The sequence below is a fragment of the Eucyclogobius newberryi genome, unplaced genomic scaffold (assembly GCF_026437365.1).
Source record: "Eucyclogobius newberryi isolate DKJ021-1_F unplaced genomic scaffold, fEucNew1.0.hap1 SCAF_3, whole genome shotgun sequence".
In the NCBI taxonomy this organism is placed as follows: Eukaryota; Metazoa; Chordata; class Actinopteri; order Gobiiformes; family Gobiidae; genus Eucyclogobius; species Eucyclogobius newberryi.
The window spans coordinates 11,474,809-11,614,696 of NW_027315945.1; the positions used below are offsets into that span (position 1 = coordinate 11,474,809).

Genomic DNA, 139,888 nt, shown 5'->3' on the forward strand with positions numbered 1-139,888 from the left:
GTCAAATTACAGAAATTGACCAATCTGACTCAAAATTTAGGACAGTAATGCTGTAGAAATGTTGTGGGCCGAGAGAAAAGAAGTGTGTTCAATGTTGAGAAATGTGCATAACTTTTTGTGTGTAAAAGTGTCATTTTAACACAAATATGAAAGACATGTTGAAAACTGAAAAGATAATATGTTTGGCATATGATACAGTGACTAATGCTTTGATAAACAGGAGGGAAATGTGATAAAATGTGAATATATGATTATATTTCTGTGATGTATTTTATCTGCATAATAGTGATATTTTATCTGCATCATTAGTCTAAGAGAAGAACAGGTGTGTGACAAACTGCATTTGTGAAGGGGTCATAAAGATGGGCCAAAGAATGTTGCCCCGGGGGGGGGGGGAGTTGCACCCCCCTTGCAGGCTTTATCTCTACGGAAAAATACCAAGTGCCTTGATGTGAGGCTGACCAATGAGAAATGTGACCCGCCTATTCCAGAATATCTAATAAAACCAACCAGCATGGGAAAAAATGGTGTGAGACGCGGGGGTGAGACGCAGGAGGGTCACATTTCCCGCGTTTTCTCCCATGCATGCCATACAAATGTCTGATCTTTCTGTGTCGTTTCATATTCTAAGTTGAATTGTGTTCTCGATGTGTTACGGAATAGCATCGGTGTATGTCTAATTCCATGACAATTTGTTTGTATTTTTGTTTGTCCCACTGAAATATCATTAAAATCTTCTCCCTTAAACATGAATTCACCGAGATAACCAAACTTTTAAACAGTCGAGTGAGGAAAGGGTTGGAGCAACATTAAAGGCTTGCAAATGCCTTTATCCACAAACGGAGCGGACATGGAAGTCAACACATTCAATACTTAAAGGGGAAAAGATCATAAATGTCAATGTTGCATAATATTTCTTAAGATCCAAACCTCCAGAATCAGACGAGTCAGAAGAGCTGAGATCTCCACATCCAGAGTGTTTCTTTCCCATACGCCATTCTATTCAATCAATTAAAGAGTTGAACAAATAAGATAAGATAAGACATTCCTTTATTGTCCACACATGGGGAAATTTTGTTGTTGCAACGCAGGTAGATGGAGGAAAAGGACAGATAACTTATAGGAAGTTTAAAAAGCACTCTTAATAGAAGAACTCTTATAAACAAAAACTCCCATAGACCGAACACAGAAAAATAAAGATAAAATAAAAACAGCTAGCGTAAGACAAAATAATACTAATAATAATAATGGTAAAATAAACACTCTATTTACATCAGTTATATGCACATGAATGTGACATTATTGCGTGTGAGTACGACACGCAATAATCCTATTTGCGATTCAATCTTATGCATTTTATTACAATTCATAATTAATAATTGGGAAAATTGTCAGGTAGACAAAACTAAAGTCTGGTGAGAAAAAAATATATATACATTTTAAATGAATCATCAGCCCTTGCATACCTCTCCAGTGTTTCAGGTCCACTTTGTGATCGATTTTCTTCTCTTGCCATTTAAAGAGACCATGGGCTTGTGGTTTACCTTGGAAAAATAAAATACAAGGGAAAAATGTATAAATTAGTAAGAAGAAAAATGTACATAAATGTGTACTAGGTATTTTAACACTGGGACGACTCACATGAGACAAACCATTAAAGATAAAGCATTTTCCTTTGACTGTGGCACTAAAATCATTTAATTAAAAACCTTGTTTATTTATATGAGTTCTCATGGCTAACTCATTATGCACTGTCCATGTAATATATACATAAATAAAAGTAGAATTGTATGTAAAAGTGTACTAATATAACCTACCCATTATGGAGGACCCAGAGAGTTAAAAAGAATAAAGATTTAAATAAGGGTTAATATTATGATTTGATTTAACAAATGGTTTTAAATCAAATTCAAAGGAAAATTTAAGAAATAATGTATCAAATATTTTAGAATAAGAGTTTAAAAAAAATAAAAAATAAAAGAAAACATAAATTTAAAGAGAAATAAAGAACAACGCCTCACATTTGGTTCTGCGATTAGCTTTTCTGTGGCGCTTCTGACTAATGAAAAGTAAACATTAAAAGTGATGAAATATTAAGGAGCTCTGTGTTTACATAATGCTCTGACTATTAAGCTCTTTACTTGTCCTTTTTTAATGCCATAAACACGACATTCGTCCTCAGTTACAAGGTAAACATTTTTAAATCCAATGTGACTTTTACTGATAATGTAATGTTAATTTACTCTTAATTTCAAAAAGTCAGAGTACATTTTTTGTCATTGATTGCACCTAAAACTGCTTGGAAATAAACCTAGGACTTTGTGTGGTCAGTGTGGTCACATTAACACTAGGCCACTAGGCTACACACCCTTTAATGTCCACATACGATTCAAATCAAGGGTTTGCTCACTTTTGTAATAAAATAAGATTGTGAAGTAAAACAAATAATGAAATGATAACTACCCCTTTTGGAAGCAGCTTCACACAAGCTCAGCAGCAGCAGCAGACAGCAGAGGATCTTCAGGTCCATGTTGAGAGCTGCTCGATGGTCTTCCTCCTTCCACGAGCTGCTTGGTGAAGGCTCCGACGTCGCTTTTATTTCAGGGCAAATGTGGGTTCCTCCTTTGGCTGGCGTGAGAGGGACATGTCATCGCATTTTTACTGCTTGATGCACAACACAATTTATTACAATGTAACTCTCTGACAGGATGCTTGAGAAACGCAATGCTGACTGTGTATTTCTAGTATTCTGAAAAGTGTGTATCTTCACTTACTTAAACCTTAATCAAAACTCACGCGTTGGACAGCGAGTTGCACATACCGTATTTTCTGAACTGTAAGTCACACCGGAGTATAAGTCGCACCAGAGAAGAACTAATCCAGCTTGAGGACTTTACGTCTGGTGCATGTGATGGGTTTATATGATATAATGCCCTTTAGCTTTGAGATGAAAACACTTACTTTTATTAACAAAAACTTTTGTCAGTGTTTATTTGGTCTTTTTTTGTAATGAAAAACAATCACAAGGAAATACAGTAACCCAAAGAATAAACCATAAAATTAAAGCCGCGGTAGCAGCGATGATGGTGACCGCCTCCCGCGCGACCGCCTTCCCGCCCGTCCATGTTTTCTGTGGCGTTTTGCGGCATACCAAACGACGCTCAGTAATTCACCGTTGATGATTGCGTAGTCTGCGTTTCAAATATTAGTTTGTCCTGACAAATTGCAAGATTGTGCTGAACGCAGACCTGAGCAGGGAGAAAGAGAGAGAGCCTCGGTGACCCGTGACTTTTCATTGATGTTCAGGGAGTCAAAAATACCCGAGTTGTGGCAGAAAGAATAACGTCTAAAGAATAATGTCTAAAGAATAACGTCTAAAGAATAAAGTCTAAAGAATAAAGTCTAAAGAATAAAGCCTAAAGAATAAAGTCTAAAGAATAATACTTATACTAATGCTGATGTTAATGTTAATGCTAAGACCGCGGCGCGAGAAGAAATGTCCCATCAAAATAAAAAAGGAAGAGGAAGTGAAGGCATTCATTGCGCCCAGGCTGGCCAATAGGGAAAAACACACAATACCTGTTTGCCCTTTTTTCATGGAGTCTCGAGGAGAATATAACCCATGAGTTTCAATCAAATCAGGCAATGTTGAGTTTTTCACACAATGGGTAGGGGGCGCTATAGAGTAAATTTGTTACCTGGGTATTAATTATTTCCAATCAGACCATAAAACGCATCAGTGAGTGAGATTTGAGCTCCGTAGATCAATTCCATTAGGCGTGACTTGTCCTTGAAATTAACCCTTTTTTGAGGCCGTGTTACTCAAAGGAATATAATTTTTTTGGGGGAATATTTATTACATTTCAATGTCTCTAGATGCAAAAAGTGTTGTTTTGAGCTCGATCGGACCAAAAACCTAGGACAAGTACGATTTTGGGGAAAAAAAAGTCAAACGTGGCGGTGCCACTTTGATTCGACATGGCTGACTTCCTGTTAATCATAGAGCGATGCTGCCAGGTGTGTTTTATTCGTCAAAGGCTCTATCACTGTTCCAAGTCTCATGTGCCTAGGCCAAAGATTAAGAGTTTCATGTTTTTTCTTTTTTGAACTAGTTGCGATGGGCGTTCTCGCAAGCTCCATTTTATTCGAGTTCGGGCCAAGCCGATCGCGTTTATGTCCCCATGTGTGACTTTCATCGATGTTCAGGGGGTCAAAAATGCCAGAGTTGAGGCAAAATAACCATGAATAATAATAATAATAATAATAATAAGAAACCAGGCAATAACAAAGACTCGTCGCATTCCATTCCATGGAATGGCTCGAGCCAATAACATGTGGCCCTGTGAATTGGCCTCGTCCGACGTCCAAAGTTATTTCAACCAGCTCCCTCGCTGTCATCCATTTAGTTTTTTAGTTGCAGCTAAAAGTACTTTCCACAGGTATCCATCACTCATTTTCATTTTAATGTATCTGAAATATGGAATATTGGTGCTGTCTGTAATGTCTCGTTAATCTCATTTCACTATTTATGAATGATAATAATGACAGTGGCAATGACAGAACTAGAACTAGCACTTTGACATGATACATTTTTCCAACAGAATACTTTCCAGACTTGACATTTTGCACATACATTCCCATTCTTCATCTGTTATAACACAATTTCCTTATTTCTTTGTTTAGTTTGTATGTTTTGATCAGCCTTTCCAGATTCTCTTTCGCCATTTGGTCCATTGATTTGACCCGTCCGTTTGTCATCTGCCGGTAAGGCCTGTGCAGGAACCTCAGGCACAACATTAAACTCATATTTTTTTTATTGGGATTCATATTTTGGATCATACCTGAACGGCAAACGCTCTGATTGGAGTTTCGAATCAGAAATGAGTGCCTTTTTTTTTTCCAAATCAGACTTGCCCTAGTTTTTTTGTCGGATCAATAGCGGATAGCTATTTTTTTTCAATATTCCTTATGGTCTCCGCGTAGCACGCCCAAAAGAGCCTTAATTTCCTGTTTTTCCAGGACAAGTCACGCCTAATAGAATTGACCTACGGAGCTCAACTTGCGTCCCTTGTCTGCCACTTCCGCATTCCGGTGGGTCGCGAGTGTTGTCTCAGAAGGGCCAGGTAAACCGCTTTCTCAATGTCCCGCAAAATCTGTGTATTTAAGTACTTTTAAGACTAGCGATTGTGTACTTTAGTGCCGTTGGATGCTGGACGCTTTATTGGAACGGACTGCTCTCGCCCGACAGACTTTCTGGCCTCAACAGAGCTGGACCCTCCCCTCGATCCGTGAGACGCCAGATGGCTGGCCCTAGTTTTCGGCCACCTTCACAGAGTTGGCCTGGTGGGGTACGCTACCCCCCAGAGGGTCCTGACAGGGGATTTTGCGGCACCCCACGACAACGGGGACACCAGCCAAGACCTTCGAGTGCTGGCTGCCGCCCCCCAGGGCCCCTAGGGGGCGAGGGGCACGAAACTGAAACATTCAGGTTGGTCGTCGGATATTTTTCCAATCAGCAGCTCAGCTACTGGGCTGCTCATGCGTCGGACCCATGGGTTGTTGCCACGTTGACTCATGGGTATCGACTGCAATTCCGCCACAAATGTCAGGCCTGGTCAAGATGACTTATGATCAGCGACCCGGCAAAAGCTCAAGCATTGACACAGGAGCTATCCGTCCTCCTGGCCAAGGGTGCCATCGAGGCAGTAGATCCTCTGTTGCAACCCGGAGGCTACTACTCCACGTATTTTCTCGTGCCCAAAAAGACAGGTGGATTTCGTCCCATTTTGGATCTCAACCATTTCCTGAAGGTGTTGCCATTCCACATGCTCACCACAGGAGAGGTTCTTCAGTCACTCACAGACGGGGACTGGTTCACGTCTGTAGATCTCGAAGATGCCTACTTCCATGTGCCCATTGCACCTCGACATCTGCAGTTTCTCAGGTTTGCCTATCTAGGCAGCCATTGGCAATTCCGGGTGCTCCCATTCGGACTCTCCCTTTCCCCGAGAGTGTTCACATGATGTGTGAAAGCAGCCCTTGCGCCTTTGCAGGCTAACGGACTGAAAGTCCTACCATATCTGGACGACTGGCTGAATTGCGCTCCATCCCGAGCGCAAGTCATCTGGGATACAGCTCGCCTACTGGCTCTTGTGACCCAGTTGGGCTTCAGAGTAAATATGGGGAAGAGCAACCTGGTCCCATCCCAGAGGGCCACATTTCTGGGAATAGAGATAGATACTGTGTCGATGAAGTCTCGTCCATCACTTCAAAATATTCAAAATAAGGTCTCTTGTTTTGGACCTGGCAGTCGGCACCCTTTCATCGAGTTTCTTCAACTTGTGGGGAAGCTGACCTCAGTTACACGCATTGTGCCCCTCAGCCTCCTTTCATTGCGTCCTCTGCAGCGGTGGCTGAACAGTTTCCACATGGACGCCACACGGCACCAAAGGCGAACGCTTGGCAGTGCTTGCGTGCACTGGCCCCATGGAGGGACAGGCAGTACTTGGCGAGAGGGGTCCCCATGGACTTGGTGGTGTGTCGCAGGGAGGTGGTTACGACCGACTCCTGCACCGACTCCTGCGGTATGGACAGAATGGTTCAAGGGATCTGGTCCTAGAGGGATCGCTTGGATCACATCAATGTTTTAGAACTGCGTGCTGTTCATCTGGCTCTCCTGCCACACCTGAGAGGGAAACATATTCTGGTTCGGTCGGACAACACCTCCACGGTTTATTACATCAACCATCAGGGAGGTGTCAGATCAGCTCGGCTCCTCGAGGTGTCTCGCAATCTGTTGAGATGTGCTGCGCCTCGTCTATCCACACTGAGAGCTGTGTAGTTGCCGGGAGAAAGCAATTCCGTGGCAGACTTTCTTTCACGGCAGAAACCCCTTCCAGGAGAGTGGTCCCTCCACCCCGAGGTGGTGCACACGATTTGGGGCCTTTTTGGTCAGGCGCAAGTAGATTTGTTTGCCTCAGAAGAGTCGACCCACTGCCCGCTATGGTTGTCCCAAGGGCAAGGGCGCCGGGCTCTTTAGGCCAGGATGCGCTGGCACACGCATGGCTTCAGGGCCTTCTGTACGCGTTTCCTCCTCTTCCACTGATTTGGCCGACCCTACAGAGGGTTCTCCAAGAGGGTCACAGGCTATTGCTGCTAGCCCCGTGCTGGCCGGCACAGCCGTGTTTTCTGTTACTGTACAACCTGTGTTGCAGCCCTCCGTGGCCCCTTCCGGCCAGGAGAGATCTACTGTCTCAGTTGAGGGGTCGGATTTGGCATCCGAACCCTCAACGCCTCCGGCTGTGGGTTTGGCCGTTGGTGGGTCTGAGCCACAGCTAACTGGCCTCGCTGATGCGGTTAAACAAACGCTTCTGAATTCCAGGGCTGCCTCTACTCGTCAGCAGTATGAGAACAGGTGGAAGCTGTTTTTCCAGTGGTGTTCTGCCCACGGTCAGGACCCGGTGTCCTGTTCGGTGCCTCTTATCTTGGAGTTTCTCCAATCTCTCCTTGATGATGGCCAGTCCCCGTCGACTCTGAAAGTATATGTTGCTGCCATATCTTGTCATCATGGTTTGGTCAACAATCGTACTGTGGGGAGTCATAACTTGGTTTCACTTTTTTTGCTAGGAGCTCCTAGGTTTCAGATTCCCTCTGCCAACCTCCGTTTGAACCCTTGGCACAGGCGGACATTAAATGGCTGTCTGGGAAGACTGCATTCTTGTTGGCCATGGTCTCTGCGAAAAGAGTTAGTGAGTTACATGCCCTTTCGGTCAGTCCCACAAGTCTCAGATGGAGCCCGGATGACTCTGGTGTCACCTTATGGCCGAATCCGACGTTTCTGCCCAAGGTGTTGTCCCACGCTCATTGCAACCGACCTTTGAGTTTGGCTCGGTATGAGCCTCCAGTTGGAGAAGGCAGGGACAGGCTCCTGTCATTGTGCCCAGTGAGGTCATTGCAGGCCTACATTGCGGCAACTGCAGATATAAGGCGCTCAGACCAGCTGTTCATATGCTACGGTGGTGCCAAGAAAGGCTGTCCACTATCCAGACAGCATCTTTCGCATTGGGTTGTCGATGTGATTCGCCATGTTTAAGGTGTGGCAGGACTCTCCCCACCGCCTGGCATGAGGGCTCATTTCACCACAGGCGTCTCCACTTCCTGGGCCGCCATGAAGGGTGTTCCATTGGGAACTATATGCAAGGCTGCATCTTGGACTGGGCCGGGCACTTTCGCCAGATTCTACAGCGTCGATGTGGCCGCTCCACATCCTCTTGGTGTGGTTCTCCAGGAATCCCCGGGTCCTTCTCAGTGAGGTATGTGCTTGAGATTCTTCGTGACATAGCTGGTATTATGTCATTCAGTGCTTCAGCACCGCCCTCTGGCGGTCATCCGGGATTCATAGAACGAAAGTTACATATGTAACTACGGTTCTCTCTCTTTCTCTCTCTCTCTCTCTCTCTCTCTCTCTCTCTCTCTCTCTCTCTCTCTCTCTCTCTCTCTCTCTCTCTCTCTCTCTCTCTCTCTCTCTCTCTCTCTCTCTCTCTCTCTCTCTCTCTCTCTCTCTCTCTCTCTCTCTCTCTCTCTCTCTCTCTCTCTCTCTCTCTCTCTCTCTCTCTCTCTCTCTCTCTCTCTCTCTCTCTCTCTCTCTCTCTCTCTCTCTCTCTCTCTCTCTCTCTCTCTCTCTCTCTCTCTCTCTATATATATATATATATATATATATATATATATATATATATATATATATATATATATATATATATATATATATATATATATATATATTATGATAGATCCATGCACTTAGACACGCGGAAACATGCTGCTCTCATGGGGACGAGCCGCACGCGGCTGCAGGTGAGCGGTAGGTGAGTTCTACGATTGATACGTGGCAGGACTAATCGGCAGTCCACGCCATGAGGAAATAAGACTCAGATTTGGGCCAAAAAAATCGTCCATTACGCCTTTAACAGTCACAGAAATACAGAATCTCAAATTTGGTCAATTTGACAAAATATACTCTTCAACATACAGCAGCAAACAAAGAGGTGTCTCAATTCTAATTAATAAAAACATTCAGTTCTCACTAAACCAATCCATCACAGACCCAGAAGGAAGATTCATCATCATAAACGCAGATTTCAATCATGCCAACATTTACACTGGCATACAGTTATGGCCCAAACAATGACGACCCAACTTTTTTCCACAACCTTTTCTCCATGCTATCAAATTCCAATAACCTCATCATAGCAGGAGACTTCAACACTGTCATCAATCCCACAATTGATCGCTCAAGCACCTCTAGCAACTCAAGAACTTGGCGCTCCACTAACACAATAAAATAATATATGGAGGACTATGGCCTTAGCGACAGTTGGAGGATGAGCAACCCCTCTCTAGGAACATACTCAGACATATCACTGAGCAACCCCTCTCACATCCCTGCTAGAAGACCCCTACTTCACAACCCTTAGAAGGCGAGAGTGGGCATTCTTTCTGGAGATGAACTCCTCTCCTTCACTTCTATGGGAAACTGGGAATGCCGTATTCAGAGGAAAAATCATTTCATACTCATCATACCAGAAAAATCAGCAACAGCAACTGGAACAAAACATCAAACATTTAACAAATGAAATATCCCAGCACCCCAGTGAACCAAGAGAAAAAAAACTTTTTTTTTTTTAAACTATGATATCAAACATAAAAAACACTATTCCAAATTCAACAACTGAAATATTATGCATAATCCAAACAATTATTCAATTACTACATTAGCCGACGATTATTTAGTTCACTTATTATTAGTTTTGATTCTTGTTTCAGCCTTAGTCATGATTTTTGATTCATTTGTTGCAACCCCTTTAAGGATTTTGATCCTTCCCAGTTCATAACTCATAGATTCCCTGTTTTTTTAATTCATCATGACTTTTCATCGCTGCTTTGAACCTACAGTGAGCTTCACATTGCAGCACATATCTGTATCACGACACACACAACCTGAGCTTATGAAGAATGAATCATCTCACCGTTTGACCCCCACGACTGCTGTGCTATTGCACTTACAGCTCATGAACTCTGTCACTGATTCCTTCACAGGGCCGATCAGCCACTAGTGATCAAAAGGCACGTGCAGACTCGCTCTTCTATGCCTCTTTGCACTTCCACAAGACCAAAGCGTAAGTTCCGTACAGTATCATGAGTAAAATGTCCGTCACAAACACATTGTTCACATTACAATCTGTGTGTAGGGCTGTGCTGCCTAAAGAAAGAGCTTTCTTGATTATTTATGTTTTTTAATCTGTTTGGGTTCATTGTATGGATCTAGACAATTGTATTAAAGTAATTAATAATTTGTGGCACTTTCTGGTTTAACATTGACTTTTGTAAATAGTAAAACAGTGTAAGACGCAGCAAATGCAGCAATTTGCTTTGTTGCTTGTGTTCAGGAACAGAGCAATCACACAAACACAAGTGTGACAAAGTGCACACTCTGTAACACCTTCAGAGGAAGTTTCCTGAGCCTATGAACGACATTTCCTGTATATTCTGCTTAACATTCTTGGGGAAATTTTAACGCTCAAAGATATAAAAGTCATTTCACAACATTTAAAATATATATTTTTGTACATCTGTTTACAAAGACTGCAGAACAAAAGCTTTAAGGTAAGTCATTTTATTATTGAAGTAACACATTCTTTTTTTTAAACATGGGTACATTTACTATGAGTGGAGAAAGTATTTCTTAACTTTTCAAAACATAAATAAATAAAACTGCTTGTACTTAAACAGTGTTAACAAAATGAAAATGTGATTGTCTGAGCGTGTATAAAGACAGCTCAGTGCATTTATTATCCCAACAATTCATGTCAAACACAACATTTTTGTGCCAGAAAGTTAATGCTGGAAAATTATAAACATCAAATGATTTATGAAAAGTATATGTGGTAAAAGAATGCTGATATCACTATATAATAAATACACCGTATTTAGGCCAGATAATGTTCAAGATCCTGACAACTTGACCAAGGAAACTCTCAAAGAATCAACTGAGCTTATTTTAAATGAGTAAATGAGGATTTGAATCTGTTTTAATCCCGGTCAGCCGTGACTGCAGCTCTTTAAACGTCTTCACATTTTCACTCTCAGAATCTGCCATTATCAATTGTAAACTGCCATTCTTTTTTGTAACCAATAGATATGTACAGTGTAATTCAGTTTATTCTAAATTTGTATTTGTTTCCTGGTTAAATAAAGGTCAGTAAATTCTATTTCTACAGTGTCATTTTAGATATAATTCAGTTTTAGAGGCTTTCTCTCTTAATACATTCTGTGCGGAAGAATTTATGACTGTGAAAATAAGGAAGTAAGAAGAACAGTATTGTTTTGCTATAATTAACCAAAATGTCACAATTCATTTTTTTTTTAAAACACAAATGAATCAAATATATTTTAGTTTAGTTTGATCATAAACAAATGAGAAGGTGTTTAATAAACGTGTCTATTTCTGTTCAAACACAAGTGCATTGTTTTCATGCCAGTTTCATGTAAAGATGAAACACACTGTTTTTCATATTGTCATATTATTATTATTGCCATAGTGATAGAGGCTGGCTGGAAAATGAGGACCCATCCAATCAGCTGTCTCATTCTCCTCGTTACAGGTAGAAGATAATGAAAGAGAAAATGTCTCTGTGTGAGTTGAATTAAATAAATTCATGTCTTTCTTCCATCAGTTGTTCCGTGCTACTCAACCAGTTCTGCCGTAATAGAAGAAAGCTCACTGACGGCCTTTGTGGGGACATGTGTCGAGATCAAATGTAAAGTCACTAGTGAATTACCTGCTGAAGATGCTCTGTGGTTCTGGATGAAGGATGGAACATGGGACACAAGGATAAATGATTTCAGTGGCACTGTTGTCTACAGTAACAAGCCCAGAGAACGTCCCATCAGTCCAGAGTTTACAGGACGAGTCACTTACACTGGAGACACAACATTAGCAAACATATACTCCACATGCAGTGTTTCCATCTGTGGTCTGACAGTAACAGACAGTGGAGAGTATTTTTTCAGATATATTGCTAAAGATCGGGAATATAAATGGAGTACGGAAAAGGCTGTCATTACAGTAACAGGCAAGTACATCCTCTCTCTATTTTAGTTCAGAATCATGACTTATGTCTGCGTTTGTAGAGCTTACACAGTTTTATTTATTGAAGCTTCATTTAGAATAACCTTGTTTTAAATTCAAGTAAATTAGACAGTATAATCAGAATGTCTTCCTCTTCACAGAAAACCCATGTCCAATCACGTTCTACACACCAGCACCTGTAAAAGAGTATCGGAGCATCACTCTGACATGTTCTACTCCGAGATCATGTGATTCATACTTGGAAATTGAAAGTGTTCCTCCGTCTGGTTTGAAAACACATCAGTCTTCTGTTAGTTACACTGCAACAGCGTTCTTCACAGCCTCATGGAAGGACGACGGCAAAGAGTTCACCTGTCAAACACGAGGGAACAAGGACCACCAGCTGATAAAGAAGACCACAGTCTCAGTGCAGTGTAAGTTTAACCTTTGACTCTCGGTCAGGCTCTGGACATGTCACTTTGTGTGGCCCGAGTCATATCCATTTCATGACAGAAGTTAATTGTGTTCCATTTTTATTTCATGGGTTTATGTAGATGCTCCTCATGAAACACTCGCTGTAATAAGCTCCACCAATGTTACAGAGGGTCATTCTGTGACTTTGACTTGTTCAGCCAAAGGACGACCAGCTCCAGTCTTTACCTGGTACAAGTACAACCAGAGAAAGCCCTCACACAGAGGAGCCATTTGGAAAACTGACTCAGCTCAGATTGAACATAGTGGAGCGTATGTTTGCACTGCCCAAAACAAACACGGGACAGACAGATCCAAATATGTCCACATAGATGTTCAATGTAAGACACTTGTTTAACAGATGTTTCCAGGTTAAGCTGATTCGGCTCATATACTTCTTGTTTCAGATGCACCTATTGTAGAGGTGAGAGTGTCTCCACCTCAGCCTCCATATAAACAAGACCAAAGTCTTACACTCAGCTGTGCTGTGATCCGGAGCAACCCCCCTCCACGGAGCTTTAGCTGGTACAAAAATGAGCAGAGATTGTCCTGGAAACAGACACATGTTAAGAGTCTTCAGCCTGAAGACAGTGGCTCTTACAAATGCTCTGCTGAAAACACTGTGACCTCTGCACAGTCAGGACCTCTGCACATAGATGTTCAGTGTGAGTTTTCAGAACTCCCCTCTCCACTTGTGAAAAAGAATGTTAACAACCAGTTAATCCAATACAATCAAACTCTAGGCAGATGTTTGTCTGTTTGATGTATTTTTCTGGGCGGTTTCTGTAGATACTTTTTGCAGAATAGAAGTTATTTCAATGTTTTTAGGAAAAGTAATGATGTAATTGTAACTATTGCAGACAAACCGAGGAACACCAACATTGAAACTCTCGCTCAAACCAAAGTAGCAGCAGTTGGAAGCTCTGTGACCTTCATATGTAACAGTGATGCCAACCCTCCTCCTCACACATACTCCTGGTATAAATAGAGTAAATATCTTCAGACAACAACTGAAAAGCACCTGGAGCTGAAGAGTGTGCAGAGAGCAGACGAGGGCTGCTACAGCTGCAGTGTTTACAACCGACTTGGACCAGGACAAAGCACAGACCTGTGTATACAAGTACTCTGTAAGTCACTCTGCTATGCTATGCTATGCTATGCTATGCTATGCTATGCTATGCTATGCTATGCTATATGGTTAGTTTGATATAACAGAATAGTTCAAGATTGAATGACATGTTTTATAATTGTTCTGTATAAAATTAGACTCTGTAACTCTTAATGTTCACATGAAGCACAATCTTTTATTAATTAGTTTCAAACAGCAGTAACTTGCATATATAAGACTAGATGATTGTTTTCATACAGCCTATGGCCGTGATTACTGTCTGTAAATGTTTCAGCTCTAAAAATGAGTTCAAACTAAGGCCCCAGACTAACGTCTTCAGAAGAGGCTGTTTAAATGACTTAAAGGTGGTATGGACGATTTTTTTCAGCAATTTTTTTATTTCCTCGTGGCGTGGATAAATCATTTGTCCTGCCACGTATCAATCATAAAACGCACCTACCGCTCACCTGCAGCCGCGTCAGGCTCGTCCCCACGTTTCCGCGTGCCTAAGCGCATGGATCTATCATAATATAGTTCCCTCAGTGTACGGGGCAAAATGAAGACGGAGAAAAACAGTTCGAGCTGACGCAGAAGTGGACAGAAATCAACGGGAGACGAGAGATGCGATGCGCTCCGTTGTGCTAATAAACAAACGCACGTGTGTGTTGTATCAGTCCGCACGGGGGAGTGGCATGCGCACTTCCGCCTGCGTTCTCAAATCGCCAAAAAATCGTCCATACCGCCTTTAAATACTGTGATTAGTCCTATATTATCTGCTAATGAGGACAACATTGTCCATCTCATGTCAGTAAATAAATGAAAAGCCTGAGCAATAATCATAATTGTGTGTTAATGGTTTGACTCTGTTGTTTCCTCCACAGTTGCTCCCACCAGTCTGACTCTGTCCATGGACACAGAGGTGACAGAGGGACAGAGTCTCTCCATCACATGTCGTGTGGACAGTTCTCCAGTGTCCACCTTGACCCTCAGCAGGACCTCACAGGGTTCTCCAGTGGAGCTGCTCCAAAACACTGAGCACAACTCTCTGAGCTTCTCTGTGACTGTGAACTCGGCCCATTCAGGAGAATACACCTGCTCCGCCCACAACAGTGTGGGCTCAAAAAGCACCAAGAAGTCACTCACGGTCAAATGTGGGTCAAGTTGTGTTTCTCCCCTTTATATAGGAAACTTTCTGAAGGATTTCCACAAAGTCTTGACCTGATTTTTGACTTTTTAATCTTTTATTTATGACGTTGAGGTTTAATTTACTCAATGACTATGGCTAAACTGAAAAAGTAAATGGCCGGTGCCTGTAAAACAGTTTAGGCCTTCAGAGTACATGTGATTTTGTATGATGAAAGCTACATAAGGTGAGGTAACTCCTACTCCCACAATGTGATGTCCATGTGTCCAGGTCCTGTTCTGATGGCAGATAAACTTCTCCTGCCTTAGACACACTGCCTCTCTCTTTACAACTCTCAGATCACATGATTTATTTCTACAAGATTAGTGAAGTGTTGTATGTGCTGGAAGACTAACTTTCTGTATTGAACTGAAAAGGAGCAGTTCTAAAATGGTAATTGGTGATGGAGTTGGAGGAACTTGACATGATTTCGTCCATAGTCTTACAGTAGGTGAGTGTATGTGAGGATTTGGTTTGGAGACAAAATATTGAAGTGATAAACTGGATGGAACTGGCCTGTTCTGTGGAGTCATGGGATATGGCAGGTGTGATGCTACACATTCATTTAGCCAATCACTACATAGTTTTAATATTGAAGCGGCTCAGTTGGCTGTTGTGATTGGTTCAAACTCCCTGAGAGTCCCTCCTCTTCACCAAAGATAGACACTTCCATGAGCTCAGTGTTTGGTGTGTGTCTGCAGATCGTCCTCAGAAGGTGACGGTCCAGGCTGACCCAGGTCTGATGGTCCAAGAGAACACAACGCTGATGTTACACTGCAGCGCTCAGAGCCATCCTCCTGTGAGCTCAGTGACCTGGAGCAGGGGCCCCACATGGCAGGGGCCCCCTGTGCACACAGGACCCACCTTCAGTGTGAGCTCAGTCAGTGTGAACCACAGTGGCCTCTACAGGTGCACCGCCCACAACCAGGTCGGACAAGCAACATCTCCAACAGCTGAAGTCCAAGTCACATGTGAGTTAAGAAAGAAGAACGATTAGGATTTATTGGTACTTACCAATTACTAGTACTTACTATTGACCACTACATTTGTGGCAGTTGAAACAGATATTTTCTCAAGCCTTTCTCAAGTAAGCTTTAAATGCAAAATAACACTAAAGATTATAACGAGGTCAATTTGGCAAATATTCACTTTTAACAAAAATAACAATGACATTTTTAAATTGTTTAAGTTATAATATTTTACATAAATTGTGTTTTGTTTCATTTGCACATCCTGTACATATAGTGTCTCCAACATACAATAAAAGAAATGGAGATACATAAGAGTGAAAGCAGACTTAACAGCACCTGGAGGCGGTGCAGGTGGAGCACACAGAAGGCTACAAAGCTGTTCTGTACAATAAGTGGCTCTGGCTTTGGTTGAGTCCATGGCTTTATGAAACCTGACATGTTTGGCCCTATTCCAGTTCTGTGGGCGCTGCAGAGCTGGTTCATACACTTGGACTTACATATCATTGTCCTCAGGTCACTGACATGCAACAAAGACTTTTAGTAGTTTTGCTTTTACTTTACTAAACAAGTTAGTGTCATCTTGTGTTCAGTTGGTCCAAAGCAGGCTGTGGTGCTGAGAGCAGAGGAGGTGCAGGGCCCTGATGGGAGCAGGTCAGTGACTCTGAGCTGCAGCAGCCACAGCTTCCCCCCGGTCAGACTCTACACCTGGTACAGGAGGACGGAGGGCAGAGAGCTCAAAGTGTCTGAGAACATCAACTACACTGTGCTGTCCACGCAGCCCGGAGTCTACTACTGCACTGCCAAGAACAACATCAGTGAGAGCGCGTCTGAGCCAGTCAGCCTCTTTCAGCCAGGTAAGAGCAGACCATAAGGGTGTCCAAGTATCCTGGACATTTTTCCCTCTTGCTTAGGGGCCTATTTTCCCTAAAATGCTTGAAAAAAATGACCTCCATTTAAAACTGAAGCTTCTCCTGAAACAACTGGCTGGAGCCTTTGTGAAGCTGAGACTCTGTAGTTTTGGACTTTTTTACTCTAAAGTAGAAACAAGCTCTGCACAGAGGAAATCAGGTTTAAAATCCCGCTTAGATTTTCTTTGCTAATTATATAAATGAGTAAAGCTGTTTTCTGGAGGGATCGGCTGATAGACACTAGTTTTAGCATTTATTGGAATATGTTGACAATTCTCTTTTAGAAGCTGAAGGTAAATTCACAAAAAAATAGTTTTAGGGACTTGTAATAAAGCAAAAATGTCCAGGCAAAATCCATAGGTTCTATTCATTTTTCATTTTATTTTAGGGTAATTTGTTTTACTTGTGAGTACAAACTGACCTTGATGCTTGTCAGAATGATTGATTTGACTGGAAATAAGAGGGTTACTCATTTATGTTATGTACAGCATCAAGCAGCTGGAGATGAAGATGGTGGACAAAATAGAATAATTGATGAAAAAGTCCAACGTCCAACAGGACGCCCTCTTCCAATTGAGAACAGGCATAACTGTGTAGGTCAGGGCTGATGCGCCCCCCTTAGGAGATTAAAAAAGTATCCGCACCCGCCAGGGCAGGTCAGTCCACTGTCTGCACTGGAACAAAGCAGAGCTGATGCTTCACTGCAGTGAATGAGGCGTTTCAAGGAGAACTTGCGTTACTTCTCGAATGCATCATCATCATCCTCATCATCATCATCCTCATCATCCTCATCATCCTCATCATCCTCATCCTCATCCTCATTATTATATCGCGTCTATCTTTAGTTTCAGCTTTCTGTTTATAGGCCCAATGTTCCAGTATTTTCACCGTTCAGGTGTAATAATTACACTCTGAAAACCCATTAGCTAACATTTACTTTACTAGTTTTTTGGTTCAGTAATGGAAAAGTAAAGGAAAGCGATAGGAAAGTTAAATGATGAATGGCACAGAATTGAACTAAACTTATGTACCATGCAGTGGATGAACAAAGTAAAAAAAGCACAGATAAATAAAAAAGTAAGTAATCTAACATTCATTTGTCCCGACAGGACTAGGAGTCATTGTATTGGTTCCCATTTTTACTTACAGGTATGTATTTAGAGACACAATGTGTTAAAAATATAATGCTATATTTTGAACTATACCTATGTTTCATTTTTTCAGACTGGTGAGAGTCTTAAAAAACAAGCCAAGAACTCAACAAATTACTTCAAACAGAAGTCAGGTAAAATCATGAATTCACCAGTTGTGAAGGTGTATCGATTTCATTTATGGCACAAAATAATCAGAATAATTCTTCAAAGATCATTGTAACTATTTTTTTAAAATATACCCCAAATATACTCTAAACAACAATAAACAATTTGAATCAAAAAATTAGCTCATCCAAAAAATGAAAAGTCCTAGAATGTTGCCCTAACTTTTAACCTTGTTTTTTCCTCATCATTAGTTCACTCAATATTTATGTTTAGAACGATTTTTGCATATTTGATTAACCCTGAGGCTTTAGTGCTCAGAAAATTCTGTTTTAGTCACATATGTAAGGCTCAAAATATCAGAGTCACAATGGACCTAAACAGATTGATCTGAGTCTCACTCTGTGGAGTTCTTCACATGACTCAGTCTGGAAAGTCTGAAAACACGTCAAAAAACACTTCCTGCTGATTGGTCAAAGCGTCACAACAGTCCAGTCTTCAGAAAAGCACACTCTTCTTTCTCAGCCACAAATGTACAAAGTGCCATTGTGTGTACATTTTTAAAAAACAAAATAGTCTGTATTTCTCCTAAAATAGCCCAAAGTACGGTCATCAGCCACGTTTGTTTCTGTTCAGTTGTTTTATATTCTGCCCAAACCACAATGCTTTCAGTCCCACCCGCGGGCCCAATAATGCCGCGTGATTGGCCCATTAAACCACTGGCGCAAACTGCAAACAGCAAGCAAACATAGCAAAGCTACAACATCTCCATGGAGACATACAGGTGGCGCCAGAAATGTCACATAGTGCACTTCAAAGAAGACAAACGCTTTTATTCAGGTATTAGTACTGAACTGACATGAATAAATATTTGACATAGTTTTTTGTAACTACAACACTGATCTAATCTAAGTCCTTAAAATCATTATATTCCACAAAAAGTATTACTTTTAATTATGTTTTATTGTATTCTTTTGTATTTATAAGTCCGAAGGATTTATAGGACAGTCAGGGGCTCCTTCAAGGGGCGTGGTCAGGGCTTGCTCTGAAATGTGATTGGCCACTGTAGTGGTCAGTAAAAGAGGAGACACACATCCATCCTAAAGATGAGTGTGCCGGATCTCAAAGACATAGTCACTATTAAGAAGAAAGATGAGTTAATCGAGTTGTGCCGTTCATCTTTCACCCTAGAGGTCAGGCCATGTCTGATTGGTTGTTAACTGAACATTTGCAATTTTGCTCGGTTCTTTCTCATACTCAGGCCACCTGGTGGGCAAAAGAATAAAAACATGTTAACATTATATTCTAACTGTCCGGCTTTCGAGGAGCCTCCTGTAATAAGGGTCTGCTTTGTTTGCTTACACTAGACAAACAACCAAAAGGTGGGACTGGAGCAGTTTTGGCATAATAATGAGCTGAAAGACCTGGGGTCTCATTTATAAAACGTTATGTGGAATTTTTACTTAAAGTCTGCACACAGAATAAACAGAAACTTCATCTCTGAGCACTATTTTTTTTAAAAGGAAAATGATGTATGTGGCATTCTGGTACGTACGCATGCTTTTTAAATGAGACCCTGATCATTCTTCCAACACATATCCATGAATCCTTTGTACATATTGTGAATGCCACAGTGAAAATAACATACTCTCTAAAAGGTGCACGCTATAATAATCACAACCTACAATACAGTATTTCAGTCAGTATTTTAAATAGAACTTTACTTGAATTATAAAATTTACTCTGGCCATAGACCCCCCTTTTCTGGCCACCATTGTTCCATCCATTTTCTGCCGCTTTATCCGGGGCCGAGTTGCAGGGGCAGCAGTCTAACCAGGGACTCCCAGACTTCCCTCTCCCCAGACACTTCCTCTAACTCCTCCGGGGGGGGATCCCGAGGCGTTCCAAGGCCAGCCGAGAGACATAGTCCCTCCAGCGTGTCCTGGGTCTTCCCCGGGGCCTCTTCCTGGTGGAACATGCCCGGAACACCTCCCCAGGGAGGCGCCCAGGAGACATCCGGAACAGGAGGAGAAGCGGCTCTACTCTGAGCTCCTCCCATGTGGCCGAGCTCCTCACCTTATCTCTAAGGGAGTGCCCAGCCACACGGCGGAGGAAACTCATTTCGACCGCTTGTATCCGCAATCTTGTTCTTTCGGTCACTACCCAAAGCTCATGACCATAGGTGAGGGTAGGAACGTAGACCGACCGGTAAATAATAGAGAGCTTTGCCTTTCGGCTCAGCTCCTTCTTCACCACAACAGTTCCGATGCAGCGACTGCATCACTGCAGCCGCTGCACCGATCCGCCTGTCAATCTCACGCTCCATCCTTCCCTCACTCGTGAACAAGACCCCGAGATACTTGAACTCCTCCACTTGGGGCAAGGACACCCCACCCACCTGAAGAGGGCAAGCCACCTTTTTCCGGTCGAGAACCATGGCCTCGGATTTGGAGGTGCTGATTCTCATCCCAGCCGCTTCACACTCGGCTGCAAACCGTCCCAGTGCATGTTGCAGGTCCGGGTTTGATGGAGCCATCAGGACAACATCGTCTGCAAACAGCAGAGATGAGATCCTGTGGTCCCCAAACCGGACACCCTCCGACCCCTGACTGCGCCTAGAAATTCTGTCCATAAAAATTATGAACAGAACCGGTGACAAAGGGCAGCCCTGGCGGAGTCCAACATGCACTGGGAACAGGTCTGACTTACTGCCGGCAATGCGAACACAGCTCCTGCTCCGGTCATACAGGGACCGGACAGCCCTGAGCAAAGGGCCTCAGACCCTGTACTCCCGGAGCACCCCCAAAGGACACCCCGAGGGACACTGTCGAAAGCCTTCTCCAGATCCACAAAGCACATGTGGACTGGTTGGGCAAACTCCCATGAACCCTCGAGCACCCAATGGAGAGTATAGAGCCGGGACGACCGGGACGAAAACCACTCTGCTCTTCCTGAATCCGAGGTTCGACTATCGGTCGGATTCTCCTCTCCTTTACCTTGGAATAGACCTTCCCGGGGAGGCTGAGGAGTGTGATCCCTCTGTAGTTGGAACACACCCTCCGGTCCCCCTTCTTGAACAGAGGGACCACCACCTCGGTCTGCCAGTCCAGAGGCACGCGATGTTGCAGAGACGTGTCAGCCAAGACAGTCCTACAACATCCAGAGACTTTAGGTACAAAGGGCGGATCTCATCCACCCCCGGAGCCCTGCCACGAGAAGTTTGCTAACAACCTCAGTGACTTCAGCTTGGGTGATGGGCGAGTCAGCCCCTGAGTCCACTGGGCTGTGCTTCTTCTTCGGAAGACGTGACTGGAGGATTAAGGAGGTCCTCAAAGTATTCCTTCCACCGTCCGACGACATCCCCAGTCGAGGTCAGCAGGTCTCCACCAGCACCGTAAACGGTGTTGGTGAGGCACTGCTTCCCCCTCCTGAGGCGCTGGACGGTTTGCCAGAATTTCTTTGGGGCCGACCGATAGTCCTCCTCCATGGCCTCCCCGAACTCCTCCCAGGCCCGGGTTTTTGCCTCTGCGACAGCACGAACTGCGGCCCGCTTGTCCTGCCGATATCTGTCAATGATCTCAGGAGACCTACAAGCCAGAGTGGCCTGATAGGCCTCCTTCTTCAGTCTGACGGCATCCCTTACTTCCGGTGTCCACCACCGGGTTCGGGGGTTGCCGCCACGACAGGCACCGGAGACCTTGCGACCACAGCTCCGAGCAGCCGCATTAACAATGGAGGCGGAGAACATGGTCCACTCGGACTCAATGTCCCCAGTCTCCCCCGGGATGTGGGAGAAGCTCTCCCGGAGGTGCGAGTTAAATACCCTACTGACAGAGGGCTCCGCAAAACGTTCCCAACAGACCCTCACAATGCGCTTGGGTCTGCCAAGTCTGTCCGGCTTCCTCCTCCGCCAGCGGATCCAACTCACCACCAGGTGGTTATCGGTTGACAACTCTGCCCCTCTCTTCACCCGAGTGTCCAAGACACGCGGCCGGAGGTCTGATGACACGACAACAAAGTCGATCATTGACCTCCGGCCTAGGGTGTCCTGGTGCCACGTGCACTGATGGACACCCTTGTGCTTGAACATGGTGTTCGTTATGGACAATCCGTGGCTAGCACAGAAGTCCAATAACTGAACACCGCTCGGGTTCAGATCGGGGAAGCCGTTCTTCCCGATCACCCCTCCCTAGGTGTCACTGTCATTGCCCACGTGGGCGTTGAAGTCTCCCAGCAGAACAACGGAGTCCCCGGTCGGTGCACTGTCCAGTACCCCCACCAAGAACTCCAAGAAGGCCGGGTACTCTGCACTGCTGTTCGGCCCGTAGGCCGCCACAACAGTGAGAGACCTGTCCCCCACTCGAAGGCGAAGGGATGCGACCCTCTCGTTCACTGGGGTAAACTCCAACACGTGGCGGCTGAGCTGAGGGGCTATAAGCAAGCCCACACCAGCCCGCCGCCTCTCCCCGCGGGCAACACCAGAGAAGTGGAGTGTCCAGCCCGTCTCGAGGAGATGGGTTCCAGATCCCAAACTGTGCGTGGAGGTGAGGCCGACTATATCTAGTCGATATCGCTCAACCTCCCGCACAAGCTCAGGCTCTTTCCCCCCCAGCGAGGTGACATTCCATGTCCCCAGAGTTAGTCTCTGTGTCTTGAGATCTGGTCGCCGAGGCCCCTGCCATCGACTGCCGCCCAGATCTCTCTGCACCGGCCCCTTATGGATCCTCCTGTGGGTGGTGGGCCCACGGGAGGGCGGCCCCACGTCGCTCTTTCGGGTTGTGCCCCGCCACCATAGTTTCAAAATCAATTCTGGAGATGCCACTGAGGACAGTTTTAGCATGAAAACGGGGAGAGACATTCAGCAAATGGTCATGATCAAGAATCAAATTATATCTAATATTTAAATTGATCCACAGAACTGCTCTTGACAGTACAGTACATTTTACAATAGATAAACTTAATTGTCTGTGACAGAAATGATTCTTTGACAAGGCTCAACACATTCACCATCAAGTCTCACTGGAGAAACACTTTAAAACACATCACAATAAATAAAACAAATACAGGCAGAGGGGTTTGGGCTGTACCAGGATGTTGGAGTTTGTATTTGTATTTTACTGTCAAAAACTGGAACTATGATGTGAGACTAAAATTGATGGACTCCATCAGTGATGTGTGAGCCATGGCACAATCATCACCTGAACCCAAACTTCAGCGAGATTTGGCAGATTATTATAATTATAAGAAATTCAATGACAAAGTCTACAAATCTTGCGTTGGAGCTGCAAAATATGAGTCAATATGGACATGTTTCTATTATCAAGCTATTATAGATTCTAAAATGACTTAATAATAGAAACAAATCCATTAACTTCCTGTTCAAAAACTCTTCAAAGTTAAATTTCTTTGTAACAAGCAGAATATTTTAATTTCTGTGCTTTTATTTTTGAAAATTGTTTACATGACATTGCAGAACATTGTTAATATATATAACCTGGAGTCTTAATCACAATAGAGTTCAAGAATGTGGGCGGGGTTAGGTGAAAACAGGGATTTTCTGATTACTCAAGTCTCAAAGGACAAGAACAACCTCGAGGACAAAGCTTGTGAGGGAACATCAAAAAACAACCGTTACCTTGAAACACTATAGAGATCAGATAGATAATGGCAATAGAAAAAAATAATAGAACATTTGAACTAAATTCTGCTTTAATAACGGCTGCATTCTGAAGGCTAGAAATGAAAGAAATTAGACCCAATAAAATGTTCATCCAACAAAATTAGCAAATGTGTTTTTCCTTCCAAAAAGCCTGACTCACCGTGCATGCAATGAGATACTGGTTCCTGCAGCCTGCATTTAAACACATCTCTTTATCATGACTTTTGTATCTTAGGAAACATCAGACATCTATGAGGACATTGATGTGGGACAAGCGGAGACGAGTCCTCCTCGCTCGGACAGAAGGGAGTCAGACATCTATGAGGACACTGCTGTGGGACAAACGGAGACGAGTCCTCCTCGCTCGGACAGAAGGGAGTCAGTGGTGGAGGTTGATGTGTGCAGGTCCCAGGTGAAGTTCAGGGCCACAGCACACGGACCGTCAGAGGAAGATCTGTAGGCAAATAATACATCCTCTGGACAGCAGCGCTCATTTAAGAGGAACAGTAAAAATAATCAAACCTTTGGACAAATGTTAGGTGTTCACTTGTATGTTTTGTTGCTGACCTCATGCTACTTTTGTAATTTTGCTTTACAAATGCTTTAAACTATGAAAACAAGACCACAAGACAAGCATGATTCTATAACAGATTGTACATAGCTATTTTGCTATTGAGGTTTAATTTTTGTCCATCTTTCTGTTCTCCTCTGAATTGTGAGGGAAGCATCTGGCTGCCTATGGAGAAGGATGGTTTTGGCCTGTACTCACCACTGAAGCTGCAGTGTACGCAGTAGTGTTGTACATGGGTCTAGTTTATGACAGGATGTTCTTAGAGCGGGAGAATAGAGTAGACTAGAGTAGGTAAGACATGAATTTAGAGGAACTTTCTATCTTCTTTATATTTCAAGACCAAAAACATAAAAAGTAGCTGAAAAACTGTTGAAAAATGATTATAATACTTAATACTGCTAGATATAAGAGTGCTTTTTTATAAGTAGTGTGACAGGGGAATGCCAGCTATGCTTAGTCTAAGAGAGGAGAGGATGTGGTAAGGTATGAGAGGCTGAAGATGAAGAGAGGCTGCACCTGAGAAGAAGCAGAAGGATCTGAGACCTGAGCTCACTCCAAGAGGATGAAACAGGGTGTGGTGAAAGAACGTCATGGATAAAGGAGGGGGAGCAGTCTTTTTGTGTATAAATATGTGCTTGTAATGCCAATGTGTGGGTTTGATCTGGCTGTAGTCAGTAAACTATTGCCTTTGATTTTACACTGGACTCTGTCTCTACTGAGCACTCAGGGTCAAACTCATTGAGGTTGGTACCAGGGAAGAGAAGAGGTTTCTCTAGCCCAACGGCAGAAGCTGAGGACCAGCCACAAGAGAAGGCTCTTATTTTGTCAAATTATTATTCACGCCCTACGAAGCGATTGAATAATTACACAAACCGTACTCACCAGTGTTTGATACTCGGCCCTACAAAGCTGATGAATCTTTTAATGATACGACTCAACTCCAACACCAAGTCACTCGGGCAAAACCTCCACGGTCACTCGGATAGAGGTACATTCACCTGAAACACATCGATTCCCTCTAGAACTCAGGACGAGGTGTAAAGTAACTCTTAAAAGTCAACCCAACCTCTTGAAGCTGTGAAATAAATAAATAAATACAAAGTGAAACTCATATGTCCATCTATATGCACACATTCATTTTAGGTCAACATCAGGAAAGTACCTAGGTTGGTAGGGGTTAATGAGGTCACATAGCCTAAAACTGCTAAATGAATTAACTCTCTGATTTAATCCCAAAAATTATGGTCCCCCCTGTCCAGACGGAGGGGGACTTACAGTGGGTGAATGAGCGAAACTCTCACTACCTGAGATTTGATCAATCGCCCACCCCTCCCCCTGCACAGCTGCATGCTCTCCCTTCCACAGCTGGACAATGGCCCACACCCGTCCCTCTTCACACCTCTGCTTCGGCCCATCACCTCACCACTCCATCTGGACTCACCCATCCCCCCAGCACACAGTCCCCCTGCCAACCACTGACTCTCACAGCAGCACAGGTGAGGAGAGAGCTGAAGAGGATTAAAGTGAGGAAGGCAGCAGGACCTGATGGCATCAGCCCCAGGCTCCTTAAGTCCTGCGCAGATGAACTGTCTGGAGTTATGGAGCATGTCTTGAACATGAGCCTGAAGCTGAGGGTGGTACCACAGGTCTGGAAGACCTCCTGTCTGGTACCTGTGCCCAAGACACCACGCGCCAAAGACCTCAACAGCTTCAGGCCAGTGGCTCTCACGTCCCACCTGATGAAGACACTGGAGCGGCTGGTCCTGGACCACCTCCGCTCCACCATGAGCTCAGTCATGGACCCTCTGCAGTTTGAATACCAGCCTGGCATTGGAGTGGAGGACGCCGTCATCTCCCTGCTGCACCGCTCTCTCTCTCACCTGGAGACTCAGGTCTTTTGGAGTGACAGGGCCTCTCCTGAAGACCTTCTACGACTCTGTGGTGGCATCAGCTCCTCTACGGTGTGGCCTGCTGGAGCAGCAGCATCACAGAGAGGGAGAGGAAGAAGCTGGACAAAGTCATCAAGAAGTCCAGCTCCGTCCTGGGCTGTGCTCTGGACTCGGTGCAGGAGGTGGGGGACAGAAGGGTCCTGGCTGAATTCACATCTATGCTGGACCATGAGTCTCACCCCCTGCAGGACACTCTCTCCACTCTGGACAGAGTGAGAGACTGATCCACCCTCGCTGTGTGAAGGAGAGGTTTTGCAAGTCTTTACTTCTGCTGCTGTCAGACTTTATAACAAACACTGTTAGCCCTGAGCATGTGTCATTCATCTATCTATCTATCTATATATACACACACACACACATACCAAAAAAACACGAAATAATATGGCAACAATCCAGAAGTCTATGATTGTATCAAGAATTGAAATAACATTTTGTACAAGAAAACATCCCACACACCATCAATGTGGTACATATATTTTATCAGAACAATCACATTCTTTACTTTTACAAACCCAAATGATTGCAGGTTTTTTTCTCTAAAGGGGACATCGGTACAATGTTTTACTTAAATGACCTTTAATAAAAAAAAACACACAGGGCTACTCTTTTAGGGATTGAAACATCTACTATTGAGAATAAACCACAATGAAGAACAAAAATATCACAATTCAAGCAGCTGGGAAACAGATCAATGCTGTTTAATAGAAAACTTTTCGGGTGCAGAAATGCTGTTGTTTTTTTTTTTGTTTTTTTTGAGAATTCTTGTTATGTTACTCACACATTATTTTCCAAAATCTTGTCACTGACCTGCCCATTAACACCATTGACCTCCTTAATCTCAATAGAACCCCTGGCGCCTGCTCTTCCATGACTTGGAGGAACATCTTCTCTTGTTCTGTGGAGCTCTTCACCTTCTGCACTCCTGGGACAGCCTGGGTCCTTCTCTCCAGCCAGAACTTTGCAAGAGTCGATCTGGGAACACCACAATGATTTATGTTCAGGACATTCTGAAAGTATTTCAAACAATAGCAAAACTAAATAACATAAATAACTAACCTTTATTTTTCTATTATGTTTAGCATTTATACATTTTACAGTTTAGTTCTGTTTTAGTTTTAGTCCTTACATGAACCCCTATTAAACACACATTACTATTTAATGAGGGGTTACACAGACTTATTACTATTTCATTTTTTTTGGTGATGTAAATATTGATTCTAAGTCAAAGCAACATTGTGTACATTTAAAAAGTTAAAACCATATATTCTGAACGTTTAATGCTGTACTGTGGAATATTGTCCAAATATCCGTCCAAAGCAACATAATTTCCATGGAAACAAGCAGGAGGCTCCCCAAGGCCAAGTACGAGTCAGCTTTGTGGAGATGTATTTATTTAACCTTTATTTAACAGGGAAAGAAGAACCCATTGAGATTGAGACCTCTTTTTCAAGGGTGACCAAGGGCAAAGTAAAGACACAACAGCACACACTCTTTAAAACATGAAACATTTAGAAGACATTTAAGAAAAGAAAAACACATTCTACCTTTAAAAGCTCAGACAATTTTCTAAAAATTCACTTTCTTTGGCTTTTAAAATCAAACGAAAAACCCTAATTGAGACGATTTCATGCAATCTCAACTCCGTCTGAAAGGACTTCCAAGCTGCAGGAGCAGCATAGGAGAAGGCTCGCTTTCCCCAGTCAGTCCTCACACAAGGGACAGACAAACCAATCAGATCACATGAGCAGAGGGCATAATGAGCCTCCACTCTGCACCAGGGCACACAAGTAGGAAGCTGCACAGCCACATCTAAGTTTATACAATAAAACTATCTAATGTGTGAACCTCCTGGCACCCAAAGAAGGCCATCCAACCCTGGCATAGAGGCATAGAGTGGTGTGTGTGAATCTCAAAGCACAGTCATACACAGTATCCAACGATTTCAGACATTTGGCAGATGCATTTATGTATAGGGCATTGCCATAATCCAACAGGGGGATAAACGTGATGTGTGATAAAATGTGAATATATGATTATATTTCTGTGATGTATTTTATCTGCATAATAGTGATATTTTATCTGCATCATTAGTCTAAGAGAAGAACGGGTGTGTGACAAACTGCATTTGTGAAGGGGTCGTAAAGGGCCAAAGGATGTTTACCCTAGGGGGGGTGACAGCCCAGAGGAGTTTGGGTAATGTTTACCCAAGGCTTGATATCTAGGAAAAATACCAGCTGTAAAACAAGTGCCTTGATGTGAGGCTGACCAATGAGAAATGTGACCCGCCTATTCCAGAATATCTAATAAAACCAACCAGCATGGGAAAAAACGGGGTGAGACGCAGGAGGGTCACGCAGGCTGCGTACCACAGCCTGCGTGATCAGTCCCGCGTTTTCTCCCAAGCTTGCCATACAAATGTCTGATATTTCTGTGTCGTTTCATATTCTAAGTTGAATTGTGTTCTCAATGTGTTACGGAATAGCATCGGTGTTTGTCTAATTCCATGACATGATGACATCTGGCTCACAGTTAGGTTGAGCAGGCTTTCATTTCCACAAAAGCACATGTTTATTATAATAATAATAATAATAATAATAATAATAATAATAATAAATAAATAACTATAACATTTTGTTTTTCAATTTTTTTTTTGTCTTCGCAAAAACAGTTATACAGTGGCTTTTTAAAGCAATATATGGCTTATAAATATCCTGTCATGATGTTTGAGGCCCCTCTGCAGTACCTCCAAGGCCCACCAGGAGACTCTGGACCCCAGTATATTATTCTGTTGCTGAAACTCACCTCATTTCCAATAACTGTGTCTGAAAGTTCTTGTACGTTCTTGTATTGTACATGGCCATTTTTACTTTTCCTAAACAAAAAGCAAAGGTTACTCAAATATTGTTGGCCCTTCTAATATCACTTTTGATAAATGATAGAATTATATACTGTACTACAGCTCTTAACCTGCTAAAGAAGAGCAGAAGTGGAAGGCAGAGCACAGACATTCCCAGAGCTCCAGCTGCAGAACCAACAAGAAGAGACAACGTATGGAGCCCTGGAGAGACCAAAAAGCACAACACAAACTGTAAAGTCAATCAAATACAGAATCAAAACTCTAATGGTTTTGGCTTAAACAGGGCGACATCTTACATACTATAATGACTGCATCTAAAACTTGTGATGTGATGACTAATGACACGTGACCTAAACATGATTTACTTTTACAAACCACCAACTTACATCATTTGAACAGATTTTAAGTTTCAAATGTTTTTCATAAGATGTGCCTTTAAACTCTTATTATTTACATGTTTCAAAAGTCTGTGGGGAAAACGAATGAGAGACTTAGTTCCATCCACTGCGAGCTACAGAATAGCTTGAGCTCTGTTGGGCTTTAAACTCTTCATGTTTTAGGCATTTCATGTTTTATATTAAAATAGTGCTTTAACACATCCACTCTGAAGACATGAATTTGATATCTGTCTGTCAGATAGGCGGATGAAACATTTTAGCTGTAACTATTAACAACATGAACAGATAGATCAAATAGAGCCCATTTCAAGCGCCAAAAGGATCGGTTTGGTGAAGGATGTGGATGTTTCTGGTTTCAAGTGAGTTCTCTTTACTGCCCCGAGGCTGTTGCCATGTCGTTCCTTATTCTCTTTTCCCCCCTACTTCTATTCGCTTTTCAAATTTAAACCGTAAGTGATAATGTGGCTCTAATGTGTTTTTATTGAGTGCTATTTACTGACCTCAAAGCTCCACTTGGTTCAGAATGTTTGTATGTTTTGTAGCACGTAGGGTCGATGTGCTTTTTTACTGCTCAAACTAATTTCCCCTGTTGGGATTAGTAAAGTTGACTGAATCTGAATCTAATAAAGTGTGTATTAATACCTAGTTGAGCATGACTTGAGGAGGACACATTGTAGACCAGACTGTACGACCCCAGCGCGTTCACACCGTGGCAGACCAGGGAAGGCATGTCCTGGTCCAGAGCATGCAGGGTGATGGTGCTCCTCATGCGGACACTGCTCAGGGGCTCCTCGGTGATGGGGGTCAGGGCCGAGTGGTTCACCCTCTCCCCAGACAACTCCCAGAGCAGCGCGGGCCCCGGGTTCCCCTGACTGTCACACGTACAGCGGATCTGGGAGAGGACCTTCAGGCAGCGCGAGGACGGCAGGATCTCTGGAGCAACTTGAGAAGAGGGACAGAGAATTAGCATTGCATTTTATTTGCCCTTATTCAGAACTATTGCTTGATTAGTTGTAGGATTTAGTCAAGACCTGGTTTAGTTCTATCGTAGATCTGGTATTTAGAAAGCAAAATATCCAAAAATATCCAAAATATGAACTGCTAAATTGATACAAGAATTCCATGCATCAAAATGTGTTTTTAGAGATCGAAACTATTTTTTGCAATACATAAACAAGATATTGTTATATCTTAAGGATTTAAATAATTGCAGTCTTTGCGATTTGCTAATTGTGACTATACAATTGTGATTTATCGTGCAGCCAAATGCAAATATGAATACAATTGCTGCTGAAATTATTATTAAACTATTCAGGCTGCAACTATGGGTGAGATGAGACACATTTCCCATGAGACGAGATAAGAAACACATGTCGAGTCCATGAGAACAAGAAAAGATGAGATTTTGATCAATTATCATTTTAAAAAACGGTGTGGTTCCATTCACACAATTTTGGCTGAACTGTTTTTTAGTTAATCTCAGTAATCTCTTTGTTGTGATTAATTGTTTAAAGACTATATGTTGCATTTTGCTCGTGCTTGTCCACAGCCTGCTTCCTCTTAACCCACTCACAGTTATAAATGCACTGCACCCAGAAGCATCAGCCACCTCAGCCTCTCCAAGGGAAAAGTCCTCTACTCACATGTGACGTTGGTGTGCACAGGCTGGGAGAAGTCCACCCCATGGACGTTGAGCGCTCCACAGTAGTACTGGTCCTGGGACAGCTTGGTCACATTGAGGCTGTGCTCTGCTCCATGTCCCACTAAGACCCTGAGGCGCCCAGACTCTCTGTACCAGCTCCACTTCACAGAGGAGGGGTTAGCGTCCGTGGAACAGGACAGCGTCACCAGGCTGCCATCCTCCACTGGACCAGAGGGGGAGCTAGACACCATAGTCTTCCTGGGAGGGTCTGGATTACAGCACAAAATCATTATTTTCTATATTGTATTAGACCAGTGTTGTGGCAGTTAGGTTAGTCAAGACTTTTTGCTTAATCGTGAAAAATGAAAAAGATTTTGTTGACAGTTTTAGAAGCAAAATCAGTGCTTTCAAGGACAAATATTATGCATCATTTGTATTGCTATTTGCCTTTAAACATGCTGTTGAGTACTTTTAATTTGGCATCTCATGTTTTAGAACCAAACAAATAAAAAGTTTACCAAAAAACCCCAAAATGACTTAATGTTTCACACTCCAGGAATTGACTTCATCCATCTGGCAGCAGATGGGATTACAAAGGGGAGATAAACAAACCTAGGTTTCCTTTGACGTGCTAATGCAGCCACGCCGTTGTAATGATTGTGATTTGACGGCAGAAATGCTCAGAACAAGTCTATTGATGATTCATGGACTTAAAATCAGCGCAGAAGATCTCAGAACTCGACCTATGACATCACAGATCTGGAAGGGAGTGATTTTGATGTTCGGAGGGGAGAACATTTTCTAACCTGGATTAATTAAAATAGTGTGAATGAAGCTAAATACAACTCCAGTTATGGTTTTGATAATGGAAGAAAGTTATAACATGTTGAAAAGCTAAAAAAAAGTCAAGTGTGCATGCGCACTCCCCCGTGCGGACTGATAGAACACACACGTGCGTTTGTTTATTAGCGCAACGGATCGCATCGCATCTCTCGTCTCCCGTAGATTTCCGTCTCTTCTGAGTCAGCTCGAACCGTCTTTCTCCGTCTTCATTTTGTCCCGTACACTGAGGGAACTATATTATGATAGATCCATGCGCTTAGACACGCAGAAACGTGCTGCTCTCGGGGGACGAGCCGCTCGCGGCTGCAGGTGAGCGGTAGGTGCGTTTTATGATGATACGTGGCAGTCCACACCACGAGGAAATCAGACTCAGATTTGGGCCAAAAAAATCGTCCATTCAACCTTTAAGTCAAGTTTAAATCAGTTATTTCATTTCAATCTATACTCTTAAAAAGTAAAGACAAATGTATCCTTTATCATTCAGAAAGTCTGATTAGCCATTGTGAATGAAAGAAAATGTATGATTCAGTGTCGCTTGGTCATGGTGAATAATTGTAAAATAGTTTCTATTGTATATAATCTACTTAATCTACTTACTACCTTATTTTTAGTAATTCCAGTAGTATAACTTTAAAAAAAATATATATATATATATATTGTATGTGTACCTTCTTATACAATAAGAATTAAATAATATTTATATTATTTCATTATTTAAATTTTGGCATTTAGTTTTGTGTATAAGAGAATATTTCAGTTATAAAATAGTTATATTTTATACTTTGCCAGCTTCATTATGGGCAGTGATGTCAAACTTCTTTAAATAAAATAGACAAAACATGCTCTTCTGTGGCATTTATTGGGCGACAACTGAAGTGAATGGATGGAAAGAGCAAGATGAAGATGACTTTCTCTTGGTCCAAGTGGCGTCCTAATGTTTACTCTTACACAGAGACAAACATGTGCATTACCCAGAACAGAGGTCCACACACATCCCACAATGCACCACTGTCCATGTGCAGACAGTCCACATCACGTCTGCGAGCCGGCCGGGCTTACAGTACAGGGACTTTGTTTTGTGTTTGTACAGAAAACTACAAGTACTTTGATTCTGTGGAAGCAAACAAGGCCAAACGAACCAACAAAACCCATGGCACAAAACTGCTGGAATAAGCTCCAAACATTTACTACGACTAGGATGAAAGTAAATATGTCCGAGCCTCCTACTGGATAACTAAGGTGATGATCTTTCAGCTGCAACACAGTATTTAAACCCGACTGATGCTGTGAGCAGCTTCTCATTTCTGAAACGACCATGTGGAAAGACAAATCCCGTGGTCATGGAGAAGATGTCAGTGTGTTTGAGAAGGGTCAAAGCATTGGCATCGAGCAGAGAAAACATGTAAAGAGAAGCAGAATCTAATGTACTCCAGATCTGAACCCCAGTGAGAGTGTTTGGAGCTGCAGAAGGCTTTGTGCAGTGGTCACTCTCCATCATCAACACAAGAGCCGTGTGAGAAATAATGACACACTGGATGGAAATCAATCTTTTAATATTGCAGAAGTTTATTGAAACTCTGCTACAGCGAATGTGTGCTGTAATCAAAGCTAAAGGCGGACCAAACAAATAATTAGGGTGTGCAACTTTGTTTTTCTGTGCTGAGTTTTTTTGGGGACAAGCAGTGTATATTGAAAAATGGATTGCAAACGAGTACATTGCCTATAATTAAAACTAGTCTGTGTAATCCCTCATTTGTCCTGGAGTGTTTCATTGTAGAAAAAAGTTCAGTTGTAATAATCTGGACACGGATTTTTGACTTTCATGCAAAAGTAGAATTAAAACTATTAAAAAGGATGGCCAAAGAAGCTGATTAAAAATGTATAGAACAGAAACATTCCGTCTAATCTTCCAAAGAACGGTATGAAGTGATATATCTGCCCTTTTCTGGTTCATTTTTGGTCCATTCACGTTTTTGTGCAATACTTAAACCTAAAGACATTTACGGGCACGTTTTAGCACATTTCCGATGCATTGTGAAAATATTTTCTAAATATCGTAATCAAGATAATGCAAAAAATATATCTAGCTATAGATTGTGATCCATCGTAGAAACAGCTTCAAAGCTACTCATCTATACAATGTTTTTACAATATAGTTCAGATGACACCTTTAAAGCTTATTCTACGAAATTGTTTCATATTTGTATTGCTCACCCCTACCTACAACCATCATTAATTTTCAATTCAATTTATTTTTGTAAGGCCCAAAATCACAACAACAGTTGCCTCTGAGGGCCGCAGTGAGAAATTAATCAACAATGTCTGTGGAGTAGATAATAAATAAATATATATCTCTAACTGAAAGATACATCCAGAACCTAGTTTGAAATTTGCAATCCATTACGCAAACTAGGTAAACCTTTTTCAACTTAATTTAAAGTTGCATGTTATTTGCAGCCTAATTAGCATGCATGTGTAGCAGTATAGCCTGCAGGCGGGCTCTACTACTGATCAGACTTTCTTTTGGCTGACGGTGATGTCAACCACTCTTAAAAGCTCTTCCCTAACCTCAACCTCAACCCCAACCCTTAACCTTAACCTTAACCTTAACCTTAACCTTAACCTTAACCTTAACCTTAACCTTAACCTTAACCTTAACCTCAACCTCAACCCTAACCCTAACCTTAACCCGGCGCGGTCTAAAACAGCGCTAAAACGTGGTCAAATAGCGGCGCAGCTTCAGGAGCCGCGGCGCGCAGCCGGCACAAAATAACATGGCAGTTTCGGCCGCGTGTCGCGGCTCTTGTGATAAAATGTGAATATATGATTATATTTCTGTGATGTATTTTATCTGCATAATAGTGATATTTTATCTGCATCATTAGTCTAAGAGAAGAACGGGTGTGTGACAGCATTTGTTTGTGAAGGGGTCGTAAAGATGGGCCAAAGGATGTTTACCCTAGGGGGGGTGATAACCCAGAGGAGTCTGGGTAATGTTTACCCAAGGCTTGATCTCTACGGAAAAATACCAAGTGCCTTGATGTGAGGCTGACCAATGAGAAATGTGACCCTCCTTTTCCAGAATATCTAATAAAACCAACCAGCATGGGAAAAAACGAGGTGAGACGCGGGGGTGAGACGCAGGAGGGTCAGCCAGGCTCCTTACAACGGCCTGGCTGACACAGTCCCCGCGTTTTCTCCCATGCATGCCACACAAATGTCTGATCTTTCTGTGTCGTTTCATATTCTAAGTTGAATTGTGTTCTCAATGTGTTAAGGAATAGCATTGGTGTATGTCTAATTCCATGACAGCTCTGTAAACACTCCCTATAAATAAACATGTATTTTTTGCCAACCTCAAGTCTCTGCCTATCAGCGACGAACCTACGTGTCTTATATTTGGCTGGTCCTGGGCCAACTCCCAGGTGGCGTTGTTAGCTTTTATAAAACATGGGATGGTTTGGTCTGGTTTAGCCACTATGGACAGAAGGGCTAAGCTAACGACCCTCAGAACACCACACATGGCCTCTAGTCTCTACAATTTACTTACTGCCTTTTTAAATCACCTTTTATTTTATTTATGTTTGATTAATCTTACATATTTAGTTTATGCTCCCCACTGGTTTCCACTGATGAGGTGAACCACACACCTTCACCAGACCATTTCAGTGCTCCGTTTTCTTAGTTTTTAGCCTTATTTAAAATGCCTTGAGGTCTCTGAGTGCTGGACTGATAAGCCCCGCCTCTTTGTAGTGGCATTTCACCGTAACAAATAGCAGATTGTCATTTACATATTTTCATTTTTTGAAAGTGGCCAAGTGACATTTTTAAATCGTACATGTATCACTCGGCCTCTTTATTTTAAGGACAGGGATGTGGGTGGGGATAGGGGGTAGGTGAAAACAGGACTTTCCCCACCCCCGCACTGAACAGGACAATACAGTATTATTTAAACATGCAGGAATAGATTTAAATACAATTTTGAGGAAATTAATGATGTGGAAACACCGTTGTAACAAGGTTAAAAGCTCATTTTTGCAGAAGTTGATTTTGCAGAAAATGTACTAGAGATGCACCGATTCCAAAATTCTTGGCCGATACCGATTTCCGTTTTTTAAGGAGGTTGGACCTGCCAAAACCGATTTTTCCGATACCGATTTTCTATCTAGCCACTGATTTTCCCACAAACTCCCCAGTATTATGTATGTGAAAAAGGTGCATGTATACAGGACACACGTTTTATAATATAAAATGTAATTTATTTTGTGGAAAAATAGAAAAATAAATAACTATATATAAAAATAATATATATATACAGAACTATATACTAACTAATATATGGCCTGGAGAAGAGTGGAGGACACATAGGAAAAAGGAGTCCATTTCTCCTGCAGAAGATGCAGCTCCAATGGTTCCAAATTGAAATCAAATAAACTATTTTCATATAGTAATTTATACATTTGCAATTTTACACATTCTTTTGAATGAGCTGGAACCCTCTGCAGGAGAGGAAGCAGATGGAACATGAGGAGGGTCAGTCCCAGAGCGCTGCCAGCACCTCCCTCTCAAAGCTGGAGGACTCTGCCTCCAGGGACCTCTTCCTCGTGGGCCTACAAAAAAAAGCATATTGCAATTTAGATGGCACAGGTTAAAAAACAAATTGTAATCTAACCAAATGCTTTTACACACCTGTGGGTGCAGCAGAAGGGCCAGCATCCCCTGAAGCAGCAGGAGCAACAGGAGCAGGAGCAACAGGAGCAGCAGGAGCAGGAACAACAGGGAGGGCTGAAGGCAAATCCAGATCTTCAAAAAGAACATTGTACAGCAGTTATATTTTAACCCAGTACATTTACTGCAATATTATTCAAACTTTTACTGTTATAATACAGTATATTAAATGAGGCACATATATGTTGCCAATATCATTTTCCAGTTTCATCAGCTCTTTGACTAACTTCACATTCTCACTAGCACAATCAGCTGAGCACTATAGCTTCTAGAGCACAGCTGATTGTGTAAACATTTCTTTGAGGCTGTGGGACAATTAAATAGGCCTGACATTAGATTGTAGTCACTAATTTCGCTGTTGGAGTCAGTAATTTAAGTTTTGTATCTACGTAATGTGATCTCAAATGCATCAAAGTATTTTTAAAGTCTCATTTCAAAGTGGATGAGATCTCTTGTTAGCATTAGCTCGTAGCCTAGCTCTCTGCTAGTTGAGCAGAACAACAACAACAACAACAACTAACTCTTCTGACAGCCCTGCTGCTGCTTCTTCTGGCCCCTTCATGTGTCCCTACTCTTCTGCAGATAACTCTGAATAAACACATGAACTCGTCAAACACAAACCAGCGCAAATTATTTTGACCGCATCAACTTTCAACACGTAGGTTTTAATCGTCTCAAAGTTGTAATAACTTACCCCACAGTCCAGTCTCCTCTGATCCTCCTCCAGGCTCGCTCCTTCTTGTGTTCCACCAAAGTTGAACAAATCTGAACTTTTCTGCCACGAACAATTTTAACGCCTTGAAGCTTATGCCTGTCAAAGCGTCTAGAGCGGAAAACGGCAAAACGCCCCCTCTGCACCGCGCTCCACGGCGAAAAAGCAGGAATCGCGCCGCGGGAAACGCAGGAGGTGTTCGACGCGCGTTTACATAGACTTTAATATAAACTGGACGCTTTGGCCGCCGCGCTCTGAAAGAGTCTTGTAGTTTTTAGCTGTTTTGCTCTGGGCGCGTTGAGCTGCTACGCACCGCGCATGCGGGTCAGTTTGGATCGGCTGAAAACCGGCAATTACGACATGGACCGGCCGGTCACCGGTTCTGGCCGATTCGACCTAAAACCGGCTTTTTTAATCGGCGGCCGATTGATCGGTGCATCTCTAATATGTACCCTTTAATGTGCTCTACTATGATTGAATAATGTGGCTGAATTAGACAATCTGGTTATTCACTTCACCCATTAGTAATCATAATGTAATTGGTCGGTTGTTGTTCTTACACTGAATGTCCAGCTGAAGTGCATCAGACTGGTCCTGTCCCAGCTGGTTTCTGGCCTCGCAGTGGTAGTTGCCGCTGTGGCTGTGGTCAGCAGTCTCCCAGACCAGGACGGCCCCCCTCACCTCAGCCTGCTCCTGACCGTCTCTGAACCAGGAGTAATCGGACACGATGGGGTTGGAGCGGGTCACACAGAGCAGCGAGACAGAGCTGCCCTCCACCACTGCTCCTGGAGGGTCCACCAGTACGGCGGTGTCCTTAGGAGGAACTGGGAATGAGGACGAGGAATAAGGACTGAGTCAAGATGACGGTCTGGGAGAGGCTGTTTTAACGCTTATTTTTATTATTACGTTTATGCCCAACTGTACAGAATCCGGAGACAAGAACCCCAAGACATTGCGATTGTATGTGCATTCTAGTCTAGTCCAGTCTGCCAATGCCTCCGCTGTGGAGAGTAGTGTACCTCTGGTGATGGGAAGAACAAGTGCCATGCTTACCTGTGTGTTCAGTCAGTCAATGACCGTTTTGTTTGATCATTTTTGTCAACAGAAGATTTTTTACAAATGAAAACTAACTTTCTAAATCATTAAAAGCAAAACATGGACTTGAATACTTAAATACAATCACAATGTCTTAGGGTTCACGTCTCTAAGTACTGAGGGTAAATAAACTTCCTCTGCATTAGAACTCTTCATTGGGCTACTTCAATATATTCTACAATAAAAAACAAAACACTAACTCAAATGAGCACATATTGCATTTTTGTATCGATGATAATAGATGCACATCCATATACAAATGAACTAACAAATGCAAAAGAAATATTTCATTGATATGTTTGGCAGTTATGTGTATAAAACATTTAGGATCATGTTGAAGACCATTATGTACTGCCTGGTACTTACACTGTACATCCAGGTGAGTGATGGAGGAGTTCTGGCGTCCGTATGTGTTGCTGACTTGGCAAAAGAACCGTCTTTGAGCTTCTGAGGCCGTGGTGGAGTAGTTCTGTGTAGATCCCACCACAGTGACCTGATCTCCATCCATTGCGTACCAGGTGAACCAGTCCACGGCCGGGTTAGCATCAGTCAGACAGCTCAGAGTGACAGGGCTGCCCTCCCTCACGGGACCAGGACTGAGCACCCTCGAGTTCTTTGGACGGTCTAAAATCACAAGAAACAGTATTTATTATGTGAACATGTTTGTTGTTTAAAAAATGTTTGCATAATGCCCCAGAAGAAAAACAATATATATATAAATGTCAAAACACTCAATCATCATGTCATCCCCATTTAGGACTTGACCTGCTATTTGGACATCACCACTAGAAAGAAGGATATTACTAGAAAAAAGCAGAGATTTAACATTTGCCTTAATAGTAGGTATTTTAAAGTGCAGATGATAGGTTCTCCTGCTCTTGGGTGCGTATCCATGTTCTCGACCAACAGGCAGCACAAGAATGTTTTTCAAGGTATTTTATAGGTATTCAAGATAGTTAAAGACAGGTGACATATTATATATATACTTTTCTAGGTACCTCAATATTGATCTAAACGGGCATAATCATAGAAAGTGGTCCATTGTCTTCCATTAAACACTGCAGAACTGATAATAACATTTCATTGTAAAAAGCTGTTTTTGGTTTTTGTTTTTATTTTCAAAGAATCACAGCTAATGTACAGGGGATAGCAGTCGAGCCTCAAATGCAGAACAACACTGGATTATCAAAACATCCATTAATTAATTAATCAAAAACACAACTTTGAGGAAGATGACGATGAGGAAACACTGCTGTAACAAGATTGAAAGCTTATACTGTTATAGCATAATATTTCTTTAAATTAAGTGTTTTGAATTATACAGAAAAACATTTTAAGGTCAAGCTACATTTGATCCATGCTTCAATGACCCAGCGCTTGAGATGTACGACAGGTCCATGTTTAGGATCACTTTGCTGGACATTTTGCAAGTTGTTGAACAGAACTCCAGAAAACACAGAGGAAAAAAGCACATCTATTTCTCTTTGTAGGTCCAATAAGAACTACATTACAAATACTAAATTAGTTTTGGTCAAAATAAATGGTAATAATATCCATTCTTACAGAGGACATGCAAAGTGAGACTGTTCTCATACAGCAGCTCAGCGTTGACAGCAGGTCGACTGTAGAGGGCGCTGCAGGAGACAGTCACGCCGTCGTGGAGGTGAGAGGCTGAGAAGTTCAACACGGACGACACGGATCCGCCCTCCATGTTCATGACCTCCACCGCCTCTCCTACGACTGGGCTCCATTCCACTACGGGAGCCTCAGAGGGACATGGGGCCAGAGCAGTGCAGTTCAGTGTCACCAGGGACCCCTCCTCCACCTCCAGCTGGGGCGGACTCATGGTAGGTTCTGGCAGGGCATCTGGAGTAATAAAAACAGACTCGGTTAAGGAATTATGTTATATCATTAATAGTTTAAATATGTAAAAGAATAAAAAAATATGGCACGAGTCAGGTTTGTGGAGATACAAGCACTTGCAGTAAGGACGATATATATTGTGTAAAGTTACGAACATGGGCTTTAAATGAAAGGTGTCTTGATTACAAAACCAGGTCAAAATGATGTCAAAATGATATTGATGTGACAGAGTTTTCTGTCTTATTCCAATGATTCAGATTAGCGTGGATCCGACAGGTGGGTGACCGTCACTCAGCCCGCCCTGGGAGGGTTGAGTTTACTTAAAACTATCCTCAAAGGGAGGAGCAACCTGCCGTCATCATGCTTTTTCCACATTTGATTGCCATTTTAGTGAAAGGGGCAGAATGGAGAGGGTCTGTCCACTTTATAAGTCAATGATACAGTCAATGATCAGACTTCACTCACAGATTGATTTAAAAATTAAAAGTCACAAATCCGACAAGTACATAATTGCAGCAGCTAAATTGAGCTTCTCCACTGCACCATCACTGTCTCTAAGAGTTATTTTAGTAGTTTATAAGGCAGGGATTTTTTTTTTAATTTCTTGATTGGTCAATTAATCAAATTATTATTTATATTGTACACTGCAACTTTTTTAATGCATTATTAACTGAGTAAAGGTTGAAATATGGTGACTTAAGACTATATCTACATCAACTTCTGTTTTGAGAACATTGTTCCCTCCCGGACGGTGCAGTGTTTTCCAAACAACAAGCCATGGATTAACCGTGAACTGAAGGCTCTGCTGAAGGAGAAGAAGAGAGCCTTCAGGTCAGGGAACAAGGAGGAGCTGAGGACTGTGCAGAAGGAGCTGAGGAGGAAGATCAGGCAGGCTGAGGCCGGCTACAAGAGGAGGATGGAGGAGCAGCTGCAGCAGAAGAACATTCAGGGAGTGTGGAGGAGCCTGAAAACCATCTCGGGCTTCAAAATCCCCCCTGCCCAGACAGAGGGGGATCTACAGTGGGTGAATGATTTAAATGCTCACTTCTTGAGGTTTGATCGGTCACCCGCCCCTCCCCCTGCACAGCTGCATGCTCCCTTTTCCACAGCTGGACAATGCCCTGCATCTGTTCCTCTTCGCTTATCTGCCCCGGACCATCAGCTCCCCACTTCGCCTGGACTCACCCATCCCCCCAGCACACGGTCCCCCTGCCAACCACTGACTGTCACAGCAGCACAGGTGAGGAGTGAGCTGAAGAGGATTAAAGTGAGGAAGGCAGCAGGACCTGATGTCATTAGCCCCAGGCTCCTTAAGTCCTGCCCAGATGAACTGTGTGGAGTTATGGAGCATGTCTTCAACATGAGCCTGAAGCTGAGGGTGGTACCACAGGTCTGGAAGACCTCCTGTCTGGTACCTGTGCCTAAGAAACCGCGCCCCAAAGACCTCAACAGCTTCAGGCCAGTGGCTCTCACGTCCCACCTGATGAAGACACTGGAGCGGCTAGTCCTGGACCACCTCCGCTCCACCGTGAGCTCAGCCATGGACCCGCTGCAGTTTGCATATCGGTCTGGCATCGGAGTGGAGGACGCCGTCATCTCCCTGCTGCACCGCTCTCTCTCTCACCTGGAAAAGCCTGGCAGCTCTGTGAGGATTCTGTTCTTCGATCTTTCCAGCGCCTTCAACACCATCCAGCCGCTGCTCCTGAGGGACAAGCTGGAGACGGCTGGTGTGGAGTATGACCTGGCAGAGTGGATCCTGGACTACCTCACAGACCGACCCCAGTTTGTGAGAGCCCGGGACTGTGTGTCTGACACTCGGACCTGCAGTGTGGGGGCGCCCCAGGGCACTGTCCTCGCGCCCTTTCTCAGCTGTGTCCTGCAGAAGTTCTCTGACGACTCTGCCATCATCGGACTCATCACGGACGACGATGACGCGGAGTACAGAGGACTGGCGCAGGACTTTGTGGACTGGTGTCAGCGGAACCATCTCCTCATCAACGCGGGGAAGACCAAGGAGATGAAGGGGATTTCCACAGACGCCACCCCACTGCCCCCTCACCAGTGAACATCCAGGGACGGGACATTGAGAGAGTGGACTCATACAAGTACCTGGGTGTTCATCTGAACCACAAACTGGACTGGACTCATAACACAGACGCACTGTACAGGAAGAGCCAGAGTCGGCTCTACCTCCTGAGGAGACTCAGGTCTTTTGGAGTGACAGGGCCACTCCTGAAGACCTTCTACGACTCTGTGGTGGCATCAGCCCTCCTGTAGGTGTGGCCTGCTGGAGCAGCAGCATCACAGAGAGGGAGAGGAAGAGGCTGGACAGTCATAAAGAAGTCCAGCTCCGTCCTGGGCTGTGCTCTGGACTCGGTGCAGGAGGTGGGGGACAGGAGGGTCCTGGCTAGATTCACATCTATGCTGGACCATGAGTGTCGCCCCCTGCAGGACACTCTGTCCGCTCTGGAGAGCAGCTTCAGTGAGAGACTGATCCACCCTCGCTGTGTGAAGGAAAGGTTCCGTAGGTCTTTCCTTCCTGCTGCTGTCAGACTTTATAACAAACACTGTTAGTCCTGAACACTCGCAATACTGACCTAACCTAATACTGATGTGCAATTCTGTCATATGTGCAATTGCTGTTGGAATTCATGTGCAATTCATGTGGAATTACTGTGAAATTCATGTGCAATCTATGTGCTGTCGTGACACATATTCACGTGCAATTACTGTCGGGATCACATGCAATGGTATTTATTTATTTATTTATTTGTCTATGGGAGTTTTTATTTATTTATAGGAGATCTTCTACTGAAAGTGTTTTTCAGACTTCCTATAAGTGATCTGTTCTTCTGTATCTACCTCTGTATCTACCTGCGTTGCACCAATGAAATTTCCCCATGTGGGACAATAAAGGAATATCTTATCTTATCTTATCTTATGGCTTCTAGATAAATACAAAATTTGTAAATATGCTCTATATATTGAAAACTAGATTTTTAAAATATTTTTTTTATGTTTTAATTTCAGCTGTCTCTGTTATAAAAATGTGAGTCTCACTGTAGCAATCATTTCAGCCCTTTTTATAACCAAAATTCAAGATCATTTTCCAGAATAGAGTTGAAATCGTACTCTCTTCCTCCTCTTCACTTTGAGTTAGTGAGCATAGTACAAAACTACCTTGAATCCTGATGAGCACACTTGCAGGGAAGTTGTACTTGAGCTGCTCACACTCCAGTCTGAAGTAGTAGTGGTCGTAGTGGTGCGAGGGCAGGCTGTAGAAGACGCTGGAGCAGTCTTTGCTCTGCAGGTTGCCCGTTAGATTCCCCTGGACCAGGTTGGCGTCGGCACTGGCCCCGGAGTCGTACACCACAGCGCGGCTCCAGCTCCCTCTCTTCCACACGGCCCGACAGGAGTGGTCCAAATGTGGCTCAGACTCCGGCGGCAGAGAGAAGGTGCAGGGCAGGAGCACACAGGAGCTGCTCAGGCCCAACACCTCAGCAGGCAAGTGCACGGCCCAATGCTGGCCTCTGCACACTGGGGGAGAACAAAAGTCAGAAGATGCAGCAGTTAAAAATGCTAATTATTTCCAAAAGAATGGTGGAAAAAGTTTCAAAATCAGTGCATTTTGACTTCCATCCTAAAGTAATTTGTTGGAAATGGTTTGAGCAGCCAGCATTTATACTCTCCTGAGCAGAAATTGGTCCGGAGAGTTTAAGTACTAGCTGTATTTAGAGTATAAATGCTGTTGATCAACCAAAGTGTCCAAATGACTACCGTTGAAACCTTTTCTACCATGGATAACTCGGACAAATAAGGACTTACATCAATTTGCCTCAAGTCAAGCATTCATTACCAGCAATATCATATTTCTGCTTTTCATTTCACATTATCACACATTAAAAAGCCCATCTTGGATGAGCAGGACCGGTCTAGTCACAGACCCATAAAGCTTCCTTTTCTGTCAAAAGATTTTGTCTTCATTCAACGGTGTCTTTTTTACATCACCACAATGTGATGCATATGTTATAAGTCGTTTCATAGCACAGAAACTGCACTTTTCAAGGTTTTTAAGGATTTGTTTTCAATGGTTGATTCTGGGAGTGCAGCTGTTCTTTTGCTTTGAGACCAAACAGCTTCTTTTGACAAACTGATCACACAATTCTCTAATCTCGCTTGGATCAATATTTGGTGAAAAATTCAAATACAGTTCTGTATATTTTAGCTATATATAGAAAGGTTTCTTGTAGTGATGTAATAGTAAAAACAAACAAAAACATGACTGAAAAATGGAAAATTACATAACTGTATCTTATATTCTATAATCTTTGACTGAAATAAATTAGACAGACGTAACAGCCACTACTACAACTACAACTACAACTACAACTACCCCGACATAAAATGAAGCCCTGAAACTCCTTTTATATTAATCTACTCTTGAGTAGTACAAATATACAAAATACCCAGTAGCAGACCGCACAGCAGGAGAACATGAGGAACCTTGGCCATCACAGTGTTCACACAGAGAGAAGCTAAAACAGACACAACTTCAGTCATAAATCATCCTATAAAAGCAAATCTACACACAAGATACACAATTAGCCTTACCTTGAAATGACGTGAAGAAATCCAAAAGTCTGCAACATGTGGTCACCTTCTTGTACTAAAAGTCTAAAATACGCAGAAGTGCTGGTGGGTCCCGTCAGTCTGAAAGAGGATGGCACTAAAACATTATTGTAAGAGGCAGAACAAGTGCTCCTCTCTCCAAACTGTACCACATTCACGCAGTAACAGTACTCTGAATATGGCGGATACAGTGCAGTATAAACAGGGGTAGTCTGTTTATCAAGTGAATTTATAAAGCATTAAACAAAGTGTATGGATGAGCGTATAATTCAAAGGGTAATTTGTGTAGAAAGAATTTCTAACTTTAAAGAGTCTTATTTTTTAGCTGTGTTTGAAGAAAAATAACATACAATCTACATTTGTACACAAAACTGGAATGTTAAGTTATACAATTTTACAAAATCTTCAGCAAAAAGGGGTGAAAATCTATTAATATTATCAATTCAGACACATATAAAACACGCTGAACTTTTACACAATTCATACTTTTAATCTTATGTATAAGATTAAAAGTATAACTTAAAAGTTTAACATAAGGGATCATCTCAAAATAGCTAGGTTGAAGCTGAAAAAGACTAAATTTCTCATTAAACATAACAACTTAACGGTCATCACTTGAAACTCTCTATCCTTCCCAGTCTCAAGCTGTTTGACCATCTCCATAAATGCTCCATGGTCAGAATTGGAGGATTTCCATTTATTCTGTCCATCTGTGAATATGTCTTGTCGTTTATGATCGGGAAATGTCACTTGCTGCAGTACGACGTACGCCTTGATAAAACGATGGTAGTTTGACAGACCTTGCTCACCTCTAGTCCCTGAACATCCTTTGGTATGTTTATCAGTAGCAGTTATGAACTCTCCAAATAATGTCACCTGTCCCGCATGTTTGTTTACTCAATCCACATGGTCCACGGGCCCTACGACACATCCCATTCAACCGCTACGCCAGCACCATGCAGACTCAACTCGCTCAACCAGGAAGTGATTTAAGTTTCTGATTGGCTGCTGTAAAGCGCTATGCGCTTTACATTTCACAACAAGCAAAGTCATCTGATGTCATGGATGTTGGCCTAATGCTCGTTGCTGAGAGTTTTTTAGCATTTCAAAACAATTACTGCCTCAACGATGTATTGAAGCTTCAAAGCAACAAAAAAACGAAATGTAGGTCCCCCCCCCCCCCCCCCCAGACGAAAAATATTTAGTCTTTTTCAGCTTCAACTTATTTTGAGACGATCCCTAACCTACTTCATATTCTTTCAGAGATTGAAATGAAGTGTGGATCCTATATTTGTATTTGGAGGAACAAAAATGTAAAAACATAAGCCAAAGAGACGAGCTCAGTATTATGAATAAACATTTAATAATGCACACATTTGTCTTCATCCGTTTCCATTACAAATACATGTAAGTATTCAAAAAAATAAGTTATTCAAGAAAAGAAAAGTGTACAATGCATCCGAGGAGAACAAAAGATCATATTTAGCAATCACAAAATATAGTAGAAAATCTTTGATACTCTGTTTGCTTGAAGTGTAGCGTAGTCCTGTAGTGTTGGGTTTGACCACAAGAGGGAGCTCAAAGTCAACATATGCACTTCATGGCAGTTCTGCTGTTAAGTCTTTGCAACTTTGTGTAACAGTTTTCACCACGACTTGCCGTAAATCTGAGGTAGACACCGTCCTCTCAGTAGTATAGACTGTAGTAGTATCATGGGGGTCAGTACCGGTTGTGCTCGTCTGTTGCCGTGACAATGACGTCCATCCAGATTCTCATGGACACAGGGTTTGAGGCCACCAGGAAGAAGAGGCGGTCGTACGTCTTCACACAGAACGTCAGCGGGGGCCGCGGGGACTGCAGCAGAGGCAGAGAGAAGTTATACACCAGGTGATCACTTAGGGTCTATAGTTACATGAGTTAATTTAATCTCAAATAAAAACTTAACAAGAGAGATTGCTACAAGTGAAGAATGCAGGATAAGTATGAGCATCAGCCTCTTCAGAAGTGCGAAGCAGGATTGGGAAAGTAATTGTTGTTATCAAAAGCAATGTTTCCTCTAAAAAGAAACGCATGTAACCTGAGCTTGAAGGTTTTCAAAAAGGAACTACAATCACAACAGAATCTGTGTTGCCAGAGCCTAAACCTGCAGAGACACATCAAGTGTTTCTCCTCCTCAGTTTGTGTTCAGGCCATGGCTCATGTTCAGCTCCTCCAGAATCTCACTGAGCTGCAGAGGCAGATTCCTGATTCCTGATTGGTGCATGAGCTGCCTGGGCTTTAGGTAGTGACCATTCAGATCAGAGAGGGCGCAGAGCTTTGGACCAGATGGATTTAAGCTTTGAAACTGACAATACAAACAACAGACTCATGTGGGGTTCAACTAGAACAGAAATAACTTGACCATGTTATCCATGTTTACGTAAATAAGAACACAAGTAATAATAGCTGTATTTGATTTGAACATGTTTACCTCATATCTGGGGACCATATAAAGCCTCACAAATTAACTGTTAAAAAATACAGTTTATTGAGACACCATCAACTGATTAATCCTAAAGGAATACAGCCACAGTAAGTTCTAAGACATTTGAAGTCTTTCTAGTTTTCAATAAGTATAATTGCTGTATTTGTTTTATGCTGTAACAATATGATGAGCAGTATTTAAGTGGGACGGCATGTATTAATGAGCAGCTAATGCTGTAACTACACTGGATGTAGCTCAGAGCTAATTTCCATCTGTAATGACAACATTCTGTAGCTCTGCTGCGCAGGACAGCAGTGCAAACTACAGAAAGTATTTTGTTCATGACAAACATTTAATAATCAAGTACATTTGAAATGACGACCTGTGTAAAACCTGTGTAACTGTGAAATATATACTTTACTCACAGAGGCTGCAGTTCGAAGATGGTCATAGTACACTTCTTCTATGGCCTGAAAGTAAATGACTCCTTTCAGCTTTCTCTCATCACAATCTGCAAAATAATAAAACAGGGACTGTTTAGAAACCCAATTGTGAACAGAATTGAAGAAATTATACTTTTTCTTTTTTAAATTCCTTGACAAAACTTTAGTGTGAATCATTACTCTCTGTTTATAAAATCAAGATATGAAAGTGCTTAAAGCAGTCATTTCTTTATGTTGTCTGCACTGTCCCAACGACCCTCTGCAAACAGCGCCCTCTGCAGGCTGACCTGTGTAGTAGGCCAGTCGTCTATGGTCCACGTCGAACAGAAACCACCTCTTCTTCCAGGTCTTGACTTTGCCTCCTCGTTTGGTGAGGAAGCCCGCACAGCGCCGGGACGTGAGCCGCAGGTCGATGCAGCCCCCGACCCCGTGACCCAGGGACTCGATGTGGGCGCGCAGGTCAAAGTTCGGGGAGAGGAAGAGCGGCAGGCTGCGCAGCTGTGGAGACAGATGCACTTTTTATAAACATGCGATGGAAAAGGAGGCCGTGCATTTTTGTCCATGGTAAGACTGGTGCTATTCAGAAGGCTTAATGTGGTTAAGGCCGTTTATGTGGCGCTTAAAATGCAGATTCTTAAAATATGCATCTGCAAGAGAGAATGTTTTTTATATATTTTGTGCCCACTAAATGGACATTTTCTGCTCCTTTAGTCGTGAAATTGGGAACAGTACACATTTATCATCATTCAAAAACATGGATATGATCAGTTTGAAAAAAAAACAAACACATTTAGTTAGAATCTACATTGCTACATAGAGAACTGAAATTAGTATTTGCAATTCATTTATCTGTGGCAGGGATGGTTCCACATGGAGCCGCTATTTATGTCGAGTTATATTCAAGTTGTAAGGATGGGACGATTCTCAAAATAGAAGCAAATCGTTCAACCTAACCTAGGATCTCTCTATTCTAACAGAGGTGAGTTATATCTTTCCGTCACTTCTTATTTTACATAAATCGACTCAAAATAGGAACATTTAAAGACTCCAAGACTGCTTTATGTTTGACGTGAATAACGAGCTCAGACCTATAGCCCAATAAATGAGCAAAAGAAACAAAATGCAAACAAAGTAAAATGCACAAAATAGAAAGGTCTGAAGGTGACTGTATCTTAATATAAGTAGCGGTATCGTCTCATCCTATTAAATTCACTTCTTGCTTTCATAAAAATCTTGCGAAAATGTATTTATCTGGTATATAAAATCATTTGTTGCATGCGTAAACATAAAACCCTATTTTTAGCCTCTTCTATTTCCATTTGGTTGTTGGTTGAGGATGAACTGAGCACACGCAGACTCAGTTTCAAAATCGGACCGATATGTGGGGGCCCATTTGTGCCTCTGATTTTAGTATTGTAATTCTGTTCAAACTATATAGATCACAATATCAGCAGCGATAATGCAGTAAAAGTACATGCATTTCGATTGAATTACAGTTCGCCAACACTCCTTGTCTCCTTGTCGTGTAAAACAAATGTCATGTGAGTGTTTTCTGACTACTCCCACTTCATGTACAGTGGGAAAAATGAGCTCTGATATTAAATGTCCATCTACATACAACATTTGACTGGAATCGTGTTGAGAAAACTGCTGTTTCCAATTCAAAAACAATGAAGCTGCAAAAGAATGTCATTTTTAATATTAAATCAGATGTAATTTAGTAGTTGGCACAAAACAGTTGCGTTCTTTGTGGGGTGCGAGTATGTTCTGAGCCCCGTCTGTGTCACGCGGTGCACGTCTGTGGGTCTGACCTCAGGAGAACCGGGCGCTGGGCTGGTCGTCGTCTCTCCGGGAGGCTCGGGTTTGAGGGGAGACTCGGGTTCAGGGGGCTCCGTTCTCTGGGAGTTCAGCTCGATCACCTTCTGCCTCTTCTCCTCCAGCGAGAGCAGCCGTCGCTCCTCCTGGATAAACAACCAACGTGTGACCGATACGAAGCGTTACGGATTCTCATTCACCGTGTTAATGTAGCAGAAGCTTATCGAGAATTTAAAAGAAATAAAAGCATTATGATTAGGTGTTTTTGTGTATCTCATGGTTTTTTTGAGAATAAATGTTTGAGTATCTGGTCTAGGCCATGTTATGAAGCAATAGTGACGGTTTATGGGAATGTGTCATCACCCTACAGCGCAATTCTGGGAGTGGGGATATGTATATTATATTTTAAAATGATATTAAACAAACATTGGAATTGTAATTAAATTAGTCTTTTCTATGGTTCTAGTTTCCAGAGCATCATGAGGATTTTAGAACTTATTTTATAGGTCTAAATTACCAGGGTCATATTTATTTATTTATTTATTTATAATACATATTTAGCAGTGGCAATTGTACGCTTTTTGTGACAAATTTCCAGAATTATACAGCAAAAATATGTTGAAAAGAGGGCTGGGGCCCAATGGCGTCTAATGCAGTGTGTCCGTGCTTGTCCCAGGTGTTCTCACACATCACGACCCATTCTCACCCAAAAACAAGCACGCACTCTCACCCGCACACACACTCTCACCCGCACACACACACTCACCCGCACACACACACACACTCACCCGCACACACACACTCACTCACCCGCACACACACACACACACACACTCACCCACCCGCACACACACGCACACATACACACACTCACGCACACACACCCACACACACACACACACACACACACACACACACACACACTCACCCGCACACACACACACTCACCCGCACACACACACACTCACCCGCACACACACACACTCACCCGCACACACACACTCACCCGCACACACACACTCACCCGCACACACACACTCACCCGCACACACACACTCACCCGCACACACACACACTCACCCACACACACACACACTCACCCGCACACACACACTCACCCGCACACACACACACTCACCCGCACACACACACACTCACCCGCACACACACACACTCACCCGCACACACACACTCACCCGCACACACACACACTCACCCACACACACACACACTCACCCGCACACACACACTCACCCGCACACACACACACTCACCCACACACACACACACTCACCCGCACACACACACTCACCCGCACACACACACACTCACCCGCACACACACACACTCACCCGCTCTCTAATAAGACGCTCTCTCTCAGCTTTGGCCTCTCTCAGCTTCTTCTCCATCTCAACTAGATCCAACAGACGAGGGCTGAAAGAAAAACACAAAATGATGATGATGATTTTAAAGGCGACATGCTTTTTCCAGGTGCTTAGTCTTGAACTATAACATAGGAAGATCGTCATATTACATTGTGTTCATGAGGATTTTCACTCCATACAACAATTCATTCATTCATTCATTCATTCATTTTCTACCGCTTTTTCCTGTTAGGGATGCGGGTGACTGGAGCCTATCCCAGTGACTTTGGGCCTTAGGCGGGTACACCCTGGACACAAAACTGTGATGATTTTAGATTATCATTATTAATTCAAATAAAACAAAATGTATGCTGTTCTCCAAAAGACACTCTAGTAACCCAAAAAAATCTATTCTTATGATTGAGTGTAGTGTGATTGAACAAGTACCCCATTACTTGTACTTGGGCATCTGGATCGATGATAAACTCTCCTTTAACAAGAGCTGACAAATAATCTTAAAGCAGATTATCATTCTTCTTTAAAAATAAAACTTATTTTTCTCTTAATAGTAGAAAACGGTTAATCCAGGTTACATTTCTCTCAGTTCTAGATTATGGTGATATTATATATATTAATTCTACAGCAGCAGTGTTAAAACCTCTGAACTCAGTTTATCATTTAGCTTTGAGGTTCATTAGAGGAGGACACAGAACTCACCACTGTGATTTATATTCTAAAGTAGAATGACAATCATTGGATGCAAGACGAGAACAGCTCTGCCTTTTGTTTGTGTACAAGACTCTAGTTTGCATTTTGCCTGATTATTTATCCAGTTTATTGCACATCAGTTCAAGTATTCACCGTTTGAGGTCTCAGGACATTTATCTTACAATCCCATTATGTTAACACAGAGACAGGGAAAAAGGCTTTCTACAACTTTGCTCCTGTGGAACAATTTTTTTTAATTCAATCAATTTATGCCTTTTAATGATTTTAAAGAAGAACTGGTCAAGGACTACCCATTGTTTTATATAGTTTTATCTCATATTGTATGTATAAATGTGTTTTTATATATTGGTTCATTTTATTGCATGTTTTAGTATCCTGTGTTTGTTTGTAGTTCATTTTGTGTTGTGTTTTAACAGGGAGCCATGAAAACGAAAACTTAAATGAATGAATGAACCACAACATTGAAAAAAAACAGCTCAGTAATAGAAACGGGTCCATTGACTTCTTGTTCAAAACTGCAGAACTGATAAGTTCCTAGTGACCTATCGTAACAAGAAGAAAATGTTCCTTTACATATTTTTATTTTTGTATAAGTGGCTATGTGACATTTTAGAACCGAACTTGCAATAAACTGTAACACCATTTTTTAAAATAATTGCAACAAAGTACAAGGATGTGAGCGGGGCCTTCCACATAACATGAGCCTACCTTAAATACAAGCATGACATCTTAGCATATGGGATAAACATGACCAAAACATGTCTTTACAATGATTTGTTTATTACCCGTTGTGTCTGAAAATGTGAGTAAAAAGTTAAAATGACCAGTATTATCCCTGTCCAGTAAGTTAGTTATTTGCCCGTTTAATGCATTTATTAACATTTTTAATATGTTAGTTGATATGTATATTTTGCATTAGAATATGCTATAATAAGTTGAGCACACTTCTACTATGGATGGAAGTGACAGGAAAGATCAAATCATGGATATGAGTGGTCAATACGGGCAATGTCTTTTAAGTGTGCTTCGTGTTGGTTATGATAAAGTTTGTCCTAAAATAACAAATGCAATAGTTTAAGACACATGTGGGATCGGGGGTGAGTGGGAGGGGACAATGAATAATGCAATTTAAATTTCCTTCATTCTCCACATGTTTTTCCTCACATACGGTAAAAGCACATGTCAATGTTAATATTATCAACCAAATCTCCTGAATAAAATGCAATGGAATCAGTGCAATGTGTTATCATTATCATTTTATCATTGTTCATTGTTTTATGTTGCACCAAAGCAAGTTCCTATGTTTGTGAATTATGTTCACTGACAATGGCAATAAACCTTTTCTGATTCTGATGTGCAATACAGATGAATCGTGTTCCAATTGTCACTCTCATGTTATTTATTGTTTAACGTTTGTACGAACATGATCAATCCTTTTTGCCTGTTTCTGTCCAGCTGTAAATAGTCTGTGTAAGACTACAATCTGTCATATTTACTTTTGTTTAAATGGTCATCAATATCCTTTCCTCGAACAAACAAACAAACAAACAAACATGTTGACAAAGGTATTACAGAAGTGCTCTGACCTGGCGGCCCTGGAGCTGGTGGTGCTGTTACAGGGCGTGTGCAGGGGCCCTCCATTACTGATCCCAGACTTGTGGCTGTTGATGCTGCCGTTACAGACGCTGCTGCTGGGGCGATGCGAGGTGATGGGGGAGATGTAAGCCTCTGGGATCATGAGACTCTCTGCGTCTCTCACAAAACCTGAAAGACAAAAGATCCAAGTCTTTTCTAGCTTTTCCAAACTATTGCAAAGAAGGAACAAATCACAGCCAACCAATGTAAAAAAGTGTTCCTACATTTCTTCCATCACATGTTGCTATAAACATATGGCTTAATACTTTAAAGGAGAACTAAGTAGCACTTTTACCTTCTTACACGTCTTTGTGAGTCCCTGTGATGCTTAAATATGTATTTTTGGGGCGTTTGAACGGTTTGCCACCGCCCCCTGCTGTCGCTGGGCGGAAAACCAGTCTTGCAACATTTGCCAACATCGGCGCAAAGACAACTCTCCTGAGAAACCCTGACTCTTTTATACATTTTTGGCAACGATAAAGGTTTCTGTATGTGATAATACTGCCTTATTTCAATAAAACAAAAGAAGAAAAAAAGAAAAGATAAAAAAGTTCTTGTGTCTGTGGTCCGTTCTCTGACAGTGTATTCTCATGAGGGAGCAGCAGGGGGAGCTCTATCATTAAAGATAATTGCTTCTACTTTAAATCTGACCACTAAAACATGTTTTTCATGGAGCTCTATAATATAGAATTAGTTATATCTACTCGGTTATGGCTAGTGAAAACTGTGAAAGTAAATGCTTTATTACTTTTCCCACGTTTCTGTTTGTGTATTTGAGTTTTGAGTGTACTAATGCTGAATACTGATGCATAAGGAGCAGCAGGAGTACAGCAAATCCAAAACAAATATCATAATCACTGCTAATACGAGGCCAAACTGCTGCACACTAGGGATGCAACTATACAGTTATGTCACAATTCAATACGTTTATTGATGCATGGGTCACACTTTTAATTCAATTTCCATTTAAGAATAAAATAAAAATGTGTATGTTATTTGTGGCATTTAGAAAAATATACTCAACACCTATAATATTAACTTGAAAAATGATTTTAAAAAACTACAGCATGACGGCAGTAAATGTGTCTCTATGTGATAAATCATGAGTATTTCTGCGATTTACAGCTCTGAACTTTAAACCTGTGGAACATATTTATAATAAACCTAATATGTACTGCTGGGAGAAACACACTATCAGACCTTTCCATTTTGTGCATTTCATGATTTATTTCTTAATATAATGTCTTCTCCTCCTGACTGGCTCGTGTCTGTATGTGATGTCTCCCTCTTCTCCAGCCGATGGAAGCTCCTCCCAAAGCTCTTTTCTTTCCGATCATTCAAATGATGTTATATTACAAATAAATCTCTTGAAAGACCGTTTTCGGAGTAAAAAATTAAGATAATTTCTGAAAAGAATTCCTTCATTTCTGACATATAAAGCCAAAAGTAATCTAGAGTCTTTAATAATTAATATTTTTCTCATTCCTGGGTAAAATAAAAAGTAATTGAACCATAATTCACACTTCTGTTGAAGGTGTAAGCCTCTGAGGAGCATGGACGTTTATCGATCCACGCTGGGAGACGTTTATATTCCAAAATATCGAAAACTATTATAAAATACTGAAATTTCCAAACCAAAATATATAACAACACAGCGCATTGAATCATGACGCCCGTATCAAACGACTCAATATCATATTGAATATCATTGCTACTGTATACAGGCGGTTTTAAACTTTCTGAAAACCAACTGCTCCAACTGACGACACACATTATTTGTATTAGGTCATCTTTCACCCACATATCTGGTCTACGCAGGTAAATCCAGCTTCCACTCACTAAAACACGCACCTGTTCACTGTGGCACACCTTCCATTTGCCTAAAAGGGATGGGACTGAACAAAGCCACGTTTGTACAAGCCTACATCACCGAGGCAACACAAACGGGTACGAGCGATGTCATGAGAGCAGCTCAGAATTTAAACATGGCTCAAAGTTCTACGTCTTTTCTGTCGAGACAAATCAACTGAAATTATTCTTTTGCTGTCGAGGCAAGACGCTGTGGAACTCGATTGCAGTCATTAGAAAGAGCATTAGCACATGTGTGTAAATATATATGTATATGTATGTGGGCGTTTAAGTATGGACACGTATACCAATGAAATGTCTTTTTATTTATTTATTCTTTCCCCCCTTTTTCTAAACTCTTGCTCCTAAAACTTAAGCCTAACCAAGTCTAGCACGCTCTTGAGTTTTTTTTTATTTATTATTATTACTATTATTATTTTTTAATTTTATTTAATTTTATTCTATTTAAAAAAATAAAAATAAAATAAAAAAAACACAAGTAGACATCAAACAGACCTCAACAGAAAAAAAATAAATATTACAGCATATTCAAAGTAAAACAAAATTCCCAAAAAGAAAAAGAAAAAAGAGAGAGCATTAGCGACTATGTGGACGAGGGCTAAACAACTATTGAGTGATTTTGGAGAAATATCTAATTATCCTGATAAGCGTTGGATTGGATTTAGGATTTAAAATTCTGATTATGTTCAAAGTTCACATTTTAAACACATCCAGGGACATTGGCATTTGAGAGAAGATGGAAATATGAACTGCTAAACATATTCATTTCTATCAACATGAAGGCCTGCAGTTTAGACCAGTACAAACATGTTCTGAAATACATATTGCAGTTTGTCAGCTCATAATTTGTGTAATTTCTCCTGGAGACTTTTAAAACAGAATCTGAATATTAATTATGTAGAGGTCCAAGTTATAGTGTTTAGCAGGTCTGTACACAATAAGTAAAGAAATTATGTACTTAAAGTGCCTATGACAGCTTGGACGACTCATTGAACTAAAATAAAGTTAAGATTTATATATTTTAAATTTAGCTAAAAATCATAAAAATGTTATTCCAGAATAGCTCTTTTTTAAATTTTATATTTTCTATATATTTTTTTAATTTATCATTTCATTTCCTGGATGTAATTGATGACATCACACTAGGCCATTACCCAAAAAACACTGGGCAGAAACAAACCATAATTTTTTGTTGTTGTTGACAAATACAAATATATGAGAGCACCTTTATTTTGTTGAATGAATGTTTAGTTTGTCAAAAAGGTTGTTTCTTTGTGTAAATTATGCATAAACCTTGACTGGAATGAGTGTCCCTACTGTGATGTCACTTCCTGTCATTTTCTACAGATTTTTCAACATTTTCTCCACAAGTTCCTGCTCGATTGGTGTAAAACTATAATTTATAGGTTCGACAGGTACAAGTACACCGCAAAAAGTCAAAATTAGGAGATGGTAAAAACCTGTCATGGGCACTTTAAATAATTGCAGCTGTTTTGATTTGCTCATTTCCACCATTCAAGTCAATTAAATTATGATATATCTTGCAGCTTTTTAAAAGTGTGTAAATAAATACATTTTAAATTCCTTACAGGAGGCAAAAGTGAAGTGGAACATGATGTGACTTCAATGGAGACAATCTTTTAGGTTTTACTGGACAAATACAGAAATGTTGACCGGACAATAGTTTTGCAATTTATCTACAACTATATTACAGACTTGTAAGTATTTTCTCCATATTTTGTAATACATAAGCTAACTAAGTGACATTTCTGCACTGGAAATTCAACATTTTTTGCCTATTCTTTGTCAGTAAGACTTCAAATCCTTAGTATTTAGATCTGATTCTGTCATTTTGAACATTTTACTGACAGATCATTTTACAGGGTCAGTTATAATGTGGACCTAAATCTAGTCTTCTAGTAATCTTACAAATATAAAGTTCAACACTTGTGCACTTTCTGTTTGTAAATCTTTTAAAAATAGATCCTCTCTTTCCCCTAGTTAGCGTAATATTATCCCCGTGCCCGCCAGCTGAGATTTTGACATAATTAAATACTTGAACAAAACTAGCGACTGGACAAGCTAACACTCACCCTGCGTGGAAAGCGGCCTGTCGGTCAGTTTGTTATTCCGATGCGCGCTCCTTCTCCTGGGCAGACTGGCCGATTCCCGGAGAGGATCCTGGGAACAAGAACAAGCGAGTTGGACAAACGTTCCCAGATAATTACAGCCGTTACTCGTAAAGCAGACGTAAACACGCGGCGTTTCCTTGGTAACGACGAGGGACATACCTGAGGAGACTTGTGGGCGCTGATGGGGGAGAGTGACATCATGCAGGGGGCGGAGCCGGTGATGTTGGACCAATCGGCGAGCGGCTTCTTTTCCTTGAGAACCTGCAGAACGAGAATGGGATTAGTATGAAATGTGTGTGTGTTTGTGCGTGTGTGTCTGTTTGTGCGTGTGTGCGCGCGTGTGTGTGTGTGTGTGTGTGTGTGTGTGTGCGTGCGTGTAGGCGTGTCTGTGTGTGTTTCTGCGTGTGTGTGCGCGTGTAAGGTGTGTGTGTAGGCATGTCTGTGTGTGTGTTTGTGTGATTTAAACTGGTTTGAGAAAAACGTGGCACGAAAGAGCAGGATGGCAAAGCAAAGGTTGTCAAAAGTATCAAATATCAGACACTAATTGATACTTAAAAACAAGTATCTAAACTAGATACTCATTTGAACAAGTATTGATACTAAAATATGATCTTGAGCTTCATCAGAAGTAGTATAAAAACCACATGGAAAAACAAATAAAGTGCTTGTATTTTGTGTTGAAAACGTCAGTTCATAGTCTAAAATCTTAACATTAAAATAACCCATTTTATTCTTGTCATTGTCATTGGTTTCAAGAATTGAGTGTATTGCTTGGTATCAAAATCAAATTTGATAAAAATTTTAGTATCGTGTCAACATTAATGTGGGTGTTTTATTAAAAAAGATAGGAATTGAATTGTATATGCAAAGTGTTTTATTATCGTGGTATTTTGGTGCAGAAATGGAGATACTAAAACAAATATTGATACTAGAAAAAACAGGACATTTCCTGAACAGTTTCAGAATGATCTAGAGCTTTATCAGAACTAGAATAAGTACTATTATCTTCTTCTTTAGCATTAGAATTCAGCTTGATATGAAACATTAGCATCATGAAAACACTAATTATGACACAGCACAGAAAACACGGAGTTCACCCTGATCTTCTATATACATACTATCATTTATTTAATCCATTTCTGACTTTAAAAAAGGCTTGGTAAATTCTCGTTTATACCTCAATATACATCATTTATAGATGGATGTTTACCAAATATGACCAACACCCTCATTCTCAGTTAATATAATCCATGAAGACTTTCCTAATCTGGATATACCTTTTCATGCAATAAACAAATAAAAATAAACCGTGATGCCAAAGAAAGATCCAATAAAACATTTAAGCTCTTGAAATGCAAATACTGTACAAACACTGGACATGCATTCGACATTTGTGAGATATCTGTGTGCTTGTCATGCTTTTTGCAAACTGTAAACATACGATTTCAAGTCTCAAGCCCAGTTCCTGTCACGGAGCAAGAATGCAGCTTCTTTTAGTCACATCTAGACAACAGTTGTTTCCCCGGAGGCTTCTAAATGAGCCTAGAATGATCCCGGCTGCACTATCTGACCCTGCAGTCTCTCCCATCCCTCAGACACATGTACTCCCCCGGTTAACTCACGCTTCAATCATATCCACAGTCTACATCCTATAAACTCACAGATATCAACACACCGTTCACCAATACAAAGAATGTGATTGTTCGATGATAGATCACATGTTGCTGGTCGCAGAATGCTGAATGAATGGGCCAGTATACAATGCCGTTGCCATGACAATCCGAGGCTTTAAATTGTCCTCTGTTTCCGCGGAATTTTGAGCTTTACCTTAATCGAAATGGAAGAGAAAGTCGCATTCAGACGCGTTTATCGTCCTTACCGTGTGTTCGAAAAGCTTCGCCAGCTCCGATCTCCCGTCTCACATGTGCAAAAGTCACTCCGTCAGTTCTGACTCCACCCCTCTCCCTCTCCCCCCCCCCTCTCTCGCTCGTCCCTGGCTCCGGTATGCCAGATGAACCGCCCTGATTGAGTCTCCACCCTGTTTTTCTTTCTTTTTTTTAAACCGTCTGCCAAAAGCTTGATAAAAAAATAAATTAAAAAAAAGACAGATAACCGTGGTTTCATTACTGGCAAAGGGAATCAAACCTCGCCGTGATAACGCAGAGGAATGAAAAGTAGGGAGAGATAACTGTGTTGTGTAATGCAGTGTCTAACCGTGTGCTTGTGAATGGAGTACTGCGCCTTCTTAAAAGTAGAAAAATACACTTGTTTTAGTTCATTTTACTTATCAAGACTTCTTCAAATAAGCTTAATAATCTTACCAATTTATTGTTTGAGAAGATTTTTTGTGTCTAGATTTAAGTGGAATAAATCTTGATTGGATTATAACATTTGCAGAGACTGTACATGTTGGATCTGTGATAACTTGGTTTGCAAACTTGAAGAAACAGCTGATTATGAAAAGTGAATTTACTTGGCATGCAGACAAATCATTTATTTAAAACGCAGCAGTAGTGGAAAGTACAGAAGTCAAAGTACTTAAGTAGCTTTTACATCACATACTTTTACTTTACTACATTTATGAGCAGGAATCTGTGAACTGGACTGAAAACAAATGACTCGATAAATTATGTAATCCATTCAGCTGCTTACTTTGAACAAAAATGAGCACAATTCTTTATCAAGATTTCTACTTTTGATATTTCAATAGTTCCCAAAGCTCTGAAAATATTTTTTTTAACTGGTAGTTCAATACTTTTACTTTACTTACTTTTATGTGATACTTTCCCTTACATGAGTAATTGTTTGACCCTGTATCTGTACTTTTACTTAAAGAACAAGCTTGAGTACTTCTTGAGTACTAGGATGAAGATGTGAATAGAAAAAAACAAAAGTCAACGTATCAAGCATCAAGACAACAGAAATGTCAATGATTACTTGGCTCTAAAGACCAAATGAGGTTGAGTAAGTCTACTGACCTGCTGACCTCGTGCTGACCTCGTGCTGACCTTGTGCTGACCTTGTGCTGACCTCCTGATCAAATACTAAGAGACCAATCAGACTCATGCCTCATGCCGACAGCGACACATAGCAACCAGCAGCTTCTTCAGCAGTGTTGTAATAATAATAACATTTTAAACTAAAGGAAAAGCTTCAATACTAAGATTTGATTACACATGAACATTTTTGTTTTTGTGTTTTTAATAGAATGTGTGCTATGTGCTATGTATTGTTCTTTGTAAGATTTTTTTTCAGTATCAAATCCAAAATATTTCAATTGAGTATCTAGTTTCGATACTAGTTTCAGTATTGATTAACATCCGAGTATCGATACTGTTGTTTCATCCCTACTGACCGCCAGAGGTGATGCATACGCAGTTTGAGTAGTAATACGACAATTCATAGAAAATACACTGGATATGTTAAATGTTATATGTGATTATACTGTATTATTTTGACAAACAAATGAATAAAAAGAGCCAGGGTTTCTCAGGAGAGTTGTCTTTGAGCAGAACCAGCCATGAAACATTTAGCAGGGGGCGACGACGGTCACTTCAAACCCCCCGAAAAGACAATATTTAACCATCACAGGGACGTTGAAAATGTTACGTAGTTCTCCATTCAACGCATTATTCAAAACTAAATATCTCTGACTTTTGACTACAAGTACATACAAATACTTTCACTTTCACTCAATGTAAAGTTAAAAAAAAAAAAAAATAGATTTTGACAGATTTAAAAATGTTTACCCAAACTTAAAACTTCATAAAATAGCCATCAACATCCAAAATCTTAAACGTTTAGCAGAACAGTATAATATATTTTAAGTCACCAGCTGAAACACGTGCCTACACTTTCTTCCCTCATTACAAAGAAGTCCTCTTACCGTGTGACCGCTGTGCACAAGCTCCTTCCTCTCCTTCCTCAGAGCGCTGAGCTGTTTCTCCTTCTCTCTCTCCATCTCCACCAGCTGCTTGTCCAACTGCTGCACCCGCTCCTGAAGGACACACACAAAAGATATCGAATAATCTAATATCTATGTCAAATGATATCGATCCGAGGGAAGAAAATGCAGAGTCAATTCATCACCAGCAGGGGGAGTATGAACGTGTTCGGCAGTGACACAAAGACAAGAAACCACAAATAATTAGACGTTAATTGGAAGTTTATTTGGACATATTTTTTCCACAAAGTAATTTAAGTTAAAAAGCAGTATAATTCGTTTCTTCCGTCAAAGTTTTGCATTCGGATTAGGACTACAACTAATTAGTATAGTCAGCTTTCAATCACCTTTTTGATTAGTCAACTATTCAAATGATTATTTCTATTGTACATTGAGACTTTACAAATGCATTAACAAATAAAAGGTAGACATATGTTGATTTTGGATTGAGAATATTTACGAATAAAATGTATTATTGCTAAAAATCTCAACGTGTTTTAATTTTTGACATTTTGATTTAATATTACCACCATCTTTGTTATTTAAAAAAAAGGTAATTTGTGTGTATTTTAGCTTGTATAAAGTCTAGATAATCAAAATACAACTGCCATTATTTTCATAGTCGAACTGTCAGGATTAGTCAATTAATTATTGCAGCCCTAATGCAAATATGAAAAAGCGATATATACTGTATTATTTTAAACAATTTGCAGTTTAATCCATCAATCTACGCCATTCCTGTACATTTACATATTGCATCCAGAACTGACCCTTGCAACATTAGTCTGTAACACTTTCACACTGTCTACACAAGCCATGTTCATGTTCTCTTGCCCTTGGTCTGGGAAAGAGGCTCTGAACCCGTCTGGAGAGCGGTACATCACATTTAAAGTAAGGTATTGTGCAATTTTGGCAAACCCCAACTGTATTCTGTGCCCAAAAAGCGACTACACACAATTCAACCCAAAGCAAGTCTATAAATCGCTAACTTGACGCGCAGTAGGTGGTGCACGTTTCAGCTCTTGGCTCAGAGAAGTGGCAGCTTGTCCCGAGACACTTATAATGCCCTGTGAATCCAGCACCCCAGTGTCCTCTCTCTCCCTCTCTCCCTTGTCGCGCTGACGGGAGGGCCTCTGGTGTAATTGAGTGTAAAAGTCATGTGACGTTGACAGGCTGATGCTGAGAAGTGCGAGGTTAAGAGTTCAGGCTCCTGTTAGCGCTGTTTAGTCAAGGAGGAGACGCTGGTTATATAAAGGCTTGGTCAAGTCCTCTGTTATTTGTTATTACAGAAAGATTATTTCAAGTGTAGAAAGTTCTTGTAACAGGATTAAGGAAATTCAACTGCAAATTTTTGTCATTAATATCAAGCAAGACCATAGCTGTATCAATCAAGAAGTTCACAGTGCCCATTTTAAACACATAAAAACACTAGTCTACCAAGATATTAGGTGTAAAACGTATTTAGTAATGGAATAATTGTTTTCTGATTCCAAAACACACAATATGTTGAGAGAAAAGGTTTACAAAACAGGTGTAACTAGTGTTTTGGATCAAAAAGTAAAGTTCATCATCAGGATGTTGCCAAGATGCGTCACTTTAGCTTAATCTGAGTAAAATTTAGTAAAACTCTCAAATCCACGTGGCTAATCAAGTGGCGATAAATTGATTAGTAAAATAATTGTTAGTTGCAGCACTTATTTTCTGTATTTATCTCCAAACCAAAGGAGGTCAAGTTCCACACATTACATCTGCACCATCCATACCTGGTTCATACATTACGGTAATTAACTAAACCAAAAAATATTTGAATTTTAAGAAATATATACAACTCAAGAAACGAGCAAGAAAAAGGAACAAAAGAAGATAAACAGGACAAAACATAGGACTCTAAAAAAAAAGGATCCATTGTTATTCTTTGTTTGCAATTGTTTTTTTCAGTAGCACAGTAAAAAAAAATAAACAAAAATGTTCTTTAAAAATCCATATTTCTGGGATTAATGTCAAAAGAAATGGCCATTTAAAAAAATAAAAAAAGGCAGTTTCTAGTTCTGGAAATTGTATGAATGTCTCTCAACTCTTTACCCCCATTTCACACCCACTGATTTCCTTTTTTGCCATCCCACTGATGCAATTTTTGCAAATATTGCAAATAATCCCAAAGCTATTCATATTTTGTCATGTGATTGGTGCAGAGTCCATTCCAGCTGGTCAGCCACACCCACCTTATTTCTAATTGGAATAGATTATTTTAATTACATTTCCTTGAGAATATATTTGACATATTGGTTTCATGGGAATAGCACATGCAAAGTAAACTAATAAGTAGATAACAATTAATTACTGTTTGATTGCTGCCCCTGGATCACTAACACAGCTGATATCAACTATACAATGCTCAGGCTAAAGTACTTTTAATTAACTGAGGCCTTATGTTTGGTGTATACAAAACACCAGAAGCTCCTTTCACAACGAGGAGTGGAGCAGTGTTAACCAGCTAAACATTAAACATTAGCACAACAAAATCCCTCTGCGTTGTCATAAACATATTGCTCACTGTCCCTCGAGTACAGACTGATTGGGGAAAGTGAGCTTTCTGTTATGCTGCTCCCACAGCTTGGAACTCTGTCCAATCTGAACTGAGGTTGTGTGAGCGGGTTTCATTGAGAGGTTTTTGCTCTATTTAAAAAAGCAAAAATCCTACAAATAATGTCTGTGCTCTTAAATATAATGTCTTAACTGTCTCTTATTTAAATGTAAACATATGAACATAAAAAGCACATATCCTGTTGCACAAGAAACACTTCAATGTGAACTATAGGAATTGAGATGCATTTATTAATTAAAATGATCAAATTAAAAATATGTGCTACTATAGTCTGAACAAAATGTATGTGAAACAGTGAAAAGCACTGTACCTGAGCAGTGTTGACCTGGTGCTGCTGACAAGAGACCTCCTTCTCCAGATCAGCTTCTCTCTGTGCCCTCTGCTCTGCCTCCTCCTCCTCTTCCTCATCCTCCTCTCCTAGACCACTCTCTCTCTCCAGCACCTGGAACTCCCAGTCCTCAAAGGCTCTCACTGCTGCTTCCATCGCCTCTCGCTCCTAAAAAACAACAATGTAAAAAATTATGCATTTTTACCATAGACATAATGGACACCATGAGTGCCAAAAAAACACCACCATGAGTGTAGGAACAATTTTTTTAAAAGTGCATAACCTATAAAAACATTTAAATTTCCCCATGTGTACACAATAAAGGAATATCTTATCTTAATATTTTAAAAATGAATATTAATATCCAAATTGAATATAGACTATAACCTTTATTGTTAGAAAACAAAATAATAAACAAAAATACTAATTAAAAAAATAATAAAAATAAAAAACTTTTAAGAATAAGGGTATAAGGTGTCATTTCTGCATTTTACAGACATGTCATATTTGTTTGATAATTAAATCTCAACTAATGCGTTTAAAGACATGTTTTATCACATTTTTATTGGATTTACTCAATAGCGCCCAGCCCTAGAGGCAGTAGTCATGGCAGCAGAAATATTAGGTCGTAATTGTCGTTGTAGTTACAGCAAATAGTATGTAATTAAGATGAGAAAACCTTTATTAAAATTACAACAACTAGAGCAGTAGCAGTGTTGAAAAGGGGAGCAGGTTGTTGGTAGAAACATTCTCAACATATGAAACATAACATATTGATTTGAATAAGATAAGATAAGATAATCCTTTATTGTCCACACATGGGGAAATTTCATTGATACAACGCAGTAGATACAGAGGAAAAGGACAGATCACAGAATATAGGAAGTTTAAAAAACACTCTCAATAGAAGAACTCTTATAAACAAAAACTCCTATAGACAAAACCTCCCATTTCCCAACAAGGGATGGAGGGGAAAAATTAGGATGTCCGCCGGGATAACGTGACAATCTCCGGGTAAGACGATGGTTTTCCGCAGTTTCATGAGTTCCTCCTTTGTATAAACGCACCGGCGCCGATCCATACGGCGGCTGTGGCCGAGGAGCGCGGTGGGGCCGGGGGGGCTAGCTCAAAGCTAGCGCACATCACGACGACACAACGAAAAACACTCAATAATCCAGCCGAACAAGTCGAAACAAGTTGAATTAAGCGATTCCAGCGCGTGTCCCGATCGTACAACTAAAGTAGAAAAAATATTTACAAAATACAAAAGATAAAGCACATAAGTGTGAAAAAAGAGCGGAGTGTTGCACCGGGCTGCCAGCTGGACCGGCGCCTTTGTGACGACGCTGAAAATAATCGTCCATACCACCTTTAACCTTAACCTTAACCCTAACCCTAACCCTAACCCTAACCTACAAAACAAAAATAACATGGCAGTTTCGGCCACGCGCCGCGGCACTGCAGACACTCCCTTCTTTTATATCAGATTTTTAATTACATTTTTTTTAGTCTTATAGGCCATATTTTTTGAATATTTGATTTATTTGCATTTTGCACTATAATTAGTATTAAAACATGTTTTTATCATTAATTTGATATAATATGATGCGACGTGTCTGATTGGTCAAAAGTCAAAACAAGCCCATCTGTGCAACAAATGAATGATTAATACATTAAATAATTACAAAAGAAGACGCAACTGTGTGATATTCTTATTGCACGCTCCACGCTTCAATATATTGTGCAGCTCTAGCTCCCCCTGATTGTTAAATTCTGCATGTTACACATAACATGCACGTGGTGGTGTGAATTGAGCTATTTCCAGTATATTATGGTTTAAGGAGGCTCTTGTCAAACTGCTGCTGTTCTCTGGATGAATGTGGTGAGCCAAATAAAAAATACATTTGAAAAAAATATAACATTACTGAAGCCTGGGATGTGAATAAAAGAAAATAAATAAATGTCAAAGTTCAGCTAAAACAACACATTTTAAGTCTGTTCCTCTGACGGATGAGCTCTGTTGATTGAAGCGTTACGCCACATTTTACAAACCAGTTTGAGTCAACGTGTGCCATGTAATGTGAGCTCATCTGTCACTCACACAGACACACACACACACAGCAAGCACAACTATCTCCTTGCAGCGATTACGAGCCGCCTCCAGGAGCAGGCGTGCGCAGATCAAGTCCGTGTTTATGAGCGCGTGTGCAGGCAAACCTCACTGACACATCCAGTCTGACAGATACTAAAACTATCAGGAGACTCCTTCAGCAGTGTGGGTTTAAGATGTAAACGTGCTGTCAACACACGGCCTCGGAGACTGTAGAGAACCTGGTTTGAATTGCTTTGGAAAATTGCCATTCAAAATATATGGATTTTGAAATATTGTGGTTGGTGCACTGTGTGTGTTTTGACTGTAGGTGGAGCATCATGATAACAACAAGAAACAAGACAATCAGACTATTATGCTTATGGCTTAGCTATACTTATTTGCAGAATACAAAGTGTGAGATTTAGTTTTGTTTTGTGTGAAGGAATAATAGAAAATAAACCAGAATTCAACAGGAATCAAAGGGTCAAATGGACATTTTTAAAATACAATTTCCATGCATTGATTTAGCTATAACTTTCTTTCTGAACTACATCTGTAAATTCATCTTTCCAGTTTATATTTTATTTTTATCCCATAGCAGATTTAAATTGTTTCTCTTTTTGACTTATATAGGTTGATTTATCATTGTTCATTGTTCATTGTTTTATGTTGCACTGAATCACCAAATGCAGGTTTTCCAAAAGATTGTTTCACTTTAATGCATTTAAACAGTGGTGCAAAGAGTACTGCAAACCTAGTATCTAGTAATATTTAAAACAAAGATAAATAAAGTAGCAGCTCTGGCCAATCATCGGTTGTTTGTTTGAAGGTGAAGAAACGGATACTGCAGTGAGACAACTGTGGGACGAGACATGTGTTTTACTCAGTACTCAGAGTTTTTAAATGTCACTAATTACAAATACATTGCTAGAACTTACTCAATGTCAAGTACAAGTACAGTTGTTTTCTTTTTTAAATCTCCTTAATTACAGTAACGTATATTTGTATTGAGTTACTTTCCAGGTGGTGCTGTAATGATGACAATGATAATTATGAGTGCGTATTTTACTTTAGTGAAAAGTATTCTTTATTTGTGAATGCTGTCCTCTCTGTATGTAAGAAATCCATTCACTTTCTGCAGTGAACCGTCTGAAACATGCACATTCACAAACATGATGACGACAGGATACTAATGATACTAATGATTTGTATTATTGGTAAATTTGGTATTTTAGTAATTCTCAAAATGCTAAGAAATGGTACTCTAACCAGTGCATCCATGTAATGATTACGTTATGATTCGACACATGTCTGTACCTGACTGTGCTCTACTGACCCGACCCACACACTGGCACTCTGCATCTGATCTTCTTTATTTGTTTTGGCCCGGAGCCTGGTCCAAAGCTCACACACAACATGTTCTTAGCCAACATAATAAACTTCATAATAAAAACATTCTCTTGTCGTCCTCTGCGGCCTTATCCCTCCTTAATAAGAAGTTGTGTGAGATTTCCGGCCCGGGGCCTGACCTGTTGTAGCTGCACTTTGAGCTGCTCTCTCTGGCTCTCTGCTTGGGTGGGCAGGAGTGATTCTTTCTCCTCACACGTCCTCCTCAGCTCCTCCACTCTGCTCCTCTCCAGCTCCAGCCGCTCTCGCTCCTGGAGTTCACAGGAAAAGAACATTTGCATCCAGTACACAACAATGGGGCATGATCACTTAAAAGGAAATTCACAGATTTCCTCTTAATAAACAACTCATTTGATGTTTTTCAGTCAGGTTTTAGACCTCATCACAGCACTGAGACCGCTCTTGTAAAGGTGACAAATGACATCCGCCTGAACACAGACACGGGCAAAGCCTCAGTCGTAATTCTGTTAGATCTGAGTGCTGCTTTTGACACTGTCCATCATGGGATCCTCTTACAGAGACTAGAGGACTGGGTGGGCATCACTGGCACTGCCCTAAACTGGTTAAAGTCTTATCTGGAAGACAGGAAGTACTTTGTCGAAATTGGTAGCCGTGTCTCAGACCACATGCCCCTGACCTGTGGAGTGCCCCAAGGGTCAGTCCTGGGTCCCCTTCTTTTCAACCTCTACATGCTGCCGTTAGGACACATTTTCACTGCGTATCAGCTGACCTATCACAATTATGACAATTATCACAATTAGAATATGGACCAGTGGATTCGCTCTGTCACTCTGTGTGGATGCAAAACAACGGTCTCCAGCTGCGTCTTTGGCCCTCTAAGCGACGCAGAAGAAGAATCTGCGCACTAAATGATTTCCTTTCCTTCCTGAATCATTTTGATGTAATCAGCCCAGTCTGAATTACATAAGCTCTTCCGTCAGCACATGGCATGTTTTGGAGTCTGGAGATAGAACAAGTAACGATGAACCAATAACTAAACTAGTTGATTGTTATCTCAATAAATCAATGTGTTGCAATGAATAGATTTACTCGATTAAACACGTACAAGAATGCACGTATTCCGAGTATAGAAGGGTCAGAAGCATGATTGAACCGTTTTAAGATCAGTCAGCTTATCGGAAACTGAATGAACATATTTCTCAACAGAAAACGGCTTATACCAAGTTGCCATTGAACTTATGAGACGTATACATGTACATTTAGTCTCTTACCGTGAGCTTGTGCCTTTGTGCCTTGTGGTGAACCTTGTGCCGAGTCTTGTGCCGAGCCTCCTGCTGAAGCGTCTGCAGTCTGTGTGTGTGCTTCTGGAGCTGGCTCTTCTCCGTCTGCAGCTCGCCCTGAAGCAACGCGATCTCCAACTGCAACTAAGAACGCAACATCGAGCGCTCATGTGATTCACACCGACCACAACTGCATACATTCCACTGCACTGAGACCAACGCGCAGGACCACACCGTGTAGACGTGACAGCAGCAGGGACATGCTTTTAGACAGTGGGCATTATGAATTGTGTTGGGTTATTAGTGTTGAGTTGTTGAGGTGGCATGATGTGTACCTCGATCCTGAGCTCCTCCCTCTGCTGGTCGATCTCGGTGATGCGCAGTTGGACTCTGGAGGGCGACGGAAAAGTCCTGGGAAAACCCGACTCCAGCCGCCTCACGCAGGACTGAGAGAGCGCACGCAGACGAGGGCACAAACGACATCAACTACATAACCACGACAACTAATATTTTACATACATCCGAGAATGACGATCACAAAATAAGTATATACAGCTCAGGATTTGAGCATGTAAAAATATGTATTCATCATCTTTGAAGATTATCTCTCAAAGTCATCGTTGGTTCAAAATGTCTCAATATTATATCTGAATATTAAAATTTTGATATCGATTAAGAACTGAAATAGCTTATCATTTTAATGCTACCTTCTCTAAAGAGCACATATTGTATCAAGTCAACAGTGTTTGTCATTTGTAACTAAATTGAAAGATATATGATAAAATGACGGGGGGAAAAATATAGTACGTAACAGGGCTGAGCAATCAAATTCATTTTAGGATTTTATACTATTATTGTGAAAGTTATTGTGTAAGATAGTGATCCTATATAATTGATTGAGATACAAAACCGAAATGTGGTGCATGATAATACATTTGGGAGCACATTTTGGGGGTGTGTGTCCCTCTTCTGAAAAACTATAAATAACAGCTAGGCCTATTAGAGGATAGGCTATTAAACTGATTTGAACTAACTAGACACTGTTCCTGAATGTAATCATTTGAAAAGAAAGAAACTCATACTAATGTAAAATAATGTATAGTATAATAGATTCTGTGCAAATTGCCAATTTCCCAGGATTTGGGAATGAATACATAAGCTTCCCCTGTTTGAAAGACCATGCCAAATGGCCCAGCCCTGTATATTTTCATTTATGTTTATGCCCGTCCATCTCTCACCTTCTCACTCTCTGTGCTGCTGCTCTCTGTGTCTGACTCCGCCCCCGAGGAGGCGGGGCTGTGGCTGACCCAGTGCTCCCGTGGCCCCGTCTGCCACTGGCTCCGGCTGTTCTCCATGTTGTGCTGGGGCATTTCTACCACAGACAGAGCACAAGTGGCATTAGTCCACGCTGGTTTGGGGAGGATTTTGTTGTCATTGAATCTGCCGTGATCAGGTGACAGTTCAAAGGAAGAAGAAAACAATGATAAAGCATGGAGGGCTCTTTGTCTCATTGTAGTCTGGGAATCTTGGGTTAAGTCTTGCTTTTATTATCGAGTGAAGGCTCTGATCTAACCGCACTTGTAAGTCCGGAGCACATCAAAGACTTTTCAGATGTGGTTAAACCACAAAATGTTAAATTCTTAAATCAGCGTTCATTCAAAAGTATTCGGACTCTATAATGTGATAAATGTTTTTACCGGTAGTGAGTGAGTCAGTTATAGTTATTGGTTTTCTTCACGACTTTCATGGTTTTGGCTGATGCATCTCTATGAACGTTTCACACTGCTGCTTCAAACATGGCGGATTGCACAAGAAACAGTCTGAGGCTAAGGCCTTAGTTATTTTATTACTTTGTTTACGGATCCGCCGCACTTAGATTATTGATTTATATAATATAAGTAAAATAAACTATTATAAAAAAAAATGTTATAAAGTACCGCCAACAAAGCAAAATAGCAGTAAATTAAATATAAAAAGCGGTATTAAGTCAAAAGATAAGAGGGCGTAAAGCAATTTATCGCCAAACTCCTGCGGAAGTCTGCGACGGAGCTGCTCTGTCCCCGTCTGCTGTGCGCCTTTATATCGCAAATACACATTTTAAACCCGTTTACCACATTTTCTTCAGCGCGTTTTGCCGTGACTGGGTGGGTGGGGGAGGGTGCACACTTGAGCGTCAGTTCTGTCTAAAACACGCTAAATCTACTGTTACACGCTCCTGCGCGTCGCGTCTCCCCCCCCTCCTCCCGTGGTGCGTTTTGGGCAAACCCGGAAGAAAACATCTTTTGAAATTGAAATTATATTTATATTCCGTCCGCCTATGCAATATATTTCATTTAAAAATCCGTAAACAAAGTAATAAAATAACTGCGGCCTAAGCAGGAATAATAAGTCTCTCACACTTTGCTGCATACACATTGTATTAGTATATAAGTATAGTGTAAATATATCTGATGTCTTTACAGATGGTAAAGACATCAATCCCACTGTGTCGATGTAACCCACGTACTTTTATTGCAAATAGGAAAAAAAACTACAACTCCCAATACTTCTTGTCACGTGGTTTACGTATGTTACGCGTCACGCACGCACTGCGTCACTTTAGCCAATCACACGCTTGCCGGTTCAATATCAGCTTCCTGTGTGCCTCTCCGGGCACGGGGTCGGGAGAGGCGACAGGACGGCTGAACCAGGTACGCTTTGCAACAAACATCCGCTTTTTAATCATCTTAAATGTCGCCGGTTTTAAACTCGTGTATGTGAATAGACGCTTTATCAACCGCCGCTGATGCTGGACTCGTAGCGCGCAGGAAAACGTGGAATTTGGTGAGTCTGTCTGAGTTGTCTGTCTGTGTCTTCTTGGTGTGATGCATATTGCTTTGATTATTGAGATATATATATATATATATTAATTGCCGTGCCAACAGATTATTTATCTAAACAGGTATTTATTCAAGTGTTTATTTAAATGTATTTGTACAACTGAATGTAATAAGTATTTACTGCATTACTTGTAATTTAAAGAGATGAACCTAGAAGCTAGCTAAATGTTGGGTATTACACTGATGGACCTGTTTATTGATCGCAGGCCAGGTGTGCCCAGTGGGGTACCAGGTGTGCCCAGTGGGGTACCAGAACGAAGGATTAACTTGATGGCGAGCTGAGACCAGCCTGGACCCAGAACCAGAACTGAACACTGAACATTACAAAACTACAAACTTTCCAACATGAGCCACCTGCGGTATGGTAGGGGCTGATTCAGCCGTCCACTCCCACCCGAAAGACACCACACACCTTGCGAACTCTCCCCTCAGTCACAGCGCTATATTTTTGGACAATACAAGAACCCGGTTGCTTCTTTTATGGACATTTGTACTATTTTCATTGAGATTTGCAAGTGTTACTATGAGTGTGTGTGCTTTCTACCATGGATGTCTTGCACTGAACATTATTGAACCTTGGATTGTTATTGATACCACCAGAAATTGAAATATGTTTCAGTATACCATTAGAAATCTGCAGATTGTATATATTGTAAATATTGGTATGTTGGTCACTGTAAATATATAAGGCACAGCCGCACTTTGATTCGCTGGTTTTTGTATTATTACTTACATGCACCTCCCTGAGTCGAACCTTCTGATCTAGCCAAGTGGCATATTCTCACATATGCTACATCAACACAGACAGGAAAAATACTTTCAACAACTTTGCTCCCTCCCTGTGGAACAAAACACAAAGAATTTTAAAATGAAATAATTTTATGCCTTTTAATGATTTTACAGCACTGGTCAAGGACGACTCGCATTGTAGATGCACTTGTTTTATATCATTTTATCTCATAGTGTATGCATGTGTTTTTATGTATCAGTTCATCTTATTGGATGTTTTATTGCATGTTTTAGTATCCTGTGTTTGTTAGTAGTTTATTTTGTGTTGTGTTTTAACAGGGACCCATGAAAAAGACAACTTTTCTCATTGGGTTTTCCCTGTATAAATAAATAAAATGAAGTGTAGTGAAAAGAAAATGATTTGTACCACTATATTCTCCCCAGAATCTACGGGAAACTTTGAGGTTTAGTGTCAGACTCTTGTTTCTCACTGTGACTGTGACAAAAGCTCTCTGTCTTTCCGTTTAGATCTTTTGAAGTGGGTTGAGCAGAAGACAATGCTGAGCGACTGTACAGAAGAAGAAACCAGCCACAATAAAGTACAAAACACGTCCGGCAGCACAATATATGTGTGGATATTGTGAAGTGAATCACAAAAGCTGTGTATTGTTACGATGTTCTGGTGTTATTGTGTCTTTGAGATATTGTTCGTCGTGTGGTTAGAAAAATAGTGGGAATACATTTCATCCAGCCTCTTGTCCCATCCTTGCACCAGGCCTTATTAGGACTGGGGAATGCTCAGATAACCAGGCTCTGATATGACATTCTCCAGCAAGTTTACAACATGTTATCAGATTCATAGTTTGCCTTGGATCCTATGCTTTCACTGAATACACAGTAATGCATACAAAGAGCCATAAACATAAAGATATATAAAACGAAATGTAAGTGTATGTATTAGAGTGGCACAGTATTGGAAATTATTGCGATACACGGTGCTGCATTAGCACTGTTAATACAATATTTGTGTTTCAGTTATGTAAAAAAACTAAATGTACAACATACAATCAATGGGAAAAATAAATAAATAGAAAATTACCTTCTGATTAGATTTGAAAATGGGCTTATTTTTATTATCCAAAATCAGTGGCTTTTGACTTCAGTTTTTGGATTATGTTTTTTCTTTGTTCGTGTTTGGTTCAGTGGGTTTTCTTACAAAACTGAAAAAAGAAAAAAAGAAAGAAAAATAAATGTACATACGTTAACTTAATTTGAATTTGAAACTGCATCAAAATAAAAACCTATAAAGAGACAAAAACCAAGACAAAATCAAGGCTAATCAATACTTCATAAGGAAACTCAATCAAGAACGTTTAACATTTTCACTTTAAAAACTGTACATTTCTGTTAGAGAAACTTGATTTAGTTTGGCACGATATTAAGGATTCCGATATTGATACATTTGCGTTACGTTGCGACATAATATCTAAATTTGGCCTCGTCTCGTTCATGTGGACTCAGTGTTGTGTTTTTATCATCTCGTGCGGTTTATGTCTCGTCCTCCTCTGGTCAACGACAGCAGGACCTTTTATAAATAGCCTAAAGCGGCGTTCACACCACCGCGTCAAATTTGCGCCCGACGCAGGAGCTGGACGCCTGTAAGTATCAGTATATTTGTGCTTGTTTGGATATCTTTTTAAGGTGAGACTAACAGACAAACCAATCAGAAACTATTACATTTCCCCCCCCAAAAATGAACAATGATATTCCAAGCATATTGATAACACCAGTGGTAACAAAAAATTGATTTTGATAGAGTTGGTATGACACTATGGAATCACGTCACTATGGAAACCACATGAAAAGGACGGATGCTACATGTACTTTACCACTACTAATTCTGATACTACCACTCACCCAGAAGTATACACAAATACTATGTGTACACAAATCATATCATATTTCCTATTAATATTATAACTTACTCTTAGCCAAAGCAAACACATTATTGATTAACAAAATCAAATTAATCATGGACTTGTTTGCTCAGTAACAGAATTATAAATAATTCATCTAATGTAATTAAGTCTGACAGAATGTTGAGGTTTTTATGATGCATGCCTGTAATTATTGTGTGCTAAATGAGTTTTGACACTCGCAGCGCGGTAACAACACATACTTCCAAAATAATCTCATAATAACTGCGTAAGCCCAGCTGTTGTAAGCAGATCAGAACTCGTGATCATAAGCACTGTGGCATAAGTGAAACAAAGTGATGTTTGATGCTTCAAATGTAAACGCTTGTTTCTCAAGTCTTTTTTAGAAGTTTGGAGATCAATGTTATGAATTATTTGTGATTGGAGATTGACCAATACCTATTTTTTTCATTGCTAATGCAGAGTTTTCTGCAAATTACGTGATATGAAACTACAATTAAGTCAGTTCACATGTGTACAGCTGGGATGTCACGCTGTCAAATGTATGTTTTTTACGATTATGAGAAAAAACTTAATGATTTAATGATTATTCACGATTATTGAGACTGAGACTAAACAACAGTGAAGTCTTTAATTTTCTTTCATTCCTGTGATCTGACATGTGACTGTTCCTAAAGTTTGTGACCGTCTTTACAAAACAGAACTTTCTGAAAGACAAAATAAACTTAAATTGACACGAACAACCGATTGGTTCTTACGATTATGTTCTGACCTTAATAAGGCGAGAGTTTTTTAATGTGTTGTTTCGTTGGCATTTTTAAAAGGGGAGGACGGAATAAAAATTAAAAAAACAATTCTATTTTCCCATTATCAAATCAATCATCCAAAAGTCTGAGTTGAATTTAAAACTATTTTTTTATTCTAAATAATTTTCTTGGATTATTAGAATATAGGCCCTACAACCACCTCTCTACATTATCTACATCATTATAGTTATCAATGCAAGACATTGAAAATAACTCTTATTATACTGCGGTGTACAAAAATACCTTCAATGTCATAAACTAACTGTTTAATGGAAGGTGGAACTCAGTGATCAGACAGAAAGTAGTCCCAGACTGACAGCTTCTCACAAAATGAATCATCCCGTGACCAAACAAGTCAATTTGATAAACTTTATTGAGTCTTGAAACGAACACAAAGTGTGCAATGAATGAAAATGTCTTATTGAGCGAGTTTAAATTTGGCCACAGTGATTTGATCCAACGGCGCAGTAATATTTGAGATTTGAGACACGCAGCTCAGATCAACTCATCGGGAAGTAGCGGCCTTACAATGCGATCAGATGAGAACGTGTGACTCCACAGACGAGCTGGACATGTCCACATGACATGACATTAAGTGCTATTCAAATGGCAACGACAAAATGATTCTAATATAGTCGGTCAAGACACGTATTCTTCATTTCCTTGTTCAATGAATGGGAGCGCGAGCCAAAGCCACGCCCACCCCGCATCCTTCATGGTAATCTACCAAGTCAAGCCGAGGTTGTGAGAGTTTTAAAGCTGTGACGTTCGGACGGACTCACTATATTTTTTAGAATCTCCATTTTTGACGTCGGCGAGCTCGCAAAACAACTTCTTAAAAAAACTCTCGCCTAATCACGATTATCGTTTAACCTAATAACCAAGACATCCCTCCTGTAGAGTGCACTGATCTATGCATACTATAGTTTATATCTATTATACTTATATGATCGTATGACGGTTTGGACTCACTTCTTTGCATTGTTCTCTACGACTTCACGTAAGACTTCACATATTACCTTTACGCTGGAGCTTTAAAGACAAGAGTAGATGCTAATAAACCCAGTGTTCTCACTGAGGGGTTTTAGCATGGCGGGCCGCCCGGTTCACAGGACACAGAGGAGGAACTCTTTTGTCCTGAGGGCTATTGACGAGTCCTTTGTTTGAGTGATTCATCTTTAACAGCTCAGTGTGTTTAAATTGACCCTCAGGGATGAACAGTGATATGAATTGATTGATTTTCCCCCCCTTTTCCCATGTCCCTGCTGTCATTTTAGCACTGCTTTTAGAAACTACAGCGTCTCCCAAATGCACACATTTTCCTTAAACGTACATCTTGTGTCAAGTTTATCTTGTGAGATTTTGAGCCACGAGTGGGGCCTAGATTATTCGGTTAATCGATAATCGTGATTATTCAGGTCACAATATAATTGTAAGAACCGAAAAATAATAATCCTGACAATTTTAGAAGGAAATGTAAGTATCTTTAATTCAATCTATAGCCCAAAATATGGACCTAAATGTAAATACATTTATTTTTATACCGGCTGTTTTTGCCATATTTAACTTTTTTTTGTCATATTTAACTTTTTTTTGTCTTTCAAAAAGTCGGTCACAAACTTGAGGAACAGTAACATGTTTGACTATGGAAATGAAAGAAAGATAAAGATTTCACTGTTGTTTGGTCATGAATCAATAATTGTGAATAATTGTGAAATCGTGATGTTTTTTCTCACAATAACTGTAACACAAACATTTGACATCGTCACATCCCTATCCACGAGATCACATTTCAAACGTTTAAATTAATACAATATTCAATACACTTTTTTTTTTAACATGAAATACTTAGTTGAATGGAAAAAAAACGTTAAATTAAAAACAAAAAGGTGTTCATTTACTAGCCAACATGTCCAAATATAAACTTAACTGAGACTAAAGCTGGTGCAGGATTTAGAACATGTTTGTAAAGGATCAAAGTGAGACGGCTGGAGCATTATCCAAACATGGCTTCCTGACCCCAACTTAAAGTCCACCTGATACTTTATCAACAGCTGAGCTGATGGAGTAAAGTCCACGCTCACGGCCAAGAATGCAGCAGTTACTCAAGAGAGACAGGCAAAATCACAACAAACGGCATAATTAGAGGGAAGGGAGGGCACAGTCTGCACGAGATGAAAGAACAGAACATCTACAGTATGTGTGTGTTTGCAGTGTGTACATGATGGCCAGGAGGAAGCGCCTCGGGAGATGCAGATACAGCGTGAGAATTAGCCAGCACAAATGAGTCTTATGTAATGACAGCTCTGAGCAGAAGTGCCTACGAGCTCCAGCACAGATACTGATCTCAGACCACAGAACAGCCGACCACAGAACAGCTGACCACACCACAGAACAGCCGACCACAGAACAGCCGACCACAGAACAGCCGACCACAGAACAGCTGACCACAGAACAGCTGACCACACCACAGAACAGCCGGCCACAGAACAGCCGACCACAGAACAGCCGACCACAGAACAGCTGACCACAGAACAGCTGACCACACCACAGAACAGCCGGCCACAGAACAGCTGACCACAGAACAGCCGGCCACAGAACAGCTGACCACAGAACAGCTGACCACAGAACAGAACAGCCGGCCACAGAACAGCTGACCACAGAACAGCCGACCACAGAACAGCCGACCACAGAACAGCCGACCACAGAACAGCCGACCACAGAACAGCCGACCACAGAACAGCCGACCACAGAACAGCCGACCACAGAACAGCCGACCACAGAACAGCCGACCACAGAACAGCCGACCACAGAACAGCCGACCAAAGAACAGCCGACCACAGAACAGCCGACCACAGAATAGCCGACCACCGAACAGCCGACCACCGAACAGCCGACCACAGAACAGCCGACCACAGAACAGCCGACCACAGAACAGCCGACCACAGAACAGCCGACCACAGAACAGCCGACCACAGAACAGCCGACCACAGAACAGCCGACCACAGAACAGCCGACCACAGAACAGCCGACCACAGAACAGCCGACCACAGAACAGCTGACCACAGAACAGCTGACCACAGAACAGCTGACCACAGAACAGTTGACCACAGAACAGTTGACCACAGAACAGTTGACCACAGAACAGCCGACCACAGAACAGCCGACCACAGAACAGCCGACCACAGAACAGCCGACCACAGAACAGCCGACTACAGAACAGCTGACCACAGAACAGCTGACCACACCACAGAACAGCCGGCCACAGAACAGCCGACCACAGAACAGCTGACTACAGAACAGCTGACTACAGAACAGCTGACCACAGAACAGTTGACCACAGAACAGCTGACCACAGAACAGTTGACCACAGAACAGCTGACCACAGAACAGCTGACCACAGAACAGTTGACCACAGAACAGTTGACCACAGAACAGCCGGCCACAGAACAGCCGACCACAGAACAGCTGACTACAGAACAGCTGACTACAGAACAGCTGACCACAGAACAGTTGACCACAGAACAGCTGACCACAGAACAGCTGACCACAGAACAGTTGACCACAGAACAGTTGACCACAGAACAGTTGACCACAGAACAGTTGACCACAGAACAGCTGACCACAGAACAGTTGACCACAGACCTCGCAGCAGTGCTTGCCTGGACCTCTTGTGAGGCAGTTTAGAGGATGTCAAGAGATCACACCGTGCACATGATCTATACAATACACGTACAACATAAGTGATTGAATAGGTCCGCCTCCTGCTTGGCTTTGTGGTGATGTCATTGCTCTGCCTGGAATGTTCCACAGTATTGCATTAATGAACTGTCTTGCATTTATTCAATTACTACAGGCGTATTGCTAAAAATGTACCTTGGAAAGCATGCATCTTACTGTGGACAGGCTCGCCTTTCCACAGATCTGTTCTGTAAATTTGCCTGGTGGCATCGCCTGCTTGTCTCCATGGAGATACAAGATTTAAAGGACAACTATTATGCACTATTTGTATCGTTATTAGCTTTTAAAAATGCTCTTAATATCATCTAATATCATCTCATGTTTCAAAAAAATAAAAGTTTATATCAAACATTTTATTTGGATCTCTGCCGTTTTCCCGGGACTACTACTACATTGTGGCACCATCTCCTCGCTGCAGAGGGAATTACACACAGTTTAAGCTAAACATAGGTCCTTGATTTCAGTGTATTTCCAGCCGGCCTCTCACTTCCTGGTCTCAGCAGTTGTACTGATCGTGTTTAGGAGAAATTCACAGAGTTTGGTGATGATTTATGGACAAAAACAGCAGGGAAGATTCTCAGAGCCCGGAGGGTGAGCGGTTAAGGCCCATATGCCAGGTTCCATATCGGTGTTGAGAGTTTGCTGCATGTCCTCACTTCTCTCATTCCCATTTCACGCTGAACTGTCCAGTCTAATCTAATCTAAACCCTTGGGCCAAAAAACCCTTTGCAATAAATGTGATTACACCTCATCTTTAGTAGTTAGTGGCTGAACAGTGTTGTAGATGTCTGAAAAAGGGCTGTAATGAACAATTATTTTGCTAATTATTTAAACTAGAATAATCCATTATTTCGATTTGTTGTTTAGATCACAAAAAGCCAGTGAATAGGACTTTTTTTTTTTTTTACTAAATTGGACTGAGATGAAACTAAAGTGATACTGCTTGAGGTCGTCCTGATGGCAGAAGTAAAAGTCACCGCCTGCATGTGACATTTTTGCTTTATCTGAATTTTGGAGCACGTGTATAGTCCAGATAATTTGATTACTTATTTGACAATTATCTCCATAATCGATCATTATTATTTAAAAAAAAAAACATCAGTCACAAGGCCGTTACATAATAATGATGAATGACAATGATAATGAGAGTGTTGCACAAGTTGAGCTCATGCTGTGGAGGCCGTTGGGAAAGTCTCACAGGTCAGTCACTCACCAACGGCAGCAGAACATTACATTAGGGGCCGGCGTGTTTGTCACTTTGAAGAGCCAGATCCAATCAGACATGCTTCTAATCAGATATACAACCCGGCATACACTTTTCATTAGGCTGGTGTGTGACTGGTGAGGGGCACATGGCAGCGAAAGTCACGCGCGATTTTAAACCCCACCAGAAAACTGTCAACGTCCGAACTTGATCGAGGAAAATACATTTATCAGATGGTTTCGGGACATATTTGGAGTAATTGTGGGACAAACATAGGATCGAAACACTATTAAAGCGCTTGGACATGATATTGAAACATTAGCGAAGGGAATTCAGTAAATACTTAAGTCTTTTGGCTCAATCTAATGCAGAACGACGACGGCAAACGTAAAAATAGGGCAGCAAAATGAGGATTTTTTTTGTTTTTAAATTGCACATGAATACGTTTAGATTTGCTATGTATTTTTATAAAGTAGGATTCTGTTCAGAGTGTACAAAGAAGACTGAAATCTGAACTGATAAACTATTACACATATTCAAAACATGCTGATAGTGTTCTAAACTTTAGGTAGAACATTAAAAAAAGATAAGAATATTTTGTTCTTTGCAGTGGACGTTCCATTATCTAAATAATTGCAGACTTTGCGGTTTGATAGTTGCGTCATATCAAATTGCGTTTTTGAGTCGATTGCGGTGTAAAAGTGCAGTCACAGGCGTTTAAAAGAAGTCAATTGATTGGATTTATTATTTAAATTCAGAACTGGAGATAAGAGAATGAAATAAAGTCGGTAAAAGCGTTCGCCTTAGAAAGAATCAGGATCATATCTCGGGTGTAAAAATGCCTCAGTTCTAACATCCAAAATACACAAGTTTCCAGGCAAATTTTCCACAAACACGCAGCAAGACACCTCTGCAGACAGCTCACAAGTTACAGCACACGTTAGAATGTAAAAATGTGTGTTCTTTTTCAGCTTAATGGCCCGACCGACGAAAAACGCCCATCGATTTTGTATAACGCCCCCGGTGACACAGCAGCTCTTTACAAACAGCTCAGTCAGGACCCCAGTGTGACACAACGGTGAACAATAGCAGCTGTGCAGGACAATAGGGCACAAGGACTACAGAGATCTGCTGTCACTGACATTTACACTCACACAAACAGGTCACCACAGACACAGAGTAGAAAAACAAAACATGGAAGTAAAAGTATGCACATATCATATCTCTGGACTGAAATAACCAGCCACTACTCTGCTGCGTTTATGTTTTCAAATATTTTTTTCAATACCGACACTCGTCTGAATGAGTTTTATGTACTTGTTGCATACGACTGGTCACACTGAACCTAAAATGACTTCAGCGTATCCAGTTCAGACCTGTATATATTCAGTATTCAAATGTATTGCGAGGAGTCGGGCGGCTTGTTTAGTGAAAAAAATATACCCTGCAACTTAAGAGTGAGGAAGTGAGATTGACGTACAATGATCTCATGCACGCCGTATATAAAAGGAAGTAACGATACGCAAACTCACAGTAATACCATCACTATATTCAGTCACGGTACAATATTTACTGCGATACTGTGGAGAGGCAAACAGTTTATAGTGCCTGTCCGACATATTTAAAGAAGAAAAACATAAAAGTAACTGTTATTTCTTCATGTTGTCTGCACTGAAAAGCAGCAAAGCATCATGGTCTATGTAGTTGCCTCTGTTTTTTAGACTGATGCTGCAGCAAAAGAACACATTTAAGCAAAGAGGCTTCAAATTTGTACATATTGTGACAGCTCACGATAATTAGTACAGCATTGTTCTTCAGCTTTTGGCCACGTGGTGATTTACACAATATCCTAAGGCAACTAATAATATAATAAAAAATAATAATACATTGTGGTGGTGACTCAGGCTTTTAGATAGAGGGCCGTATTCCCGTCTTTTGGACGGGGTATTTTGACATGTGGAAGGGCATTTTCGAGTGCAAGGACGGGGTCATTTTTATTAATACATTTTAGAAAAGGGAATATCATCATTAAATCGGGCCGGGAAGCGTTTGACGATAGTCCGCCGTGGTCCGCGCCATGACAGTTTACTGTTTACAAGTGAAAATTTCCATGCTGTGCGCTGATTGGTCGACAAAGTTTGTGTGCTTGGCTCTGATTGGCTGCCGAGCCGTGGTCCGGAAAATGCCGAAGCTCCACGGCCAAATACCATGTAAAATACAGTGCGATACGCCGCTCCTAAGTGGCGGAGAGTGATCTGCGCGGCAGAGAGGCGCAGGCGGCGCGAGAGTATGGAAAGTCAATATGATACGAGAGGCGTCGCTCTAGATCGCCGTGCGGGCGCCTCCGCGTTAAAAGCGGCGCTTTATTTTGTAAAAGCGTCGGAAAAAAGGTCGTGATACACATATTGGCTTTCCACAGCCTTCCTAAAAAATGTTAAGCCCCCGGACAAAATTATTTGGACGGGGTGTTTTATCTAAAAGCCTGGTTGGTGTTGTTATTTCCATATTACAGTTCTATAAATAAGCGTGAAAAGTATTTTTAAGCTTTAAAGCGCAGAATAATACACAAAGTGTAGTCTAGATGCAACATTAATCTGTGGTATTTGACAGCTATAGATAAAGACATCTGCAGGCCACATTTTTTAAGCTGGAAAGCAAAAAAAAACAACATAAAAGACATTTTGTTCTCTGCAAAAGACTTCATTTTCAGAACAACTACGACTTTTATCATTTGCAATTGTAAACCTCTAAATCAAATCAATTCACAATTAAATTATGCTTAACTTAAAAGCACAATTTCTATGTGGAATTTGGAATGACTTTTCATACAGTATATCCACACTGCTCCAGCACCCTGGAAACTTAAATCATCTTTAATGGTATTTTCACTATTTCCAGTGGACTGTCCTGGAGAGGCCCCTGCTGACTCGGGCCCCTGGTGGTTGAGGGCCCGCACGTGCTGGAAGCTGTCATCACAGGACAAAGATCTGAGTGGGAGGAGCAGGTGAGAGCAGCTGCTACAGTGGAGAGGGAGGAAAAGTGACTCACGCCAACGACACCCGGGCACAATTACAATTACTGCTCTTCTTCAACTCAATCTGCAGCTCACGCTTCTTTAACAAAGCACTGAGCTCAAGGAATTCTGTTTTGACACATTCCAGGTGTCATTTTCAGATGGCAGAAGTCCCAAAAGCAACCAAACAATAAGTCTATTATGTGAGGACACTCCCAGTCTGTGCTACATGTCTGCGAGGGTCATGTGGAGGTTGGCAATAAAACAGGGCTGGGCAATATCACCAAGAAATAGATGTTTTTCCTTCTCGTATTGATCAAACACACTATTTGCGCATTTTTTTATTTGATTTTTCTGAAAAAATCTAATAAAAATGGCTTTCAATCAGTGACATGTTAGGACAAAATAAGCCAAATCCTCCAAACAACTCAAGCGTATCATTGACAACAGCTCAATTTTCATTAAAATTTTAAGATTTAAAGCGCACAGGCTACTAAGACATACAAAAGAGAAGCTACAGAAGGCGTGCGATATGGCAAAACAATTAATATCATCATTTTCATACACTTTTGTAATGAATAAAGCCATCTGCTTCTTCCGAAAGTTCATTCTTAACTGTGATTGGTTGAATCTACTTGCCACTCAGACGCTGACCAATAGGAGGCGTGGTTGGAGAAAAGTGTCCGTGTTTGAGAATAAAACGGAGTAAAACAGAGAAATAAAGAATCACGATGTGACCAAAACAGGAAATTGTCACAGAGATGAGATCACAGTTAGATTTTTATGGCTCACACTTCACTGCAAAATGTTTAAACAAAGAACAAAAGGTTACTTGGACAGAAAATAAGGGTGATTATAATTGTCGGTAATGTACAGAATAAGCTTCTTTTTGATACGTGTAAATGACATTCACCTGCAGTGCCACAAGAGGAAACGCTAGAAACTTTATCTTTATATTAAATGCAAATTTCTTAAAATAGACACCGTCACTTTACATGAAAGGTACGTCCACATTGTTCTTTCTCTGATGATAACAAAGATACAGTACATGTGTGAAATTGTATTCTATGACAGAGTTAACATTTACCATCAAATGCATCATTTTTCAACCATTTTTCAGGGTTATAAAAAGCATTAAAAAATTTATTTTAAATTGACACAAAAACAAGAGACTCATTCGACCAAGTACAGATACTGAAAAACACCCAAGAGAAAATGTGACCTTTCCTTCTTAAACACTTTAAAAAAGATCTTGACTGAACTAAGATAAGACATGGTAATATTGATGAAAATAATTTTGTACACACTATTGTCTTATTTTTAATTTTATCATCATTGTGGTATCCAGGTTGCGAAATAGACGGGGGCCCGGGGCCCGTAAGCACTCAAATAGCCGGCAGGCCCGGGGTTTGAATTAGAAGGGGGCCCGCCGTGCCCCTGTATCGAAATTCCCTTAACAAAATCAAGATTTAATTAAAGCCGCAAGCGGCATCCAACGGCCCTCGCGGGCCGCCGGCCTTCCGACTCTGCGCTTTCGACTTGATAAAGATGGCGCCCTTATTGTGTTGAATTAAAAAAGAACTTGACAGACGGCGACACATTGGACATGGCCAATCCAGTGCAAATGAACACAAGTGTCAGTCAAATTTGCTGCGCCGCCGCACAGAGACCGTAGCACTTGGAATATAAATATGGATAACTTTTGATGCCCCGCTTGTGTAGATGATATTTCCCAAAGTAAAGCTTGATAGAGCTATTGCCCACGGAGGAGTTTGTTAAAGTTTGAAGCGTAAAAATGTGGTGATTTGAGCAATTCAACGATTTTCCCATAAGGATATCATGGGATGTTTCTGTCATCGCTACGGTTACGCCGTACAAAATATGACTTTGGCTGTCATACTTTTATGATCAGGATGGCAAATTAGAATTTAGTGCAAAATGTCATGTTATTTGGAAAAACTTTATTGTTTATAGGCCACTCTGAAGGCCAAATAGTCCAAATTCTGGGTAAAGTTTGTGGCTCCGTCGCACAGAGACCGTAAAAGTTATCCTTAAAATTTGGATAACTTTAGATGCCCCACTTGTCTAAAGGACGTACACCGATTTTGAGGTCGGTGGGCAAAACGTACTAGGAGGACTTCATTAAAGTGTAAAACATAAAAATATGGTAATTTGAGAGATTTTGCTGTTTTCCCATTTGTGACATATATTTGCGGGTCAGCCACACAGAGACCGTAGCACTTAGAATCAAAATATGGATAACTTTTGATGCCTCGCTTGTGTAGATGATTTTCCCCAAATATGAACTTGATCGGACAATCGCCCTAGGAGGAGTTCGTTAAAGTGTGAAGCGTAAAAATGTGGTAATTTTAGAGATTCCGCTGTTTTCCCATTTGTGACATATATTTGCGGGTCAGCCACACAGAGACCGTAGCACTTAGAATCAAAATATGGATAACTTTTGATGCCCCGCTTGTGTAGATGATTTTCCCCAAATATGAGTTTGATCAGACAATCGCCCTAGGAGGAGTTCGTTAAAGTGTGAAGCGTAAAAATGTGGTGATTTGAGCAATTTCGCGAATTTCCCATAAGGATATCATGGGATGTTTCTGTCATCGTTACGGTTACGCCGTACAAAATATGACTTTGGCTCTCATACTTTTATGATCAGGATTGCAAATTAGAATTTTGTGCAAAATATAATGTCATTTGGAAAAACTCTATTGTTTATAGGCCACTCTGAAGGCCAAATAGTCAGAATTCAGGGAAAAGTTTGCGGCTCTGTCGCACAGAGACCGTAAAAGCTATCCTTAAAATTTGGATAACTTTAGATGCCCCACTTGTCTAGAGGACGTACACCGATTTTGAGTTTGATGGGCAAAACGCACTAGGAGGACTTCATTAAAGTGTAAAACATAAAAATGTGGATATTCGAGAGATTTAGCGGTTTTCCCATAGGGATAACATGGGAGGTTTATGTCATCGCTACGACTACGCCGTAAAAATTAAGGCATTTGTCTGATTGGCTTTTTTGATCGCGACGCCAAAATAGAATTTTGGGTAAAGTTTAGAAAATTTTGGTAAAACTAATTTTTGACCTTCAATGTTAATTTAAAGGTCACTCTGTAGGGGGCGCTATCGCGCCCATTTCAATTTTGTCATCATAAACTGGTCCAAACTAGAAAGTTGAACAACTGATTCAAATTTGGTCCTAATCGGACTTGTTTTGATCAAATGGGAACAATTTTTAGATCTGCAATATCCCAAAATAAGTTGTCCAACTTTGCGGCTGCGCCGCACACAGACCGTAAAAGGTATCTCCAAAAATTGAATAACTTTAGATGCCCCACTTGTCCAGAGGACGTCCGCCGATTTTGAAGTCGGTGGGCAAAACGCCCTAGGAGGAGTTCGTCAAAGTTTGACGTGAACAAAATGGCTAACACAGCGTGTTTTCATTTTCAAAGGAAGATGGCGGGCATAGGGTAATTCTGGGGGCGTGGCCACAATAATATTTGTTTTTTGTCCTCACGAGAGGAATGCGTGTTCCGAATTTCGTAGCTCTACGACAAAGTTGACCTCGGGGCGTCTCCCATAGGCGCAATGTATTTTGACTTTTGTCGGTAGCGCTGTCGCGCCATTTTTTAACGAAAAAAAAAATGGCCCAGAAAAAACAAAATTTTTCGCCGATTTTGAATTTTGGGTAAAGTTTGGTGAGTTTTTGAGCATGTTCAGGGGGTCAAATTAGAGTTCAAAGCGATGAAGAACAAGAAAAATTAAAGCCGCAAGCGGCATCCAACGGCCCTCGCGGGCCGCCGGCCTTACGACTCTGCGCTTTTGACTTGATAAAGATGGCGCCCTTATTGTGTGTTGAATAAAAAAAGAACTTGACAGACGGCGACACATTGGACATGGCCAATCCAGTGCAAATGAACACAAGTGTCAGTCAAATTTGCTGCGCCGCCGCACAGAGACCGTAGCACTTGGAATAAAAATATGGATAACTTTTGATGCCCCGCTTGTGTAGATGATTTTTCCCAAAGTAAAGCTTGATCGAGCTATTGCCCACGGAGGAGTTTGTTAAAGTGTGAAGCGTAAATGTGAACATTTCAAGGATTTGGCGTTTTTCCCATTTGTGACAGTATATTTGCAGCTCCACGGCACAGAGACCGTACCACTTAAAATCAAAATATGGATAACTTTTGATGCCCCGTTTGTGTAGATGATTTTCCCCAAATATGAGCTTGATCGGGCAATCGGCCTAGGAGGAGTTTGTTAAAGTGTGAAGCGTAAAAATGTGGTGATTTGAGCGATTCTGCGATTTTCCCATAAGGATAACATGGGATGTTTCTGTCAACGCTACGGTTACGCCGTACAAAATATGACTTTGGCTCTCATACTTTTATGATCAGGATGGCAAATTAGAATTTTGTTCAAAATATCATGTCATTTGGAAAAACTCTATTGTTTATAGGCCACTCTGAAGGCCAAATAGTCAGAATTCTGGGAAACGTTTGCGGCTCCGTCGCACAAAGACCGTAAAAGTTATCCTTAAAATTTGGATAACTTTAGATACACCACTTGTCTAGAGGACGTACACCGATTTTGAGGTTGGTGGGCAAAACGCACTAGGAGGACTTCGTTAAAGTGTAAAACATAAAAATGTGGTAATTTGAGAGATTTTGTGGTTTTCCCATAGGGATAACATGGGAGGTTTCTGTCATCGCTACGACTACGCCGTAAAAATTTAGGCATTTTGGTGATTGGCTTTTGTGATCGGGACGGCAAAATAGAATTTTGGGTAAAGTTTAGACAATTTTGGTAAAACTAATTTTTGACCTTCAATGTTAATTTAAAGGTCACTCTGTAGGGGGCGCTATCACTGCCATGTCAATTTTGTCAGCCTAAACTGGTCCAAACTAGAAAGTTTAACAACTGATTCAAATTTGGTCCTAATCGGACTGGTTTTGATCAAATGGGAGCAATTTTTAGACCTGCAATATTCCAAAATAAGTTGTCCAACTTTGCGGCTGCGCCGCACACAGACCGTAAAAGGTATCTCAAAAAATTGAATAACTTTAGATGCCCCACTTGTCCAGAGGACGTACGCCGATTTTGAAGTCGGTGGGCAAAACGCCCTAGGAGGAGTTCGTCAAAGTTTGACGTAAACAAAATGGCTAACTCAGCTTGTTTTCATTTTCAAAGGAAGATGGCGGCCATAGGGTAAGTTTGGGGGCGTGGCCACAATGATTTTTTTTGTTTATCCTCACGAGAGGAATGCGTGTCCCGAATTTCGTAGTTTTACGCCAAAGTTGACCTCGGGGCGTCTCCCATAGGCGCAATGTATTTTGACTTTTGTCGGTGGCGCTGTCGCGCCATTTTTTAACGGAAAAAAAAATGGCCCAGAAAAAATAAAATTTTTCGCCGATTCTGAATTTTGGGCAAAGTTTGGTGAGTTTTTGAGCATGTTCAGGGGGTCAAATTAGAGATCAAAGCGCTGAAGAAGAACAAGAAAAATAATAATAATAATAATAATAATAATAATATTTTTAGCAAAAACAATATAGCCGTTTTTACTATAACAACAAATGATACATCGTTTGAAAGCTCTAAGCCTTCCCGATGCCGCCATAGGGTGGAATCATCATTACGAGCGCTTACGCTTCTGTCATAGCAGGAGTAAGTATGCATGATCCATGCCTTCGGCATGGGCTAGTTCACTGTACTTGCCAGGGGCGACGGGGTACCAAACATGCGGGCTGCGCCCGCATGTTTGGTCAGACAGTTGCAACGCTGCCTTCGGCAGCGTTGCGGGAGCAATAGGCCCTCCGCCCTGCTGGGGCTCGAGCCTAAATATAGCCGCAAGCGGCAATGATCGGCCCTCGCCACGCCGCCGCCACACCGCCGCCACGCCGCAAGAGGAGGGGGCGCTAACGCGCCCCAATTGTCCTTTTATTACGCCTACTGCTGAATCTGAATCTTATCCCCTTTGTTTTACCATCAAAAAGCTATTTTATTTTGAATTCTTGGCAAACACCGTGACTCTTTGAATGAAAATGTGGATAACTTTTGATGGTCCACACCTGAAGATGAGTCTCACCAAATTTCAGGTTAATAGGGCTGACGCCCTGGGAGGAGTTTGTGAAAGTCTAAAGTGTAAACATGTTCTGGCGATTTCCCCATTGGAATAACATGGAAGGTTTCGGTCATCGTTATGGCAACGCCATAACAATTATGACATGGGTCTCATTGACTTTTTTGATGGGGATGCTAAAATTGAGTTTAAAGTCAAATTTCATATAATTTCGCAAAACTAAACATTTAACCTCCATATAAAATCTGTAGGGGGCGCTGTGGCGCCAAATGAATTTATTTCACTTCAAGTAGGTTTAGGGCAAAGAGTTTAACAACTGATTCTAATTTGACGCAATTCGGACTTTATCCGCGCAAACGGCAGAAATTTTAAATATGGGAGATTTCTGAAATTCTAGCTACAGTTTGCGGCTTCGCCGCACAGAGACCGTGAGAGGTATCAATGTAATTTGGATAACTTTTGATGTCCCACTCCTCAGTAGCATTTTCACCAAATTTCAGCTTTTTAGGGCCAACGCCCTGGGAGGAGTTCGTAAAAGTACGACGTTTGGAAAAACTCCGAAGTCATGTTTAGCCATTTTTGAAGCAATATGGCCGACATTTGGTTGGGCGGACGGCGTTGCTGTAATAATATTTTTTACTTCTCTTGTCACCATCTACCTCTGCGCCAAATTTCATGATTCTACGATCAGATTTTTTTTGGGTCATTTCCCATCTCTCAATGCATTTTTGGTACATTTGGGGGCGCTGACGCGCCAATTTTTTTATTTTAGAAAAGGGAAATAGCCAGAATGTAGAGAGGCACGATTTTTAGAGGTGTGAACATTTTTGTGACTTTTCGTCAATGTTCACTGGGTGAAAAATAGGGGGGTTGGTCCCGAGAAGAAGAAGAAGAAGAAGAAGAAGAAGAAGAAGAAGAAGATTAAAGCCGCAAGCGGCATCCAACGGCCCTCGCGGGCCGCCGGCCTTCCGACTCTGCTCTCTGCATTTTACAGAGATGGCGCTGACGCAATTGTCTAAGAACTAAGACAGCGACACATTGGACATGTACAATGCTGTGCTTAACCAGTGCAAATGAACACAAATGTCGGTCAAATGTGCAGCTCCAGCGCACAGAGACTGTGACACTTGGAATAAAAATATGGATAACTTTTGATGCTCCGCTTGTGTAGATTATTTTTCCCAAATATGAGCTTGATCGAGCTATTGCCCACAGAGGAGTTCATTAAAGTGTGAAGCATAAATGTGAACATTTCAAGGATTTGGCGTTTTTCCCATTTGTGACAGTATATTTGCAGCTCCACGGCACAGAGACCGTAGCACTTAAAATCAAAATATGGATAACTTTTGATGCCCCATTTGTGTAGATGATTTCCCCAAATATGAGCTTGATCGGACAATCGCCCTAGGAGGAGTTTGTTAAAGTGTGAAGCGTGAAAATGTGGTCATTTTGGAGATTTCGCTGTTTTCCCATTTCTGACATATATTTGCGGGTCCGCCACACAGAGACCGTAGCACTTAGAATCAAAATATGGATAAGTTTTGATGGCCCGCTTGTGTAGATGATTTTCCCCAAATATGAGCTTGATCGGACAATCGCCCTAGGAGGAGTTTGTTAAAGTGTGAAGTGTAAAAATGTGGTGATTTGAGCGATTCTACGATTTTCCCATAAGGATAACATGGGATGTTTCTGTCAACGCTACGGTTACGCCGTACAAAATATGACTTTGGCTCTCATACTTTTATGATCAGGATGTCAAATTAGAATTTAGTGCAAAATGTCATGTCATTTGGAAAAACTCTATTGTTTATAGGCCACTCTGAAGGCCAAATAGTCAGAATTCTGGGAAACGTTTGCGGCTCCGTCGCACAGAGACCGTAAAAGTTATCCTTAAAATTTGGATAACTTTAGATGCACCACTTGTCTAGAGGACGTACACCGATTTTGAGGTTGGTGGGCAAAACGCACTAGGAGGAGTTCGTTGAAGAGTAAAACATAAAAATGTGGTAATTTGAGAGATTTTGCGGTTTTCCCATAGGGATAACATGGGAGGTTTCTGTCATCGCTACGACTACGCCGTAAAAATTTAGGCATTTTTGTGATTGGCTTTTGTGATCGGGACGGCAAAATAGAATTTTGGGTAAAGTTTAGACAATTTTGGTAAAACAAATTTTTGACCTTCAATGTTAATTTAAAGGTCACTCTGTAGGGGGCGCTATCGCGGCCATTTCAATTTTGTCAGCCTAAACTGGTCCAAACTAGAAAGTTTAACAACTGATTCAAATTTGGTCCTAATCGGACTGGTTTTGATCAAATGGGAGCAATTTTTAGATCTGCAATATTCCAAAATAAGTTGTCCAACTTTGCGGCTGCGCCGCACACAGACCGTTAAAGGTATCTCCAAAAATTGAATAACTTTAGATGCCCCACTTGTCCAGAGGACGTACGCCGATTTTGAAGTCGGTGGGCAAAACGCCCTAGGAGGAGTTCGTCAAAGTTTGACGTGAACAAAATGACTAACACAGCGTATTTTCATTTTCAAAGGAAGATGGCGGCCATAGGGTAAGTCTGGGGGCGTGGCCACAATGATTGTTTTTGTTCGTCCTCACGAGAGGAATGCGTGTCCCGAATTTCGTAGCTTTACGCCAAAATTGACCTCGGGGCGTCTCCCATAGGCGCAATGTATTTTGACTTTTGTCGGTGGCGCTGTCGCGCCATTTTTTAACGAAAAAAAAAATGGCCCAGAAAAAATCAAATTTTTCGCCGATTCTGAATTTTGGGCAAAGTTTGGTGAGTTTTTGAGCATGTTCAGGGGGTCAAATTAGAGATCAAAAAGCAGAAGAACAAGAAAAATAAAAATAATAATATTTTTAGCAAAAACAATATAGCCGTTTCCACTATAACAACAAATTATACATCGTTTGAAAGCTCTAAGCCTTCCCGATGCCGCCATGGGGTGGAATCATCATTACGAGCGCTTACGCGCTCGTCACTCCCTATTCCGTCGGGATGCCCCGCCCACTCCCCATAGACTTCCATTGATTTGAGCAGATACAAGCATGGCCCATGCCTGCGGCATGGATTCTCGCATACGGGACGATGCCAGGAGGGTTTTTGGAGGAATGCAGCGCTTCGCGCTGCTGTTGTCAACAATTAGTGAATGGGCTACGCCCATTCACTAATTGTTGACTATTTCTGTCATAGCAGGAGTAAGTATGCATGATCCATGCCTTCGGCATGGGCTAGTTCACTGTACTTGCCAGGGGCGACGGGGTACCAAACATGCGGGCTGCGCCCGCATGTTTGGTCAGACAGTTGCAACGCTGCCTTTGGCAGCGTTGCGGGAGCAATAGGCCCTCCGCCCTGCTGGGGCTCGGGCCTAACAAGTAATTTGGCCATATTTGGGGCATTTTCATCGCTTAAGTTTTGTTTTGACAGACATGCCACTTCACAGTATTCTCGCTTCTCATTGGCCGAGCGGTGTCCGTGATCTAATTTTGATGAAAGCAGGCATCTGATTGGCCGCTGCGTTCGGTCGAGTTCGGTTGTACTCGGAAATGCCCGGTCTAATTTTGCGCCCAAAGTGACATTCAGGTTGGCGGGCGTCAATTCAGTCTTTTTAAAGTTGTTTGCAACAAAAGCTGTGTCAATGTGGAAGTATCCAAGGGCCCCGCCCCCTTTGGAGTTGTTAGCATCGGGGCAATGTATATATGTTAGTAGTTTATTTTGTAGGCTGTGATTTTATATATTCCAAAAGATCTCCTTGTGTCAAATGTTGTATACAGTATTTATTTTGTATCTAAGAAATATTATTATGTTATTATATATAAAAGATAAAAGTACTTTAAATTGTTTTACATGCTAATAACAAGGTTTAAAACAACAAATGTATCTTGTTCTCTTGACGCCGCGATGCCGCCCCTGAAATTGCTGGGGGGCCCCTAACTTTTTTAGATAGGGGGCCCCTAACTTTGAAAATCTATTTCTCAGCCTGGTATCGTAATTGACAGAAAGTCTTTTGAGGTTGACATTTTAGTATCGTGACAGCGCTAATACTTTTACATTTGGGCAGAATAATTTCCTTAGCTATAGCAAAACATGACTTATAATAACACGCTAAATAATAAACATGGCATGAGTCGGGAAGTCTAATATTGTGATTTTAAATTTGGTTTATAATACTTTAGTCCTGGTGTAGACATGGTTCATCGATCTGTACTGGTTTAGTTCTGGTTTAATCCAGTTTTGTGCAAGTTCTATACCTCAGAGAGCCCTTGTTATAGCCATAGAGTTTCAGATTTGGTCCAGTCCAGGTCCTGTCCTGGTCCAGTCCTGGTCCAGCGTTGGTCTCGTCCTGGTTCAGCCTTGGTCCTGTCCTGGTTCAGCCTTGGTCCAGCCTTGGTCCTGTCCTGGTCCAGCCTTGGTCCTGTCCTGGTCCAGCCTTGGTCCTGTCCTGGTCCAGCCTTGGTCCTGTCCTGGTTCAGCCTTGGTCCAGTCCTGGTCCAGCCTTGGTCCGGCCTTGGTCCAGCCCTCGGTCCAGCCCTCGGTCCAGCCCTCGGTCCAGCCCTCGGTCCAGCCCTCGGTCCAGCCCTCGGTCCAGCCCTCGGTCCAGCTCTCTTTCCATTAAAACCTGGGACAGTATTCTCTTTAATGCCTTTAGCTGCCTTTATTGTCCCCGTTTTCCTTGAGACTTCCTTGAGTTATTTTGGGAAAAACCCAGTTCTAATCAAACATCATTTCCCATCTCTCCGTCCCCCTGGCATGTGCCCTTGCCTCGACCCACTCGTTTGCCCTGTGTGCTGATAGAAGGATGGAGAATCTGATATCCCGGGTCGCTGTGAACAAAAGGAGAGCTTGTGCACACCGGCCTCACTGTCATGGGACAAGCATCGATGCAGATAAAGCCCATTTTGGGAGTGTTAAAATGATTCAACGGCATCAACGGGTTTGTGCAAGTTACAACTGTGCAGGAGTATTAGATGAATCAGGTCACAGTTTACAGACAAAAACAATATGTATAAATGATGGTCAAATATTTATGTAAAGGGATATTTGTAGACATGTTTGAATGTTCTCGTCACCCCCATTTCATGCTATACCACTAAATGTTCTGTCAACGGACGAGGGATGTCACGAATATTAGGTTAATCGATTATCGTGATGTAGATGTTTTTTTCCAACTCAATCAATAGTCCAAATAATGAATGTAAAAGTGTTTTTGCGTCCCGGACGAATGAGGGATTACACCGACATCTTTTTGCCATTCAAAAAGTTGGATTTCATAAAGCTGGTCACAATATGAGTAAAAGTAACGAGTTATACAATGGGAATGAAAGAAAATTGAAGGTCACGGCCTCATTTATCGTGAATAATAACTGTTTGTAACACTCAAATTCTATATCGTGACAGCCCTAAAATGAAAACAAACCAAAAAACGAAAAAAATTCAAAAGTAGTTTTATTGTCTCATGATACCACTAGAAAACTAAGGACTAAACCCCAACTTACACAATCAAAATTCATCAAAACACAAGCAGGACAGCAAGTAAGTTCTCAGACACATTTCTCAGGACAAAACATTTAAAAAACTCAACCCAAAAATACTTGCATCATCAGAATGTACCAAGGAGGCAAAATGACTGAACTAACATCAGATTTAAAGACTAATGTTTTCAGCCGATCAAAGTTTGGATTAGTCCATTTGATTAGGATTATAAGGATTTAAATGGGACGACAGTTAGACTAGTTTTACCGTAAACTTGTGTGGGGTCAACACAGTATTCAGGGTTTTGCCTTTATAAAAATGTCAGTAGCGTCAAGCAAAATCTCCAATTAAATAAACAAAGAATGTAAAATGTCCTTAAACCTAAATTTGATGTCACTCACATGTGTCTGAGTGGTTTTCAATTGCCAAAACCACTTTCATTTGTCATAACTCGTGCGATTCTGTGGTTAATCCCAGTTCCTCCATTAAAAAAAAATCACATTAAACATCTACAATTTTGCCTCTTTTTTGAAATTTAGACTGATTTACAAACTTTTAAAAGGCTCTAAACATACCTGCACATTGTCTTTACAAACCATGCTGACTCTTTCTGACAACAATAATAACTAACCAATAAAAACACAAGCAGACAATGACATTTTGCTAATTAAACAACTCTACAAAAGTCTATAAACTGACAAAAACACACGTGCAGCCTAAGTTTGAAAGAGCATGCGCAATTGTGTACGCTCTGAAACCTACCGTGGCATTAAATAACAACACAAAAACACTTAAATCCATTATTATGTTATGTATTGGGCTGCTACGATCTGAAAGTGGCTGGTTTACCTGAAAACGTGGTCCCATAAACGCCAAACGTCGCTCCTCGCGCAGATGACATCACATCGCGGCACCAAATCCGAAATAATCGAGATCTTCCCGAAAGTTCTTTCACTTTCAAAAAGCCCCGGTAACGTAAAGCTCACGCGCTAACGTTACCGTGAACTTGTGGATTCAATTGTTGTCGCGTTAACTCCACCTGACTGAAGAAGAAGAAGAAGAAGAAGAAGAAGAAGAGGAAGAAGAAGAAGAAGAAGAAGAGGAAGAAGAAGAAGAAGAAGAAGCGAGTGCGTGCGCAACAGGTGAAGGCGCGGCGCGGTGCGGGTGCGATGCGGGTGCGATGCGGTTGCGGTGCGATGCGGTTGCGGCGCGGGTGCGGTGCGGTTCCGACTGTGCGCAGCGCGAATCAGCGGGATCCACACAGACAGAAAAGAGACAATGAAGGTTTAAAGTCCAGGCAGGACACGAAAGTCACGGTGACGTTAATCGCAGGAGGTGACAGACGAAGAGGAAGCGTGAGGAGAGAGCGTGAGGAGGTGGAGGAGGAGGAGGAGGAGGAGGAGGAGGAGGTCCTGGGACAAAGTTACGCGCTGGTTTCTGTCAGGGTTTTCGCAGACACAGACTGGATTGAAACACCTACATAGACTTTTGTGGAGACATATGGGACTGTTTTTAGTCAGAAATAACTGGCTTTAATCGATTTAAAAGTGTCATTTTAGCCTGACGCGTAAAGCGGACACGCCCCCTTCACGTGTATGCATTTTATATTCAGTTTATTGTTTGAAATGATAATAATGGGCTTTGTAACACCAAAGCAATGGAAGAACTTCTAAAGAATACGACAAAGTCTGAGGGATAAAGTCTGGCGGTAATGCAACAATTGGATGCCAACTGCCATAAAACAACAACAACAACAACAACAAATGATAATAAGAACAGTATATGAAAGACTGAGACACATCATCTGTAATGATTTGTGGGCTTATCAGACGTGTTTTGGATATTTTTGGCTAAAAATATAGAACTTTGAATACACAGCAGTTGCTATGTTTACGCGCAGGCCCAAATCTGATCATGATCCGATTTCTGGAGTCGTTCAAACGAGTCACATCTGATTTCTTCCAGATTGTTCTCACATGTGCAGGTTTTGACATGGGGGAAAATGAAAGAATTCAGCAAATACAGAAATGAAAGAGAAAATGTTAAAGATCAGAAGAGTTCTTTTAAAATGAATTGTACTTTTCCTTCCAAATACAACAGGGACTCTAAAAACCCACAAATGAACTGTTTTGTTTATCAGATTTCTCTTTAAAAATCAGCTCTAATTATTGGGTTATCTGATTACCGTAGCTATCGTGACTTTTACAGGCCATGTAAACATCAAGCTAAGAATAAACGTATTAAGTCTGGTTGGTTTTTTTAAGATTTTGTGTCTGTGCTGATAATATTCCACGTGCAGGGAAATGCAAGGACATTCCCATCAGAGTCGGTCGCTCTCACACTTGACCTCAAGATACCGAAACGAGATGGGGGCTGGTGTCTTGTATGAAAACTGAAAGTCAATCTGAAAACTGAGAAGTGAGAGGAATGTCACATTTCTGTCACCAGTTTTCCCACAAATACTGGAGCTCTGCACACTGATGTATTATAATTGATGTGGGTAGCCTATAAAAGCTTGTAATGACAGCTATCAACGTGCTCTCACAACAGAAGCCAAGAGCGAGTTGTTGTTAATATGAAATTTGATGAAGTAACCGATGAGTCATTGGTTTGATCCTTTGAGTTTCAGTTCATAAGTTTGGTGCTCTTCTGTATATTCATTCATATGACAGTGGCTTTACTGGTGCAGAAAATATCAATTACATGTTAGTTATGTTACTTGGCTCTCAAGAGAGACTCTCAAGAGGGTCCTAAGACCATGGAGTCAAAATATAAAGGTGCCACATACAGTTGTAAATACTGGTGCAAACACACTACAGCACTGGCCAGCGTTACAATAATCCTAGTGCAGATTAACATACCAAAAAGCATTTTCCACTCAGCATTTACACAGCGCCTCCTGAGGCAGAGCTCAGCTCTGAGTGGGAGGAAGTCTTGACTGGAAATGCTTTATCACTGGGCCGGGCCCCTTTGCAGTGCTTTGTGAATGAGCTGATAGTGTCAGAAGTTATTTCCAGTGACATGAGGCTGGTGTGGAGGAGAAGGGCCAGGGGCCCGCAGTGACATGGCAGTGACGTGGCAGTGACATGGCTGTGACATGGCAGTGACGTGGCAGTGACGTGGCAGTGACGTGGCAGTGACGTGGCTGTGACATGGCAGTGACGTGGCAGTGACGTGGCAGTGACGTGGCAGTGGGGCGGCAGTGACGTGGCAGTGACATGGCAGTGACATGGCAGTGACATGGCAGTGGGCCGGCAGTGACGTGGCAGTGGGGCGGCAGTGACATGGCAGTGACATGGCAGTGACGTGGCAGTGGGCCGGCAGTGACATGGCAGTGGGGCGGCAGTGACGTGGCAGTGACATGGCAGTGACATGGCAGTGACATGGCAGTGACGTGGCAGTGGGCCGGCAGTGACGTGGCAGTGGGGCGGCAGTGACGTGGCAGTGACGTGGCAGTGACGTGGCAGTGACGTGGCAGTGACGTGGCAGTGGGCCGGCAGTGACGTGGCAGTGGGGCGGCAGTGACGTGGCAGTGACGTGGCAGTGACGTGGCAGTGGGGCGGCAGTGACATGGCAGTGACATGGCAGTGACATGGCAGTGACGTGGCAGTGAGGCGGCAGTGACGTGGCAGTGACATGGCAGTGGGCCGGCAGTGACGTGGCAGTGGGGCGGCAGTGACGTGGCAGTGGGGCGGCAGTGACATGGCAGTGACGTGGCAGTGGGGCGGCAGTGACGTGGCAGTGGGGCGGCAGTGACATGGCAGTGACATGGCAGTGACATGGCAGTGACGTGGCAGTGGGGCGGCAGTGACGTGGCAGTGGGCCGGCAGTGACATGGCAGTGACATGGCAGTGGGGCGGCAGTGACGTGGCAGTGACATGGCAGTGACATGGCAGTGGGCCGGCAGTGACGTGGCAGTGGGGCGGCAGTGACGTGGCAGTGGGGCGGCAGTGACATGGCAGTGACATGGCAGTGACGTGGCAGTGGGCCGGCAGTGACATGGCAGTGGGCCGGCAGTGACGTGGCAGTGGGGCGGCAGTGACGTGGCAGTGACATGGCAGTGACATGGCAGTGACATGGCAGTGACGTGGCAGTGGGCCGGCAGTGACGTGGCAGTGGGCCGGCAGTGACGTGGCAGTGACGTGGCAGTGACGTGGCAGTGACGTGGCAGTGACGTGGCAGTGGGGCGCCAGTGACGTGGCAGTGACGTGGCAGTGACGTGGCAGTGACGTGGCAGTGACGTGGCAGTGGGGCGCCAGTGACGTGGCAGTGACGTGGCAGTGGGGCGCCAGTGACGTGGCAGTGACGTGGCAGTGACGTGGCAGTGACATGGCAGTGACGTGGCAGTGGGGCGGCAGTGACGTGGCAGTGGGGCGGCAGTGACGTGGCAGTGACATGGCAGTGGGCCGGCAGTGACGTGGCAGTGGGGCGGCAGTGACGTGGCAGTGGGGCGGCAGTGACATGGCAGTGACGTGGCAGTGGGGCGGCAGTGACGTGGCAGTGGGGCGGCAGTGACATGGCAGTGACATGGCAGTGACATGGCAGTGACGTGGCAGTGGGGCGGCAGTGACGTGGCAGTGGGCCGGCAGTGACATGGCAGTGACATGGCAGTGGGGCGGCAGTGACGTGGCAGTGACATGGCAGTGACATGGCAGTGGGCCGGCAGTGACGTGGCAGTGGGGCGGCAGTGACGTGGCAGTGGGGCGGCAGTGACATGGCAGTGACATGGCAGTGACGTGGCAGTGGGCCGGCAGTGACATGGCAGTGGGCCGGCAGTGACGTGGCAGTGGGGCGGCAGTGACGTGGCAGTGACATGGCAGTGACGTGGCAGTGACGTGGCAGTGGGCCGGCAGTGACGTGGCAGTGGGGCGGCAGTGACGTGGCAGTGACGTGGCAGTGACGTGGCAGTGGGGCGGCAGTGACATGGCAGTGACATGGCAGTGACATGGCAGTGACGTGGCAGTGGGGCGGCAGTGACGTGGCAGTGACATGGCAGTGGGCCGGCAGTGACGTGGCAGTGGGGCGGCAGTGACGTGGCAGTGGGGCGGCAGTGACATGGCAGTGACGTGGCAGTGGGGCGGCAGTGACGTGGCAGTGGGGCGGCAGTGACATGGCAGTGACATGGCAGTGACATGGCAGTGACGTGGCAGTGGGGCGGCAGTGACGTGGCAGTGGGCCGGCAGTGACATGGCAGTGACATGGCAGTGGGGCGGCAGTGACGTGGCAGTGACATGGCAGTGACATGGCAGTGGGCCGGCAGTGACGTGGCAGTGGGGCGGCAGTGACGTGGCAGTGGGGCGGCAGTGACATGGCAGTGACATGGCAGTGACGTGGCAGTGGGCCGGCAGTGACATGGCAGTGGGCCGGCAGTGACGTGGCAGTGGGGCGGCAGTGACGTGGCAGTGACATGGCAGTGACATGGCAGTGACATGGCAGTGACGTGGCAGTGGGCCGGCAGTGACGTGGCAGTGGGGCGGCAGTGACGTGGCAGTGACGTGGCAGTGACGTGGCAGTGACGTGGCAGTGACGTGGCAGTGGGGCGCCAGTGACGTAGCAGTGACGTGGCAGTGACGTGGCAGTGACGTGGCAGTGACGTGGCAGTGACGTGGCAGTGGGGCGCCAGTGACGTGGCAGTGACGTGGCAGTGGGGCGCCAGTGACGTGGCAGTGACGTGGCAGTGGGGCGCCAGTGACGTGGCAGTGACGTGGCAGTGACGTGGCAGTGACATGGCAGTGACGTGGCAGTGGGGCGGCAGTGACGTGGCAGTGGGGCGGCAGTGACGTGGCAGTGACGTGGCAGTGGGGCGGCAGTGACATGGCAGTGACATGGCAGTGACATGGCAGTGACGTGGCAGTGGGGCGGCAGTGACGTGGCAGTGACATGGCAGTGGGCCGGCAGTGACGTGGCAGTGGGGCGGCAGTGACGTGGCAGTGGGGCGGCAGTGACATGGCAGTGACGTGGCAGTGGGGCGGCAGTGACGTGGCAGTGGGGCGGCAGTGACATGGCAGTGACATGGCAGTGACATGGCAGTGACATGGCAGTGACATGGCAGTGACGTGGCAGTGGGGCGGCAGTGACGTGGCAGTGGGCCGGCAGTGACATGGCAGTGACGTGGCAGTGGGGCGGCAGTGACGTGGCAGTGGGGCGGCAGTGACATGGCAGTGACATGGCAGTGACGTGGCAGTGGGCCGGCAGTGACATGGCAGTGGGCCGGCAGTGACGTGGCAGTGGGGCGGCAGTGACGTGGCAGTGACATGGCAGTGACATGGCAGTGACATGGCAGTGACGTGGCAGTGGGCCGGCAGTGACGTGGCAGTGACGTGGCAGTGACGTGGCAGTGACGTGGCAGTGACGTGGCAGTGGGGCGCCAGTGACGTGGCAGTGACGTGGCAGTGACGTGGCAGTGACGTGGCAGTGACGTGGCAGTGGGGCGCCAGTGACGTGGCAGTGACGTGGCAGTGGGGCGCCAGTGACGTGGCAGTGACGTGGCAGTGACGTGGCAGTGACATGGCAGTGACGTGGCAGTGGGGCGGCAGTGACGTGGCAGTGGGGCGGCAGTGACGTGGCAGTGACGTGGCAGTGACGTGGCAGTGGGGCGGCAGTGACATGGCAGTGACATGGCAGTGACATGGCAGTGACGTGGCAGTGGGGCGGCAGTGACGTGGCAGTGACATGGCAGTGGGCCGGCAGTGACGTGGCAGTGGGGCGGCAGTGACGTGGCAGTGGGGCGGCAGTGACATGGCAGTGACGTGGCAGTGGGGCGGCAGTGACGTGGCAGTGGGGCGGCAGTGACATGGCAGTGACATGGCAGTGACATGGCAGTGACATGGCAGTGACATGGCAGTGACGTGGCAGTGGGGCGGCAGTGACGTGGCAGTGGGCCGGCAGTGACATGGCAGTGACATGGCAGTGGGGCGGCAGTGACGTGGCAGTGACATGGCAGTGACATGGCAGTGGGCCGGCAGTGACGTGGCAGTGGGGCGGCAGTGACGTGGCAGTGGGGCGGCAGTGACATGGCAGTGACATGGCAGTGACATGGCAGTGATGTGGCAGTGGGGCGGCAGTGACGTGGCAGTGACATGGCAGTGGGCCGGCAGTGACGTGGCAGTGGGGCGGCAGTGACGTGGCAGTGGGGCGGCAGTGACATGGCAGTGACGTGGCAGTGGGGCGGCAGTGACGTGGCAGTGGGGCGGCAGTGACATGGCAGTGACATGGCAGTGACATGGCAGTGACATGGCAGTGACATGGCAGTGACGTGGCAGTGGGGCGGCAGTGACGTGGCAGTGGGCCGGCAGTGACATGGCAGTGACGTGGCAGTGGGGCGGCAGTGACGTGGCAGTGGGGCGGCAGTGACATGGCAGTGACATGGCAGTGACGTGGCAGTGGGCCGGCAGTGACATGGCAGTGGGCCGGCAGTGACGTGGCAGTGGGGCGGCAGTGACGTGGCAGTGACATGGCAGTGACATGGCAGTGACGTGGCAGTGACGTGGCAGTGGGCCGGCAGTGACGTGGCAGTGACGTGGCAGTGACGTGGCAGTGACGTGGCAGTGACGTGGCAGTGACGTGGCAGTGGGGCGCCAGTGACGTGGCAGTGACGTGGCAGTGACGTGGCAGTGACGTGGCAGTGACGTGGCAGTGACGTGGCAGTGACGTGGCAGTGGGGCGCCAGTGACGTGGCAGTGACGTGGCAGTGGGGCGCCAGTGACGTGGCAGTGACGTGGCAGTGACGTGGCAGTGACATGGCAGTGACGTGGCAGTGGGGCGGCAGTGACGTGGCAGTGGGGCGGCAGTGACGTGGCAGTGACGTGGCAGTGACGTGGCAGTGGGGCGGCAGTGACATGGCAGTGACATGGCAGTGACATGGCAGTGACGTGGCAGTGGGGCGGCAGTGACGTGGCAGTGACATGGCAGTGGGCCGGCAGTGACGTGGCAGTGGGGCGGCAGTGACGTGGCAGTGGGGCGGCAGTGACATGGCAGTGACGTGGCAGTGGGGCGGCAGTGACGTGGCAGTGGGGCGGCAGTGACATGGCAGTGACATGGCAGTGACATGGCAGTGACATGGCAGTGACATGGCAGTGACGTGGCAGTGGGCCGGCAGTGACATGGCAGTGGGCCGGCAGTGACGTGACAGTGGGGCGGCAGTGACGTGGCAGTGACATGGCAGTGACATGGCAGTGACGTGGCAGTGACGTGGCAGTGGGCCGGCAGTGACGTGGCAGTGGGGCGGCAGTGACGTGGCAGTGACGTGGCAGTGACGTGGCAGTGACATGGCAGTGACGTGGCAGTGGGGCGGCAGTGACGTGGCAGTGACGTGGCAGAGTGTGAATTAGCTAAGGCCGGCAGTTTGCTGGCCCCTCAACTGACGAGGTTGTGTTTTTGTATTGCTGGGTTTTGTGTGCAAATTGGATCATTTTAACTTTTCCAGGACATTTAACACTCAAGTTTAAAGGTGCATTAAGTAACTTTTCTGATGGAGGGCCCTGCATCAGCTTGTCTCTATGGAGATGTTCTCTGTTTTGTCTGAAATATTCCAGAGATGGCACTAAAAGTATCTGTATCATTAATATATAAGAAAATCCTATCCACAGATCCAAGACCTGGTGGAGATGAGTTTAATGTGATAATGTAAAAAATCCAGGCAAAGAAATAACATCAATAAATTCTTTCACCAGAAACGTTTTGAAGTGTATCACAAAATTCAGAGACAAAACCACTGCGGTGTTAACACTTTCATCTACTTTTCATTTGTCAAATTCCACTATGATCCTGTTTGAAACGGTTTGAAAAAACAAACAAACATTCTTTGCACCATTTTATGTTCCTCTCGTCTTGGGGCCCACGTTCCCCTGTTTGAGACGCTCTGGGTTAAGGGACAGATGGCTCTCAGTGAGGACACGCCCTGTTGTTTTGACACAGGACAAAGCAGGTGTCTGTCAGTGAGAAGGTCCCGCCCGCTGCATTGTTGGGCCCCTCATGACAGATGGGACACTGTAGCATGCGCCTGTGTCATCGCTTTGATCCGGACTTCAAACTGTACGTAACCGGAGACACAGTTATTGACTTTACATTCAAATCATTATATATATTCAAATATATTCAAATAAAGAAAAGTCCATCCAATGTTCTCGTTTATCTGTTGAATAGTAACATTAAAATATAATATTGTTTTTACTTCTGGAGGTTTCACTTTTAATAATTTGAAGTCTGCGTTCACATTTGGACACTCATGACATCAATAGTGAGAATTATCTTTTTATAATTATTATTTTATTTGAACTGGGACAAATTAATTAACCGGTATCTGGATCCAAACTCTAAATTTAAAGTGCATATTCAGGTCAGACTACACATTTCACTAAAACGTTACTATGTAGGATTTGAACATTCTGGTGATGTTTATAATGTTACTTCCTGGTTGGACAAGAGCAGCAGATGTGACAAAGGTAGAGGTAATTCCATAACAGTTACCTAGCAACCATATTGTAAACAATGGCTGAAATACATATAAATGACACATTAGTAACGATTTGACAAACAATAACACTTTTATTTAGTTAAACGATTGTTCATTAAATATGTCTGTCGTTTGGATAGAATGTCGCTTATTGATGACATCACAGAGAGATTCTGTTTCAGCTCTACTTCCTGTGACATTAACTTTTATTTTTCTTGACAAACTGCCACTTGACTGACGTGAAACCATGATAAACATTCACCACAGCGACTATCCCACTAAACAAAGTAATAATTAGCAAAATATGAGAACCTGTCACATGCACTTTAACCTGAATATGACTAAAGTAGGATTAGAACAGGACCAAACCAAGTCTACATCACTGCAAACGTGAACGCAAGCTTGGATTGTCCTAAATATTAACAAACCCAATTAAAAAGCATATTAGAATTGCATTGTTAGCACTATACTATTTTCCTTTTGAATCCATTTTTAGATGTGGGACATTTCTTGAGCATTCTGTGGGTTATTTGCTCCATAATTGACAACAAACTTGAATAACTAAACTAGAAGTAGCAGCATAAATGTCTAAGAGCATCTGCAGCTCTTCTGGCATGCTCATAATGGAGTCTAGAAAACACAGCTCTACACATTCCGAGCTTACTTCGGAATGCAGAGTATTGCAACTGCATTTGAAGACAACCACAAATGAAGCAAGTGTCTCAGTCAGGGTAACACCCCCCAAACCTGTCCCACCGCTCCTGTCCCAGGGCTTAGAGACGTCCAACAACAGCGGAAGGAGAAGATTATAACCGCACGACTCGCATCAAACCGGTTCAGCACACGTTCTGCAACCGGAGACCGATGATGATACCGACCTGAAAATGGACCGTTTGTGAAACCGATAAGGATGATATAGAATTTTAGTGTTGCGATTATTGCGAGATGAGACGTGACAAAATAAAGATCGTTTTCTCAATAACTGACGCGTAACAAAAGTCAAATCCTTAATTACATTGCAAGAATGTGGCCAGTTTTATGAAATCAAACGTTCTGAATGCAAAAGTAAAGTTATTGTGACTTGAATATTGGATCTGCAATAGTCACGATTATTAGTTTTCAGTTTTTATGATTATACTGTGGCCTGGATCAACGAGATTGTCGCTTCACCAAATAATCTTGACATCCCTAAAACTTACAAACATGTTGATAGTAAAATAGTTATATATATAAATATATATATTACAAAATTTACCACAAATTATACTTTTCTGAAGCGATTTTCAGTTAAGTTTGGTTAAACTTGATTTGCCTTGAGCTCAGTGCTGCAGGTCACATTCCACACAGCCACAGGACACACACACATCCACAGGACACACACACATCCACAGGACACACACACATCCACAGGACACACACACACACATCCACAGGACACACACACATCCACAGGACACACACACACACACACACACACACATCCACAGGACACACACACACACATCCACAATAAATACAAGAATAAGAAACAAAAACACTCCATTACAAATGTGTCAGACTTTCTGGATTTATTGAGCAGAGCGACAGTTGTTGGTAGAAAGAAACGCTTGTGCTCGACTCAGTCACGTCTCTCTGTGGCACATTCCACTTAAGACTGTCGACACCAAGGTATTTGAATGACCCAACCTGTTCACTCTCTCTGCCTAGTATTTTTTCCTCATAATTTGTTATAGAAAAGATAAGATATGCCTTTATTGTCCACACATGGGGAAATGTTGGCGTTACAAGCAGGTAGATACAGGGGAAAGGACAGATAACTTTCACTGACGAGAAAGTTCTTGGCAACTGTATTTGCTGTAAAACAAAGATCATGCTGCTGTTTACAGACCTCAAACTGCATCACTTCGCACAGCAACAGCAAAAATACTCATCTTTCATCACAAACATAAGAACTTTCTACTCATAAATCCAGTTACTTTCACAGTCTTATCTTCATCGCAGTGCCATATTTAGCATACATGTGATGTTTTTTGTGTGCAAGAAATGACAACAGTGCAACAATGTTTGTTTAAGATTTAATTAAATATTACAATTACATTACAGATTAGAGATGCTTCCAAAACATCTATTCACATCAGAACCAACCTGACAAACACATTGCTCACTTCAAAAATATGAATCATACATACATAACAGTAAAGCACTTTAGACTCATTAGAGTAGTTCACGGGTCAGTGTTGAAGTTTACAATCTTGATTTACTCATTTTATGGCTAAACTTGGTGCACTCCACAAACCAGATTGGCAGGAACGGCAATGTCTGCGAGAAAAGAAACAGAAAGTTGTGTCATACATGTTTGTGTCTCTTATTACAAGACTTAATTCAAACGTTGTGGATACCGATTTTGTCCGGCTTTGGCAGGTTGAGGTTGTTCATGATGTCCACAAACTCTTCCAAGGTTCTGGTAAGACGGGGGTTGTACCGGCGCTCCTCTCCCACTGTAGAGACTGTCTGGCCTAAAGCACAAAGAATGAATGAACATGAAGGATGACTGCGCGTCTGTTGGTTTGTGTGTTGCTGTGCGTGCTCTGTGTGTGGACCTTGGTAGTCGTGTGCGGGGTAGACCAGGCAGCTGTCGGGAAGCGTGAAGATCTTGTTGTGAACGGACTCGTAGAGCATCTTAGAACAACCTAAAGGATACAGCAACAACACAAGTTATATCATGTTGATGGCACAATAAGTAAAGAAATTAAAAGATAAAACGTTGCTAGTTTGAATATGTTTTTCTCTCTGGGCAGTAGAGCTTAGGGGAGAATACAACACTGCTCTCTAGTGGTCAGATTGAAGGATTACAAACACACAGCTTTTCCATTTGCCTAGTCACAGATTTTATTAAAGGTTTTGCTGATTTTATCCCAGTTTGGCCATTTTTTGGGTTTAAATATTTACTTCCTGGTTGTAAATCCTAACATCAAATGAGGAGAAATTCCGTTTATAGTTTCCTAGCAACCATATAATACTCCAAAACCTCACAGAAATTATTATTTGACAAATAAGAATTATGAGAACAGCATGTTCGGTTTTGTGTGTAATTCCCCCAAACATTTGAATGGAATCACCACTTTACTCATATAAAACTACAATTTCTATTTACAACAGATTTTATTTCACCAAACAAAGTAAAAACTAGGAAATCTAATTAAGGCGAGACACACAAAAATGCAAAGAGTTGAACACATTTGGGACATTGATATTTAAAAAAAGGGAAGAGCCAGGTTTAAATGTCTTGCAGTTCATTTTGTTGACAAATTAGTTAGAAAAAGATGTACAGATGGATTTCGGGTATCTTAGTTGAAACTTTAATAAATCAGAATTAGAATGAACTCTGTCAAAATCTATTACAAAGTCCCATTCAGCAGGTCAGTGACAAACTTACACAAGCGATGGCAAATATTACGACCTGGCGAGATGAAAGTAACTTAATACATCTAAGGGGAAAAAAACTTAGTGGTGAACCTAATATCCTTAGGTTCACCACTAAAGATCTACAGTACGTTTCCAACACAGATAAAGATTGTGTCGCAGAGTCAAACTGAGCCTCTCAAATGTTCGCTTTATATGGCCACAAATGTCTTTGTTTGCCATGACAACTATACAAAGGTACTTGACTGAAACCACTGTGCTGTGCTACAAATATAAGATTTTGAATTGGCAGAACATGAGGATGTGTTTAACATGTGTTTAATGTTAAAAGTGGTCCCTGGTCGGTCCTCTCCTCGAACAGTGTGTAAATGTTAGACCTACTCCTGTTCCAAACACCAGGGCTGAGGTCAGAGGTCACCGTGTTGTCCCACAAAGTGAAGCCTCGTGAAACAGAAAAGAGAGTTCCAAACACTTCTCCAAGAACACTTTCCTTCTGTTTTGTTTCACTTATTTGTGGATTTATTCTGTTATGTTGGAAAAGCAGCAAAATCAACAGAAGGACCGGGCAGCTCTTGACACACAAACTAGTCCCGTACCACACGGGCTCAGAACCTGGTGTCTGCGAGGCCATGTGACCAGAGTGATCAGAGTGAAGAAATAGAGGTGGGGGCGGTCTCCTGTCCTCGCCCCGTCTCGTAGATGCACGGCTGCCAAGCAACGACATCAGTGGAAATATCCAAGCCTAAAGAATGAAGCCTAAAGAATAAAGCTGAACGGCGAAAGCACCGAACATCAAAGAAGGAGCGGAAGATGAAGCCGGTCGGACTCTGGAAAGCCAACCGCCATAAAACAACAACAACAACAACAAAGTGAAATCCGAAGAATAACGTCTGGCGGTAATGCAACACTCGGATGGCCATAGAACAACAACAACAAAAACAAACTCATGGTTCAGGTCATAGTTTTGTGACAGACTCATCTAGGTCACGTGACCAGTGCTTTGAATCATGTTTCGGAGTGTTTTGAAGCACATGTTTCTTCGGGGCTTTGAAACTGTCAAAACGCCCGATTCTATACGAACATCACTAGGAATGGAACTCAGGACCTTTGATCATCAGGCCCCATAAAACATGTTTAAAATACACCTGAGAAAGAGGCTGTCTAATAATCAAACCTGCCGACATGAAAATGATTAGACTACAATGTATTGTTTTAATTTTGAGTCATAGAAGATTATTATAATGTCTTTGTCCTTTACTGTATATCATCTGTACAGTTTTACTGTGCATGTTTTCTAATATTGGTGCTTTTTAGGGTGAATGTTAACATGTTTAACTTCTGTCCAGGACCTTCATTTACAGAAATGTTTATGAATATACATGGTCCCTGTGTAATAAACTAATAAAACAATATAAAATCGATGAATGCAAGAGGTTAAATGAAGAATTTTAACAGCAAATTGGACAATTTTGATATTTGTTATTTCAAATAACGATTTGTATTTATATATTTATTTTAAATCTGATTTATTGAAGAGCATATGACAGATTCTCATGTTTTTGTAATTATGACTTAGTTTGGCAGCCAAGAGGTGTTATCTTATCAGTGTTTAACTATTGTGTAATTCAACGGTTCCCAAAGTTGAAGTCCGCTTTAGCTATATAGTTGTTTAAAGTTACTACAGTATCAGTACACAACCTACAGTTACTGTTTATGTGTACATCTAAAGGAAAAACATGATATATTCTTTGAAATAGCGCACATGCCAAACTCCCATGTGCAAACTGGGAGAAAATGGGACATTTTAGTGAAATGTGTAGTTTAACATGTCCAGTGCACTTTTGTAACTCCAAAAAATCTGATCTAGTTTACTCAAATACTAAAAAAGATATGCAAAATCCCCCCGATTTTTAAAAAAATCTGTTGTGTCAAGACAATGAAGACATTTAAACCTAGCTCTATCCATTTTTCAGATTGTTCCAAACATGTGCAATTTTGTCAATTTTAAACACGTAAAATGCCTTATTTTTTTATTACAATTTGTTAATACATTTTTTAAATACGCCTTAAAAAAATAAAACAAAATAAGAGACTGTCGGTTTCTACCTTGCTGGAAGTCTGTCCTGCCACAGCCTCTGATGAGAAGGGCGTCGCCGGTGAAAGCCATGCTCTCATCACCGGTCACCAGGGTCATGCAGCCGTCCGTGTGCCCCGGGGTCTCCCTCACCACCAGACACTGCAGCCAATCACACCACAAATATGTCACATCAGAATCAGAAAACAAACTGTATAAAGGACATAGCTGCAACAGTACTTGGTTCTTACATGTCTTCCAAAGGGGATCTTGTCTCCTTCTTTGACAAATAAGTCAGCCTGGGCACCACTTAGTTTGCAGATGACACTTTTCATCCCCACCAGTTGCTTCTTCATGAGCCCTGTGCTTGTGATATGGTCGGCATGGCAATGGGTGTTTACTGTAAATATATATATCTATATTTAAAAAAAAAACGTCATTCTGCCCCCTGTACACAAGATAAAATGTGAAAATTAGAAAGCCCAAAGGTAAGTCAAGAATTTTATACTAGCCCAAATGAACCACTAGTATATAAACTTCATTTTCAAAAGTCATTTCAGCAACGCTATTCCTGCTGCACCCAGGTCACTCTGATTGTAACGCATCTGCCCTGCTTCCCACGGCGGGACACACTACTTTTATTTTATTATAAAAATGTCATCTATTAGTAATTAATTTAAGGTATTAACTCAATTTATTGAAACCGTGTTGGCGATATTTTGTGCGACCCAAAATGTTGTTGCAGTGGCGTGATGAGAGACTTTGGCCCTCAGGGAAATAAAGTTGAATAGCCCTGATATAGAGGTTACACAACATTCTGACTGCGTGAGTGGCAGTGTGTGACAAAACTATGGGCAGCACTAACTGTCAAAATGTGTTTCTATGTTTTTTTTTGTCTATTTTTGTCAGAGGAGCTTTTGTTTTTCACCCAATTGACGGTAACGTGTTGTTACTAAACACTAACTAACTAACTAGTCGAGATTAAACATCCACTTCACAAGAAGCTTATCAGCACAGAAGACATGCAAATTCAGGACCACAGAGCGCCGTGCATCTTAAATCCACTAACCACTCTATTGAAGACAGTGAGGTGAAGATTCAGTGTCCTTAAAGGTGGTATGGACGATTTTCTTCAGCAATTTTTTTATCATATTTCCTCGTGGCGTGGATAAATCATTTGTCCTGCCACGTATCAATCATAAAACGCACCTACCGCTCACCTGCAGCCGCGTGCGGTTCGTCCCCACGTTTCCGCGTACCTAAGCGCATGGATCTATCATAATATAGTTCCCTCAGTGTACGGGGCAAAATGAAGACGGAGAAAGACAGTTCGAGCTGACGCAGAAGTGGACAGAAATCTACGGGAGACGAGAGATGCGATGCGCTCCGTTACGCTAATAAACAAACGCACGTGTGTGTTGTATCAGTCCGCACGGGGGAGTGCGCATGAGCACTTCTGCCTGCGCTCTCAGAATTTTGAATCCTTGGAGAAGTAGACGCCCAGGGCATTCGGATGCTAATCAGTTACACAGAGAGGAGAGAGAGTGATCCAGGTAACAATAGGAGGCTGAAAGCCCATTAAAGGACTGATAGGAAACAAAGAGGGTTAGTTTCTGGTGAAACCAATAACACCTTTTATCAGGAGGTCGGTGGGCGGGGCCCACTCAGAGTAGGATAAAGATCTGAGTTCCCGGTCTTGATTCGCAGATTGAGAATGACTCTCGCATGAGTGTCGAAACATATTGTTTTTTCATAAAGTCCAGATGGCTACAACTGAATCTTTTTCTACAGTTGACAGTAACATGGACACTGACATTAGTTTTTTTCTCCATAGTAGGTCCAACTTTGTGCATTTTTTGAACCTCAAATCACAGAATAAATGTAAAAGAAATATAAATGTGCATGTCCGTGTACCCGCCACTTTCAGGGTGAGTCCCAGCTCCTTGATGAGCATCATGTCTCTGCCGAGGGTCTCCAGCACAGGGTCTATGAGGACGGCCTCCTTGGTGTCAGTGTCTGCCAGCAGGTAAGTGTACGTGCAGCTGCTTCTGTCAAACAACTGCAAACACACAAGATCCAGGATGACTCAGCAAAAACGCACACAGACAGCAGCACCTTTCCTGTAAGGACAACTGGACATGGACATGGACACGGACACAGACGAGAAGCTGCACAAAGTCTGATGTGACACGTCTACCCTTTATCAAGCAATTTACAGATAAATTACTCATGTCATAGGGTCTACAAAGCATCGTTACCAAGGAAACGCCCACACATTTTCCAACTTGACTTGAAAGTTTAATACTTAATGTTTAACCGTACATTTGACAAATAAAATATAAACATGAACATTTTGCATAAACTTACTTTGACTGGAATAACCCTGGTGTGACGTCACTTCCTGCCATTTTCTACAGATTTGTCAACGTTTTCTTCACAAACACTATAACTATGTCAAACTATAATTTATATGTGCAACAGGTAGAAAATGCACCAAATAAAAGTCCAAATTAGAACGTAGTAAAAACCTGTCATACAACAAAGTAATGATACAGTACGTAACATAAACTTATAAGCTTCGTGTCACAGACAAAAACTCGGCTTGTTTGTTGTTTAGCGTCATGCTAACAGCTAAACCGACCATTAGTAACACAAGGCTAGTTTGGTAGAGACTTTACACCTTCAAAACACTGGCGTCATCTCGTCAAATCAAAGCCTAAAAGTACCAGAGTTCCTCCGGAGAGTACGGAGCGCTGTACCTGTCTGAAGAGCAGTCCTTCCGCCCGTGCCATCCTGGTGCAGTGGGCTCTGAGTGCGGCTCGCAGCGGCAGGACGGGAGCGCAGAGTCCGGGGGAGAAGTGCCTGTGCTCGGCTGGTGCGTAAGACGAGCCCTCGCTGATGTTCGCTCTGCACAGTAGAGCCAGAGCCAGTCTGACCGGCTGCGCTCGCCTCATCACAGAACACATTGTTATTTCCTGTAGCGCGTGACGACAGATTATCTCCCGGGTCCGCGCGGCGTGTCGACGACGCAGTGACGTGTTGTGGTATTTACAGTGAAACGGACCGTGAAGCTGAAGCTACGCGGTCACCCTGGATGAACCCATGCTGAGGTCGGCACTAGATCATGCAGTCATAACTCACGGAAGTCAGAATTCCACTTTTTTTATATATTTTTTATTTTTTTATTGACCCTAAGTTTTTTGTAGTAGTTAGGAGACGAGGGGGGGTGGGAATGTAACAAAGTAGACTGTGAAATCTATAAGTTAAAAAAGTTAAACACAAAAAAAAAATTCAAGTTCAGAGCGGGAGTCGAACCCAAAATCTCCAGCATGAAAATGTTCTGCTGCAAGACAGAAAATATACCTCGCATGTGATCTGGGCCGCCATGAGAGCTGCCATATTGGATTCTGTAACTTCCAAATTCAGACTTCCGTGAGTTAGGAGTGTATGATCTGGGGCTGACCGAGCGAGTCACACGCAACTGCTGCAGGATCACCAGCCGGGTCACACCACACACCCTACAGGCAGTAAGAAGTACTGCACAGGACTGGCCTACGTGACAAAGAGCATCTTCACAAGACCAATCCTGTTTATCATTTGGCACAGAGTCTAGCCTATGAACCTGGATAACATATAATAAAATGGGGTGTGGGTAAATCAACAGCTTGATAATAATATATTCAGCCAACTTTGATGAGCATTGTTGGTGCACCTTGCAGATTAAAATGAAAAACAAAGACAAATGCAGGTGTGGTCTTGGCTTGTTTATTATCGCAGTCAAGGCTGGTGTGCTGTAATCTCGGATCAGTCCTACAAAAGGTCAAAGCTGTCAGTGCATGAAAACATTTGGAATAACATGTGGTGGCAGCCTAGCCTACCTCCAAGTATCCCCCAACCCACTCCATCACTTGTGTCACGCGTGTGTAGACCCCTGGTTTGTTGCGGCGAGCACAGCCCTCTCCCCAGCTGACCACTCCTGCCAGTCTCCACTCTCCCATGGCTGTTTCACATAGTAGAGGTCCTCCGCTGTCTCCCTTCAGGGCAGACAACACATGCTTGTCAGAAAGGTTACTACTCATCGAGGAATGCACTGTATTATCATTGTTTCTAAATACAACCTGGCAGGAGTCCACCCCTCCATCCATGCTGCCGGCGCAGATCATGCGAGGAGTTAAGAAGACCCCATAGACGCGTGGAAGCGAGCACACAGACTGGGCTACAACTTTGACCTGAGCTTGCCTTAAATGAGTCATTATAAACCCTAAAAAGAGGGAAAGGATATTGAGAATTATAATTAAGGTGTTACAAATCATGCAGTTATCAAACAGAGAATGGGGAAACAGCCTAATATGGCCTATGGCTTCTCTGATGGTGTTTCCTCAACTGGCTCATCTGTACTCGGCCTTCAAAGTATTTTTGACAATGTGCTAGATTTATAAATGTGTGTTAGATTTTCCACAATTCAAAATAAATAAATAAATACTCCATGCTATCTAAATTAAAGCCTATATTTTTTTTATAGATCAATACAATTTTTTTTATACATTTGCTGGGTTTCAGATGACATCACAACATTCTATAAAATAAATAAAATACTATCGCTGTCTAGGGTCTAGGTTTCTGTTTGTGAATTTACCTTTTAGATATTTATGGCAAAACAATGTTAAATGTTCAATAGATTTAATTAGTAAATGTGGCTCTTGCTTGAAAACCACCAATTATAAGCACAGTCACATAAGCCAAAAATAGTAAATACAGTTCTGTTTAGCAGAGTAGAAATCTTGTAGCATGTTCCAAATGATTCATATATTTTTTATATGTGGGGTGTATTTCAAAGCACACCTCCTTCCATGGTATGGCCCCAGCCTGTGATCCAGCAGTTGGCACCAGTGAGAAAGGACTCACTTTCTCTGGGCAAACACACCGGGCGCACATCATCTACCAGATATCATAAAAGAAGATTACTGCTATATATATTATTATGACACAGCAAACTTTTACACGCATACTTTGCTACTGATTACACCATAACAAATATGATAAAACATATACAGCTTTCTTTTGTGTTCTGTGCTGGTGTTTATTAGCACTGCCTGCCTGACGTGACCCTGCACAGACTGCACTACCTGTATTACACCAGCAGAGGGCGCCACAACGTCTCCTCTTACCGCTCATGTCTATTTTCCTGGCGGTCCGCAGCAGCCCCACGTCGTAGTCGTTGTTCTCAGAGTTATATTTGGGGTGAGAGAAAACCTGCAGCCCCCTGTAGCGTGTACCCATTAAGGTTTCTCCAATGCTCAGACTGTTCACCAGCACCTGCCACTCAGCAGGGTCCACCATGGCGCCTCTACAGAAGGGAAGAAACAAGGGTCAACAATGGTCAAAGATGGATTTTTGAACGATAGTGTGGTCAGTTTTGGTTTCTTTCAGCAGCAAGGATTCTTAAAGGCCCTGTACCTGACATTTTTATACTATTGTGATTCTGAAAAATGACCTTTGCACCTACTTGTAGAAGGCATTTTATTGGATGAGAACTAATCCAGCTTCTTGATCAGTTTGTGCAACATCAGAGTGAGAATAGGGACTGAATGGGTGATGCTCAAAAGTAAATAATACCATATTTAAGTCACATTGTTCAAGTGCTGTGCTGAGACTGGTGTATGTCTTGCTTGTGTTCTCAGAATATCAAACAATAATCACACAGAAAAAAAGGTAAAAAAAACAAAAAAAATAACTTTTTAACAAGCTGCAAACTTAACTTAAACAATATTTATGATTACATCCATGATAAAACTAGCAAAAAGAACAAGCCTGCTTTCAGTTATGTTTTTGATAAGACGTGTGTTAAGCGTGTTCAAATTGTTCAGATGATCCAGTAATAGACCACCCAATCTAAAATAGTCACTTTTCTCTCATAGTGATGAACGTCAATGCCTTAAAATAACATGTCTTACTCAAACCAGTTATACATATGCTCCTATATTTAACTAAGGTATTTGTAAAATGTTTACACTTAAACCATTAGACTTAATGACGCTTGTACATTGTGCATCAGTGACATTGTAATTTGCATTAAGTCAATTCAGGCCATGCAATACAAAGGTCAAGAGCTGGAAAGCCAGTCTTGAGGGTCAAAGGTCAACATGGTGCGATCGTGATGAGAGTTTGCTTTACGCAACACTCAACAGAAAATGGATTTGCTTCGTGTTTTCCTCGTCGTCACTGAACATTCACTTGTTAGTTCTCTTACTCGACAAAGCAGTGCGCGGCAGTGATGACCCAGTATGCGGAGATGATGGTCCCACCACAGATGTGCTTGCCTCTACACTGCATACTGACCAGCCACTTCCAGTCACCTCTGGACGCCAGCGTGCCTCCTACTATTCGCTGGTAGTTGCCGACAGGAAATGAACAATCTACAAATAAGGGACATTATATGTCATTATATGTTCTCATGTGCATTTGTTTAGGTACTTTTGTACTATGATGAGACACACACAGAGTTGTAATGCATTTTCGTGTGGGCCGGTATTGAACACACAGACATATATAAATACTTTATTAGGAAGACGTACTTTTTGCATTTAGATATAAACTGTAACATAAGTAGATCATTATTTTACATTGTGCACATTGTAAACTGCAATAGCTGCTCTTCACAATGGCATTTCATTGTTATTTAGCTAGCTGTTTTTATTTTATTTTATTTTATCTTTATTTTTCCCCTCCATTCCTTATTAGGAAATGAGAGGTTTTTGTTGTTTTTTGTTTAAAAGAGTTCTTCTATTAAGAGTGTTTTTACAAGAGATTTGTTTATAAGACTTCCTATAAGTGATCTGTCCTTTTCCTCTGTATCTACCTGCGTTGCAACAATGAAATTTCCCCATGTGTGGACAATAAAGGAATATCTTATCTTATTTCATGTATGTGTTTTTATTGTGGAAAATGGCTATGTGACATTTTTGAACACTGCTTGTTTGGTCCGGAGCTTGAATAATTCCAAGTACAGAGTGATGGGCGGGTATAACAGACATTTTCGTAGCACTCAAGCCTCAAATGCAGGACAAAAGATTATTCAAACATGCATCAATCAATCAATCAATCAATCAAAAGGGAACATCGGAACAACATGTTTACTGCATCTGCACAGAATTATCCAGATCACCACCCATTGGATTACAGTAGTTTGCTTGAATCCCTGAGCCTCTTTGTGTGGTGCTGTACATCTCTGTCCACTTACCTGCTGTTCTGTTTGGTTGGTTGGTGGGATTAGTTAGGTTTTTGGACAGAAAGGGAGTCTGAGTGAAGAGGTGGCAGTTTCCCTTCACTTCACAGAGGGAGGGCTTGTCGTACGGGAATGGAAAGGCGACGAACTTGACTGATGCACAGAGAAAAAGATTGGATTTTTACATGTCTGACTGGCAAATAAATAGCGTAGGTGCACTCAAAATCGGGACACTTTCGATACAGCGTACATATTTGAGTGCTACAATAATCTGTATCCCTCCTGGGTTCAGATGTCCTCTTCATAAATGATTCAGATTTAGTCTAAATGAATGAGAAGAGCTCTATCTGATATTTGAAATGTGCAAAACCAATTTACCATCTGTAGACAAGTGTCGAGTCAGCTGTCAATGTAGAAGATGGCATAAATATCCTACTTTTTACTGTAATTATTCAATGTAGCAGCAGTAAATATGAATCTTAAAATAAATAGAAGCTGAATACTGGTTTAAGTTGAAATTTTATAAAGTTTAACGCTTAAAAATAAACTTTGTGTGATATGTTTGAATACATTTTGACATTCATTATGCTTTTTGCTCTTAAAAAAATCTTTCATTGCAGGAAAACCATAGGAAATCATTAAAATATTAAAAACTTTCCAATAAAACAGCTACTCTCTTCTGATCCTTTCACCATCAGGCACACTATATATTATGAGTCAAAATATATAATTGATCAGGTGTATTAATTATAAAGTATGAGTATCCACCAAATAGTCTTATTTTTCAGTTTCGTTTTCAAAGTTTACTGACACATTGATGGCGACTTACTCAGGAGCGCAACGAGGATGACGAGTGTGATGGTTGTAGTAATGGCCAGAGTGAAGAGGAGATCGCTCCGTGAAAAGCCTCGAGAATCTACTTCTGCAAAAACACAGAAACAAGAGAGCTACAATATCTCGCTGTTTCCCATTAATAGAGGAGACTATAGTTGCCCCACCAGTTTTTTTAGTCTAAGTAAAGCTGAAAATGGCAAAACAAATGATACTTTATGCTTGCAGTGTTGTTATAAATAGCAGTAAATATATCTAATCAGTGTGTTTATGATCCGCAGAGGCAGTATAGTCAATAGTCTAGTGTAAAGCTGTGGGATGTTGATGTGTAATGTCCTTTTTGAAAGAAATACATGAATTAATATTCTGTTTTTTCATACAGACGTCACAATAATTACACATACATAGTAGTTAGTTCTTTATCATGTGTACACTACAGTTAAAAGTAATGAATCTAATGCATCTAATGAATCATTATTACAACATATACACATTGGGGAGGCAAGTCACTACAACTGTCAAAATAAAAACACAAAACATATGTATACATGAGGATGAAAAAAATGTAAAAATCAAAAGTAGAAAGTGAATGTATATGTATAAGATGAAGTTCATAACATATAACCGCTGTACTCTCCATCCTCCTGAGACGTGTTGGACGTGTCCCAGGATCAAAGATAACCAAGGCCATACATACAGTACATATAAGAGACTGTAAAGCATTAACAGCTTGAAATGGTCTTCAATTTAAGAGCGATTTCAAACCTATTTACGACTTGACTGACAGCTCCCTGAGGCCGACACTGGGCAACAATGTGAATGTCAAGTAGATGAACTAGGGCGCATCAGTCGTTTGTAACTCCTGAAACTAATGTCACGCCAACAACCGCACTCCACAAAAGCGTCTATATGGTTTCCCAAGGTCAAATGCATTTCTCAGTTACATTAAGGCCGTGGCTTCAGGGCTACTGTGGCACATGTAACACTGATAGATTACATATGCTTACATTCTGGAGTAGAGCCTTGAAATGGAAAGTAAATGAACAGTTTCAGTGTCAATCAGCTTCCCTGTAGAATGCATTTCTATTTGAGGTGTAAAAGGCTCCATAGCAACCTGGGGGGGAAATCTACTGTTCACACTATAAGCTCATGCTGTGTTAAATCCAGCACTCCAAAGATAAAGTGGTTAATATTCCAAGAAAATGTAACACTGAGCTATAATTGTCCTCACAACTCACTAACAAAATTGTACTTCTGAGCCGTATTCAGAGCCCATACTTAACATATTATGCAAAATCAACTTCTATAACATTTTTAATCTAGTTATAACCGTTTTCCCTCATCATTTATTTACTTTATTTATTTACATGTATTTATTCCGATTGAATCCTGCATGTTTGAGTAACCATGGTTTGTCCTACATTCGAGGCTCCGAAAACCCCTGTTTACACCTACCCCCTATCCCCGCCAACATTCCTGTACTTTAAAGACTGGACTTTAAACATTTTACTCTGTGTGACCCATGTAAAATACTTAAATAGCTACTTTAATAAATAAAAACATGCAAACGACAATCCAATTTTGGCTACTCGACCCACCTCTGAGTGATGGAGCATTTACAGTGTTTACTGAAACTAACTAACTATTGCTGCTTCAAATAATTCAATTGTGCACTTAGTGAGGTTATTCCAAAGTCCTGTCATATGCTAATCGGCTACCATCATTAGCTGTAATTAGTCCGATCACAATGGCCACATGTCTGAGGCTGTGTTGGTAAAGAGCACAATTCAAATGACACATTTCACCAGAAGGCCATAATTAAGCCTGCTCCTGTGAAAAGACCACTTGTTGCCATTTAGTAGATGGTTTTCAATCCAATCGAAGCAGAAATGTGGGGCTGAATCAGGAACCTTTGTATAAAAACACATCATGGTCGAGCAGCAATAAATGAGATTGAATTCCTGATCTACAGAAGTATTTGCTGGGTTGGTTTGTATTATAAGTGTTTATTTATTAAAGATTTAGAAAACAAAATATTCATTTTGGCAGGAAACTTGCAAGTATATGATCGACTAGTTTTCTCTGCATTTGAGCCAAGATCTTTAGTGGGAAAACCTACCTGTCCATTTACAGAAAACTCACTGGAACTTACAAAAATAACCATACATTAGATACATTATGTTGACTCAAAAGCCTCATTTACAATAAGTAAATAAAATATAATACGTCTTTTACATATGCTTTTCAGTTCAATTCAATGTTTGTGCGTATTCTGGGTAGAATTGGCGAGATATTTTGACCTGGTTTGTGATAATTATACATATATCAGTAATCACTGGGCCTACACGAGGCATCTGCATGAACACTGCATAAAGTTCACTGTCCTCTCCACCCACACCAGTGGTGTCTACAGGGTTCTGAAACAGGGGGGCCAGAAGAGAGGCGTGTTTGGGGGTCCTCCCCCTCAAAAATATATATTACAAATCACATTGTGTTCCAGTTGGTTGGGGTAATTTTTGTATGTTGTTTCATCAAGCCATAATATGAATATCCTACATTTGTAGACCCACTCTCATAATTATGTATATCAGCATTTTCAGTTCAAGTTTTCCTTTTAGACAAAGACACATCACCCAAACAGTTTTGCCTATTATTATAGAATAATGTGAACTATATATTTAACATGTGCTGTTCAGGAGGATAATATCATCATCATCATCATCATCATCATCATCATCATCATCATCATCATAATAATATAAAAATGTATTATACATATAACATACAGCATATCTGTATTACATCAGTGAAGAGGATGAGATACATAATATTTTATTATTTGATCTGCTTTTTGATTGAATCAGTGATAACTATTTATGCAAGCTCTGTCTGATTCGTCTGAATTGTTAAAATACCAATAAATTAAAGAAAACTAATCTAACGACTAAAACTAAACAAAAATGTATTAATTACATTAAATAAACCTTGGTCTGCACTATCCAGTAAGCTGTAAAATGACCAATGGTGTCACACAGTACCTTTGTGTTCCGTAGGGATGTCGTTAGGTAACACCAGGCTCACTGTCCCCTCCTCCAACGGGCCCCCGTTCGATGGCTTCCTCTGAGCAGACTCTTCAGGCACATCGACAGGAGCTGGTACGGTTGAGATTGACGGACAGCTGACCTCTGGGGAATTTCCAGAGGTTTTGCACGATGCTTCTTCCTGCTCACAGGCAGTGGGTAACTCAGGGTACAGTCTTCCTTTGGGAGGATAGTCAGGAGCAAGGGCCAAGAATGTGGAGGGGACTAGCGATGAAATGCTCAGTATCTGCTGACTTCTGAGGTCGGCTGGTATGGCGGTCACAGGCAGGTGAGCTGAACTGATTGGCGCAATGGCAGGCAGGGGGTGGTCAGAGATGCAGGGGTGGCTGGTGGCTGGATCTGAGCATGTCATGTCGAGGCGGATAAAACGTGAACAGTTTTTAGAGTCTGGTTTTACAACTGCCCTCAGAGTAAGTTGTTGGGGATCAAAAGTATGGAGAAAGAATGAAGAAAGAATAACCTCCTCCTCCTGAAAATAAATAAAGCCATAGAATGTGATTTATGTAGTGTGGAGGTGCACATTGGATTAGGTTGGGTTCATATTCAATGGGAGATTTACTGTTTTTGAAAGAAATTGCCAAAATTGAAATCCGCAAGCGTTAAACCTTCTCGTTATTTGTTTAGGAATACCACAAACTTCATATTCATCTTGAAGTCCTTATGACAGGAGAACACAATTATATTTCAGATTTTACCAAACATTTTGCCTAGTTTATAATTGTACCTCCTGATTGGACATGGGCAGCAAATGACATAAGTAGAGGTAAATCTAAAACTGCTACCTAGCAACAAGACTCTAAATAAGAGCTAAAATCCATGTAAATTACACCAAAGTTATGATCAGGCGGATAATAATGCAATACTAATGCAACACTTTTATTTTTCAGAATAATCGTTTAAACTGTCAGAAAATTGTGTGTGTAAATTGTCTCTGTATTTTCAATGTCATGTCGCATGTTGATGACATCACAGAGGGATTCAACTCCTGCAATTATTTTTCAAAATTTCTGCGCCGCTCCTGCCCGTCCCGTGACTCGTCCGCGAGTGAGTGAGAAACGATAGAACTTCAGATCAACCCTACTTTGAGCCAAAATCAATCTGGTGTTTATTCTACAGCGTGCGCAGAACAGATATATCTATAGATCTCTATATATATATATATATATATATATATATATATGTGCGCTCTTATTTCCTGGTTTTTCGGTATCGGATAGAACTTCTCTCTGTTTATTTTCCCGGTTGCTGCATCAAGTGCCACATAAACCTTCACCATTGTGATAGTAAAGAGTGTGATATCATTAATGAAGTTTTGGGCCTCTTTGAGTCGTGTTTTGTCGTAAATCGAAGCAGAAAAACTCCGGGGCTTGAATTGGGAGACGAGCCTGCAGCAGCGCGGAGCCGGGGGGAAGGGGGCGGGAGGCGGCAGGCGGGAGGGGGGTGGAGAGGGAGGGGGGGATGATAATAATAATAATAATAATAATAACTTTTATTTATATAGCGCTTTTCAGTGACCCAAAGACGCTGAACATAATAAAAAAGGGGGGGTATTTACAGACAGGGGGGGACAACACGTACAATACACATTAATATACAGATAAAATGAACAAGACAGAAGAAGTAGAGAGAAAAAGATGGGGATGTAACAGGGGGTAGAAGAGTAGGCAATGGGGTAGAGGAGGCTAGGGGTAGGGGAGGTCATAAGCTTGGGTGAAGAGGTATGTTTTTAGGCGGGATTTGATGATGATGACGCGTGCCTGTGATTATGACGCGGTCTTGCCCCACCGCCCGTCAGTTTGGAGATTCGAGGAAAGGAGATAGTCTGTAATATAGCTAAACACTGCGGGAATCAATCAAAAAAACACTCTGGGTACATATATGAAGCACAAATAGCAATGTAAGAAGGTTAAAAGCTCTGATAAGTCGATTTTGCATGTTACGGGACCTTTAAAGTTCTTTACGCTGACAACAATTACGTCTTTGGAGTTGAATAATGGAACCTATTTCTTGTTAGGAAAAATGTAACTCACAGTTTATTTATATTGACAGAGAAGTCTGTTTTTGTTCCACGTGGATTGGCCAGTAATTACAGAGATATGAACCATAAACCAGTTAAACAGCAATCATAGAATTCTGTCCAGCTGCATTTTAAACTATTACATTACATTTTTAACACATCAAAATCAATGGTGTTAACACTCAAACTCAGAGGCAATATAATGAACAGCTTTCACAGTTAGAGAATACTGGCTGCCAATGGCAATTCATAATTAACATTTTGTCAGTGTATTATTATATTTATTTGTATTGATTTAACCTTTATTTACCCAGGTAGGTCGATTAAGAACTAATTCTCATTTACAGCAACGGCCAGCTTAATTGTGCGTATTATATTATGTTTTCACAGAACATTATAAAACAGGAGATTTGTGGTAGTAAATAAGTGCCAAAATTACACTATGATTACAGTAAAATGAATAATATTTGTATAGGGACATTGATCAAACCCCTAAAGCCGACTATCAGTAACAACAGAGGTAAGGCTTTTACACACCACAAAGAGCCTTTACTAAACTGCAGCAAAATGTTATCAAGAGTATTTGCGGGTTTTCATCATAGACTCAGCCGACAAAACGTGTGTAAATTGCTTTTAAAATATATATTTGAGTAGTTTTTTGCAATAGCCAGTGCCATTGTTACAAAGCGCTTAAGTTGGTGCAGGAAAATCAGGCAAAATAGGGCAGTTTTCTGTGGACTATAAACTATTTTCAAGAGTTTATTCATGCATTATGACTAAAGTGAATTAAATATGAGAAGTCTGGCGAATTATAATATGAGAAGTTAGAAGCATTTTATTCAGTGTACAAATAGAACGATCGATGTTGTGATGCTGTTTACAGACATGTCATTTCTTGAAATGTGTTTACCTAATGGCCTCAGGCACCAACAGGCGATCTACAAGGTGAATTCATATTTAGCTACACGTATCTGCTCATAAAATACGGCAAAAACTGGCAAACCGACACCCCTCCCCACGCACGCTCTCACCTGCTGTCATCCGCACAAACTGGAGCGCTTCATTTCGGTGTGTGGGCTTTATATCCAGCTCTTTCTCTCGTCAAAACTATCCTCAAAGAGAAAAAAAACATCAGCAACAAACCCACAGTAACAGACATCCTGCTTCTTTGCGCTGCATCTTTTCCCATTTAAAATCCACTCCTCAATAGGAAGAAGTCATCTTTTGATTGCTCCACATCGTCACGACTACCTCTCGCCTTTCTTTGTCCACCTAATACGTTTTAGTGTGTGTCGCTCTCTTCATGACCAACCTCCCTTCTGTAACGTCCTCTCTCGAGCTCACCAATCTCCATTTTCTCACAGCCAGGTCAGTAACGGATAGCTGCATTCTTGCCATCGGCCGCACATAAAATATGCATCATGTTAATTGTAAGCCGGGGTCGTAGTTTAGCAACAAAAGGTAACTTAACCCATTCTGAATCACAATGGGAGGTAAAAGCAAAGGCTGGACACATACAAATGAACCAGGAGTAGAATTACACACAGCTCAAATAAATGTGCTCAAAAGTCAAAGTGTTGTATTTGAAGTTTGACAAGGCGCAGATGTGGGTTTTCACTCTGTCCGTGCACAATCTGGAGGGAAGGGCTGGTGTTTCACGTTACCTGAGCTGACAGTGTAAGGCGCTGGCACAGAGCACAGCCGGGATGGTGTTACGGCCTCTTCTCTGTGACGCTCGGCTCATTTCAAAGATCAAACAAGGAGGAGATGGCTGCACGTCCACAGGGATGGTGCCGAAACAAACAAACAAACAACAACTAAACATTAAGTCAAGAAAATACAGGATACAAATGGAAATGTGTGTTTACAGTTGTGGCAGATGTGTGAGGATCATAGAACTCTATGATCCACACACATCTGATCCTGTCACAGCTCTATGAGTTATGGGACCATAGAGCTGTGGGATCATAGAGCTGTGGGAACATAGAGCTGTGGGAACATAGAGCTGTGGGACCATAGAGCTGTGGGAACATAGAGCTGTGGGATCATAGAGCTGTGGGATCATAGAGCTGTGGGAACATAGAGCTGTGGGATCATAGAGCTGTGGGAACATAGAGCTGTGGGATCACAGAGCTGTGGGAACATAGAGCTGTGAGATCATAGAGCTGTGGGATCATAGAGCTGTGGGAACATAGAGCTGTGGGATCATAGAGCTGTGGGATCATAGAGCTGTGGGATCATAGAGCTGTGGGATCATAGAGCTGTGGGATCATAGAGCTGTGGGAACATAGAGCTGTGGGATCATAGAGCTGTGGGATCATAGAGCTGTAAGATCATAGAGCTGTGGGATCATAGAGCTGTGGGATCATAGAGCTGTAAGATCATAGAGCTGGGGGATCATAGAGCTGTGGGGGATCATAGAGCTGTGGGAACATAGAGCTGTGGGATCATAGAGCTGTGGGATCATAGAGCTGTGGGATCATAGAGCTGTAAGATCATAGAGCTGTGGGATCATAGAGCTGTGGGATCATAGAGCTGTAAGATCATAGAGCTGTGGGATCATAGAGCTGTGGGAACATAGAGCTGTGGGATCATAGAGCTGTGGGATCATAGAGCTGTGGGATCATAGAGCTGTGGGATCATAGAGCTGTGGGATCATAGAGCTGTGGGATCATAGAGCTGTGGGAACATAGAGCTGTGGGATCATAGAGCTGTGGGATCATAGAGCTGTAAGATCATAGAGCTGTGGGATCATAGAGCTGTGGGAACATAGAGCTGAAAGATCATAGAGCTGTGGGATCATAGAGCTGTGGGATCATAGAGCTGTGGGATCATAGAGCTGTGGGAACATAGAGCTGTGGGATCATAGAGCTGTGGGATCATAGAGCTGTGGGATCATAGAGCTGTGGGATCATAGAGCTGTGGGATCATAGAGCTGTGGGATCATAGAGCTGTGGGATCATAGAGCTGTGGGATCATAGAGCTGTAAGATCATAGAGCTGTGGGATCATAGAGCTGTGGGATCATAGAGCTGTGGGAACATAGAGCTGGGGGATCATAGAGCTGTGGGATCATAGAGCTGTGGGATCATAGAGCTGTAAGATCATAGAGCTGTGGGATCATAGAGCTGTGGGATCATAGAGCTGTGGGAACATAGAGCTGGGGGATCATAGAGCTGTGGGATCATAGAGCTGTGGGATCATAGAGCTGTGGGAACATAGAGCTGTGGGATCATAGAGCTGTGGGATCATAGAGCTGTGGGATCATAGAGCTGTGGGATCATAGAGCTGTAAGATCATAGAGCTGTGGGATCATAGAGCTGTGGGATCATAGAGCTGTGGGATCATAGAGCTGTAAGATCATAGAGCTGTGGGATCATAGAGCTGTGGGAACGTAGAGCTGTGGGATCATAGAGCTGTGGGATCATAGAGCTGTGGGATCATAGAGCTGTGGGAACATAGAGCTGTGGGATCATAGAGCTGTGGGATCATAGAGCTGTGGGATCATAGAGCTGTGGGATCATAGAGCTGTAAGATCATAGAGCTGTGGGATCATAGAGCTGTGGGAACATAGAGCTGTGGGATCATAGAGCTGTGGGATCATAGCGCTGTGGGAACATAGAGCTGTGGGATCATAGAGCTGAAAGATCATAGAGATGTGGGATCATAGAGCTGTAAGATCATAGAGCTGTGGGAACATAGAGCTGTGGGATCATAGAGCTGTGGGAACATAGAGCTGTGGGATCATAGAGCTGTGGGATCATAGAGCTGTGGGATCATAGAGCTGTGGGAACATAGAGCTGTGGGATCATAGAGCTGTGGGATCATAGCGCTGTGGGAACATAGAGCTGTGGGATCATAGAGCTGAAAGATCATAGAGCTGTGGGATCATAGAGCTGTAAGATCATAGAGCTGTGGGAACATAGAGCTGTGGGATCATAGAGCTGTGGGAACATAGAGCTGTGGGATCATAGAGCTGTGGGATCATAGAGCTGTGGGATCATAGAGCTGTGGGAACATAGAGCTGTGGGATCATAGAGCTGTGGGAACATAGAGCTGTGGGATCATAGAGCTGTGGGATCATAGAGCTGTAAGATCATAGAGCTGTGGGATCATAGAGCTGTGGGAACATAGAGCTGTGGGATCATAGAGCTGTGGGATCATAGAGCTGTAAGATCATAGAGCTGTGGGATCATAGAGCTGTGGGATCATAGAGCTGAAAGATCATAGAGCTGTGGGATCATAGAGCTGTGGGATCATAGAGCTGTGGGATCATAGAGCTGTGGGATCATAGAGCTGTAAGATCATAGAGCTGTGGGATCATAGAGCTGTGGGAACATAGAGCTGTGGGATCATAGAGCTGTGGGATCATAGAGCTGTGGGATCATAGAGCTGTGGGAACATAGAGCTGTGGGATCATAGAGCTGTGGGATCATAGAGCTGTAAGATCATAGAGCTGTGGGATCATAGAGCTGTGGGATCATAGAGCTGAAAGATCATAGAGCTGTGGGATCATAGAGCTGTGGGATCATAGAGCTGTGGGATCATAGAGCTGTGGGAACATAGAGCTGTGGGATCATAGAGCTGTGGGATCATAGAGCTGTGGGATCATAGAGCTGTGGGATCATAGAGCTGTAAGATCATAGAGCTGTGGGATCATAGAGCTGTGGGAACATAGAGCTGTGGGATCATAGAGCTGTGGGATCATAGAGCTGTGGGAACATAGAGCTGTGGGATCATAGAGCTGTGGGAAAATAGAGCTGTGGGAACATAGAGCTGTGGGATCATAGAGCTGTGGGATCATAGAGCTGTGGGATCATAGAGCTGTGGGAACATAGAGCTGTGGGATCATAGAGCTGTGGGATCATAGAGCTGTAAGATCATAGAGCTGTGGGATCATAGAGCTGTGGGATCATAGAGCTGTGGGATCATAGAGCTGTGGGATCATAGAGCTGTAAGATCATAGAGCTGTGGGAACATAGAGCTGTGGGATCATAGAGCTGTGGGAACATAGAGCTGTGGGATCATAGAGCTGTGGGATCATAGAGCTGTGGGATCATAGAGCTGTGGGAACATAGAGCTGTGGGATCATAGAGCTGTGGGATCATAGAGCTGTGGGAACATAGAGCTGTAAGATCATAGAGCTGTGGGATCATAGAGCTGTGGGAACATAGAGCTGTGGGATCATAGAGCTGTGGGATCATAGAGCTGTGGGATCATAGAGCTGTGGGAACATAGAGCTGTGGGATCATAGAGCTGTGGGATCATAGAGCTGTGGGATCATAGAGCTGTAAGATTATAGAGCTGTGGGATCATAGAGCTGTGGGATCATAGAGCTGTGGGAACATAGAGCTGTGGGATCATAGAGCTGTGGGATCATAGAGCTGTAAGATCATAGAGCTGTGGTATCATAGAGCTGTGGGAACATAGAGCTGTGGGATCATAGAGCTGTGGGAACATAGAGCTGTGGGATCATAGAGCTGTGGGAACATAGAGCTGTGGGATCATAGAGCTGTGGGATCATAGAGCTGTGGGAACATAGAGCTGTGGGATCATAGAGCTGTGGGATCATAGAGCTGTGGGAACATAGAGCTGTGGGATCATAGAGCTGTGGGATCATAGAGCTGTGGGAACATAGAGCTGTGGGATCATAGAGCTGTGGGAACATAGAGCTGTGGGATCATAGAGCTGTGGGATCATAGAGCTGTGGGAACATAGAGCTGTGGGATCATAGAGCTGTGGGATCATAGAGCTGTGGGAACATAGAGCTGTGGGATCATAGAGCTGTGGGAACATAGAGCTGTGGGATCATAGAGCTGTGGGATCATAGAGCTGTGGGAACATAGAGCTGTGGGATCATAGAGCTGTGGGATCATAGAGCTGTGGGATCATAGAGCTGTGGGATCATAGAGCTGTGGGATCATAGAGCTGTAAGATCATAGAGCTGTGGGATCATAGAGCTGTAAGATCACAGAGCTGTGGGATCATAGAGCTGTGGGAACATAGAGCTGTAAGATTATAGAGCTGTGGGATCATAGAGCTGTAAGATCATAGAGCTGTGGGATCATAGAGCTGTAAGATCATAGAGCTGTGGGAACATAGAGCTGTGGGATCATAGAGCTGTGGGATCATAGAGCTGTGGGATCATAGAGCTGTGGGATCATAGAGCTGTGGGATCATAGAGCTGTGGGAACATAGAGCTGTGGGATCATAGAGCTGTGGGATCATAGAGCTGTGGGAACATAGAGCTGTGGGATCATAGAGCTGTGGGATCATAGAGCTGTGGGAACATAGAGCTGTGGGATCATAGAGCTGTGGGAACATAGAGCTGTGGGATCATAGAGCTGTGGGATCATAGAGCTGTGGGATCATAGAGCTGTGGGAACATAGAGCTGTGGGATCATAGAGCTGTGGGATCATAGAGCTGTGGGAACATAGAGCTGTGGGATCATAGAGCTGTGGGAACATAGAGCTGTGGGATCATAGAGCTGTGGGATCATAGAGCTGTGGGATCATAGAGCTGTGGGAACATAGAGCTGTGGGATCATAGAGCTGTGGGATCATAGAGCTGTGGGATCATAGAGCTGTGGGATCATAGAGCTGTGGGAACATAGAGCTGTGGGATCATAGAGCTGTGGGATCATAGAGCTGTGGGAACATAGAGCTGTAAGATCATAGAGCTGTGGGATCATAGAGCTGTGGGAACATAGAGCTGTGGGATCATAGAGCTGTGGGATCATAGAGCTGTGGGATCATAGAGCTGTGGGAACATAGAGCTGTGGGATCATAGAGCTGTGGGATCATAGAGCTGTGGGATCATAGAGCTGTAAGATTATAGAGCTGTGGGATCATAGAGCTGTGGGATCACAGAGCTGTGGGAACATAGAGCTGTGGGATCATAGAGCTGTGGGATCATAGAGCTGTAAGATCATAGAGCTGTGGTATCATAGAGCTGTGGGAACATAGAGCTGTGGGATCATAGAGCTGTGGGAACATAGAGCTGTGGGATCATAGAGCTGTGGGAACATAGAGCTGTGGGATCATAGAGCTGTGGGAACATAGAGCTGTGGGATCATAGAGCTGTGGGATCATAGAGCTGTGGGATCATAGAGCTGTGGGATCATAGAGCTGTGGGAACATAGAGCTGTGGGATCATAGAGCTGTGGGAACATAGAGCTGTGGGATCATAGAGCTGTGGGATCATAGAGCTGTGGGATCATAGAGCTGTGGGAACATAGAGCTGTGGGATCATAGAGCTGTGGGATCATAGAGCTGTGGGATCATAGAGCTGTGGGATCATAGAGCTGTGGGAACATAGAGCTGTGGGATCATAGAGCTGTGGGATCATAGAGCTGTAAGATCATAGAGCTGTGGGATCATAGAGCTGTGGGATCATAGAGCTGAAAGATCATAGAGCTGTGGGATCATAGAGCTGTGGGATCATAGAGCTGTGGGATCATAGAGCTGTGGGAACATAGAGCTGTGGGATCATAGAGCTGTGGGATCATAGAGCTGTGGGATCATAGAGCTGTGGGATCATAGAGCTGTAAGATCATAGAGCTGTGGGATCATAGAGCTGTGGGAACATAGAGCTGTGGGATCATAGAGCTGTGGGATCATAGAGCTGTGGGAACATAGAGCTGTGGGATCATAGAGCTGTGGGAAAATAGAGCTGTGGGAACATAGAGCTGTGGGATCATAGAGCTGTGGGATCATAGAGCTGTGGGATCATAGAGCTGTGGGAACATAGAGCTGTGGGATCATAGAGCTGTGGGATCATAGAGCTGTAAGATCATAGAGCTGTGGGATCATAGAGCTGTGGGATCATAGAGCTGTGGGATCATAGAGCTGTGGGATCATAGAGCTGTAAGATCATAGAGCTGTGGGAACATAGAGCTGTGGGATCATAGAGCTGTGGGAACATAGAGCTGTGGGATCATAGAGCTGTGGGATCATAGAGCTGTGGGATCATAGAGCTGTAAGATCATAGAGCTGTGGTATCATAGAGCTGTGGGATCATAGAGCTGTGGGAACATAGAGCTGTAAGATCATAGAGCTGTGGGATCATAGAGCTGTGGGAACATAGAGCTGTGGGATCATAGAGCTGTGGGATCATAGAGCTGTGGGATCATAGAGCTGTGGGAACATAGAGCTGTGGGATCATAGAGCTGTGGGATCATAGAGCTGTGGGATCATAGAGCTGTAAGATTATAGAGCTGTGGGATCATAGAGCTGTGGGATCATAGAGCTGTGGGAACATAGAGCTGTGGGATCATAGAGCTGTGGGATCATAGAGCTGTAAGATCATAGAGCTGTGGTATCATAGAGCTGTGGGAACATAGAGCTGTGGGATCATAGAGCTGTGGGAACATAGAGCTGTGGGATCATAGAGCTGTGGGAACATAGAGCTGTGGGATCATAGAGCTGTGGGATCATAGAGCTGTGGGAACATAGAGCTGTGGGATCATAGAGCTGTGGGATCATAGAGCTGTGGGAACATAGAGCTGTGGGATCATAGAGCTGTGGGATCATAGAGCTGTGGGAACATAGAGCTGTGGGATCATAGAGCTGTGGGAACATAGAGCTGTGGGATCATAGAGCTGTGGGATCATAGAGCTGTGGGAACATAGAGCTGTGGGATCATAGAGCTGTGGGATCATAGAGCTGTGGGAACATAGAGCTGTGGGATCATAGAGCTGTGGGAACATAGAGCTGTGGGATCATAGAGCTGTGGGATCATAGAGCTGTGGGAACATAGAGCTGTGGGATCATAGAGCTGTGGGATCATAGAGCTGTGGGATCATAGAGCTGTGGGATCATAGAGCTGTAAGATCATAGAGCTGTGGGATCATAGAGCTGTAAGATCACAGAGCTGTGGGATCATAGAGCTGTGGGAACATAGAGCTGTAAGATTATAGAGCTGTGGGATCATAGAGCTGTAAGATCATAGAGCTGTGGGATCATAGAGCTGTAAGATCATAGAGCTGTGGGAACATAGAGCTGTGGGATCATAGAGCTGTGGGATCATAGAGCTGTGGGATCATAGAGCTGTGGGATCATAGAGCTGTGGGATCATAGAGCTGTGGGAACATAGAGCTGTGGGATCATAGAGCTGTGGGATCATAGAGCTGTGGGAACATAGAGCTGTGGGATCATAGAGCTGTGGGAACATAGAGCTGTGGGATCATAGAGCTGTGGGAACATAGAGCTGTGGGATCATAGAGCTGTGGGATCATAGAGCTGTGGGATCATAGAGCTGTGGGAACATAGAGCTGTGGGATCATAGAGCTGTGGGATCATAGAGCTGTGGGAACATAGAGCTGTGGGATCATAGAGCTGTGGGAACATAGAGCTGTGGGATCATAGAGCTGTGGGATCATAGAGCTGTGGGATCATAGAGCTGTGGGAACATAGAGCTGTGGGATCATAGAGCTGTGGGATCATAGAGCTGTGGGATCATAGAGCTGTGGGATCATAGAGCTGTGGGAACATAGAGCTGTGGGATCATAGAGCTGTGGGATCATAGAGCTGTGGGAACATAGAGCTGTAAGATCATAGAGCTGTGGGATCATAGAGCTGTGGGAACATAGAGCTGTGGGATCATAGAGCTGTGGGATCATAGAGCTGTGGGATCATAGAGCTGTGGGAACATAGAGCTGTGGGATCATAGAGCTGTGGGATCATAGAGCTGTGGGATCATAGAGCTGTAAGATTATAGAGCTGTGGGATCATAGAGCTGTGGGATCACAGAGCTGTGGGAACATAGAGCTGTGGGATCATAGAGCTGTGGGATCATAGAGCTGTAAGATCATAGAGCTGTGGTATCATAGAGCTGTGGGAACATAGAGCTGTGGGATCATAGAGCTGTGGGAACATAGAGCTGTGGGATCATAGAGCTGTGGGAACATAGAGCTGTGGGATCATAGAGCTGTGGGAACATAGAGCTGTGGGATCATAGAGCTGTGGGATCATAGAGCTGTGGGATCATAGAGCTGTGGGATCATAGAGCTGTGGGAACATAGAGCTGTGGGATCATAGAGCTGTGGGAACATAGAGCTGTGGGATCATAGAGCTGTGGGATCATAGAGCTGTGGGATCATAGAGCTGTGGGAACATAGAGCTGTGGGATCATAGAGCTGTGGGATCATAGAGCTGTGGGATCATAGAGCTGTGGGAACATAGAGCTGTGGGATCATAGAGCTGTGGGATCATAGAGCTGTGGGATCATAGAGCTGTGGGATCATAGAGCTGTGGGAACATAGAGCTGTGGGATCATAGAGCTGTGGGAACATAGAGCTGTGGGATCATAGAGCTGTGGGATCATAGAGCTGTAAGATTATAGAGCTGTGGGATCATAGAGCTGTGGGATCATAGAGCTGTGGGAACATAGAGCTGTGGGATCACAGAGCTGTGGGATCATAGAGCTGTAAGATCATAGAGCTGTGGTATCATAGAGCTGTGGGAACATAGAGCTGTGGGATCATAGAGCTGTGGGAACATAGAGCTGTGGGATCATAGAGCTGTGGGAACATAGAGCTGTGGGATCATAGAGCTGTGGGATCATAGAGCTGTGGGAACATAGAGCTGTGGGATCATAGAGCTGTGGGATCATAGAGCTGTGGGAACATAGAGCTGTGGGATCATAGAGCTGTGGGATCATAGAGCTGTGGGAACATAGAGCTGTGGGATCATAGAGCTGTGGGAACATAGAGCTGTGGGATCATAGAGCTGTGGGATCATAGAGCTGTGGGATCATAGAGCTGTGGGAACATAGAGCTGTGGGATCATAGAGCTGTGGGAAAATAGAGCTGTTGGATCATAGAGCTGTGGGAACATAGAGCTGTGGGATCATAGAGCTGTGGGATCATAGAGCTGTGGGATCATAGAGCTGTGGGAACATAGAGCTGTGGGATCATAGAGCTGTGGGATCATAGAGCTGTGGGATCATAGAGCTGTGGGATCATAGAGTTGTGGGATCATAGAGCTGTGGGATCATAGAGCTGTGGGAACATAGAGCTGTGGGAACATAGAGCTGTGGGATCATAGAGCTGTGGGATCATAGAGCTGTAAGATCATAGAGCTGTGGGATCATAGAGCTGTGGGATCATAGAGCTGAAAGATCATAGAGCTGTGGGATCATAGAGCTGTGGGATCATAGAGCTGTGGGATCATAGAGCTGTGGGAACATAGAGCTGTGGGATCATAGAGCTGTGGGATCATAGAGCTGTGGGATCATAGAGCTGTGGGATCATAGAGCTGTAAGATCATAGAGCTGTGGGATCATAGAGCTGTGGGAACATAGAGCTGTGGGATCATAGAGCTGTGGGATCATAGAGCTGTGGGAACATAGAGCTGTGGGATCATAGAGCTGTGGGAAAATAGAGCTGTGGGAACATAGAGCTGTGGGATCATAGAGCTGTGGGATCATAGAGCTGTGGGATCATAGAGCTGTGGGAACATAGAGCTGTGGGATCATAGAGCTGTGGGATCATAGAGCTGTAAGATCATAGAGCTGTGGGATCATAGAGCTGTGGGATCATAGAGCTGTGGGATCATAGAGCTGTGGGATCATAGAGCTGTAAGATCATAGAGCTGTGGGAACATAGAGCTGTGGGATCATAGAGCTGTGGGAACATAGAGCTGTGGGATCATAGAGCTGTGGGATCATAGAGCTGTGGGATCATAGAGCTGTAAGATCATAGAGCTGTGGTATCATAGAGCTGTGGGATCATAGAGCTGTGGGAACATAGAGCTGTAAGATCATAGAGCTGTGGGATCATAGAGCTGTGGGAACATAGAGCTGTGGGATCATAGAGCTGTGGGATCATAGAGCTGTGGGATCATAGAGCTGTGGGAACATAGAGCTGTGGGATCATAGAGCTGTGGGATCATAGAGCTGTGGGATCATAGAGCTGTAAGATTATAGAGCTGTGGGATCATAGAGCTGTGGGATCATAGAGCTGTGGGAACATAGAGCTGTGGGATCATAGAGCTGTGGGATCATAGAGCTGTAAGATCATAGAGCTGTGGTATCATAGAGCTGTGGGAACATAGAGCTGTGGGATCATAGAGCTGTGGGAACATAGAGCTGTGGGATCATAGAGCTGTGGGAACATAGAGCTGTGGGATCATAGAGCTGTGGGATCATAGAGCTGTGGGAACATAGAGCTGTGGGATCATAGAGCTGTGGGATCATAGAGCTGTGGGAACATAGAGCTGTGGGATCATAGAGCTGTGGGATCATAGAGCTGTGGGAACATAGAGCTGTGGGATCATAGAGCTGTGGGAACATAGAGCTGTGGGATCATAGAGCTGTGGGATCATAGAGCTGTGGGAACATAGAGCTGTGGGATCATAGAGCTGTGGGATCATAGAGCTGTGGGAACATAGAGCTGTGGGATCATAGAGCTGTGGGAACATAGAGCTGTGGGATCATAGAGCTGTGGGATCATAGAGCTGTGGGAACATAGAGCTGTGGGATCATAGAGCTGTGGGATCATAGAGCTGTGGGATCATAGAGCTGTGGGATCATAGAGCTGTGGGATCATAGAGCTGTAAGATCATAGAGCTGTGGGATCATAGAGCTGTAAGATCACAGAGCTGTGGGATCATAGAGCTGTGGGAACATAGAGCTGTAAGATTATAGAGCTGTGGGATCATAGAGCTGTAAGATCATAGAGCTGTGGGATCATAGAGCTGTAAGATCATAGAGCTGTGGGAACATAGAGCTGTGGGATCATAGAGCTGTGGGATCATAGAGCTGTGGGATCATAGAGCTGTGGGATCATAGAGCTGTGGGATCATAGAGCTGTGGGAACATAGAGCTGTGGGATCATAGAGCTGTGGGATCATAGAGCTGTGGGAACATAGAGCTGTGGGATCATAGAGCTGTGGGATCATAGAGCTGTGGGAACATAGAGCTGTGGGATCATAGAGCTGTGGGAACATAGAGCTGTGGGATCATAGAGCTGTGGGATCATAGAGCTGTGGGATCATAGAGCTGTGGGAACATAGAGCTGTGGGATCATAGAGCTGTGGGATCATAGAGCTGTGGGAACATAGAGCTGTGGGATCATAGAGCTGTGGGAACATAGAGCTGTGGGATCATAGAGCTGTGGGATCATAGAGCTGTGGGATCATAGAGCTGTGGGAACATAGAGCTGTGGGATCATAGAGCTGTGGGATCATAGAGCTGTGGGATCATAGAGCTGTGGGATCATAGAGCTGTGGGAACATAGAGCTGTGGGATCATAGAGCTGTGGGATCATAGAGCTGTGGGAACATAGAGCTGTAAGATCATAGAGCTGTGGGATCATAGAGCTGTGGGAACATAGAGCTGTGGGATCATAGAGCTGTGGGATCATAGAGCTGTGGGATCATAGAGCTGTGGGAACATAGAGCTGTGGGATCATAGAGCTGTGGGATCATAGAGCTGTGGGATCATAGAGCTGTAAGATTATAGAGCTGTGGGATCATAGAGCTGTGGGATCACAGAGCTGTGGGAACATAGAGCTGTGGGATCATAGAGCTGTGGGATCATAGAGCTGTAAGATCATAGAGCTGTGGTATCATAGAGCTGTGGGAACATAGAGCTGTGGGATCATAGAGCTGTGGGAACATAGAGCTGTGGGATCATAGAGCTGTGGGAACATAGAGCTGTGGGATCATAGAGCTGTGGGAACATAGAGCTGTGGGATCATAGAGCTGTGGGATCATAGAGCTGTGGGATCATAGAGCTGTGGGATCATAGAGCTGTGGGAACATAGAGCTGTGGGATCATAGAGCTGTGGGAACATAGAGCTGTGGGATCATAGAGCTGTGGGATCATAGAGCTGTGGGATCATAGAGCTGTGGGAACATAGAGCTGTGGGATCATAGAGCTGTGGGATCATAGAGCTGTGGGATCATAGAGCTGTGGGAACATAGAGCTGTGGGATCATAGAGCTGTGGGATCATAGAGCTGTGGGATCATAGAGCTGTGGGATCATAGAGCTGTGGGAACATAGAGCTGTGGGATCATAGAGCTGTGGGAACATAGAGCTGTGGGATCATAGAGCTGTGGGATCATAGAGCTGTAAGATTATAGAGCTGTGGGATCATAGAGCTGTGGGATCATAGAGCTGTGGGAACATAGAGCTGTGGGATCACAGAGCTGTGGGATCATAGAGCTGTAAGATCATAGAGCTGTGGTATCATAGAGCTGTGGGAACATAGAGCTGTGGGATCATAGAGCTGTGGGAACATAGAGCTGTGGGATCATAGAGCTGTGGGAACATAGAGCTGTGGGATCATAGAGCTGTGGGATCATAGAGCTGTGGGAACATAGAGCTGTGGGATCATAGAGCTGTGGGATCATAGAGCTGTGGGAACATAGAGCTGTGGGATCATAGAGCTGTGGGATCATAGAGCTGTGGGAACATAGAGCTGTGGGATCATAGAGCTGTGGGAACATAGAGCTGTGGGATCATAGAGCTGTGGGATCATAGAGCTGTGGGATCATAGAGCTGTGGGAACATAGAGCTGTGGGATCATAGAGCTGTGGGAAAATAGAGCTGTTGGATCATAGAGCTGTGGGAACATAGAGCTGTGGGATCATAGAGCTGTGGGATCATAGAGCTGTGGGATCATAGAGCTGTGGGAACATAGAGCTGTGGGATCATAGAGCTGTGGGATCATAGAGCTGTGGGATCATAGAGCTGTGGGATCATAGAGTTGTGGGATCATAGAGCTGTGGGATCATAGAGCTGTGGGAACATAGAGCTGTGGGAACATAGAGCTGTGGGATCATAGAGCTGTGGGATCATAGAGCTGTAAGATCATAGAGCTGTGGGATCATAGAGCTGTAAGATCACAGAGCTGTGGGAACATAGAGCTGTGGGATCATAGAGCTGTGGGATCATAGAGCTGTGGGAACATAGAGCTGTAAGATTATAGAGCTGTGGGATCATAGAGCTGTAAGATCATAGAGCTGTGGGATCATAGAGCTGTAAGATCATAGAGCTGTGGGAACATAGAGCTGTGGGATCATAGAGCTGTGGGATCATAGAGCTGTGGGATCATAGAGCTGTGGGATCATAGAGCTGTGGGATCATAGAGCTGTGGGAACATAGAGCTGTGGGATCATAGAGCTGTGGGATCATAGAGCTGTGGGAACATAGAGCTGTGGGATCATAGAGCTGTGGGATCATAGAGCTGTGGGATCATAGAGCTGTGGGAACATAGAGCTGTGGGATCATAGAGCTGTGGGATCATAGAGCTGTGGGATCATAGAGCTGTAAGATTATAGAGCTGTGGGATCATAGAGCTGTGGGATCATAGAGCTGTGGGAACATAGAGCTGTGGGATCATAGAGCTGTGGGATCATAGAGCTGTAAGATCATAGAGCTGTGGGATCATAGAGCTGTGGGATCATAGAGCTGTGGGAACATAGAGCTGTGGGATCATAGAGCTGTGGGAACATAGAGCTGTGGGATCATAGAGCTGTGGGATCATAGAGCTGTGGGAACATAGAGCTGTGGGATCATAGAGCTGTGGGATCATAGAGCTGTGGGAACATAGAGCTGTGGGATCATAGAGCTGTGGGATCATAGAGCTGTGGGAACATAGAGCTGTGGGATCATAGAGCTGTGGGAACATAGAGCTGTGGGATCATAGAGCTGTGGGATCATAGAGCTGTGGGATCATAGAGCTGTGGGATCATAGAGCTGTGGGATCATAGAGCTGTGGGAACATAGAGCTGTGGGATCATAGAGCTGTGGGAACATAGAGCTGTGGGATCATAGAGCTGTGGGAACATAGAGCTGTGGGATCATAGAGCTGTGGGATCATAGAGCTGTGGGAACATAGAGCTGTGGGATCATAGAGCTGTGGGATCATAGAGCTGTGGGATCATAGAGCTGTGGGATCATAGAGCTGTGGGATCATAGAGCTGTGGGATCATAGAGCTGTGGGATCATAGAGCTGTGGGAACATAGAGCTGTGGGATCATAGAGCTGTGGGAACATAGAGCTGTGGGATCATAGAGCTGTGGGATCATAGAGCTGTAAGATTATAGAGCTGTGGGATCATAGAGCTGTGGGATCATAGAGCTGTGGGAACATAGAGCTGTGGGATCATAGAGCTGTGGGATCATAGAGCTGTAAGATCATAGAGCTGTGGTATCATAGAGCTGTGGGAACATAGAGCTGTGGGATCATAGAGCTGTGGGAACATAGAGCTGTGGGATCATAGAGCTGTGGGAACATAGAGCTGTGGGATCATAGAGCTGTGGGATCATAGAGCTGTGGGAACATAGAGCTGTGGGATCATAGAGCTGTGGGATCATAGAGCTGTGGGAACATAGAGCTGTGGGATCATAGAGCTGTGGGATCATAGAGCTGTGGGAACATAGAGCTGTGGGATCATAGAGCTGTGGGAACATAGAGCTGTGGGATCATAGAGCTGTGGGATCATAGAGCTGTGGGATCATAGAGCTGTGGGAACATAGAGCTGTGGGATCATAGAGCTGTGGGATCATAGAGCTGTGGGAAAATAGAGCTGTTGGATCATAGAGCTGTGGGAACATAGAGCTGTGGGATCATAGAGCTGTGGGATCATAGAGCTGTGGGATCATAGAGCTGTGGGAACATAGAGCTGTGGGATCATAGAGCTGTGGGATCATAGAGCTGTGGGATCATAGAGTTGTGGGATCATAGAGCTGTGGGATCATAGAGCTGTGGGAACATAGAGCTGTGGGAACATAGAGCTGTGGGATCATAGAGCTGTGGGATCATAGAGCTGTAAGATCATAGAGCTGTGGGATCATAGAGCTGTAAGATCACAGAGCTGTGGGAACATAGAGCTG

At 42.8% G+C, this 139,888-nt stretch overlaps 5 protein-coding genes and 1 pseudogene across 6 annotated transcripts; 2 read left to right on the top strand and 4 right to left on the bottom strand.

The window, feature by feature from the left end:
- The first annotated feature begins 5,627 nt into the window (after positions 1-5,627).
- LOC140374069 (uncharacterized) lies at positions 5,628-7,364 on the top strand (annotated as a pseudogene).
- Positions 7,365-8,122: 758 nt separating this feature from the next.
- On the top strand, positions 8,123-16,754 carry LOC140374071 (B-cell receptor CD22-like). The gene is made up of 7 exons (XM_072460848.1): positions 8,123-8,307; positions 12,257-12,561; positions 12,682-12,939; positions 13,006-13,263; positions 14,588-14,857; positions 15,591-15,860; positions 16,451-16,754. The coding sequence occupies exons 1-7, from the start codon at positions 8,123-8,125 to the stop codon at positions 16,729-16,731; spliced, it is 1,827 nt and encodes a 608-aa protein (XP_072316949.1). The 3' UTR covers positions 16,732-16,754.
- An 8,272-nt stretch (positions 16,755-25,026) lies between these two features.
- LOC140374072 (B-cell receptor CD22-like) lies at positions 25,027-45,003 on the bottom strand. The gene is made up of 12 exons (XM_072460849.1): positions 44,953-45,003; positions 44,808-44,876; positions 43,522-43,878; positions 40,042-40,344; positions 38,845-39,102; positions 37,944-38,207; positions 31,102-31,368; positions 30,101-30,400; positions 29,171-29,261; positions 29,006-29,075; positions 27,011-27,175; positions 25,027-25,044 (listed from the first exon to the last, which is right to left on the bottom strand). Exons 2-12 carry the CDS (start codon positions 44,851-44,853, stop codon positions 25,027-25,029), a joined length of 2,139 nt encoding a protein of 712 aa, XP_072316950.1. The 5' UTR covers positions 44,854-44,876; positions 44,953-45,003.
- Positions 45,004-46,310: 1,307 nt separating this feature from the next.
- phldb3 (pleckstrin homology-like domain, family B, member 3) lies at positions 46,311-95,873 on the bottom strand. 2 transcript variants are annotated; one of them, XM_072460868.1, is made up of 15 exons: positions 95,771-95,873; positions 70,276-70,409; positions 69,373-69,483; positions 69,029-69,181; positions 67,919-68,047; positions 64,280-64,465; positions 61,308-61,418; positions 57,581-57,673; positions 57,383-57,470; positions 53,372-53,549; positions 51,045-51,126; positions 49,689-49,838; positions 48,165-48,375; positions 47,860-47,945; positions 46,311-46,824 (listed from the first exon to the last, which is right to left on the bottom strand). In XM_072460868.1, exons 1-15 carry the CDS (start codon positions 95,820-95,822, stop codon positions 46,690-46,692), a joined length of 1,899 nt encoding a protein of 632 aa, XP_072316969.1. In that variant the 5' UTR covers positions 95,823-95,873; the 3' UTR covers positions 46,311-46,689. The 2 variants fall into 2 exon arrangements, with proteins under 2 accessions (XP_072316969.1, XP_072316968.1); XM_072460867.1 differs by having other exon boundaries at positions 57,581-57,682.
- Positions 95,874-106,442: 10,569 nt separating this feature from the next.
- On the bottom strand, positions 106,443-112,867 carry ethe1 (ETHE1 persulfide dioxygenase). The gene is made up of 7 exons (XM_072461156.1): positions 112,632-112,867; positions 111,787-111,931; positions 110,124-110,272; positions 109,905-110,034; positions 106,976-107,065; positions 106,775-106,891; positions 106,443-106,694 (listed from the first exon to the last, which is right to left on the bottom strand). The coding sequence occupies exons 1-7, from the start codon at positions 112,836-112,838 to the stop codon at positions 106,648-106,650; spliced, it is 885 nt and encodes a 294-aa protein (XP_072317257.1). The 5' UTR covers positions 112,839-112,867; the 3' UTR covers positions 106,443-106,647.
- A 754-nt stretch (positions 112,868-113,621) lies between these two features.
- Positions 113,622-116,304, bottom strand: LOC140374179 (transmembrane protease serine 6). Its single transcript, XM_072461000.1, has 6 exons — positions 116,123-116,304; positions 115,041-115,219; positions 114,715-114,810; positions 113,991-114,133; positions 113,751-113,906; positions 113,622-113,682 (listed from the first exon to the last, which is right to left on the bottom strand). The coding sequence occupies exons 1-6, from the start codon at positions 116,203-116,205 to the stop codon at positions 113,677-113,679; spliced, it is 663 nt and encodes a 220-aa protein (XP_072317101.1). The 5' UTR covers positions 116,206-116,304; the 3' UTR covers positions 113,622-113,676.
- Between the last annotated feature and the right edge of the window lie 23,584 nt (positions 116,305-139,888).

What these genes read in the sequence shown, in the direction of transcription:
- LOC140374071 (XM_072460848.1), top strand. Translation starts at nt 8,123, where the DNA reads ATGAGGGCTCATTTCACCACAGGCGTCTCCACTTCCTGGGCCGCCATG. An exon ending in GACCACAGTCTCAGTGCAGT is followed by an intron (nt 12,562 to 12,681) that starts GTAAGTTTAACC and finishes GGGTTTATGTAG; the next exon opens with ATGCTCCTCATGAAACACTC. An exon ending in AGCTGAAGTCCAAGTCACAT is followed by an intron (nt 15,861 to 16,450) that starts GTGAGTTAAGAA and finishes TCTTGTGTTCAG; the next exon opens with TTGGTCCAAAGCAGGCTGTG.
- LOC140374072 (XM_072460849.1), bottom strand. Translation starts at nt 44,853, where the DNA reads ATGGCCAAGGTTCCTCATGTTCTCCTGCTGTGCGGTCTGCTACTGG. An exon ending in GCTGTGCGGTCTGCTACTGG is followed by an intron (nt 43,879 to 44,807) that starts GTATTTTGTATA and finishes GTTCTCCCCCAG; the next exon opens with TGTGCAGAGGCCAGCATTGG. An exon ending in TCTCACTTTGCATGTCCTCT is followed by an intron (nt 39,103 to 40,041) that starts GTAAGAATGGAT and finishes TTGTGATTTTAG; the next exon opens with ACCGTCCAAAGAACTCGAGG.
- phldb3 (XM_072460867.1), bottom strand. Translation starts at nt 95,822, where the DNA reads ATGTCATCTGCGCGAGGAGCGACGTTTGGCGTTTATGGGACCACGTTT. An exon ending in GCAGCACAGAGAGTGAGAAG is followed by an intron (nt 69,484 to 70,275) that starts GTGAGAGATGGA and finishes GCGCTCTCTCAG; the next exon opens with TCCTGCGTGAGGCGGCTGGA. An exon ending in CACAAAGGCACAAGCTCACG is followed by an intron (nt 68,048 to 69,028) that starts GTAAGAGACTAA and finishes TGTGAACTCCAG; the next exon opens with GAGCGAGAGCGGCTGGAGCT.
- ethe1 (XM_072461156.1), bottom strand. Translation starts at nt 112,838, where the DNA reads ATGTGTTCTGTGATGAGGCGAGCGCAGCCGGTCAGACTGGCTCTGGCT. An exon ending in ACTCACCCTGAAAGTGGCGG is followed by an intron (nt 110,273 to 111,786) that starts GTACACGGACAT and finishes ATATATTTACAG; the next exon opens with TAAACACCCATTGCCATGCC. An exon ending in GCCAAAGCCGGACAAAATCG is followed by an intron (nt 106,695 to 106,774) that starts GTATCCACAACG and finishes CTTTTCTCGCAG; the next exon opens with ACATTGCCGTTCCTGCCAAT.
- LOC140374179 (XM_072461000.1), bottom strand. Translation starts at nt 116,205, where the DNA reads ATGCAGTGTAGAGGCAAGCACATCTGTGGTGGGACCATCATCTCCGCA. An exon ending in GCCGCGCACTGCTTTGTCGA is followed by an intron (nt 115,220 to 116,122) that starts GTAAGAGAACTA and finishes TCCCTTCTGTAG; the next exon opens with AGGCGCCATGGTGGACCCTG. An exon ending in GAGGGGTGGACTCCTGCCAG is followed by an intron (nt 113,907 to 113,990) that starts GTTGTATTTAGA and finishes TCTGCCCTGAAG; the next exon opens with GGAGACAGCGGAGGACCTCT.